The sequence below is a fragment of the Carassius gibelio genome, chromosome B13 (assembly GCF_023724105.1).
Source record: "Carassius gibelio isolate Cgi1373 ecotype wild population from Czech Republic chromosome B13, carGib1.2-hapl.c, whole genome shotgun sequence".
Classification (NCBI taxonomy): domain Eukaryota; kingdom Metazoa; phylum Chordata; class Actinopteri; order Cypriniformes; family Cyprinidae; genus Carassius; species Carassius gibelio.
Window position 1 is genome coordinate 15,534,617 of NC_068408.1, and position 116,337 is coordinate 15,650,953.

The following is a 116,337-nucleotide window of genomic DNA, read 5'->3' on the forward strand; positions in this document are numbered from 1 at the left end:
AGAAATAAAAGCAGTAATTATTTTTTTTAGCTGGAAAATCTGAAAAATGCAGCAATTCATCTGTGATGACATAGTAAGCAGGGTCTTATATTTATATTTACTTATATTTTTCATATTGTGGCACTAACACCACCAAACACAACTGAAGTCAAAATTGATGACCTCACATTAAACCATCAAAATACGAAAAAAAAAAACACTGACCAGTTGCCAACTGCTTTCAATTGAAAGTAGCTAAAACTTGTCACTTGATGCTAGATGACCTCATAAAGGCGAGTTTACTGATCTATATTTACATTTTTGTAGATCAGTAAACTCGCCTTTATGTCATAAGAGAGTCTCGGAATGTAGATAAGCTTTTTTTCTCTAAAGGGGGGAGTAAGTCAGTAAATCTGGTGACAAAATCACAAATTTAGCACAATGACTACAAATACAAGTTAACAATATTTCATTTTTCCTCATTTTTGCATCTGTTCGTTTCTTTGCATGACAGAATGGCCAAAAATTATGACTGCACAATTTGGCGTGTTTCATTGCATTATTATAACAAATAAATCAATGGACTCTAAGTAAGCTTAAAGATCGGACATCACTTTTGGCAACTACAACATGGCAGTTTATTGACTTTCCAACTGACCGCCAAAACCATACTGCAAAAACAAGCCACAAAAAAAAAAAAAAAAAAATTACATTTTAATACAAAATATTTCAGTGTCTTAAATGATTTTATTGTAGTTACCTCATATTGAGTGTCACCTCAGTCAGCCCTTAAGAATCAGTCTTAAACTTTACTAATTTTAACATTTTAACATTCTTCTATTTTTAGAAAAGTCCTACTTTTTACCTATAATTTTTTGACAGTTTAAGTCGAAGTTTAAGACAATTCCTAAGAGCTTTTCTGAGAGGTTTTAACTGAAAGGACTTTGGTTTTATTCATACGGGCCAAGATTGCGAACACATTAGCCACATTTATATTTACTCAAAATCTGTTTAGCATTTACTAAATGAGCACTGTGCTACATCCAAACTGATTCCAAACTCTATTTTTATGTAAAACCATTTTCTATTCTTAGCGGTTTAATTTCACTTTAAATCAATTTTAAGTTTTTGTTGTGTTTTTTTTTTTTATTATTTTAATTCCTTTTGTTTAGCCTTTTCTTTAGGCTGCGGATGGGTTCGGTTTTGTTACGCACTTCATTCCTAAGTATGATTTTACTTGTTTATTTGATTTTGATAAATGATTAAAATTAAGATACAAATTATACCAAAAAAAAAAAAAATTGTTAAAAAAAAAGGAATTTTCTACAAACAAAAGAGTATGAAGTGGTGAAAAATTGTGTCTGACCCACTCCATTTCTCCTGGCATACTGCTGTCCAATTCATTACCATACCCTTTATGACCTTTACAATTTTTTTTTTCATAATTGACAGATGAAGCAAACAAAATACACAAATAATATTTAATCATAAATATAAACCAAAAATACATTTTCTTAAATGGCTAAAACACCTTTAATGTAAAGCACTTTTCCTAATATATGTGAAATGTGTTACATAAACTTTCCCTGTGATAAAAGAAATATAAAAAAAAAATTACAATCAAAACGTCATTTAACGTACAATATATTACAATGGCTAGTAACAGACAAGTTAGAATGAGAGTCAAACAGGCAAAAGTCAGATAAACGTGGAACAGCAAATCAGAAATACCAAGACACAGATACAATCAGACTCCAATACACTCTAAACACAATATTTCACCAATCTCTGTGATACGAAACTCTACAAGAAACACATGAGACAAATAAATTAATACAAAGGTAATGAGGTAACAAACAAATGCGAAATGACAAGAACGAATTTGGCAAATGGTACAAAGATGGCCAAGTTTGAGAGTTTGGGCCGGTCCTTGTATCTGGGTGAGGTGAGAAAGTGGACCTATAGCTGCCTCCAATGAAAAAGAACATGCCCATCTGTAACACATATGCACTCACACAGTTACAATATACTGTATACACAAGGGCAGTATTATGCAAAAATATTTATGACAAGAATGAACACTTAAACAGTTTATATGTCATCTTCCCTGTAGGCAATGAGGGATCTTAATCAAATCAGAAAGAAGACCAGGACAAAAAGAGATTTACAATAATGAAAAAAATACTCCACAAACATCTTTTTGAGGAAGTTGATTTGGAGACATTAAAGCTTTTTAGTTTGTTTACAGATTTTTTCATTCTATGTGTATTAAACTGTTTAAACTTTTTATAAAAACATTTTAACATTTTGTATTTCTCTCTATCTTTTTCCAGATTTAGTTTGGGCAAACATTATGGTTTTTACACTCACCGGGCACAGTGCATTTATTTTATATTACCTCAACAAGATTCTGGAGAACACTAATGGTAAGCTGGTATCAAATATCAGCAAACTAAGTCGCCCTGTTTTTTCTCAATGAAGAAAAATTGGCATGCTATAATAACATTTACATTTTTTCAGCCTTCACTTACTTTTAGATTATTTATGGTTTTGATTGTATAGTACGGGTTACCAGGCATACTAACCTGAGTTTTTAAACGTGTCATTGATCACAGAGCGTTCTGGATGGATGTTCGTCACAGTTCTTCTCCATGTCTTTACTGCAACTGTTTCGGAGCGATTTTCCAAAAGAGTTCCTGGTAACAAAATACATCGAAAATTAGTAAACAAATAAATAAACAGTTTGGTGCCAAAATAACTTAACATTTTATTAATATAGGCGTAACAGGTCTAAATATCAATGTATATGCTTAAAAACCTATTTATATATTTAATTGTTTATTTGTCAAAAATCTACGTTTGTTTATATATATATATATATATATATATATATATATATATACACACACACACATTTGTTTTGCAGATGCTGTGTACAATACTTTGTTCATGTTTGGGGTAGCAGGTCTGCCAGTGATCAACTCTGTTTCTCTTGCAACAGAATTAATACTGCAAGTGTGTAGGTGTCAATGCCTAAACAATTTGGAGAGGGCATTATTTAATTTATTATTTTTATTAATTTATTTTGTACTAATTTCTTCTCTTCTATCCTTATGTTTATAAGACAAGGGGGAGAGAACAGTGAATGATCTGCGTGTATTAGTCCTGCCGTTTGAAAGCATTATGGCTGGTGTGTGGCTGATTTTACAGATCCTTGAATACTGTGAGTTTCTGTGGTACATTATGCTCTTCATGTTTGAGAGTCCTTATTGATATTAACTGTCATGTCTTCATACATGAATAACAGGGATAAGGGAATGGAGAGAGTAAGTTTACATCTTTTCCCAATTTTTAACTACACATTTTGAAGTCAACAGTATATGATAACCCAGTAATTATATTGTCTTATAGATAATCCATTTACTATTTAACAACTGATTTATGTTTTGGTTAATGGCTTAAATGTTTTAACTAATTATCTTTCAGTGTACTGAAGGAGCTGTATGCGCTAAGGGACTTTGTGGCAAAGTTCATATCAAAGGTAACTTTATTTAAGAGGCTGAGTAAGTGTCTGAACTGCGTTTAATTCCTACATTTTATTGCATCGCTACAATGCTGTATAATGATTTTTAACCAATATTTGGTTAGAATACACTAGTGAAAAAATCCTCAATGGAAAACGAATTGTTCCAAACCTTTATCCTATAAATCCTAAAATAACCATGTGTGTTTAAAATTACAGCAAGGCAATATTGATGAATCAGATAATTTGTCAGAGATTTGTCTTTCTGAGATCCAAAGATGTCAGCCAGAGGCAACGCCATTCCTGGGAGAGAGAGAACCTAGGGGGTTTAAAATGTCTTAAACAACTTACCATATGATGAGTTAATATTACCCTACCTATGCTTACTTTATTTAGTTGATTTCAATTGAAAATTCAAGAATTATTGTACAATCAAATGTGATTTATTGTTCGATAAAATGCTTCAATGCTTTTCATACCTTGGCTAATGAATTAACGGCTTAATTTGTCTGTTCCTCATTCAATAAACAATACTATAACAACAACTTGATTGTTGTTTATAATAATATTCTGACTGTGTGCTTTTTTTTAAATGTTTCACATGTAGTTTCACATCCAATTCAAAAACATTTAAAATAAATGTCTGGAAACATGCAAAATGTCTCTATATTAAAGATGTATCAGTCTGCTCTACCTCCTGATTTGCTTCTCCGGCTACAAAACAATCAGCAGCATCATGACACTGCTGAGCTGTTGATTGGCTGAGGATCTGTGTGTGTGTGGAGAGAGGGGGTGTATGTGTGTCCTCTATAAAGCACACTGCTCTGCAGCATTTCTGAACTGGTGCAGTGCCGGTACATCTCCACTAATGGTGTGCAGAACAAGGGGGACTTAAAGAGAGAAATTTCTCCAATCAACAAAACATCAACATCATTTGAAAACCAAACAAAAAGCAAAAAAAAAAAAAAAAAAAATCCTGCATCATGAGCTTTGACCCATTCATTACCTCTATCTCACGGCGATGGGAAGATTCCCCCTCCCGCAGAACCACTTACCGGCTCTCCCGGGGGCCCCTGTCCTCCTCCAGGTGGCCGACACGTTTGGAGCCGCTGCAGCGATGGGAGCAGAGCGACCTGAGTCAGACGAGCATCGTGAACGCTGAGCTGCTGGGGCTGCGGGCCCAAGAGCGAGAGCAGATGGTGGGTCTGAACAACCGCTTTGCATCCTACATTGAGAAGGTGCGACACCTTGAGCAACAAAACCGGGTGCTGCTCCTTCAGCTGGAGGGCCTGCGGCGCAGGCAGAGTCAGCCGCCCCGTGTGCAGAAGCTCTACCTTCAGGAGGTACGGGGCCTCAGGGAGCAGCTGCACCAAGAGGCCCAGAATAAAGCATGCATGGAGGTGCAGAGGGAGAAATTGCGGGAGGCGTATGCACAGCTGCACGAGCGCTGGGAGGAAGAAGCGCGGCGGCGTAGGCAGGCAGAGGCAGAGGTGCAGAGGTTGCGGGAGGAGGCAGGTCAGATCGCTCTGTGCAGCTGTGATGCCGAGGCCAGTGTGGTCTCCCTGGCGCAGGAGTTGGCCTTCTTAAAGCAAGTGTTTGCAGAGGAGCAGGAGGGGTTGAGGGTCCAGCTACAGGTTGCCAGCCTCAGCGTGGAGCTGGACACAAGTAGACCGGACCTGTCGGCCGCTCTAAGAGAGATCCGAGCACAGTATGAGAGCCTGGCTGGACGCAACATGCAGACCGCTGAAGCCTGGTTCCGGGGGAAGGTGGCGAGTGTAGTGGAGCTGACAGATAAACAGGAGGAGGCTGTGCGCTTGGTACGTGAGGAGACAGCTGAGTATCGACGACTGCTGCAGTCCCGTTCAACTGAGGTTGAGGCACTGAGGAACGTCATAAATTCTCTGAATGCACAACTAGGGGAGCTAGAGGAGACACAGAACACAGAGGTCAACAAGTACCAGGTATAGTTCACCAGCAGTAATCAATCCAAGTGTAATTGCAATACAACCACACAAATGTCTTTGTGGAGAAAGTGAGGGCATTTATGCTATTGAATGCGGAAACATTCTGTTTATAAAAGAGAAGATTAATGAAATGGAAAATAACCTGAACAATGTCAATTGGCAAAATACACTAATATAAAATGTCCAAAAATCTTACCTTTTTGGGTACAACAGCCTGTCACTGGGGCAGTAGTCTTAAGCAAACAAAGTCTTTGCATTTCATTATTTGTTGAGGACAGACTTGACACAAAGACTGTAAATTTGCTTTTACTATGACAAGTCAGTGTGCTGACCTTTACTGTTCTAGAGTCTCAGCATTGATGGAAAAATATTTCTGCTGTACTTTTGGCATTGTAAGGTCTAAGTTATACCAAAGGTGCAGAAATGTTACTGATGCTGACTCATTCCATCAGTGTGGAGTCATGACTGACTCTAGAGGGAAAGGTAGTGCTGACTAAAAATCTTTAAGATTGATGAAATTCTGCTCTACTACTCTGTATCTCCGGCACAGAGCACATCTCTGTGTAGAAACACTGAAGCATATCAGCATTCATTTATGTTTTTAATTTTTTTTAACCACTTTTAGGAGAAGATAAGTGACCTAGAGAGGGACATTGCGGATGCGAAAGAGGAAATGTCACGCTATTTGCGGGAGTATCAAGATCTGCTTAACGTGAAAATGGCTTTGGATGTTGAGATTGCAGCTTACAGGTAATATACTTGACCGAATGACATTTGCAGTTTCTTTAACCAATTTGACTGAAAACCATTCTTGTGCAGTCAAAAAGAATGAAGAATTATTTTGATGTTAGATCACAAATGAGTATTGATTTGATGTGGTTTGTTTAGAACTTAAATGTATTTTTGTCTTTACAGGAAACTCCTGGAGGGAGAAGAAATTCGATTTACGTATTCCACATTACCAGCCCTAGCTTAAATCCCTAAAGCTCAAAACCCTAGGAACTCAAATTCAACATATTCATATTTTGAATAGCTACGGTTGAGTCAGACCCACATTTACATCCTGAATTACTAACAAAAACATCACCTTCCCAAACACTGAGATGCACATAAATCACCCCCCCCCCCCCCAAAAAAAACCCTACTAACCAGCATTTCAGACCCTCGTTGCCAAATCCATAACCTTTACATTTACTTCTGATCCTAGTTCTTCAGCTAATTTCACCCTAATTCCAACATCTTACCATGAAATTTAACTGCAGCATATCATTGCTTTAAAGTCAGACGAGCCCTTGTGTCACACAAGAGGTACACATAATGAGATCCCCCTTCTTCTTTACACTTGAAAATGGACAAGTGACCGCCTTGGAGACGCCGCTAAGGGCAGCACTCACTCAGCCAGGGCTCAGTGTCATGTTGGCGGATTCTAATGGAGGACCTTGGATGGTTTAACTTAAAGAATACTATATTGTTCTGTAAATAATAGTTTTCACTAAATTGTCATTTTTTGTTTCATTCCCAGCACCCATTGAAAATCAGATTAGCCAGTGATCCCTTATATGCAAACTTTTAACCAATTGTTTGTTGAGGTGAATCATTGCTCAGTCTCAACTCACTTCGGGTGCTAGAAATGGACTAAAGCCAATTTGTTAATTAGACAATGGACCAAGAATCAGTCAACAGGACACTGTCTACCGTCCCTGGCTCTTTAGATTACAGGTAGTTAGTGTAACAGTTAAGTTTTAGCTATGTTAGTTAAGTTAGAATGTGTTCATTTTAGTAATTGTTTTAGTAATATTTAATTTGCTATATGTCTGTGTTGGGCTTCTCATATGTTTGTTTGGTTGAGAATATTAGATTTTTTTGCTTTAGCATTTACAGTGTTTAACCTGATAAAAGCATGACTGAAAATCAGGAGTAGAAATAAAAGCTCTAGAACTGGAGTTTTAAGTCTTATGGTTAAAATACAACTATCATGCTTTATCTGCTTCTATTGTGTCATCTAAGTTGCAATGTATGTCAATTATCAGTAATTTGGAAATGAACAAGAAACCGAGTCTGTTTTATCATGACAGTCTCTGAACTGAATGGTGCTGTATGTTTGCACCTAAATTACATGCTGAATAAAGCAACAGTACCTCTTCTGGAGCACGTCTCTGTTGTGTGTTTGTGTGTAAGGCATGCAGTGAGGTCCAGATATCCAAAACTTGCCCATTAAAACCACTTTGGAACATTTTCACATTAAGATGGAAAAAATGGATTAGCAGGTTTATGCTAAATGATTCAAACCTGATTCTATTAGTAAAAAATGCCACATTTCTGAACAATTTGAGTTGTTTCTTTTAAGTGGACAAACCCCTCATGAATCAGTCAGACACATTAATGATTCAGTCTGAGTTACTCACTGAACTTACCTTCTGTCATGTCAAAGTCAGAAAAAAGAAATAAGATAATGAATAAATAAACAATAATATAACTACAAATTGTTGTCCCTGTGAAGCCCATTTCAGCCATACACACATAAAAACTTTATTCTCTTTAAAAAAAAAAAAAAAAAGAAAAAAAAGAGTAAATTGTGACATACAAGTCATAATTATGAGTTTTTATTTATTTATGTATTTCCATGTGTTAGTTGTTGGTTAGTTGTTACTTTGACTCTTTATGTCATAATTAACCATGTTTTAATATGATCAGAGGTGGGTAGTAACGAGTTACATTTACTTCGTTACATTTACTTGAGTAATTTTTCATGGTAACTAATACTTTTCGGAGTATATTTAAAGATGGGTACTTTATACTCTTACTTGAGTAAATTTTTGGGGGAAAATCTGTACTTTTACTTCGTTACTGTGGGCGACGCCCCTCTCGTTACTTTATCTTCATGCAATAAATGTTATAAATGCTTCAGTTTATTCCAAACGCGCCGTCTACTTTTCTCTGGGCAATGAGCGATGCCCATTCGCGAATGATTCATTCTTTTGAGTCAATTCTGTTCAAAGGCTTGATGAAACCAATTGGCAAGCGAGTGAATTGGTTCGTGAATCAGTTTGAATGAGTCGTTCAACTCCCTGCCGCAAGCGCTGAGCATCTGAAGCGGTTCACTCAGAGTTGTAACGTTTAAGATCATCAGCAGCGTTGAAAACGGGGCTATGGAACTTCACTGAATTGAAAGCAAATCTGCAAAAGCCATTATTTGCTTGCGATGGAGATCCTTATTAGATGAACGCGTGTGCTGTCTACTGTTTAACAGGTAATAACTTGGGCTACATTCGATTACAGTACATGATACCACTGTGATATTAGTTTGTTGTACGTGTGTGGCTTATAACATAGGGGATTCAAGTTGAATGCATCTTCCAAAAGACAAAAAATAGCCGATTAAGATTTTATTAATTTTAATACAATCACACCGGTGTATGTTCAGCGAGTCATATCATCAGCCGCTAAATTCAGATCTGTGATCGCTTGCTGGCGCTGAGCCAGAGACAGACGCGTTTTTACAGCGCTGCACATTAACCAATCACACACGGTTTTGTTGAGCTTTTGAATGCAATGGCCAATCAGAGGTGTTCCGATGAGTCATCGCTGAAATGCCGGTGCTTCCTTCACTCGCTCACTGACTGAATACCTCTTCCTGGCTAATTCTCTCGTCAGAAACAACAAAGTGCAGATGTGTGTACGAATCTATAATTAAGATATTGATTTCACAGTGTTAACAGTTTCAGTGATTTTAATGGGAGTTTCTGAGAGTGATTGAACTCTAGACTGTCAGTGAAAATGATCTTTAATAATGTAAATGTTATTTGCTCTCTTTCTGAACAATGAAAGATTAGTAGCAATATTTATATCACATTAACTTTCAATGTTAAATTCACATTTAATATAAAGTCAGTTGTATTAAAAATATGTTATGGCATGACATCTCTGTTACTTAAGGAAACAACAGACAGGGTTTTATAATAAATTACATAAATTGGAGTAAAGGCTGATGAAATATATACATTTATACACACACACACACACACACACACACATAACATACATTTTATCTATGTATCTAAATAAAAATAGGCTCCGTATATATGACCCAAAGTAACTAGTAACTAACTACTTGAGTAGATTTTTTATCCGATACTCTTTTACTCTTACTCAAGTAACTATTCAAGACTAGTACTTTTACTTTTACTTGAGTAAATATTTCTAGAATTACTTTTACTTTTACTTGAGTAAAGTTTTTGGGTACTCTACCCACCTCTGAATATGATGTAACCCAAGTGGTCGACTTTTAATGTCATAATTGTTGCTTTTTATGTCATAATGATCATCATTTTTAATAAATATTACTTTTATGTCATAATTATAATTTACCACAACATTTTTTTTCTTATGTGGCAGAAATGTGTTTCCACAGAGACAACAATTATGTATACTGGCTGTTCATATGGTTGGCTTTTTATGTAAATATTCTGCATTTTTGTCAGCGGTGTTTATGACTGCTTACCTTATTAATAGGTTAGGCCTTGTAGCCCGCTTTTTAGATAATTTCCCCCAAATATTTATTCCGAAACAGGACAGAACGGTTAATGGATCCGTTAAGGAGCCGAAATGGTTCAAATAAATCATTATCAACAACAGAATAGTTTATTTCCTAACGGTTCGCAGTTCTACTTCCTTCCAGCACGCAGCAGTAGAGAGCGCGTTGCGTTCAGCTCAGTCTTGACTGTGGATCGAGTAAAAGAAACATCTTCCCTGGTTAAAGTTCAAGAACATGGCGGCCTAGGTGAAGATGCTCAATGTTATGTAGCCATGCTGGAATCTGTTACTATATAATACCTTACTATATCCCTTAATTCATTTGGTGTTTGACTGTGTGTTCTGCATAGACGCTTAAGGTTAATCATAATTAGATTGAATCTTTAACATGTTGCGGGCTTTATCGAGGTGTCACACTCCTGTAGTCCGTCTGCTCTCTCCTCGTACTGCTGTTTTGATCGAAACTGTCAGGGGAAGGAAATCTCGCACAGACCCCAAAGCGAAGTCAAAATTGGGACTGGTCAAGACCCCCCCTCCCGTGGATCCAGGAGAAATGGTTGTATTGAAGGAGCGTTACACTGAATACAGTCTGATCTTGAGAGCCCTGCGGTAAGACTGCATGACATTAAACCGTCTCCTGACAGATCATTAACTTCTCTTATGTCTAGTCACCAGTGAATAGATCTGGTTTTCTGAGTACCAAGCTCGCATTATTTATAATCACAGTTGAGACCCAAACCGTTTGATACTGATCTGAACATTTATGCATGTAGACTTGAATTCAAGGAGCAGATGTTGAGGAAGAAATATGAAGAAGAGGTTGGTTCCGTGGCAGAGGAAAGAGCCAAAAGGGAAGCAGAAGAGCACCGGTCACTGATGGCCTTGAATGATGCTGAAAACCTAAGAATGTTTCAAATAAGGTGAGTCTTTAGAGCAGAGCTATTCAATTCTTGTCCTGGAGGGCCAATGCGGTGCAGAGTTTGGCTCCAACCCTAGTCAAACGCAAGTGAGCATGCTAATCAATGGTTGTGGGATCATTAGAAAATCACAGGCAGGTGACTTTGATCAGGTTTGGAGCCAAACTCCACACTGCATTAGCCCCAAAACCCTGCTTTAGAGTGAGATACACGAGGGGCATCTTGTGAGAAAGTTCTAGCTGCATCAATATTCATAAAACAGTAGACAATAAGTTCTTGGATGCCCTACAATATCTGGTGAGGATGCATTTGTATATCTCATGAGGCTGCAAAAGATTTGTGTATGGCAGTTAAAGGGATAGTTCACCTATACATGAAAGACTGCAGTGAGTTTACTCCCTCCTTTAGGGGGTCTGATGACATTCCCTAATTGGCTTTTTTTTGTTTTAGGGGGTATAACTTGTAGTGATGTGACTTTATTTGTGAGGGATGCAGTCAGATATTCTTGTGTTGCTGTTTGAAATTAATGTGTATGAATCTGGTCTTCAAGAGAGCAACGCATGCAAAAGGAGGCTGAGGCTGCTGAGCTGAAGAAGAGAGAAGCAGCCATCTTACACCAGCAAGAGCTGGAGAACTACATTAAAGAGAAAGAAAGACAAATTCTTCTGTTACAGGTGAGAGCTTTTACAGAAACATTTCTTAAGTTTAAACAATGTATGAGTAGTGCTGTCTTTTTTGTGTTGCAGTATTTTTATTTGATTAATTTACAAACTGAAGAAGGATGACATGTTTTTATTCATGTTATAATTTTATCAGATAGGGTTTGGGGGGGGTTTATGATCTAACCAGTCTCTCACCCTGCATTCATCTGTATTTCAGGAAGAGGCAAAGGACTTCATCACACCGGACAATCTAGATCAGCGGATTGAAGAGGCTCTTGACAACCCGAAAAACTACAACTTTGCCATTGATAAAGAAGGACGTGTTGTCAAACGGACTGCATTTCAGCGATAGGGATTTCAAAAAACAAAATACATACAATGTACATAAAATATATTCTGTCAGTGTCTTCATTTACTGTCTGGACATAAAAAGAAAAGTTTCTCAAAATGGATCCATATGAGTGCTTTTTGAGAGAGTCATTGGAAGTAATGAGTAATATCTCTGTGTGTGCGTGTGCGTGTGTGTGTGTGTGTGTGTGTACACTATGTGAGGAACTCAAAATGTTTCAAAGGACAGCCTTCTTAAGATGGTTCTTCACTAGTCAGAATAGTTAATACAATAAATGCAGCAACTCATGTCATGACATCTAAAAATGCTAAAAAATGTCTAGTTTGTACTGAATAATTCTACTTAGCTTAAATGTAGAATAATGGAACTGCCAAATAAATTTAGCCATAACACTTAAACATTATATATGCTAGCAAGAGAGTGTTTATGAGGTTAAATATTCACAATCCTTGCGTCACGTCACAATAGCAACAGTTACTATACATTCAGATCGAATAATGCACTTTTTTTATAGGTTGTAAAAATGAATAGTGAATTACAAATGATTGAACAATAGATCCATTAATAATATTTTAGCTTTAACATTCTTGCCTCATCTTAAATTACCTGGGGAATAGATGCTCAATTCAGATCGGAATATCATGCTACTCTAAAAATATAATGATATAGCATACTACTCTTTATATAACGATATAAAGTGGTATGTTAGAATGCGGTTCCAAATTCAGCGCCAAATTAATCAAAGATATTTAATGATTAAATTATATTTGTTACAATATCACTTAATCATATCTATATGATATGTCTGATTAGTAAGGTTTTTATTACAAAATTACGAATAGCGTGGCTTCTCAGATGGAGTCTCCCACAGGGTTGCCAGGTGTGTGTATCAAAACCTACAGTCCTAATGACCCTATCAAAATATATAAATACAGCATATGCCTCTCTCATACCTAAAATATGTATTTTACAGGCACTAGCATTTGTAATACACAATTTCAACTTTAAAATCACTAGTAGTAATCATAAATAATAGTTTCACATAATAAAGAATGATAAATAATAATAATAAATTGCATAAAAGAAATAGCATTATGTCTAGGGTAACGAAAAAAACTCATGGCAGAGTTGGTAGAATGTAAAATATTTCTAAATACCAATTTAAGTCGATAATCTCTGTGCAAACCTCCACGGGAAGAATCAAACTACAGTAACTCAATTCAAGGGATAACCGCGAACCTGGCAACCCTGAGCTCCAGCTCTCCTCAGACATGTCATACATGCGCAGACCAGAAGAGGTGGATCACTACTACTTCCGGTACATTCACTGACCCCACAGAAGAGCCGAAGAAGGGACAGACGCGCCTCGACGAGCGTATGTGAAGAACATTTTAGCAACATATTTATATTTAAAGAAGATTGAAGGTACATTTTCATAGAAACTTTTGCTAATATATAACGCTTTTGACACAGTGATGTCCTGCGTCAATCGGGTTTGAATGGTTTCTGCGATACATCTGATCTGATGCAACATGGCAACATCACATGTTAATAGATGTCTCATAAGGACAATCACGAGATGTCTCCGGGACAGCGGTCGGCAACCAAACCTGATGACAGTAAGGCCTCTAGGACACTTGTCTAACTCCTCTTCAGGTAAAGCGGATCATGAAGCAGGATCTGTAGCGTTAGTTTCTCCCCGAAGTTCAGCAGGCGACGGTCGCAGCGCTCGTCTGGCAGCAGCCGCCGCGTTTGGACTGGGACTCGGAGCAGCAGTGTTGTATTCATTAAAAGACGAGGACAATAAAGATGCCCTACAGAGGACAGTCGCGGTCAGGAATTTGCTCATTGACAGTTTACTACCGACGGTCCAGTGTGCCTCTCCGTTTAAACCGGACAGCCCGCGGTACAAGTATAATTTCATCGCGGATGTGGTTGAGAAGTCCACACCAGCTGTAGTCTACATCGAGATCGTTGGGCGGTGGGTCTGTCAAAAATACAACGAAATCGTGTTCTAGTCCTGCTGAAAACAACTCAAGCTAGCTTAAAACGAGTCTCTGAGCTGGTTTAAATGAGTCTCACATTCTGGCCAAGCTGCTTACTAACCCTTCTTATAAACTGGCCACCCTGACTAGACTTGGAGGCCAGCAAACAAGTTTAGGCTTGTTTAAGTTGTTTTCCTCAACAGGGACTTTTTCATTCTTTGTGGACTGTTTGTATCTGTCTTATAGGTGTTTAGTTTCTGTTCTGCTGGGTATTGTGACAAATACTATGTGATGTGTTTTTCAGACACCCTTTTTCTGGGCGTGAGGTGCCCATCTCGAATGGCTCTGGCTTCATCATAAGTAGCGATGGCCTGATCGTGACCAATGCCCATGTGGTCGCCAACAAGCGTGGCGTTCGTGTTAAACTGACCAATGGAGACACTTACAACGCCACAGTCCAGGATGTTGACCAGGCTGCAGACATCGCTACCATCAAAATCAATGCCAAGGTACAACTGCTGCTTTGAAAGAAAGAAATATTCAGCAGGGATGCATTACATTTTAACAGCAGTGACAGTAAAGACACAGTGCAACAAAATATTTCTGTCTCAAATAAATGTTGTTCTTTTGAACTTTCTATTCATCATATGTAATCATGTCATGGTTTACACAAAAATATTAAGCAGCAAAAACTGTTTTCAACATGCATAATAATTTTTTTTTTTTTTACTGAGCAACAAATCAGTATATTAAATTATTTCTGAAGGATCATGTGAGACTGAAGACTGGAGTAGAATGGCTGCTTAAAATTCAGCTTTGCCTTCACAGGAATAAATAACATTTTATTAAAATAGAGAACAATTATTTTAAATTCTAATATTTCACAACATTTTATGTACTGCATTTGTTTTATTTGTACTGTATTGCGCACATAAGAGGCCCCAAACTTTTTAGTTGTTAACTTAAACATCTTGTTAAAAAAAAAACATCTCTTCCATCTTTAGCTGACCCTCTAACTCTAGCGCTCTCTATTCCAATTCTTTTCTTAAAAAAAAAAAAAACATAAAAATTGCCCCTTTTAGATATAACTCCTAGCTTTCTCTAATCTTTTTCTATTCTGCCTGTTTTCTTTTTATTTATTATATAATATAAATTATAAAACCTTGCTACATGCACTAAATTAAGCTAACTTGTCATAGCACTTATGTATCATTTCTCTTTTGTCGATTTTGATTGCTTCCGTTGTCCACCTTGGATAAAAGTGTCTGCTAAATGTAAATGGTAATGTGTGTGTACATAAAACATTTGTATGAGTACATATTATATTTCTTATTCTGTTCTCTTCTCTCCTCATCTCATCCCAGCATCCCCTCCCAACGTTACGTCTCGGCCAGTCGTCTGATGTCCGTCAGGGTGAGTTCGTGGTTGCCATGGGGAGCCCTTTCTCTCTCAAAAACACAATCACGTCTGGAATCGTCAGTTCTGCCCAGAGAGGAAGTAAAGAACTGGGCCTGTCCAACTCCAACATTGACTACATCCAGACTGATGCTACCATAGACGTAAGAGCGCAGGAAACGACATTGGAGAATCTGGGTGTAACTGCTTGTTTATTTCCTTTATTAAATAATTCATACATTGCATCACATTTCTATTTTACAGTTTGGAAATTCAGGAGGTCCCCTTATAAACCTGGTGAGCCGCTGACTGACATTTACACAACGTACCGCTAGAACATACCTTAGAAACAAGGAAGTTGAGGTTTCATTTATAGGTCATTTGACTAGTAACAGAAGAACATATTTGCCTACCTGATCAGTCTGTCTCAGAAGCTACTGATTGGTTACGCGATGTAATGCATGTGATATGAACTAACATGTGATGTTTGTAACTTTCAGGATGGTGAGGTCATCGGCATTAATACCATGAAAGTGACTGCAGGGATTTCCTTCGCCATTCCTTCAGACAGAGTCCGCATCTTCCTTGAGCGGGCGGCAGACAAACAAAGTAAGAATGACCCTTGACCTTTTCATTCTTATTCGTGACATCATTTATATTGGGGTCCCTGATTGATGTGTATCGGCTGTTTTCAGAGTCCTGGTTTGGAGAATCAGGATCAAAACGGCGTTACATTGGAGTGATGATGCTGACTTTGACCCCTAGGTGCTTATCTGTGTTTTGATACCAGACTCTAAATGTGTGTGAGATGGCCGCTGTGTATTTTTGATTTTGTTTGACTTTAAAATGGTGTTTTTGCCCTCTCAGTATAATCGAAGAGCTGAAGATGCGTGACATATCCTTCCCTGATGTTTCTCATGGAGTTCTCATCCACCGTGTTATTATAGGATCTCCAGCCAGTAGGTAAAGCAGCACTGCTCTCACCCCACACTGCTGCGGTCTGTTGATAGAGGCCTCCTATTGTTGATGTCATTTCCTGTCTTCTGTTTCACAGAGCTGGAATGAAACCAGGGGATGTTATTGTTGAGATAAACGGGTCAAAGGTGAACTCGTCAGAGGAGATCTATAACGCTGTGAGGACAAGCGACAGCTTAAATGTGGTGGTCCGGCGGGGGGCCGACCTTCTCATGCTGCACATGACCCCTGAACGCACCGAGTGACGTCCCATGAAGTTTACACAGATAAATAAGCAAAAGATGATTTGAATAATTATTATAGTTGGAGATGTTTTAAGGAGGTAATAAGGCAGAACAGTATAGTAGCAAAGCCTGGACGCTTGTGTAGTCCAAATGTTATAATTGTGCAGTTTGTGCACTTTTTTTGGAAGTGTGTGGATGTTTCTGAGCATTAGTCTGGATAAACATCAGTGTGTCCTCTCAAACTACACTGTATCAGTATTGTTTTTGAAGGAACACTTCTAAATATTTGTGTGAAACACGGTTTATCATGAGATGAATGAACATTTGGCTGCCATAATAAAAGTGGGTGCTCTTATTCCAGCATTGCAGACTTTTTTGTATTCAATATATGATGTTTAATACATTTTACAAACCTCTGTGACTTCACAATAAAACATTGCAATATCAATGTTTTTTGGTCATTAATATATATTCACAGTGCTTTCAGAAAATGTGACCAAGTACACTTCACTCAGTTTCAAAATTAATATCATTGTTATGCCTTCCACAAACAAGACTGATTTTTCAGAAGTCGTGTGGTTGCTGTTCTTTGCACGTTAAACAACTGCCTGTCGTAAGACGTGTCATTTCCAGTCGGAAAACATTTCACACTGCAGCCTGCAGGACTTTTAAGTCTAAAGAAATAATTCACCCAAATACGAAAACGTTGCCATCATTTACTCGACCTTAAGTTGTTCCAAACCTGTAAGAGTTTTTTTCTTTTGTTGAACACAAAAGAAGATATTTTGTAGAATACCTGTAGCCTTTGGCTTCCATAATATTGTTTTCCATACTATGGAAGTCGATGGCTACCAGCAACAATCACACGTTACACTCATTTAGCCCTGATTTTCCACTCGCCAACATTTGCAGAGGCCTTTGTAATGTAACGAGTCATGACTGATCATTTCTTATTACCATTTATTTGTTTAATGACTCATGAAACTTGAAATACTTGTAATGATTTGAATTACAACTTTAAATAAACACTATTTCTCATCTTTAACAGAGTTGCATGTGACATGAAATATTTTACTGCAGCTGAACACATGAAATGCATAATCAGTTCAGTAGGACAGCGTGTAAAAAAAACAATATTGTCACTGAAGATTTAACAAGTCATACATGAAAGAGCGTTTGAGAGTAGAATAGGAGTTGATTCAGAGCTTTGAAGCATAACGTACATTCACACTTTGCAACAGCTTTTAAACCCGAATGCTCATCTGGAGTACAAAACATTCAAGTATTTTTAACTCACAGAGACGGCAGCACACAAGCTGTGTGATGCATCGACAAGGCGTTTTAAACCTTTAAGAAAATAAGCACCTGATTTCAATGTTAACCCATATGGCAGGCTGTACTACTGCACGGCCTGAGCAAATGTTCATTTACATCTAATCTTCACTCTACTCAAGCCAGACTCAGTAGCCTAGAGTGTTTTTTGGAGTTCTGTTTTCATAAAAAAAAAAAATTATAGGTAATGTCAATACAGCTATACTCTTGGTGTAAAAACCTTTTGGATTTATGTAATTGCAATGTGAGGAATTCATTAGTTTATGGCTGGTTTGAATGAATAAATATTGTACTCAATATGCTAATCCGATCGATCTGGTGATAGGATTATGAGATCTGGTTGTTAAGTTGTCCAGGGTATTTCTCAAACTTCTTCTCAGCCTCCTCACTGAAAGCATCACCTGAAATAATGAAAGACAAGGAAAAATAAATCTTTCAGTATTTGACATTCAATTAAAGCACTTTTCCAAAAAGGCAATATTCGGAATAGCATATTGCCCTGATAAACTCTTACTATTTTTGCAGAATATAATATGTGAACTGTGTGTAAAATGGTATTTTGGACATTAATTGAAGGACTAGAGTTGTGTAGATCACTTGTGGATTACTGTAATGTTTTATCAGCTGTTTTGACTCATTCTGACGGCACCCATTCACTGCAGATAATCCACTGGTGAGCAAGCAAACTCATCTACATTGTTTCATTTTTGGGTAAACTTTTTCTTTAAGGCTTTGTATTCATGTCTTACCAATATGGCAGTTATGGACCCAGATCCTGTGGCCATCATATTTGCAGTTACATTTCATGGCATTGTTTGTGAAGTCACTCTCAGCAACCTCATAGTTAGGATTTATCACAACCTGGGAAGAAGTGAAAACAAGTCTAAATACTATGAAATCAACAGAATACATGTTTTTGATGACTGGGCACAGTGATCTGCACCCATCCTCTGACCTGAAGGATATAATTTCCTGGTTTGACATCAGTAATATCGATCCACTGGCAATCAATGTCATGGCGATACAAATCCCAGCATCCCACTGTGATGCCCTGCTCACCAAAGTTAGCACACTCATATCTCTTGGAGACACCTATAATAAATACATATATTTACACAAGTCAAAATGTGTCAAACTAAACAGAGCTGACTGTAAATGTGTATTTGGATGAATGTGATTTACCCTCGTCACAATCGCTGTCCTCCAGGCAGAAGCTGGCTTTGTGTCCCTCTGCCACTTTAGTGCCATTGGCAGACATCAGGTCATAATGTGTGAAGATGTCCATACTATGATAATGCCTGTGGAGTCACAGACACGTACAACAAAACCCATCAAAACTGAATGAAAAAAAAAAAAAAAAGATTAAGGGTCTTCAAACTTTGGTCAGTAGACCCCAGAATGCCACAAAACAGAGAGAAAGACCTTGAAAGTACAAAATCTTTTTCTCATTTAGGGTCATAACGGTTCATGAAAATGATCAACACATACGTGTTTTGGAAAGGCTAATTTATATTGGTTACATTGTGTTGAGGTAAAATGTACTCTCCACTGGTTTCCATACAATTCACCAATAAAATTCATGAAAACTTGGGAATTATAAGACTGGATGTTTACTCAAATCATGGTTTCTTCATGTCTATGAAATTCACAGTCAAGTATTTGAAACGATTATTTACAAGCACTGAAAATAAGTGTGAGAAACCCATTTTACCCTCACAGAAGTTTGAGAATTCAACATAAAATGGCAGAGGATATATCCATCAACTAAAAATATCAATAAATACTATCTACATTACGAAAAAGTAATGTTACATACTATTTATACTTAGATGTAGCACCTCGGTGTACAAAAGAGGGAAATGTCAATGAAATGTTTTTATTTTGAGTCTAATTGAGCTGTAAAACAAAAGGTAGGAAAACATTTTCATAATTCGAGTTCATAATTTCTCATATTTTATATTTTTAGTGTCTGACAAGCTAAAATATGGGTTTTCTGTTTTTATACGAGTCTTTAGTGTTTTTTCTTTCTTCTTCTACTTAGTTTTGCATGAAAACCAGTTCATTTGATGAGTAGCACAAAAAGTTAACCCAGATTGTCAACACAATAGGATTAACTTTATTTTATAGGACTATTTTACTCTACTGAATGCAGCCATTTTTAACAGCATGCTTACCCGTGACATGCGTGCCAGACCCAGGAGTGACGGCCTGCTTTGGGCCTGAAGTCAGCCCGTCCGATGTTGTGTATCTGTGAGGAGAAGCGGAGCAGGCGGCGGTGACCGTAAGGCCAGTTAGCTCCAGCGGCGCTCTTGGACAGACAGTCCTCCTCTGCTGCACAGTACAGCATGTGTAACGGCCGGTCCTCTATATACGTCGTCTGCTGCACTAGCGGTGCGTTCAGTACTAGATCAGATGCAGCTGGGGAAACAAAAGAGTACATTTTAAGATCAAGCTAAAATAAGCGAAAACCTTGAAACAGCATGCTGGAAATGTAAAATGAGAGTTCAAAGAAAAATACAGCCTTGGTCCAAGAATTTGATTTCGATTTTTGTTTCTATTTTGACACAGCATGTTGGTCACTGAACTGGATGTCTGAGGTTTTAAAATCTGAACAAACAGTTTTGCTCAATGCACAACAGTTGAGAAAATGATATGTTGTATCATTGGTATACATAATCTAGACAGGTGTAAGTCATTTGAAGTCAAGTCTTGGCCATGTGAGGTTCACTAATTACAGACAAGAGCTCAGAGAACGATAAACAGCAGACTGACCACAGCTCTAGATCTACCATCAGCAGCAGACTGACCGTCTGAGAGGTGAGAATTCCAGCCATCTATAAACGTATCATGAATAACTCTTGCAAAACAGTCAAAACGACTCTTATACTGTTTGACTGAACTACTTTTATACAGCAGTTCTATAAACAAGTTAATACTGAGTGACCTACATTGTAAACACAATATTGCCAATTAACTGCATCCCACTTCGCAGACTTGCACTACTGTATGCCATTTCAGTATAAATAGCGTATGTAGTGTGTTCACACTTAAAATTCCAAAAGAAAAAGGTGCAAATACTTGAATGACACACTTGATTAACAGAAAAAATAAAAATAAAACTTAAGTGTGGATGTGTTATACGATAGAGGGTAGAGTATATATTGTATAGCATCATTTGAGACACATCTTTTGTTTTCGTCTATTTTTTTCCAGAGCTAACAAAAATGTATTAATATAATTTAAATTAATATGCATATCCGGGCATTGTTCGCCTACTATTTTATTAATACTATGAATTTGGGCACAACTAATCTTTTCACATATACTACATAGTACCTTTTTACATCTACTATATAGTAAGTTCATAGACACATTCAGATGCATGGAGTCACTTAGCTCATTCCTGAATTAATCAGTATACACTGAATGAATGATTCAGTGATTCACTTATTAAGACAGTCACTTATGATACATAACCTGCAAAGGTCTCACTGTCCCTTCATTAATACAAAGACTGACAGTGTATTTGAAAGGCACAAACACTGGCAGAGTGCTGTAATCAGTGAAAAGTCCTAGTGCTGTTGGACAGCTTAATATCAAACACTCAAATTCAAGGTATTCTTTGCATCTGTGTTCATATGTGTAAGGTTACTCACTTTCTGAGCAGATAACTCCTGCTGAGAACCGTGCTGCTGCTTTCTGGCAGTTGACCGTTCTGTGGTGTTGGCACTGGCTGAGAGACATCTCATCTCCTGTACATTTCACTCCGCTCATAACCATCTCTGTCACATTACTGCTGTCCCAATACCATGTTTCCTTAGCAAACACGCAACACAAACAAACACAGAAAGATGGTGATTTACAGTTCACTATGAAGACTGTAAAGCATTAAGCATCTAACACTCAAAGACCAGGTCATTCCACTCCTCCCCCCACAGAAAGAAAGAAAAAGAAAAATGATTTCCAAAAGATACATTTTTTCATTAATTTATTTAATTTTGCATTACATTAATGAGGATTTGGGCTGAAATTTGCAGAAGAAAGACCAGGCCACACTTGAACCCAAAATAAAATTGATAAGAAAATATAGGAAAAGACAGAAAAATACTTTTTTAAAAACGGTTTATTTATAAATTTTGCACCATGGTAATAATAATTTGGGGAGAAACATAACTGTTGTTAAACCTATACTGTCATAAGAATAATGTCACAATGCTAATAAAAAAAGAATAAGAAAAAGATTATTAATTTAAAAATCTTTGTGCTACAATAACATTTCTATAATTTCCTTCTTTTAGGGTAAAACATGACAAGACATGGAGACCACCTAAAAAAAAATAATAATCAATGGCTGTTTGTTAGTCTATATAGCTACCACAAAAGTGCTCCCCTTATATAAAAAAAGTAATTTATAAACATTAGTTTTGCCTAAAAAACAGCATTCCTGGTGAAAGAATAGAGCTGCATCTCCACGCATGTGTGTATGTCATGTACTCACTGTAATAGCATGCATGCTGAACCCCAGCCCTAGCTGCCTGCATGCCACCATGGCCTCTTTGGTGGTCCAGCCCTCACTGCATACACTGCCCCACAGCTGCCCCACCCGCACCTCCACTCGCCCTTCATACTGCGAGCGCCCACCCGACAGACGCACCTGCAATCACAACCTACGCCACGTCAAACACCCTGCTCACCCATCTGTCTCCTGCCATTCACTGCTTACCCACATACACAGACAGACCACCCTGCTGAAAAGATCAGGGGCCCTATTTATACATTTTATTGAATTTGTAACATAAAACCATCCTACCATTGTTGTGGGCAACAAATATGCTAATCAATATGTGTGAAACTACATAGTTTCATATTTTATGTTCACATGAATAACTTGTCATATACTGTTTGTTCACATTTTGGATCATACTATGCATGTCTTTATAAAGAGGCTCCAGTATAGAACAGCATGGTTGGTTAGTACTAGTGTGGAGCTGGTCTAGCTACTGTAGTTTAACCAAGCTGTTCAATAGCCAAACTTGAGCTGACTGATCTTTTCAGCAGGTTTAATTCTGTCCATCCATGTACTACATGCACTGACTCATGTGGTGCGTTTTCAAAGTTCAAGGCTTTGAATATGTATGTGGGAGTGTGTAAGCCAGCAGCATCAGATTTTTTTGATGTTAGCAGAAAGTTCAAGGCATTGTTAGCATGCAAGTGTGTGTTGCTGTTACTGTTAGCATCCTACTTGTAGGCCATGGTTGGCGTACCCGAGGCCCAGCTGCCTGCAAACAACCATGGCCTCCTCAGTTCCCCAGCCTTCTCCACAGATCAGGCCCCAGCGCAGCGTCCCGTTAGTCTCAGTATATAACACCTCCACACGGCCCTCGTAGCGAGATCGGCCCCCTGAGATGCGCACCTGAGCAGGGCACAACCAGGAGCGAGGGGTAAGAGTAAGTTCAATGAGAAATATAAAGGAGACCGGGGCTAATTGTCACACTTCTTACTCTAAAGAATGTTTCTTGAGGTGCTTTATTTGTTAATTTATTTCAAAAGTCAAAAGAGTGTGTGACAACTAGCCCTGGTGTATTCTACATGCATTTAAGAGGTTTCTAGCAGTAGATGCATAATGGTTACGGTATGTTGCATCTGTTGAGAATCAATCATAATAAATCACAACAGATAATGTATTAACTCTGGCAATTGTCTCTTGATACAGACAATGATACCCAATATTTCCAGTCATCCATTTTGAGGCAAAATGAATACTGAGCACACCACCATCAATAAATGTAGTTCATTTGATCATTGCTATGTTCTTCTTAAATTAAGAAGCAAGCAATAGATGCAAATGAATGTAATACAGAGTCACTGGAAACACTGAATGACATACAAAAGACATACGTGTTAAGTAAACAAAATCAACAGATAAGTAGAAATGTTATGAGTGTGAGTACGTGTCTGTTGCTCTGACCGTTTTCTCAAAGCCCATATATGGAACATTACAGCGAACTGAAGCATCTTCAGAGTGTTTGCAGTCCTCAGCTGTGATGTTTTTAAAGCGGCAGTTCCACAGGGAGCGCTCATGACCTGTACACTGCACCTCACTCATATGGATAGGCCCCAGCCCTGAGACAAAACACAATGCAAAAATACATAAACTAACAGTTTTATTCATGCAAAGACATTGGCACTATCATTACTGTTAATGAGACTTTCTACACTACTTGCAATCTCACCTTGTCCCATGCGGGCACCTGTGAGGGCTTCTTTGGCAGTGCCGAAGCCCAGTTCTCTGCACACAACGCTGGCAGAGAGCAGGTTCCAGCGATCATCACAAATCGTCCCCCATTCACTGCCCTTCAACACCTCGACACGGCCCTCACCATATTTCGCTCCACCTTTTAGCCGTATAGTAGACTGATGAGAAACAAATAGAGAAAGAAACAGTTACCATAAGTATATAAACTTAACTACACTTATGGAGCACTAATGAAATAAACAGTTTACCTGCATCTTGGGTTTCTTCTTCATGGCAGTGCTCTGTGCGTACAGTGGACCAGGCACACAGCTGACCACAGCAGGCATTCCTCCAGGACACGACTCTGTGGCATTACCTTTGTTAAACTCCAGAGGACATGCCGCTAAGTGCACTTCTGTGCCTAAGCATGCCACTGAGTGAACCAGGAAATGATTCTTCTGCCGTTCAGCATACAGCCTTAGAGAGGAGAAGTGCAAGAGTTGTATATAAATAATGCACATTATTTTTAGATTAGGGTCCATACTCAAGTTAATCCTTTATTCAGAGAAAGATGCAGCTTTTCCTGTGGCTCAGTGGTACAACATTGCGCAAAAGAATGTGGGTTCGATTCCCAGGTACCACGTTAGGTAAAAAACAAATGTTAGCCTGAATGCACTGTAAGTCACTTTGGATAAAAGTGTCTGATAATGAAGTTAATTAAATTATTATAGTATTCTTGTATACACATACTGTATGTTATCATCATTCTAGAAATCATGAATATCAACTTCAAAAGAACATAATATATTTGAAGTAGAAATCTTTGTAACATTATGCATGTCACTTCTAAACAACTGAATGTTTCCTTGCTCAATAAATCCCCTCCCCCCTCCAAAAAAAAAAAAAAAACCTGACCCCAAACCTTTGAATGGTGGCATATTTTCACATTTAATAATGTGACAAAGCTTCTTTGTCTTTTATGTAACCGATTTCTATAATTTATAGGTTTAGGTCCCAGAATCACCTGTAATGCAGCATTTCCGCCTGACAACATTTTAGGGAACAAAAGAGAAGGTTGGAAAGATCTGAACCAAAAAGGTAATGTATGTTTCCCCTGTTTTACCAAGGTTACCTTTTAGCCGCAGCTGATTTGCCCGGTTTAGACTTAGTGCTAGTTTTAGTGATAGCCTTAGCTTTGGACTCCTGCCTGTAATGCAAACATCCATTAAGCATTCAGAAACACTCATATGTCCACTGCAACCTCCAACATGCACATGCACACATACATACCAGCTGCTTGGGAAAGAGGACAATAAGATCCAAGTCTTTTTCAAATTAATTAAGACTTAACACAGTCAAGATGCTGTGAGGCACAAGCTAACTAAATCAATAGTTATTTGATATATAATAATAATTACCATAAGAGTCAGTAACAGAAACTTTGGAATGAGATCTACAAAATACCACATCAAATAAAAAGTAAAAGTGTTAGTGGTGATTTCACATTCCCATGCCTGTTATAACAATAGAAACTAGCACATTAGAAGTACACATATCTGAGGTGAACATGCAGCAAGCACAAGGAGGGATGTGTGCTAGTATGAGGGTATCTGTTTCAAGATATCTCCCTCAGAATGCTCTGACTCTTGCACAAGCACAGCCTCATCTCAAAACTATGTGAGTAAAACTAACAGATGGTAATAAGTTCTTCATGGGGAAATGTTTCTTCCTTCACACTTTCAGACCGACACTCACACTTTGCTGAGAGAGCATATATAAAAAAAAAAAATGCATAACTGACTAAATCTTGAAAACTGCAGTTAGTATAGTACAGTTAGACTAACACTAATAGTGTTGTGTACTAAAGCCACACTATGTGCTTGAGTCCTCTAGGGAAAGAACACTACTGGTTTCTTTCCCTCAGATAGTACCTGGCCGTTGTTACTTTAACTTTAGATTTTGGCACAGCAGATCTCTTTCTGAGATGCCTGTTGAAAACAGGGAAATGAGGTCAAGCACACATACACTCATGAACACCATTTACTGTATCAGTCTGATTTCTTTCTGTCCACCTCAGGACAGTTTAGACTGTTAGAGATGGGAAAGGTTGCGTGGCATCACCATATTCCCCTTGGGGTATTCATCCAAAAATGAAAATTCTGTAATTTAATACTCACCCTTATTTCATCCAAAATCTGTTAGACCTTTGTTCATCTTAAAGGGGTGGTTGATTGTGATTTCACTTTTTTAACATTGGTTAGTGTAATGTTGCTGTTTGCGCATAAACAAGATCTGCAGTTACGACACTGAAACTTCAATGCAAACTGAGATATTTCAGAATTTTAAAACTATGGCAGTTTAATGCCAACAAAAATGGCTCGTAGGATTATTACTTTGACATTTTAACTCAATATGTTTTAATAACCTTTAGTGATTTTCAAAGATTTACACATATTTTGAAGTACTGAATAACATACTAAAGTACATGTAAAGTATTTGACTATAATTTTAACTGCAGAATGTTATTTAATATTACATTAAAGTTTAAGAGAGTTTATATATTACTTAATATAATATATATGTATAATTATATTAGATAAAAACCCATCATATTTAGCCTAACATTAACATTACACTAACATTTTGTTATTTGATTTTCATTGTATTTTGTGGGTTATTCTGACCTTACCAACTATGATAAAGTCGAAGCTTTTTAGAAAGAAACCTTCTGGGCAATAATAAAATAGGCTTCTTTAACTATGCTGGAATCCTAAATTCCATTCAAATATCCTAAAAACTATAAAAACAACTGAAGTGGGGTTATGGAAACAGCAACAGTCACAGTGTGCCACTGTTTCAAGAATGTGGGGTAGGCAATGGTGCGTACGTGTCTTATTAGGGAGACGGGTTGAGAAATGAAACCATTCTATAGTCTATAAAACCACAGATGGGAAATAAATGCAGACAGACGTTCAATAGAGACTTCCTCTTAGCTTTTTCTTAAGGTTCACTGGTTAAGTGTATGTGTGTAAAGCCATTTGTACTGCACAGGGCTTATTCACGTAAGTGGAACATTCTCGTAACATTCCATTGGATTTTGGGATGAGACCCCTACAGTGTACTTTCTACCAGTTGGTAGATGAATGCATGAATGTCCTACGTCTATGCAATAGTTTCCTTGTCCAGATGTTTGTCTGTGGTTTAAACCGTGTGTATGTTGCTGCATTTCACAGATGACTGAGAAAGTAAACATAATTTCCTCTCACAGTGGCTAAACTACCACAGTAAAGTGAGACGCCACACACAAACTCTAAATAAAGTCATATTCAAATGTATGAAAGTGTTTCCATGGCCAAACACAAACCATCAATGCCCGATGATGGATAAAATCGATTCCTTTCCTACATCCAGGCCTCAACATGTCATGAACACTCACTTGTAGAAGTTCTTGTTGACCTTCTTCTCGTGGGGGAATCCCATCATGCCGCAAACCACACGTGAATTTTTGGGTGTCCAGCCGTTATCGCAGATCTTAGCCCATCCATCCTTATTCTTAACTTCCACCACCCCCTCAGTGACAGGCATCCGCTTGGTCGCTATGGTGAACACAGGACGCAAACGCACCTCCTCCACTCTATTCTCATCTACTTGCACCTGAGAGATACATGATGCAAATCTAAAAACCATATGGACAACCAAACATGAACAGAGTGTGAACGAACTCGTAAGATGGGAGTGGATTTAAACCCTTTAGACAGTGCAGGACAAAAAAAAGAAAAAGAAAAAGATGCAGTGCTCAGTCATCGAGTGTTTCCTGCTTGTTAGATTAGAGTTGTTATCGTTAACTAAAACTATTAACAAATGTTTGTCATATAAAATTAAGCTGAAATAAAACATACAAATACAAATACTAGATAAAAACTTGATGTAAACAAAAACATTTATAATGTTGCCTTGTCAAACTAACTTAGATTAACTGGACTAAAACTAAATGACACTTAAGAGTAATATTTTAAAAACATCAACAAAAATCCATAACAAATAATACAATTACTAAAAATTATTATTAATAAAAGACTACAGTAATATAAAATTAGTGTAGAATAACACTTGTGTTTTTGTAAAGTTATTGCATTTAACTCCATTTCCCACACTCAGACATGCTAAAAGCAAGTTTTTTTTATAATAAAGATAACATGTTGTTTTTAAAACATTTACTAGGTGTTAAATTAGCAACATTCCCTTTTGTCCTATCTGAGTTAGAGCTATGAATATATTCACAATGTTAGGTATACTAACATTTATTTGCACTAAACAATACTTACTGTACAAAATAATAGAAACATATTTTAAATTAAATTGAAATATATTTACACTTAATAAAAATATTGTTACAAAGTAGTAGAAGTAAAAGTTAACTAGCAAAGAAGCTAGACAACACTGGCCAAACAAAAGAAAATGTTTATGTATGTATATATATATATTTTTTTTTTATGTATCTCTCATCTTTTCTGTCAGTGGCATTTAAAATTAGTTTTTTTTTTAATGTAGGGTCCTCTACCTCTATAACATTGGAGTCCACGTATCCCGGCAGTCTCTCATCTTTACAGATCACTCCAGCGTCCTCATCATGAGTGCAGTCACTGTTACCCCAGCCACGAGATTTACACACTGACACGCTCCTCTCACTGCCACTACACTGCACATTGTCAAGCCAAATCTTACCTGGAACAAACACAAACTCTCTGAACACACACAGAAACTGCTTTATATCTGATCTGACTGAGTGTGCGGATGCATGCAGGAATGTTACCTGTGCCCTTGCCATACTTGGCGCTGTGAGTCCAGCCCGTGGCAGACACAAAGCCCAGCTGGCGACAGAGGACATGGGCATTGGCCAGTGAGAAATCATCATCACAGATGGTTCCCCATTCGCCTTTATAAAACACTTCAATTCGGCCCTCATTGTGTTTCCTGGGGAAGCCAGACAGACGGAACTTCAGAGCCTCCGGACGTTCTGCTGTCTGAGGGGTCGGTGTGGGGCTCGAGCGCACTGGCGGTGTGGTTTGGGCAAAGCATGATGGAATCCAAGAATGAAGTAGGAAGACAACAATGTGTCGCCACCATTGACACAGCTCCATGTGCGGCTCTGTGGCAGAGAACAGAAACAAAGAGGAGGTGGTTTGAAAAATACTGAAAAACATGTGGTTACTGTTGTGTGAATGTCAGTATGTTTTGATTTGAGCACCATCATGTGTTCACACAGAACATGTTGAGCACACTCCTACCACCAGTTCTTATTACCGTAATGCAAATATTTAATTCTTTATTACTGTACTGTAAAAAAAAAAAATGACTGTACACTAAACAAATGAGTAGGACTTATTTTTTACTATAATAATACAAACTGCAGTTATCTTTTTTTACAGCTTCAAAAAACGTTTTTTTACAGTTGAGTTTACAGTAAATAATTATTCTCCAAAAAATCCTGTAAGCGTAAAAAGCATTATGGTAATTATCATGTCACAAATAAAAGCAAAATGTGTCTTGGACAAGTTGTCTAGAATTTCCAACAATTGGATATCGTTTAAAGACAGATTGATTGGAAATGACAAACAACTTAAACTATTCTGTTCACAAGAGACATTTACCGTAATTTTACTTTCGGGTCAAATTTCACACCAAATGTGTATATTGTTTAAGGACTATTAAGCCTGTTTTTAGGACCACAAGATTTTCCTTGGTCATGTGACATCATTTTTAAGCAAGGTGACTAACCCTCATCACCACTTCTCTTTACTGTAATTAAAAAAGAAAAGAAAATTATCATTACTGTAATGCAATTTGTGTTTAAAACATGCACTAAAAGAAATTTACTTTGTTGCTATTAAACTTCACAACTACTAAATTAAAGCAGCATTTTCTTATAAAACGTACTCCAGTAATACTTATTTACAACATGTTTTGCAGTGTACAGTGACAAGAATCTAATAATTATAAAGACCATTGTGAATAATGGATATTACAAAAAAACAAACAAACAATTTCATTCAGAAGCATTACGGTAATGATTATGTTATACAAATAATCCAAAACATCTGAATGGTCGTAGAAATAAGATTCATTAGTTTTCTTTATATATAAAAATTACCTTTTCTGATTTCAGAGAAAAATGTGTCTTGGGATTTTCTTGAGATTCATCCACAGATCAAATGTCTGTGCATGTATCCAACACACCCTGGGGAACCCACTGTTACAGAATGAGTGAGTAGGAAAAACTAACAATAACTGAATTTGTCCCAGACATCTCATTCATCACATAAACAATCTAAACTCAATACCTTCATGTGCATGAACATATTTTCATAATTTGAACAGCATGAGCTGTAGCCATCCTGCAATAGTACCAACTGGCATATTGACTTTAGAGGAAGCAGTAAAACATTTTACTGAGCCACCTACTGACTTTATGCTTGATTGACATGAGGTTCATCTCAATGTTTGTAGACAGAAGCGTTTAAACCCTTTGTATATAGTATGACATTGCACAGATAATTGTGTTGATGATATAACAGCCCAGCACTGGTGCGGATTTCACTAATATAACAACAGCTTAACAGACAAGTCACTCTGGTGCCTGTGGGTCACAGAGGAATGTAATCTCCACTTGCTATGAGTGAGTCCAGACCCATTACCCAAACACATGGCCTTACTGTCGGTTTACGGACTGGACTGGACCTTGAATTGCCTTCATTTGAATATCAAGTCATAATACAATCTTTTTAATCCAGGTAAAAATATCGGCAACCATAAAAACCACAGATTTTGGCCTTTACATGCATATCAGGTTGATTCCTGAATATTTCCTTTAAATATGTCCACTTTTGGTCCAGAATACTTAAACAAACTCTCTGAGAACACAGTTTTCTTGTTTGTTAGTTTACTTACTTTTTATATTAACAATATCCCACACTGGGAATACATGTATCCCAAAATAATTATTTCATTTCTGTCACTAACATTTACATCACAACTGTATGTATTGTATTGTGGAAATGAGGTGATGGTATTTTAATTTTGGGATAAAATGGCTCCTTTGTCATTCTAGGAAATTCATAGCTAGACTTTTTTTTTTTTTTTTTTTTTTTAGAATCTTTATACACTTTTCTTTTTCTAGAATCTCAAATATGGATAATTTGACAAACAACTTGATTGGAAATGAAAAATACAATGCACAAGAGATATGCCTTAATTTTACTTTGTTTTCTTCACGAACAATATTTCCTTTGTCTCCTTTCTAATAAAGTACTCTAACCAATGCATTAGATATCTGTTACATCTGCATAATTGTATAACGCAAATATTTTAATCAATTTCGAGAATGTTACATCTGTAAAACTTAAATATGTAAAATGTGTCAAACTGAATAGATCAATATTTTTTCCTGGATGGATCCAATTATACAAGGTAGAGATTGGCGCGCAATTGAAAACAGATTTCCAGTAGCTCTGGGGCATATGGTATTTCCACGGTAAATATAACTAAACAAACTAACGACATAAAATAGGCTACATAATAAAATCCATAACTCGCATCATCTGTAAACTATATCATGCTTTAAAGTGCCTGTATAAACAGGCAAAAGTAACGCTGAGGTAACGGCGAGACACAGCCAGGTCTGGACCCACAAGCTAAATTCATTATTAAACATCAGGTTAATAAACGTGAGTGCAAAATGCAAACAGATGTTTATTTACTTATTTAAAGTGTCTTCAAATTAAAGTTCAAGCAGCTCAACTTCTTCGTCCATTGTTAAGAAATACAAGCGGAGGAGGAGAAATAGAAACTTCCGCAAAACTCTTGAGTTTTTTAATAATGACATCAGTGTTCTTTAAAACATAAAACTGCTGCAAATACTTTGACATCTTTTATCAGCTTAATTGCTAAACTGAGTTGAATAAAAGGACGTGACAGAGGAAGTGTAGACTACTTGGCGTCCAGCAGCTTTATCTCAGATCAAATCTGTGCAAGTAAATAACGTTTCCGTTATTCTAGTCAACAATATTTATGACACGTTTGCGTAAAAGATAAAACTATTCAAGAATACACTCAGAGGAATAAACATCAGAACTTTCCCCCCTTACCTCAAGTTAAGCGGTTTTTCCACAGTCTTGGCGCACAGTTTCATGCAGTTTATATTTCTGCACAGAACCAGAAAAGCATTCAGAAAAGACTTGAGAACCAGCTGCAGAGCCCAGACCTTGTAGGAAGCAGAGAAAAGCGTCTAATGAGCAGCAGAGATAACGGGCTGTAATGGCAGGGAATTGCCAGCTGGACAGTCGTGTGGGTGGGAGAGAGAGAGAGAAAGAGAGATGGGAAAACCGGGGCACGGGGGAGAGGTGGAGCTGACTCGTGGACGACTCCACACGAATGAAAAGGGGCAGGATCTATTTTAGGAAAAACACATAGCCCTTTCACAGTTCAGGAAAAGATTTTCCTACTTGCATAACGGAACGTTCTTCTGCTCAGGCACATTCTACGTTTGTAAAAATACATGCTGGGGGATTCTGATCTTCGTGAAATTTGCTGGAATATTAAAATAATAATAAAATAACGTGCTACTGTTAAAATATCCGATTTTAATGAATCAAGTAATTGTTTGTGCATGTCAAAAGCAGGAAGAATACTTTTTATGTTGTGATTTACATTTTTTATTACAAAAAATAACCTTTTATTTTGTCTATAAAGAGGTTTTTGTTGAAAAACAATACTTGTTTTCAATGTTTTAAATACAAAACGCAAGGCACTTCTTACTTGCTGGTGTAGGAACAAACTCTCTTATTTACACAGACTTGAGCAATAAGCAAGTAATATACACACAGTAAAGAGAAGGAAACGAAACACTTTTTGGTTCAGTGTTGGTTTATGCTACAGGGACACCAAAGTTATTCCAAGAAGAAGAAGAAGAAGAAAACAGTTCTCAGGAGATTTATCCATAATGTAAAATTTTTATTTATTTTCTGTTTCTCTAATGTGCTACATAACATTCATGAAATTCTGATTCTGAACTCACTGCGGCATCTACAACAAAAATTATATTTAGCAATTTTGCATTTATGTTGCATCAGATACATGTACAAGAGAGCAAAACGCTTGACTTATCAGCTTGCTTTTGAGTAAATTATGATTGTGCACCAAAAATAGTGCAGTGTACAATAATGATTATGGTTGCAACCATAAACAATACAAGATTCAGTTACTGTTCTTCTGCTTGATGCAATATCAGTTAATATACATAAGTATATACAGTATAAGATGACAGCTGACACATTTTAAATGATGTTTAATCATGTGGTTGTGATTTAAGCTATGTAAAGTATCAGATCTTAATGGCTGTGTTCACTTGCAGAAAGTTCCCAAGAAATACCACTCTTTCAATGTTCTAAATGGGAGAAACTCATAATGAGCACTGATTCTGAAAATGTCATTCTTGTAAGAGGAGTTTCCAAGGAGCTGATTGGCACCTGGTCTCTCATAGCCCTGTACAATGCTGCTTGATCCAGATTTCACAAGGCAGCACCGTAAAGAAGCTGACAGACGAGGGCAAGGACAGCATACTGGAGATTGAAAGTGTGGATGTGGACGTGTACCTCGTTAAGTGCACACGTGTGTGATTGAGCCAATGTTGTTGGTGATAGTGACATGTGTGGCTCTAGCCAGATCCTCCTTGGAGACAGAGTCTCTCTTCTCCTTGCATATCATGCTCCAAAAAGCTACAAAAGAAAATACCCACACATTATATTAACTAATCTGATTCACGTCTATCATCACTGTCATCTATTACGTCTATTACAGAAACATTTTAATATGATAACAGTGTCATATAAGGACAATTAACAATTATATGTTTACATATACTTTGGGGTTAGAAGTATAAAAAAATAAACAAACATTTCATCATCAAGGATGCATTCAATTTATCAAAAGTGTCTGAGAAAACATTCATGATGATAAAAAAAGTTTTCTATTCTGGTCATCAAAGAATCCTGAGTTCATTTGGATTGATTTAAGAACATTGAAAACATTAAAAAAGCCCCCACATTTTCAAACACTAGAGAATATGCCTGTACCTGGAGGCAACAGCCCTGGCAAGGCAAATCGTTCATAGTCACCACCATAGATGTCCCTGACTAGTTTATCAACACATGTACTTTCCCCTTCTGTGGCCACTGCCAATGCCTCCTCAAAGGTGGAGCATCCAGTCAACAGGCAACAAAGCCCAAGGAATGTACCACCACCAAGACTAAAGGGGAGACAGAAAATATTATTATAGCTCCACAGTAAAATGGCCATTTACTTTGTTAAACTGTTGCAATATTATTAAGTTATAACCAACCTGGTTCCAGTAACACGCTTGTAGTTGTCTTTGGAGTATACAGCCAGTATGCTGACACCAGAGCCAGTGTTATTCTCCAGGTTGTATGCCTTCTGTTCGCAACAATCAGGGTCTGTTGGAAGCTAAAAATAGTAACATTCAGGTGGACCACTTGAGACCACTGAGTCAATGTACAGAACCCCCTTTATCAGGGAGTCAAGCTCATCAAGCTTCAACAGCTGCAGATTGGCCATCTAAGAGAGAAAAAGCAGCACAGAGAACAAATTAGTTAAAAAAAAAAAAAGGTTTACCAAAAATCACCTTCAGACCATTCAAGATGTAGATGAGTTTCTTAAACAGGTACAGAATATATAGGTACAAGAGAAATGTACAATTTCATCACTTGCTCACAATTGGATCCTGGGGGCTTTAAGAATAAGAGTCCAAACAACTGATAAATACAACACAGTTCTGGATTATGGTATTTTATTTTATTTTGGTTAGAAGTGTAAAACATCTTAATGATACATTTCCACTTAGCAAGATGTTAATTAATGGGCTAAATTTGTGTGGATTACTTGAGGATGCTTTTATCAGCTGTCTGGGATCTCATTCCATGGCACCCATTCACTGCAGTGGATCCATTAGTGAGCAAGTGATGTAATGCTAGTTTTTTCCAAATCTGTTCCGATGAAGAAACAAACTCATCTACATCTTGGACACTGGACACACCTTACGGAAGTCATCTTCATATTTAAATGCACCACCTCCAGTGGCACAGAGGGTGGTCTGCAGGAAGGCTGGCAGCTCATGTGTGGGAAAGCGAATGAAGTGCAGGTTGCCCTTGCGGCCCCAAAGTGTGAGGTCAGAGAGCTCCAGGTGAACATCTCATATACCTGTTTTGCCATAGGCAGTGTGTGAAGTGAGGTAGCGGCGAATGCTTTTCAGACTATCCACCTCCTACTGTTCTTCTGCTGCTGTAATGTCTTTGGGCTCAAAGTAGCACAGCACAGCTTCACCAATGTGTCACCAATGTCCATGCCAAACCATGGGAAAGAAAGCTGGGGACCAATAATAGTGAAGTGACTTCAATACCTTGTGCATTTCACTTTTTTAAGGAAAAGGTTAACCATTAACTACATATGAGCGGTTTTATTTTCTGTAATTTTCATTGAGGCTGGCACATTTTCAGCCCTGTGAGTAAAATGGGATATTTCTAAATAGTATAATTTGGGATAATTTCTAAATAGCTTAAAATCCATATTTGTGACTGCAATTTTCTAACATTAAACATTAAATAAAATGTATAATGGATTAAAAAATAAAAAGGTAACAGAGTTATGAATTCAAATACACAACAGTGTTTTAAGTAAGGTAATAAAACAAAAACATTTCTCATTAATCAAAAATAAATGTTTGTTCCTTGCACAATAAATTGAGTAGCATGATTGAATGGATGCGTTTAAAGAATAAGTCAACACGACAAAATAGAAAAAAACACACTTAAATATTACATTTTTGTTATAAAAATTCTAGCTCTGTAAGATTGTAGTGTTCGGTCGCCTTTTGATATATAAGATTCCTGGAGAAAACCTTAAGCGCTTGTTAAATTCATCAGCTGTGAATTATACTATACTATTCATGCTATTCCATAAGTAAATGTATGAATTTAACATTTAAGTTTATAGTGTATATTGTTTTGCACATTAATCAGTAATATGATGCCAACAGCCAGCGCAAAAATGGCTATAAAAGATATTACTATTGGTTAAGCTTATTTATATATATCTGTCATTTTATCACTGTGATTTTACTGTGGCATCAGCTCCGTTAACCCTGTTACCTAGCGCCATAACAAGATGGTTCACCTACGCGGCCTGTTCTTTCTCAGCGAATCGAGCCTGAGCATCACCGGCGTCGATTTTGACATCCGCTGCTCTCGGAGTGGACTGCCCCCGGCCGCTGCGCTGTCTGCACCCGGTGTAGCAATTATGCTACATGACGTTTCTGCCTTTGATCGAGGTAACCTGGGCGCTGTCGGTTCTTCTTCTTCTTGCTCCTCCACACATTCCTCGCCGTAACAGTGGAAGCCGTTCAGATCCATGTCTTTTACCGAAAAAGTCTACATCGATTGTTAGGCAGAAAAATCACTAGTAATATATATAAATGCAATGTCTGTATTTATAGTCTCCGACTCTTCGTTGAAAATGTTTACGTCGCTGTGTTTACAACACAATCACAGTTACTCGAATTTCCAATGAATGCTCTTCTGCTGTGAACTGAAATCGCAACGAGCCAATCAGGTTCTCAGTTCGGTTCATACGTTCCATTATTGGCGATCACGTTGTCTTCTTCAACAGTAGATGGCGCGCTTCACATAACAACACTATAAGCATCATTTGTTGAGACTCAAGGTAGGACATTTTATTTCAGAAACATTTTTGGAAATCATTATTGACTGTGCATAATCAAGTTGAACAGTACACAAAAGCAAAACAGTTTAGCACAAATATTCCCCCTGAAATACAGTAACTTCCCTCAAACATATAATAATCAGATAAAATATAAGACCAGGAGTAATACATACAGTGCATTTACAATCAGGTTAAATCATTTCACATCAAAAAGTGTGGATAAAGTGCAGTTTCTGATTACAAATGTCATATGAATTACATTTAAAGTGTAGACCTACACGTAATTCATTCTGAGTCATTTCCAATGTTGTTCATGTAGCAGTTTACCCTAGATAACTTGATGCTAATAATAATAATTTCTGCAGTTCAAACGATAGAGCAATGCCGCTAGCAACCCCAAAGAACACGAGTTTGAATCTCAAAAAATGTGTGAACTTAAAAATATACCTAGAATACAGTGTTCAGTCTTTTTCAACTACATATCAATACATTACTGTTGTGCACTGGATTTGGAGACTTGTGCAGACAAAACACTTACATATCAGCAATATAAACAATATAATCTTGGTACACTTGGTTTACATTTAGTTTAATCTATTTTAACAGTTATTCTACTACAGGTATAGCAGGCATTAGGAGAATACATTTTAACTTTTTAAAAAGTGGAAAGCGTTCTGTGTGTGTGCACACATTGAAACTCTTATAGGGGTCCAATGCACAGAAAATATGGGACAGTGATGGAGAAATAGTTCCTTAAGTAGAGGGTTAGGGCAATTGTCCAGTCCATGTAATGTTCCAAATGAGTTTTTCATTAATGTCTGATAGGTTATGCAACAGCTCTTTATAATAATGGTCTGTCACACACAGGATGTATTCTTGCGGCCTTACAATAATTCATGAAATTGTTGTACAATGTAATACCAGTCAAACTGGGTCCTCCAAGTGAAGTTTCTCAAACATATTTCGGAAGGAGCATGCACGGGTAATGAACACGGCCAGTTCATCAATAGTGATTACACAGTTTACCAATCAGCTCAAGAGAAAAACGCCTATAAATAATTAAGTAAGTCCTTCCCTCGTTATCTCTCGACTTCCAGAATCCCTCCGCCACCCCAATCTCGCACCTTCAGCCAAGTTTCTACCCCAGCTCAGGTAGAAGCACTCGGGGGAGCACTTTGGGCTGGGCCGGCCTCCAAACTCAGACCCCTATTCCCGGACGGGAGGGTGCCACAGGCTCAGGAGTCTCCCCGGACAGCACGCCAAATACGCATAACCTTTATTTAATTATAAGTAAATGTGAACTTGTGAAATTATTTTAAATCTCGATGGAAATCAATTTATCATTGAAACTGATTTCACAGATGCAATGGCAGTGAAATTCATTATCGGCCCTGGCATACAAGGCATATCTATGTAAGGCACATAGAAAACCATGATTACATATAGGCATATATGTACACACATGAAATAATACATGAGGATAAAATCACTAAAGAGTTTGGTGAAAAAGATCATGTTGGACAACTCAAATCTCAGTCCGTTCCTCATAGCAAGCTATCCAATGGTTATAGAAGACTTGGTATATAGCAAAAACATTACAGGTGACTACTTTTATTGTACGTTTTGTCTTTTTCTTCAGCACCAGTTTCTAACCACTGTTATTTCTGAAAAAGAGCAGCCTGGACATTTTACTCAAGTCCCTTTGTGTTTCATTTAAAATAAAAAAAAATCATAGGGGTTTCATGCAACACAAGAGTGAGTACATGATAACAAATTTTCATTTGTGGGTGATTTTCCAGGCCAAGAACGCTGCGGAAAGACCAATCCCTGCAGCAGCAATAAGGTGGGAGTTGTTTATTCTGAATAACTCTGGGCGCCCCTCTCCTCTCTGCTCTGACCTAGCAGCACTGGATTCTTCCTCTCGAATGTTGATGGTGGTTGACTTCTTACTGTCATGCCCAGATGGCTCAGAAAGATGAACTGCACTTTCTGTGCTAACATAGCTCAGGGTATGCTGGTCCTCAGAAATGACTGTGTTACGTTGCAGGATGCTTGGTGGCTGACCATTCATATTTTCAGCAGATGGCTCTTCAGCATACCGGATTACATTTAGCAGTGTATGACTCCCATTGAAAGATTCATAGTTGTCCTCCTCAGGCTGGTTAAGGGTCAAGGGAGCAGCACTGTATGGTGGGTCTTGCAAGGACTGAGTAGCAGAATCAAGGGAAGCAAGTGGAGCTGAGTTCTGGTCTGCAAGACTAGTAGACTCTCCAAGTTCTGTGGAAGAGTCTGCTGCGCGGCTGAACTGCAAATCATCTGTAACCACTGAGCAAGGCTCCTCTTGAAAGACAGGAAGAATCTCTGCTTTATTCTGCTGGTGTTCTGGATGCTGAAGGACTTTAGGCTTGCTGAAAAATTCCTGGTCGATGGAAGAGAGAGAGTGCGTAACCTCAGCAGGTGCAGAAGATGTTGCCTGAGCTGTTGTGGTAGAATTTGTTGGAGCATTATTAAAAACCGGCAACCCAACAGTGTTGTTCCTCTGTGGAGAAAACAAAAGACCAAGCCACAGAAAACAGCAGATTAACCATTGGGATAACTTGAAGTACAGTTGACAGCTGACCATTTTAATAATGAACTTTCTATGTCACGGATTTGCCTAAGAACAACAGTAAAGTGCTTTGGGTTGAGTATTACCTTATTTGGGTCAGAGATCTCTTCCGGCTCCTGAAATGTCCTTTGCATTCTCAATGGGAGATTAATGTCTTGGACAGGGAGTCTCTCAGAAATGTCAAAATCTATGTCTGCTGTTGGCACCTGGGTCTTTTTTGACTTCGGAGAAGTCTGGGAGGTGGTGTAAAGCTTTGTTATTTGGCTTTGAGAAGTGGAAGTGTCTGAGGAGGATGCTTGAGCACTTGAGGTGGAGAGAAGAGCTTCAGCAGAGGAGATGGTGGTTTGGTCTGTTAAAGCCAAGCCATCTGAATCATCTAAAGCTGATGTTTTGTTCTCAGCTGCCCCAGTAAGGGTTGGAACAGGTAAAGACACTTTAGAGATGGAGGCTTCAGGAAGGGAAGGTGCTTGGGAAGGAGCTACAACTGGAGGTGCTACTTCAGCTTGGGAAACTGGTTCAGGAGAAGGTGCTGGAACTGCAGTAAGAGGTTTAACAGGAGCAGGAGCTGCAATGTTGGAAGGGGCAGATGAACTTACTGGGGCTCCCCCTGAGGTTGGAATCAGCAGAGGAGGAGAGTTTGCTGGGACTGCATGAACTGTCACTGTGGTTGTGGTTGTTGTGGAACCAGATGAAGTAGAAGAAGCAGCTGGAGCAGGTGGTGGTTTGGGTGTAGGAGCAGCAGGAACAGCATTATCTATAGATAAATAAAAAAGGCATTCATAAAATGACGCCCCTCCATTTCATAATTTGTTCTGTAGCTCTTACTTGTGTTGTTCCTGATCTTGTCATAAGTAGTGCTCATCTCATTAGCCAGTTCCCTATGTTCACAGTTCCGGAGTGCAGTGATGAACTCATCAGGCCATTTCTCACGTCTGCGTAGATTGTCCAAAAGTGTTTGCATAGCAGTGAAGTTTCCAGAAGTTTCTCTCTTGGCATTGACCTCTTCCTGCAAAAACACAAATTGAAGTAGTAAACAAAAAATAATTTACCTAAGCCTTTTACTTTTGCACATCTAGATATAATTGTCATGTTATTTGTGGTTAAATGTAGTACTGCTTACCCTATCAGTGAGTGTGAGGCATGGCAGGTGAGGTAAGATATCTCTCACTTTGACCGTTGATGAAAAACGAGCCAAATTCGGCCGTATTGCCTCGTTATAAAATTGCTCACATGTAAATGACATGTTTGCACTTATAAAGAAAGAATGACAGAAAAACTGTGTTATTCAATGGTTTATTTGTATTAAATCACACTAAATCAGGGTGTCCAACTTGGTTCTGGAGGGCCACTGACTGCTGCAAAGTGTTGCTTCAACTTGCCTGAACACATCTGCATGGTAGTTTCTGGTACGCCCAGTAAGACCTTGATTAGCTTGTTTAGGTGTGTTTAATCGGGGTTGAAGCTAAACTCTGCAGCATAGTTGCCCTCCAGGAGCAGGAATGAACAACCCTACACTAAATAAAAACACATACTTGAAAATGGCTACCTGCTTTAAATTCTCAAATTTAACAGCCTTTTCTTTGTGTCCCTGAATCTGGACTCCAAATCAGACCTAGGAAAAGAATTAGAGAAAACTGTTGTAAATGTAATCTTCAAAGTTTAACGTGGCGGTTATCATTAAAACTGCGAATTAGAGTTAGACAGTTAGGCAGAGTGCAGTCTACTGACAATGCTAGAAATATGATTGCATCATCTCATATAATCCCTCCTGCTTCAGCACTTCTGGATGTGGGAAGTCTTGAAAGTGAAAACTGGTGTATGCATGAGAATTTTGGGGAAATACTTAAGTTTCCATTTTGCCTTCATTAGAAAACACTTTTAAACAATAGATGAAACAGACAACTGTATCAACTTGTGTGACATATACAGTACCGAGTACAAAACTGATGTTAACTGGACATTACCCTGCTGGCTGAAAAATTAATGATCTCCAAAGGTCAAAGCAAAAAGCAAAAAAAAAAAAATACTGCTGTTCTGCAACCGTTGCTCCTCTTTCCCACAAAATGTTTGGTTACACATATATCTGCTGTTCCCAGAAGGAGGGAAATCATGTACAAAACTGAAAAATGACGAAAGCCAATAGAGAAGCCCTGCCTACGGGTCAAAGTTATTTGACCCGTTCAGTTTGGCTATTCACTTGAAATATTCAAATTCAATAAACTACACACAACATTTTTTTTAAAACATAAACTACCATGACACATCTACTAATTATTATTATTTATTACTGCTATTGTCCATAGGGGAAGTCGTGGCCTAGTGGTTAGAAAGTATGTCTCCTAACCCTAAAATACCATGACTGAGATGTCCTTGAGCAAGGCACCAAACCCCCAACTGCTCCGGGTGTGTGTTCACGGTTTGTGTGTGTTCACTGCTGTGTGTGTGTGTGTGTGTGCACTTTGGATGGGTTAAATGCTTAACACAAATTCTGAGTATGGGTCACCATACTTGGCTGTATGTCACGTCACTTCACATAGTAGAAAAGTAAGAAATATTATACAGTATAATATTACTTTTAATGTTTAATACCACTTTATATAAACTGAATAATAGAAAAACAATATGAATCAGAAAGTTCTGAATAAGTTCTTCATTCAAAAATGTATGGAAAGAAACTACATGTCCAACTCATCCATTTAAATAAATAATTAAAAATAAATAATAACTATTTAGGCCTACCTTTTCTATTATGAGAATTATACATTCATTTGTGTTTTCAAACTAAATGTTCATGCCCCCTAAAGCCAGCTGAACCATACAAGCTCAACAATTCAGCCCAGAGACTTACCTTAGACATGACTGACAAAGCAGACCCTCACACAAACATCACCTGCATCTGTGCCACAGAACTAAAGCATTAACAAATCACAGCACATCTAGTCTTCAATCTCATAGTGAAAAGGAGGACCCAGAAAAATCATCAGAGACTGTTTTTAGTCTGAATCTTAGTCTGTTTTCACTTAAACAGCTCAGAAATTCTAATCTGTTGTCAGATTCAATGACAGTGCTGCTCTTCTAAACTAAGGCACTGTAGGTGAATCCATAGTTCACGTCCCTTAGAGGTCAAACATGAAATAGTTTAACTGGAGCAGAGTTATTATCTGTCATCTTGAACGATAAGAGACGTGAGGGTTCATTTACTGTCATAAGCCACACTAAACTAGACGGTCACAGTGATTTTGCCCAGTAAGACATGTTCCTTGATCCACATCTAATGTTGATAAAGACTTAACCCAGTCCCTACCCCAAAACCTAACGCTACTGATAATTTATTCCTAAAATCATATGTGAAATGATAGCTGATTATCAAGAGTGTAGAAGCACCTAACCCCGATCATAAGCCTAAACTAGAGAGCTAGGCAGGTGCTGTCCTCTCTCAGAGCTAATGTGCAGTCAGCCAAGTCCGCGACTATTCACAGTTTCTAATAAATTATTATAAGGTTTAAAGCACGAGGTTGAGGTCACAATGACAGACCGCTTAATTGGCTTCTGTTCAAGGAAACTGGCAAACCTGCTCTCGTGTGGAATGTCCTCTAAACGACCGCACCATTTCCCTGTAAAATCTTGAGGAACTCTGTCAAGTACTTCGAGGTGTCCAGGAAGCACCTACCTGTCATGATATACAGCATATACTTAAAGTATGTTATACATCTGCCTGGCGTAAATGAAGAATAACGACAAAGAGCAAACTTTGAATCCCATGCAAAAGTGATTACGTAGAGTTTACAGCGAAATTTTATAATTGATATTAGAGCATGATTTTTCGATTTAGCACTCGCAGGAGTCACAAACATACAAAAGGCTACGTCAAATGTCACCAAGGTCTTAAATAAACAAAATGTCCATTTATGTAACACGTATTGTCATGAGATAGTCCGTCTGTTTGTAAGTGAAATGTCACCTCACTTTACTGGTGCGCGATTTTTATGCAAGACAGACATTAATACACGAAACGCAAGTACAGTAAAAATTTACGCACAAAACAACTAACACTAGAAACATCAAGTGTATTTGAACTTACCCTTTAGAGGAAGGTCAGTCTGTGAGGTCCTTCGCAGATTGAGCCAAGTTTCTCTATGCACTTCTTCCGCTGAGGGTTTAAAGCTCAATCCTCCCTCCCCTTTCATCACACGCTCTTTGTCTTTTTCATTGGACCTCGGAACTGTGTATCAACTTATTACAATATAACGCCACTAAATTATCATATTTCCGTGTTGCAAACATGATTTTGTAATCGTATTGTCTTTCAATAGGACAAGTTTAAAACCCATAACCATTATTATTTGTATTAGTTTGTTGGCAGGTGTAGTGGGCGTAGGGGACAAACTGATGTCGAAAATAAACTAAAATTATTCTAGATCAGGTAGACTTTGAAATGCATGGTTGCCTATTTATATAATTATACAGCTGTTAAAACTATGGCAGCTGTAAAAACAGATAAAGAAGCGACTGAAAGCTGATAAACTCTGAGGAAGGGCTATGATACTGAAAGTGCCGTAGGCTACCTCGATTAAATATTAAATGTGTACAAATCTTGTGTCCAATTCAACAGTAACTATGGATTTTTTTTTTTTTTTCTGTAAAGTTGGAGTTACACGTAGTGTACACTGCGCAGACGCGCGTTATCAGACATGCGCATTTTTAGCCTATACTTGCACATCTGCAGCAATGACAAAAAGTGACGTCTAGTCCCAAAAATAAATTCTTTAGTGATTTGAGTTACTAAAGTGAGAAAGTCTGTGAAACGGAGTTATAACAGAGTAATAATAGAATATTTGATCATTTATGTTGAGGAAACGGTTGGTCCTTGGCAATATGCAAGTGCCCTCATTTATGTACCAATGGCCAGTTCACCAAGTCACCCCAGTGTATATTTCACTAAATGGCCAGTAGATGGCCCTGTTTATTCAGATTTTTTTTTATTTCGTCTCTATCCCCTCCACTTCAATTCCCACAGTGACTGCATGTTTCACTCTCTTCACGGGTAATGGCTATTATACTACAGAAAATACATAATATGAGCATCTCCTAGGGCTACAGCCAATCTCTTGTGTTTGTGTGTGTATATAGGCCACTGAAACCAGAATACTGTGCATGATAAATCACTGGACTTATGTTTATCTCCAACATAGTAAATACAATACTGTACTATTTAAACCATAATTTTTCATACTCTATTAGCCTAAAGTGAATAGCTACCTAATATTGAGTGTATAAATAGTTGTACATTTTATAGTTAATACTTTTGGCAAAGACAGAATGTACTAGATTAGTGGCATCATAGGCTTATGTCATGGAAACTTGCTATGCAAACAAAAAAATCTGCCAAGTAGCCTGTCATATTATTAATTGTGATTAAAATTGTTTACATAATGTATGTGTGTGTACTGTGTATATTTATTATGCATGTATAAATACATACATACAGTATTTATTTTGAAAATATTTACATGTATTTATTAATATTATATATAAATATTTTATATATAAATATACACATGTGTGTATTTATATATACATAATAGATATACACAGTACACACACACACATATCCTTGTAAACAAAAACTTTTATTTTGGATGCAGTTAATCAACAATAATCATTTGACAACACTATTGCCAAGCTGCTATAAGTAATATATAACTGTGCAAAATATGTTTAGCTTAGTAAATCGACCCTAACTGACAAGCTCCTAAGTAAAACTGTGCATAAGCATTTGCTCGTGAATTCCAATCTCATTTGTGGACATTATGCATTGCTGGCCTATATATTGCATGCATGTCACAGTATGAATTCACCATTGAATGTTAAATGTCAGACGGTATTGTAGTAACCAAGCAGGCTTTTAGTTGAAAGAACAGGAACCTTTTAAAAGCACGTCTTGCAAAAAGCACCTAAAGCTAATCATTCATTTGGCTCTAATAGAGCCTACACTAAAATAGCATCCACTGTGAGCTCTTGACCAACAATATAGCATGTTCTCATGGTTTATGTGAGCATGGTCCTTCCTTTTATATCTAATCTTTTGATACCACATACAAATAAAAACATATATTAAATATATAGTATATAGTAAGAAAAAATGCAAGCATATTTCTATGAAACAAATCACATTCGAAATGTTTCGAACTATTATCACCTACATTCTAAGTTGCATTTGAAATCAATCAAAAGGGGAGTACAAAATACACATTTTTAAGCATATTTTTATTGTTAACATATACTTAAAACATTTCTTAGTGAAACAGATTCTGAGTCGGAACATACATTAATTAAATACACAACAGACTAAACAGAAGCAGACTATAAAATAAGTTTGATTTACTTCTTAAAAAAGAAAAGTAACCTTTTTGGCCTTGTGCAACTATGCAGGGCAATCAGAAAAAGGTTTTCATATTCAATACATACATTTAGTCAATACATGACTGCACAGTTTATTACAAGCTTGGACCAGCTTAGATTCAACTATCATTCTCCAAAACAAAACTAGCATCTTAAACTGGATTTTACCACACAGACATAACAGAGGTCAAAGGTTAGAGTTTAACGTTGCTTTGATTCAGTCGTTCCCATGGTAACGGGTCACTATCCTCTGTGACTGTAGTGTTTCGCCGTTCGCTCCAGAAGTGCTCGAGATCTGGAAGAGTTTGACAGGATGCATCTGAATGCCGCTCTTTTCTGGTCACACATCCTCGCTCATCCAACACTCTCATAACAACTGTGCGCATCTCATTTCCATTCCCCTCAAGTTTTATTCTGTGTTTATCACGTCGGCAAGCCAACAGTGAACACAGATTGCTAAGACTTTCTCTGAGGGGCACATGCATGGTCAGAAGAATGACGGGAAAGAACATGCTACTCAAGTAAACGCACACCTGAGCGAAAATCAGCAAACCGACTGATGGTTTGCAGCTTTCGCCGGATCTATGGTGCATCCAAACCCAAGAGACCCACTCGGGAAGCAACATCAGTGTGTTCAGGGCGATGACGCATAAATACATCAAAGAATGCTCATATTGACGTGCAAGAGAAGACTCCTCGTGGGAACTCGGTTTGATGAGGAAGATGGTCCTGATGTGACACACAGCAGAGAGGATGACTGGAAGAACGTAGATGCCCAATGGTAGCATCTTACTGAAAACTCTCATTGCATCTTGGGAGTGAAAAGATGATTCGGATACACACAGACTGATATTTCCCTCTTCTTTTAACCTGGAAAAAACTATATCAGGAACTGGAAACAAGAGTGCAACCGTCCATATGATTATTAAGGTGATCACAACGTTCTTTTGACGAAAATTGGACTGCTCCTGAGGATGACTGGAAAAGTTATGGCGTGCTTGACTCGTAGCAAACAGTGTAAATGCTTTTACCGCCAGACAGCTGTGCTGAATCCACTCAGTAGTTCTGCAAGCCAGTAGTCCAAGTGTCCAAGTGCGCTTGTAGTATGTGATTGCGCGCACAGGAGCGCACACAGAGAGTATCATCAAGTCGGTTGCGCTCAAGTTGGCAAGCATCACATTAGCCTCGGATGCACTCTGGCTGATGAAAACGTAGATTAGTACCACAAGCACCAAAACATTCCCACCGATCCCAAGCCCACTGATTGTGCTGAGAATAGCTGGTATGATTATTTTAGTATCTTCCCCTTCTAACTGCTGAACGCCACCATCAAAGCTCACTAATGTGCTGTTCACTGCCATGTTGAACTCCATGAGATGCAATCCAGTGGGAACTACTCTGATGTGGATGCACTTCGCTGTGCTGAATTTTCTTAGTTAAGCACGCCTGATTGCAGATATTTTAAAAGATGCCATTCAGTGTCGTCAAGCATCAACGTCATCATAGCTGAAGGGAAACAAACCCAGATTTGTCTGCTGTGCATTTGAGGCATATAATGGCATCTCCCTTTTTCTCCATGGCACTGCTTGAATGAAGTAAACAAGCAACAACTACAGTTGGAAAAAGCTTCCTCTTGTACTTCTTCTGGATTGTGCTTTGCTAATGTCTGAATTGTTACATAAATACAAAAAATGTGACATAATCTTTCGGATAATTATCAAAGCATATATAGGTCTCATTGCAAACTTCTCCACTTACGATAGATCACCAAAAAATGATAATCTACTAAAATGTACTTAGCCCATCCAAGATACAGAGGTGGTGCATTTAAATATGAGGACGACTTGGTGTGTCCAAGTTCACTTTGTTGCACTTACATTTTTTATATGATCTGTTTAAAGGAATAAAAAAAAGTAAAAAAGAAAAAAAAAACAAAGCTGAAATGATTGCCTCAGGCCATCCAAGATGTAGATGAGTTTGTTAATTCATCAGAATGGATTTGGAGAAATTAAGCATTCTATCACTTACTCACCAAAGGATCCTCTGCAGTGAATGGGTGCCATCAGAATGAGAGTCCGAACAACTGAGAAAAGTATCACAGTAATCCATAAGTAGAGTCCAGTCCATCAGTAAAGTCTTGTAAAGTGATTACATTATCATTAAGTTATTTTAACTTTAAACTTAGACTGTGCCAAAATATGTGTTCATATGGTGAAATAGGCCATCCCCTGTTGTCCTCTAAATCCACCAACATGTTTGTTTAGAACTGTTATGGACAGTTTTCGCTTGTAAAAGTCCATGGTATGTGCATATTTGTCTCCAGATTCACGTGTGCTGACTTTTTTTCTGGAAAACGTTCTTGAAGATGTTTCTTACAAACATACAGCTTGTTGCATCACAAGATGTTAACTGATTAATTGTCATGTGGATTGCTTGTGGATTATTGTAAAGTTTTTTCTCAGTTGTTTGATCTCTCATTCTGATGGCATCCATTCACTTCAGAGGATCCATTGGTGAGCAGATGATGTAATGCTAATTTTACTTTTTTTTTTCTCAAATCTGATGAAGAAACAAACTCATCTACATCTTGGATGGCCCGAGGATGAGTAAGTGTCCAGCAAATTTTCATTTTTAGATTAACTATTCCTTAACAGACTTGTTAATAAATTTATTAATTACTAAGAAATATTAATACACATTTATACTGTTAAGTTAGGGGAAACTTGAATTTATTTTATAGATGAAAACAAAAAAGTGCCTTGTTAGTACACTTATATGTTTATTTTTTTAGTATGTTTATTCTGTCTGTATTGAAGCATCTCGTGGCTCAGAGCCCCTGAAGTCATTCTCTCAGAGCTGATTTTTTTCTGGGCCAGTGTGTATATGTGCTCTCTTCTTGTTGTGACATGGTGCCCTTGGCTTGGCTCTCGCAATTTCCAACAAAGAAAGAGCAAAAAACTGTATGCTTAATGTACGCAGGTCAGCCGAAGCAGTTATTTTTATTTCTCTTGGAGAATTTCCCGGATGGTGAAAGTAATGTTTTTACTTGAGGGATCAACTTTTATGGGAGATTTGTGGCATTCACACACACAATCTTGTTTTCTCTCTCTGCTGTCAGCCAGTGCTTTTAGATGCATGTATTGCATGCCCCTGGGTCATAAGAAATCTCTTAATAACACTCTTTGACATAAACAATGTGAAAAATCAGGGAAGCATATTCGATGGAGTGAAATCTCAGCAGCAAATCAGTGAGAATTTTCTTTTTCATTTGGAAAACATCAAAATATGATCTCTGACTGAGACAAACATATAGATAAACAAACCCTTCATCTATCCAATTCAGTCAAACTACTATGCAGGGTGACAGAGATGTTGGAATCTATCCCTGCATGGAGATGGCCAGTCCATTGCAGGGCTTAAAAATACTTTCCAGTGCAAAATATAATTTGAAGTGTGTATAATTCCTATGCATGGAGCATTGTAATATAGACCGATTTTAATGACACTTTTCTGACTTGTCTTACGTTGAAGATTATCTGTTATTTTAATTTTGTAATTCATTAATGTATAAGATTTTATAATTGGTTTGGGGGTAACTAAATGTTTCATTATTTTCTGTAAATGATTTATAAAAACAACTAAGTCATTTTATAGATGATGTGAATTAACAAATTTGTATGCAATTTGAAAATTATGTTCTATGTATTCATGTAACATTTTGCAACAGTTCAATAAATATCAAATTACGCAAACTAAATACCAAAAGACCTACATCAGTAACAAGTCAAATGACACAAAAATATTAATTAATTTGCGAATGTGCAGTATAAAATCTAAATTTTCCATGGTCTGAATGAAAAAAGTAATGCATGTTTATCCGAAAGAGGGCAGCAAAGTACAAAAAGATAAATACCATAACTAGGCTACTTTAAAAAGTAATTATGTATTACTATAATAAAACGTAATTTTAAGTCAGACTATGTTGTGGAGTTTATTTTGGATAGTTACATGAAGGGGTCATTGTCTTCTGACAGAGATAACCATTTTTTTATATTAATATGATGGCTTTGAGGCAAGTTGTTTCACACTGGAACAATAATATTCAATCCAGAAGTAACTGTAAACTCACGTATGGCGTTTTTTCCATATCCTAGCCATTTTGTCTAGCAAGAGAACACTTTAAGTAACTTAAAAGACACTTTTAGACATATATAATATAATATAATATAATATAATATAATATAATATAATATAATATAATATAATATAATATAAAAAGGTGAAAACTCAGCTCCAAAGCTGGATCAAGTAACGTATGTTTAATGAGAGTTTAAGCCAAATTCTGAAGGACTTTGGTCATGCATGAGCTGAGTTTAACACCCCGGTTTTAAAACTTTACACACGCCTAGAGTAAGTGGGACACAGTGGAAAGTGGAACGCCATACGCGCGGAAATAGCATCGTTGTTATCTTGATTCACGCGCATATCTTTTATGCACAGCATTCGCGCGCTAATCTCCTCGGTTATTTGTGTGGTGTATAATAAAAAGCGCTTATCCCGCGTTCTGGCCGCGGGGCGGGATTTTTCCCACAAATAAACTGCTCAGCACATAACCAGGTGTCCCGGACGTTATTGAAAAAAAAAAAAACGAAACTGACTGAAATTAAAAAGGCGAAAAGTTAAATGAAATGAAGAGTTCAATTGGGAAGAGATGAAGAATGAATAGAAGTCATTGTAGATAACGCATACACTATTTGCTCATCTATTTAACATTCATTGAATTGAATAATCCGACCTTATTATCGTAAATAGCCTGCATATTTACCATGAATATGCTAATGCTTGTTTGCTGCAAGCAGTCTATGGTGTTTTATATATATATATATATTTTTTTTAATCAATATGCATATAGATTCACAACATCGGCTGCAGCTCTATAGAGAGAAACTGATTTAAGAGGAGCGGAGTAGGCCTATCCTTTGTCTTCAGCCATCTTCTGATTGCCTCTGTTCTAGCCATTTCTAGCTGTTCGCCCGAGGCCAGGCAAGTTACATTTCAATCAGCAGATTCTTTGGAAAGTCATTACCCCAAACTAGACGCTGAAAGGCATGACGTCATTAGCTCAACTCTGCGCTCATTAATTGGCTGTCACTTTGCATAGGGACGCGCTTGGGCCCTCGGCCAAACACCCGTTTTATCTTTCTCTTTTAAGGAAAAATAATAGACAATTTATCATTAATCTAAAGCTAGAAATATTAACAAGTTAAATGTCATTTCCTGCGCTCCATTGTGTTAATCCTCTCCTGTTGCTTTCTGCCTGCAAGTGTTTCCTGAAACTCAGAATGTTCTCTGGTTGCTGCTTTACACGTCCCCTATATAAAAACATATATTAAAAAACATATTTTACCCTTCCATATTAGCCTAATAATATAATATAATATAATATAATATAATATAATATAATATAATATAATATAATATAATATAATATAATATAATATAATATAATATAATATAATATAATATAATAGTACCACTACATAACAACCCAGTTTTGTTTAATGAATGTACATTTTTTATTATGATAACAGTAACATTTTCCCATGAGATTATGCTCAGTTTAAAATCGAAGGCCGTGGGTAGCTAGGTTAATGACGTTTAGCTTTCATTCACCTAGCAGATGCATCACTACCGATCTGTTTGAGCACAAATCAATCAGAAGTCAAGGGCAAAGTCCAAAACAACGGCAGACCCACAATTCACTCAGATTAACAGAGCAGAGTTTAAAACAGTGATGCCAGACGAGCATGTTCATAAATGATCTAAAATCCTTTTGATTAATGCACAGAGATATTCGCCTTTAGCTTCGGCACAATGTGGTGGCTCGCGGTCGCGGAGATGATGGCCTCCCACTAAACAAATAAACAAATGACACACCTAAACCTGCAGACGCTCTTCGATTAGCTCCTGAGTTTAATCCAGGGTCACACAGACGTGAAGCATGTCGGTGGGTCAATATGAACATGGGAAGAATACTTCTGATGAAAAGTAGAAGTAAAAAAGTTACAGTTTTGCTGTATTGCTGATAATATATCTTTATTTATCCTTTAACCAAATATGTTCCCTTGGCTCAAGGGCAAGGAATCTTTAACAGTTTCATAATCAATATTTCTGCTGAGGTTCATCTCCCTTGACCTTGCTGTGACCGTGACAATAGACGTTGTAACAGAGATGAGGAGGAAGGTTGGTGTGTGCTTTTTGTTTCCAATTATCTCTTGTTATACTCAGTCATCTTACACATAAATGCACACAGATGGACAGGAGGATTACAATTTATGATGTTTGTGGAGATATGCCACCCATGATCATGACCACAGACCCGGTGACCTTTGACCTGTCACCTCTAACCTGCTCAAATGTGTCTGCTCATTGTGGCGTCCAATCACAATAGACCTCAAGATCAAACCCAAGTGTCTATTTGCCTTGTCTAAGCTGTTAGATAAACACTGAAGATCACTGACAGATTGGACCATTATGATTCAAAAACAGACCCTCATTCAAACTCCACAGCACATTTAGCTCAAAAACCAAAAGCAAATTTAGTCTTTTGAAATTCGTGATTGAAATTAAGTGAGCTATTCTAAGGAGACATCTGTCATAGAAAAATACAGAGCTACTTGGGAAAGTGTGCATAAATATGCCTCATACATATTTGTTGTTTTTTCTTTTTATTCTCAATATTGAAGGCCATTATTTGCATTAAAGCAATTTTCTTTCTTTGGTGTTTACAATCTGCTGTTGAATGTGCGATTTTGAGACTTTGAACACTGTAGTGGATCACTGGTGGCCCGTCATGGGGTCAACTTTGTAAATGGAACTTGTAACTTATTTGTAACGTTTTAGTTTATATCTCAGATTAATAATAGGGCTGGTCCAAATACCAATTTTTGAGCTTCAAAGCTTCGGTAGTAAACAACACTGAATATTGGAAGCTTCGGAGGGAGCCTGCTGAACATATTCTTCTCTCAAATAAAGGCAGGAATCTCTGTGTGTGTATCTGTCTGTCTGTTTGCATTTATATTATGTCGAGAACTGTTCATCCAATTGACTTCACGCGAGGCGGGTGTGTTGTTGCAGACCGAAAGGAGTGCAGTGTCGAATTTTGGTTGCAAAATGGACATGCAACACGTTCAGAATTAATCAGCTTTTAATAAACTAAAGAACAGCGCAATCCAGAAGTGGCGCACCTCATGTGGTAGGGCTTATGCTCAGAGAATGGACACTGCACTAGTGATACCAAACACACAGATCTGTTAAGAACAATACTTTTAATGTAGACAAACTATTAGACTGTGCTACTGTATGTTTTTTTAATACTTTTTTTTATGACTGCTGTGTTTGCAAGTAGACGTTTTTTTTCATGTGTAAAATTACAAATTAACATGGCAGATTAAAGCAGCTCGTTTATTTTACACCAACAATATTCTATAGGCTTACTACTTACAGAACTCAGATGATTTTTTGAACTTGATGTGCTGTTGTGGTAGGACATTTTCTAATCGTATATCTGGGACACTAGCACCCTGCATTTCAGCCCGGGCAACAGGCCTTGACTTTTTTACGCCCCTCGGGCCCGTTTTAGGCTTCTCCTAATTTTTGTATTTAAGACATCAATCAATTAGTCAAAAAATTGCTGAACGATGTATAGGTGCATCTCATTAAATTAGAATGTTGTGGAAAAGTTAATTTATTTCAGTAATTCAACTCAAATTGTGAAACTGTATTAAATAAATTCAGTGCACACAGAATTAAGTAGTTTAAGTCTTTGGTTCTTTTAATTAACAACTCACAATTAACAAAAACCCACCAATTCACATCTCAACAAATTAGAATACTTTCATGAAACCAATTAAAAAAAAATTTGTGAAGTGTTGGCCTTCTGGAAAGTATGTTCATTAACTGTACATGTACTCAGTACTGTGCTCCTTTTGCTTTAATTACTGCCTCAATTCGCCGTGGCATGGCGGTGATTAGTTTGTGGCACTGCTGAGGTGTTATGGAAGCCCAGGTTTCTTTGACAGTGGCCTTCACCTCATCTGCATTTTTTGGTTTCTTGTTTCTCGTTTTCCTCTTTACAGTACCCTATTTATTATATTTCTAATTCTCCATGGGGTTCAGGTCTGGTGAGTTTGCTGGCCAGTTAAGCACACCAACACCATGCTCATTTAACCAACTTTTGGTGCTTTTGGCAGTGTGAGCAGGTGCCAAATCCTGCTGGAAAATGAAATCAGCATCTTCAAAAAGCTGGTCAGCAGAAGGAAGCATGAAATTGTTGCTTCAAAATTCCTTGATAAAGGTGTGAAGTGACCTTGGTTTTCAAAAAACACAATAGACCCACACCAGCAGAAGACATTGCACTCCAAATCATCACAGACTGTGGAAACTTAACACTGGACTTCAAGCAACTTGGGCTATGAGCTTCTCCACTCTTCCTCCAGACTCTAGGACCTTGGTTTCCAAATGAAATACAAAACTTGCTATCATCTGAAAAGAGGACTTAAGATCACTGGGCAGCAGTCCAGTTCTTCTTTTCCTTAGCCCAGGTAAGACGCCTCTGACATTGTCTGTGGTTCAGGAGTGGCTTAACAAGAGGAATACGACAACTGTAGCCAAATTTCTTGACACGTCTGTGTGCCTTGACCCCAGACTCAGTCCATTCCTTGTGAAGTTCACTCAAATTCTTGAATTGATTTTGCTTCACAATCTGAGGCTGCGGTTCTGCATCTAACTGACAAACCGAGTGTGCAAATACATTTATGACCAGATAAAGTGATTTAAAGTAGTTTAATCAGGAGTCATTTTTATACGGTGCATGCAAAATATAATTAAGTAAGAATACATATATGCTGGGAAATTTTTCAATTAACATGTGAACTCAACTTAAAGCCTTGTGTAGCATAAACCAAACTGAAATGAGCAAACTGTAATAAATTTAAACATGTTTTTCAAAATCTTTAAAAAGTAATCGCTTTCAGTCAGTTATGCTAGTAACAGTGCACATTATGTAGTCCTATTGTACATTTTCCTAAAGGCCACGTATGATGTTGAAAACTCTTTTAAATTGCAAATGACCATGAAACTCTTAACAAGTCTTCCTCTTCCTCATGCATTTAACTTCTATTTCTAAGTGGATTGCATGAAATAAAATTTAATTGTGACAAAATGTATTGAACTGGGCTGCTACACTAAATTAATTAAAGGGTTAGTTCACCCAAAAATAGAAATTATGTCACAAATAATTCACCCTCATGTCGTTCCAAACCCATAAGACCTCCGGACATCTTCAGAACACAGTTTAAGATATTTTAGATTTAGTCCGAGAGCTCTCAGTCCCACCATTGAAACTGTGTGCATGGTACTATACTGTCCATGTCCAGAAAGGTAAGAAAAACATCATCAAAGTAGTCTATGTGACATCAGAGGGTCAGTTCGAATTTTTTGTAGCATCGAAAATACATTTTGGTCCAAAAATAGCAAAAACTACGACTTTATTCAGCATCGTCTTCTCTTCCGGGTCTGCTGTGAGCACGTTTAAAACACTGCAATGTAGTCATAGCAGGTTCGCGAAAGAATCATTCGATGTAACCGGATCTTCTTGAACCAGTTCACCAAATCGAACTGAATCGTTTAAAATGGTTCGCATCTCCAATTAGCATTATTCTGATTCTGATTCTGTCCTAATGTTATGAGCGCGGGTAAACCAATGATAAACAAATGACGTCATTACGTCGAGCGCAATAGAACTGGTGAACCATTTTCTTCAACTGGTTTATTGAATCGAACTGTCTGAAAGAACTACTGGTGATCCGAAAACCGATGCAACCGGTTCTTCACTCGAAAACGAGTCAGTTGTTCGTTCATTATCTGGCTCGGCTCGGTGTTCATCTTCAGTTCTCTCTTCACAGCAGTTCAGTCAGTGTACTGTTTGAGTAAATTAATTACTCCGGGATATTGGTTTGTTTTAACTCAGAGGGAGTGTCAGCCACATTAAAAAATTTTACAGCTTAAGTCATTTGTGGATTAATGCTTATTGGAGACGCGAATCGTTTCAAATGATTCATTTCAATTTGGTGAACTGGTTCAAGAAGATCTGGTTACATCGAATAATCTGGATATCACTAAATTGCAGTGTTTTGAAATCTTACTTCAGACCCGGAAGAGAAGACAATGCTGAATGAAGTCGTAGTTTTTGCTATTTTTGGACCAAAATGTATTTTCAATGCTTCAAAAAAATCTAACTGACCCTCTGATGTCACATGGACTACTTTGATGATGTTTTTCTTACCTTTCTGGACATGGACAGTATATCGTACACACAGTTTCAATGGGACTGAGAGCTCTCGGACTAAATCTAAAATATCTTAAACTGTGTTCTGAAGATGAACAGAGGTCTTACGGGTTTGGAAAGACATGAGGGTGAGTTATTAATGACAATTTAGATTTTTGGATGAACTAACACTTTAAGAATTTTAGTTATAGAAAATCATAGTATATATATATATAATGTGGGTGTATATATATATATAATGGTAGATTTATTTATATAATGGTAAATATATATTTTTAAGTTTAAGATCTGGGTAACGTGATCGCTTGCCTTGAGCTCATATGGGTTTCCTATTTATCGGATGATTGACATGAGAGGTTGTGAAGTGCCGCTTGTTCCCACAAAACGCTTCCGCGCACAGTTTAGCGGATAATTAAATTCTAAATCGAGTTAAACCGCTCAAAGAATATATTGATGCCTCTAGTTTGTAAGTCGACACCTCGGGTAAAGCCCTAGGACACAGAAAAGCGCAGCGGGCGGCCAGCTGCGTCAAACAAGTGTGCGCTGATTGAACACCGAGCACGACGCCAGTCTGGTGCAGGACAAGGCCGCGAGACGCGTCTGCAGTCTCACGAGCTGTTTTGACAGGGTAAGATCCGTCTGACCGAGCGGAAACACCACATATTATCAATCCACTTGTTTGAGAATATCAAAATTGGGTTTGTTCCCATAAGACCACCAGTCCAAACATAAATAGCAGACTCAGCAAAACAATGGGACACTTAAGCTTAACTTTCCTTCAGCTAAGTTTTTGCAGGCCTAACGTTACTTCTGAGGGAGGCTTTACTGTCTTCCACAAAATATTAAGGAGCACAACGGGTTTCAACAATGATGATAAGAAATGTTTATTTAGCAACAAATTAGAATATAAGAATGTTTTCTGAAGGATCATGTGAGGCATGAAATATTATGCTGAAAATTCGTATTTGCCAAACTACATTAAACTTCTATTTTGTTTGTTATAAATGCTCATATAGCTAATGGAAATAATCTGTGTATGCGTGCAAGTTTATTTAAATATCTGATTGAGTGACAGGATGTGTGTTAGCCACAGCTGTTCAAGGCAGCTTGTTTAAAAGTAGATTGGGTCAGGTTGTATATGAGTTTAGATGAATGAGGAATTTCATTACGTAGAAGCTTCTCTGTGGTTCTGATCCCTGATTAAGGATCTAATTACACAGTTTAGACTGTAAGTGGTCTATTTGCACTTTAGGGCTGGAATAGAACCCTTTCCAGATTAGTATGTATGAGTGTAAGTGTGTGTGTGTGGTTGTGTGTTTCTCTTGGCCCAGATAGTGAGCTTATGAATGTCAGCTGCACCTCTGTGTCTCCACTGTCATTTAGCAAGCGTGCGCACAAGTGTTTAGTGAGTATGTTTGATCAAACTGAAGACAATACATGTGAGGGTTTTTTGTGGGCAGATAACTGTCTCTAGAAGCTTATAATATGTGATTGACATCTTACCTCTAAGAATAGAATAGTTAGTAGAAGTTAATTGGGTCTAAAGTAAGACATAGTCATTAGGGAGGCAGCTCTTTTTCTTCTTTTAATTGTCATTAATGTGAATAAAAGCAAAGATTGAGAGATTACTGTGAAAATTATATTGTAACATTGGTGTTATCAATTGTTTTCATATTTGCTTGTCATTTATTGTCTTGAACCATTTACATTAAAATTTTTGGATCAAAGACCCATAGCACCAAAGTATAAAAAAATTAAAGTTTTAAATTTAGTTTTTCACCCCATACATTAGGCTGTGTTCTGTTTAAAATATTGCTTTTCTGAGCAAACAATAATGACTGTCATATATTTTCACCATGATTTACAGAAAACTAAAGTGCCATTTAGTGTAAAGGAGGGCGTACACAGTGCGATTTTTGCTGTCGTACGAGTTCGCATGCGATTTTTTTCAATTGTGTGGAAATCGCGTATTCTCGTATGGTCGCGGCTCGTATCATTTGCGATGAATTACGAGCCGAGCAGAGTGGCTTACGAGCACTTCCCGACCTCCCGATCATTTTTAAACGTATAAAAAGTTTGTGAGCTATCGGTTTGAATTCGTGCCATTTGTGCTGTTGAACGAGCCGATTTGTTGATTTATCTGAAGTTGACCAATCACGAACTAGGAAAACCACAGAAGAAGAAAGATGAAGACGGCAGCTGAAGTCTGTCAGGAACAGCGAGCGCTGTATGATGTTTCTAGCAACGTATTCCAATGCCTTCTCTCTCTCTCTCTCTCTCTCCCTCTCTCTCTCACACATGCATATGTAGTTTACAGGGACTCTCCATAAACGTAACGGTATTCTATACTGTATATCCCCATACACTACCTCTATCCATCACGGAAAATGCATGTTTAAATTTTCTATTAAACACTGTATAGTATTTTTTAAAGCCATTTGGTTTACGAGGGCACAGTAATTGTCCTCATAAACCATGTTTACATTTTAATACCCATTTCAGATATTTATAAACCATATACAAGAACACACACACAGGGTAACCAAACGTCCCGGTTTCCTATTGCTGAAAAATAACCTGTACGTGTAGGAAACAGTCACGGCTCGTATCAATATTTTATATGCAGTTATAAGAGAGGGAGAGCAGTTATATTAGGCGCGTTCCACTTGAAGCACCGCTGCACGCACAGAATGATCACCTGTATGACATCAAAGTACCGCGAGAGCGATTCGAATGCATTGGATATGTGTGCTCTCTTATCGCTCTCGCGGTAATGTCATACAGTGATCCTTCTGTGCGTGCAGCGCTGCTTCAAGTCGAACGCGTCTATCAACTTCGTGCGATTTGCTTCTGGAATTCGCAGGTTGTAAAATCGTGTCGTATATCATCTCGTCCGTACGATTTTCAGATAAACTCACTCGTGCCGTGTGCGTGGACATACGATCTTCCGACCATCCGAATTCGCACCGTGTACGCCCGCCTTAACAATAGATTAAAGGGATAGTTCATTCAAAAATGAAAATTCTGTCATTAAAGGGGGGGTGAAATGCTCGTTTTCACTCAATATCCTGTTAATCTTGAGTACCTATAGAGTAGTACTGCATCCTTCATAACTCCAAAAAGTCTTTAGTTTTATTATATTCATAAAAGAAAGATAGTCTGTACTGATTTTTCCCGGAAAAACACAACCGGCTGGAGGCGTGACGTGTGGGCGGAGCTAAAGAATCACAAGCGCCAGTAGGCTTTTGCGTTGAGAGCATGTGGAAGCTGTGACAATTACCCTGAGGGAAAAATCATCATCCAAAACAAACCATGGCTTACAGTCAGATTCAGCCGTTTATTTATGATCCAGAATCAGATCCCGAGGCTGAAACTGAACGAGAGCAGCAGCAGCAACGACTCGCTCCGAGCGGGGCTCGAACCCGGGTCTCCGATGGGAGGTGGACGCACTAACAAGGAGGCAGAGATATTTTAAGCAGTTTTACTCACCGCCTGGGGTTCCAAAACACGATCGTGACCCTTTTTCGTTGGGATTGCATCATCCTTAAGAAATAAACGATGTGCAAATCCGGCGTCAAACTGGGCCTTGTTTGTAAAACAAGCATCTTCGAAATGCAGGGAACAAACAAAAACACTTCACAACTCCGTTGATGCTCTGTAAAAATAAACTCCATCCACTGGTCCCTTAATGCTGTTTTTTCTTTGGTAATCTGTGCAGGGTTGTCTTGCCCTGGCAACCAAAAACACACTTCTTTTGTGACATTTCGCGACGCTCTCGCTCTGATCAGTGATTGTCTGTGCTCAGCCTTTCAGTGCTCTGCTATACGGGAGTGCGCGCTCTTCCGGCAGACGTGCCCTCAGGACCCATATAAGGAAATTCCGCTCCATCTAACGTCACATAGAGCCATACTGGAAAAAAACTTTCCGAAACTTGTGACAAACCGGAAGGAGTATTTTTGGAACAGAAATACTCCTTCAAACGTACAACTTAATTTTTGAAACTTTGTCCATGTTTAGCATTGGAATCCAACTCTTTAACAGTGTAAAAACTCAGTATGCATGAAATTGCATTTCACCCCCCCTTTAATCCCCCTCATGTCATTCCAAATACAAGATACCTTCGTGCATCTTTGGAACAAAAGTTAAGATATTTTTGATGAAATCTGGGATCTCTCTGACCCTGCATAAACAGCAAGCAGAATGACATTTTCCCAGGCCCAGAAACATGTTAAGTATATTGATAAAATAGTCCATGTAACATAAAGGGTTCAACTTCAGTTTTGAGAAGCTACCAGAATACTCGATTACGTTGATTATGTTCAGGGGAAAGCACATATGGGTTGTGGTATTTTCCAAAATATCAGAAGATGGTAACTTAAGGAGAAGAATTGTTGGATAAATTGTTATTTTTGTTTTCTTTGGACAAAAAGCATTCTCAGTTAAGTCACTGTTGTGACACATGGACTGTTTTACTGATGTCCTACATTTCTGGACCTGGGAACATTACATTTGTATTGCTGTCTATGGGGGGTCAGAGAGCTCACAGATTTAATCAAAAATATCTTAAGTTGTGTTCCTAAGATGAATAGAGGTCTTACACGTTTGGAACGATATGAGCTGAGTTATTACAGAATTTTCATTCTGGGGTGAACTATCACATTAAAGTATGTTGTTTATAGCTGTTGCGCTGAATGACGATGGAAAATGATTTCACCCTTATGTTCATGACATTTTCTCAAAAGTTATTTGAAAAAATTAAAGTAGAAACCTTACTTAGCATTTCTATGTATATAAAATAAGTTCTGTAAGTGTAATTTGAGGCAGACACCAAAATGGTATGTCATGTCTTTTGACCCTTATGCATTTGGCAGCCTTTTATCCAAAGTGACTTTGCATTCACATTTTTACATTTTAACAGTTCTTGCATTTAGGAACCAAACCCATGACCTTCCAATAGTGTAATGTTCTACTATTTGAGCTACAGAAAATAAAAAGGTGAGAGAGAGTTGTCAAAGCTGTGGTTGATATGGCAGACCTCTCACCACACATCAGAGGCAGCTGCTATTTTAGTGCATTGCTTCAAACTCTTTACAGACTCATTGTGTCAGAGGCCCTGAATACTTCAGGTTATTGTTCATGACTGACTATTGAAAAACCCTTTTTGCTTTTGAATGAACCTTTTGCTGTAATGTCCAGTAAGTGCACATATAGAGCTAACTGGCAAAGGATATTTTCACAAACTCTGCCTACTAGTGCTCCGACAATGTAACCTTAGTACAAATATCATGCTACTTCTGTTTACACATAGTGTGAATATCATCTATCACTGTACTTACTATAAACATTATTCTGTTTGGGGCTTTTTTTTGTGTAAACTGATCCTATCACTATTTACACTGTAAATAGCATCTACTTTTTTATGCTCGGATGTTTTTTCACTTTTTCTTTCTTTTTTTTTTTTTTTATAATTTCAAATAAAATGTGGAAATTGTTTTGCATTCTTAGAAAAGTCTAAAAATAGGACCCAGTGTGTTGATATGAAAGATTTTTTTTCTATATTGATTTTTTTACAGGTATTTTGTGCAAATTTCCTGGCAGACCTTTACCAGTACTTTTTCTGTTTTTCTACATATATGTTTTTCTTTTAGTGTGTGGTGTCCTTATTGTAAATAGTAAAATATGGCAGCATAAGAAAATTAACTATGTGGATAGAAGTATTATCAATAACATATATTGCCATTATCTCTTTGGGGTCTGATTTAAAAAATGTCTGGTCATAAATGTACAGTTTACCATTATATCTCATATTAGGCATTAAATGTAAAAAGAGTCTTGGTGAAAGCCTCACAAAATACATTTTTAAATGGGCAATCTCTTGGGTATCCTTGATGCTGCAAATCAGGACCCCAACAGGAAGTAAGACATTTTCAAGCTTGTAAGCTAGGGAGAGAGTATGTTAGAAACTGTTTTAAAACTGCTGAATGCAATGTCCTGCATAGTGACAATCTGTGGTTATGATACAGTACACTCCATCTAAAACTACCTTGAAGTTTTTTTTATCAGAATTGATTAAATGAAGTGTCTAAAAAAGTATTACCTATATACCTATATGTAAAGATAAATCCAAAATCTCAGTTGTGCCAAACCTATAAAAAAAGAGAAAAGTTTTCCAGTGTCAGCTACCTATAGTTATAGTCATAGCTAGCAAAGCATTAACGCTCTCATTTTAGCTCAAGCAGTCACTTCCTATTTACTATTCCATGTCTATTGGATTATTTTCCATCTTTTAAGCTTTGAGAGAGAGAAAAAAAGTATGACATTTGACAAGATGAAAGCCCTTGGATTTGTTGTGATAAATGTACAAAGTGGATTTATATTACAGATTTATTTATAAATTATGCACACTGTTGATGAATTCAAATGATACATACATTGGAATGCTTTATCTTCTTAACATAATTTAACATCAAATACAGTTTTCAACATGACAAACACTTTTTCCTTAAAGACGTTTAAATGCTTTTGACTAATTTGCACCGAATTTATGAATTTTGGCCCGCACTGAGAACTATTAAAAATGCATTAATTTTAATGGTTTTCAGTGTGGGCCAAAAAAGACAAGTCTGTGAAGTTCTGAGGACAACACGAGGGTTAAACCCTGCCCTGTACCAGTCTCTTCGACATTTAACTTCCGCGCATCACCGTATCTGCAACATTATGTCATCACAAGGCAGTATTCGGGTTCTCACACCGGTAACTGGAGCACGGTGCAAGTTTAGCCTTTATCATAAGAGGTCCGACAACGAACGACTTTAAGACTTTTTTCTTAAATGCACACGAAAGCGTGTGTATTTTAGAGCAACACGAATGCAGTATGCTGTAGTCCGGGTACCGCTTCGAGTCACTTCCTTGTCCTGCGGAGAGGAGAAAGCAGTGACGTCGGTGGACCGGTCTGCGCTCTGCAAGGCGGCTGTAACGTTACCGCCGCAGAGAGAAACGACCCACGCCGGCGCGCGAACACCGACGTCTCGCGCGTGCCGAAATGTTTTGCCGTGGACCCCGACGATAGGCTGGCGGTTACTAGGCGACGCTCGACCGGGAGACAGCCGTTAACAGCTGCCGCACTATCGGTGCACCGGTGACCATGTCCTTGGTGAAGAATGACGAGGAGCAGCGATGGGTGCCGACCCACGTGCAGGTAACTGTGCTACGGGCCCGAGGGCTGCGCGCGAAGGGTAAACACGGCACCAGCGACGTTTACACCATCATCCAGCTGGGCAAAGAGAAATACTCCACCTGTGTGATGGAGAAGACCACGGACCCGGAATGGGGCGAGGAGTGCTCTTTCGAGCTGCAGCCGGGGGTCCTGGAGGGGGGAGGGCGAGACGCGATCCCACCCGGTGCTGGCGACCTGACCCTCACCGTGATGCACCGAGCTCTCATAGGACTGGATGTGTTTCTGGGCCAGGCTGTAATACCTCTGGATGAAGCATTTCAGGAACGGAAATACATGAGAAATGAGTAAGTTTGTGTTTGCTGTTTTGTTTTAGTCGTTGTTGTTGTTGTTATTATTAGTGTCAGTCTGAAGAAGCAGTTGTGCTGCTTTAAACTCTGGATACTGGAATGAGAATTAATATTGTGCCATCAGACTAGTCGGATATGTCTTACTCAGTGCTGCAATCTGTTCCTCTGCAGTCACACCCTCTTAAATTGTCTTGGATGTTGACGGGGAAAGTAAGGGGATTTTTCTTGTGTTTCCCATATCTGTTTGTTGGGCCTCTCAGTGATGCACAATGCACATCTTTCTCATCAAACACCCCTGAGCTCATTATTAGAGGCTCCTCCAAGATCTGAAATGGGTGTGTCCCATCTGGGAGACATCCAAAATGTGTGCTGGGGGGACTCCTGTATCTGTGATGATGGTTTACACTCTTCATATCTGTCTGATTTCGGTACCGGAAGTTGCTGACAAAGTGTGGAATGTGCCAATGTTTTTTGCAGATTTTCTTTGTAACCTTTCTGATTATGTAAGACACAAGAACGAAAATTAAGGCGTGGATCATGTGCTTTCTCTTTAAATGTACATTTCTTTGTGCTTCACCAACACAGTTGCAGTTCACAGATATTTTACAGTGACATTTGGCTAATTTATATGAATTGATACCATCTTATTCATAGGTTTTAATTGTGCAGTCTGCCATAGTGACGGTGATGTTTAGGGGTGGATTTCATACTAACACTTTTTCTCAAAAATTGCATGTTTTCACTTACAATATCGCTATCTTGTAAAATAGCTACGCTTTCTTGTGAAATGAGGTCGACTTCATAGTTCCACCAATTAAGATCCATGACAAAATTAAAGCATATACAAATAGGGAGTCCAAAACAACTCTTCTTTAGGCTATACTATAATCCTGGTAACTCAAAGATGGTTTAAACAGATGTTTAATAATAAAATAAAAGCACAGCACTGTTAAATTGCATTACCACTCCACCAAAAATAGTTGGGCAGTTGGCATGATTTGACAGCAGTGTCACTGCATTGTGATGTGTGACTCTGTATAGCATTACAATCCATTTGAAAATCCTTTTTTTTACACCGAAAAAAAGTAATTACTTAAAATGCAGGGCTATTTAAATACATTATTAAAGGAAAAAATGGCTTTAAAAATGGCCTAAATAAATGGTGACCAGAGAACCTTTAGACGTACAATTTTGTTTTTGAATAAAAATTTAATGACCATGTTATTTATCGTCTACCTATCTGCAGGTTTGCTGTCATACCTGTTGGCCATTCATATTAAGATATTGTTCTCTAGAATTAGCAAATAGTTTTTGAGTGACACCAGAAGCAGCTGTGGTGCTAGATATCAGAAGCTCAGAATAGCTCAAGATGGACCTTTGATCAGACTGGTGGAGTTCGACAACTTCATTTCTCGTTCATCCTGAGGAGAAAGAAAACTTTTTTTTTTTTTTTTTTTATCTGTGTAATTGTAGCATGCAAAGTGTTTCAAGATGTATTTTAGTAGACTGTTTATGTGTCTGATTCTGTGGAAATACATTTAAAATACATTATTCTCTGTATATGTCCCACTCTCCTGTAACAGGCAAGCAAATACAATTTTTGTGTGTCTGTGTTATAGAGAGGCTCTTTAGTGCTGCTCCCTAGCTTTTCTGGTATCATGTCTGTAGAGATTAAACCGGACTTGATGTTGAACTTCTGTGAAGAAGTTCCTGTTTTATGTGACAAGTGAGACTGACAAATCAAGAGTAAGTAATGTGACACAATTACAATTATTTTGCAACCTACATAATCTAGCCAAATAGAGGCATGCACTACTACCAGGCAGTAAATGGTAGCGCAAAATAAGACTAATTCAACTTGTACTATCAAATTTTAAGATAAATCACTATAAATAAATTAAACTGTTTTCCTCTTTGTGTACACCAGTAATGCATTGCACCATTTGTTCTTAAAGTAATAGTTCACCCAAAAATACAAATGTGCTGAAAAGTTTGAAGATATTGTAGACAAATTTGTTTAATCATCAGAATAGATTTGGAGAAATGTATCATTTATTACAAACCCAAGCTGCTAATTGATGGACTGGACACTTGTGGGTTACTTGTGATTTGTTATGTTTTTATCAGCTGTTTGGTCTCTCATTTTGACGGGCTGTTCCTCTCTTGTCCTTCACTGTCGTAACTCCTCTTTCATCCTTCCAGAGCTCCTCCATGGGACTCGAGACTGGTAAAGAAAATAAAGATTTGAAGATTATTTCATTCTTTTTATGAATTACAATCTCCATTTGACACAAACCCAAAGTTATACATAGAAAAATACTTTAGCCTAGCACAAAACTGATTGTTTCTCTGGGTCCCATCTGTCTCAGGTAGTCCCTCATTGACCCTGAAGGTTTGATATTTGCTGAAAGTGTTGCTCACTTCTTGGTACCTGGTGATTTCCAGATTGCGTGTTGGTATATCCCCTTGTTTGCGTAGGTGGGGTGAATCGGGTAGACAGATGAATCATGTAGTTAATGTGTGGGTTGACAAATTACCATTGTAAGACATAACAAATAGGTCACTCTTGACTCTGCACTTCATGATTATAGCATTTAGTCAGATGGGAAACTCAGATATTCTATACCTGGCACGAAATGTGTGTTTGATCTATTTACGGCATTGTTCAAAAGAACCACACTGTGAAAGTGCCCGTTCTGCGAGATGCTGAGCAATACAGCCCACATCTAACCTGCTGCTCACCTCGCATAGAGATGAAATGATTGTAATGCAGAATCTGGGCTATTTAGATTGATGCTGGAACTAGTGGGTGTTTTAAGCTCATTGGTTCAGTGTGGTGATTGTAAAAGGTGCTACAAAGAAGACAAACAGTGAACGTGAAAATGACTCATTTGACTTGCTGACTACTTGCTTTGGAATCTTAAGCTCTTCAAAGACACAGAAAGTGGCTTTTGCATGGTACGTTTTTCCGAGTTGAAACAATATTCAGTTATTGATTTCTAGTTTACCAAGTTCATGTTTCTTTTCTGTTTCTTTGTGGACTAGGAATTGATTGAGCACACCATTGTACATAACATACTGCAACAATGCATGTGATTTACCTCCTATAACTCAGCATCTGCAGACAAGGCATTTTACCTCAAAGATGGAACATGTTACTCAAGATATTTAGACCTTAGAGGTTGTTTAGAAACATCATGTAGCATTAATCTTAAGATTATTTTTATTCAGTATCATATTTGATACATCAGACTTTTTATCAGACTATATACCATGATTTAATGAGAATACGGGGTTTGAGGTAAAAAACGCCTCTGTTTTATTTAGTAGCTAAAACTTGGCAAAAATAAGCAATGCTGTACAGTCGCTGATATTTACATCCAAAAAGTAAGATGAAATTCTGATCAATTTAATGTAACTCAAGGAGGTCTTTTTAACAACATAACAGTCTTCTTATGCATAAAAATATTAGTTGTCATTATGTATCTCCCAAATGTATTTCTTAATACAGTAATATTTAATGCTTATATTCATCATGTTGTATCGTTGGAGACCAAGCATAATGCAATATTTGATACCCACATTTTAACAAGATTAATATATATATATATATATATATATATATATATATATATATATATATATATATATATATATATATAAAATATGGAAATTGACAATCATATTGCTTCAGTCCAGTAAAAGCTTATCTTGAAACATAAGTTTTCCATATTTACTTTAAGTCAATTAAAGATTTAACAACAAAGTCACATGTACCACAGCCTGAAGGTGAACGGTTTCAAAATTACATAAAAAAGCCTTTTACATGCTAAATCGTGTAAACTATTAGATTATGATGATAGAATGTATATAGTAAGTTGTCTACAATGGTTTGTTCAAAGTTTTGATCATGGCGATCATTTAGGCCTTCTTGCACAAGAGTGTCCTATTGGCATATTTTGAGTGTGGGCATAAAAGTATTCATCACTTGTGAATAAATTGGTCAATGGAACTATACATGAATTTAAGAAAATTACAGAGAAATATCTAGCTTTTAAAGACTAAAGTTAAATGACATCAACAGTGATTAGACAAGACATTCAAAGGATGAGAAGTGAAGGTACTTAATTATGCTTGCACGTCTAGAATTGACGAGGGTGTTCATTTTTGGATGAAGTGACTTTGCGCTGTGTTCAGGGCTGTAGATGAACCACCTGGAAGGAGAATGTTTGATTTCCTGTGAGAGCTTGTGATGATGCTGCTGGTGATCCTTGATACTTTGCCACGAAGCTCACAAGGCTGATATATTTTTCTGTTTGTGTATGCATGAAAATCTTTGTTTCCCAGATGCACTGATTGCTTTTTAATCTGATTTGGGACATATACTATCTCCGTTTGAACCTATAGTCCAAGCAAAACTGAAGTAATACCTGTTCAACAATCCTATAGTTTTGTCTGCATATTAAACTTGAACAGGAGAAACTATTTTAATGGTAAAAATTAATTTATCCACCTTTACTAATTGCAATATTAAACAACATATCCCAGTGTCGCATCAATGTGATGCTACCATAGCAAAAAATCTGGAATAATGCCAAATGTGTTTATTAGTAAATGTGAATAATTAATAGACATTCCTGTGTGGGTGGATCTGCATATCTGTTCATCTGTTAATTGGTTAATTGTTTTCTTTTAATGTGTTGTCAAAGGGCCGTTTAAACAGCCAAGTTTCTAACGATAAGAAAATGGCATTATTAGTGTGTGTGTATGTGTGTGTGTCTTGCTGTCGTGTGAAGTGTCTAGAAAAGCAATAATGCTGATGGAAGAAAGCTGACCTTCTTGTCCCAGCTCTGCCTTTGTCAGCATGTGTGAGTTTGTCTGTGTAGCTATTTCTGTGTGTTTACATGAAGCTGAGTATCAGGAAATCCTATATTTAATTTAGCAGTAAGCTCATTTGCATTGCGATCTAAGTTCAAACATAATGTTTGTGTATTTGTGTTTGAAAATGTATGTGTGAATGTAGAGGAGAGGGCACCTGGCAAACCCAATAGCATCAGATCAATAAATCTATCCTTGAGCCTTCACTGACTGCTAGAAATATAAAGGTTCACTCACAATTCCTCCAATCCAAAGGGCAGAGACAAAAAATGCACATATATCTTTGTAATAACTGAAAAATGGCTGGTATTAAAATTCTGTGCAATTTGTCTCAAAACACCTTAAGAAATCTAAATGTTAAATTGATAATTTCCCCATCGTTTCAAACATGAATATATATTTTGAAGATACGTGAAGATGATATATTTTTAGTGTGTAGGCCTGTGTTATTTTTTCTATATAGTCTAGTCAGTGTTGTTTGTTAGGTTTGAGCATTTTGAGATTTTAAAGGAATTTCATTTTATATTTGATTATCTCATTACATTTTTAGTTTACTCGCCTGACTGATATACTATTTTACACACACACACACACACACACACGCATACACACACACACACACACACACACACACACACACACATATATATATATATATATATATATATATATATATATGATTCCAATCAGTTTATCTTTGTAAAATGGCACAGCTTCTTAAATCTTAGCTTCTTAATCAGTCAGTCAAGCATTATATTATGGTTTTAAGCACTATTTAATGGTGGTTGTATTTTACTGGTGGTGATTAAGATATTTTTGGTCATTCAGGTTTTCTGTAGAAAAAAAAAATTTAATATATCATATTAATACAACTACTAAGGCCGGAAAAATCCAATTTGAATGTGTCTAAAATAGCAAAGAGACATTTAATTAATTATTAATAGATTGGTGTTTTATGTGTCGCTGCAAAGATGTAGTTGACGATGGGGTAGGGCTGTGCAAAAAATCGAATGCGATTTTCATGCACATCTCATCTGTAAAAACGCTCCTTTAATTGGAAGTATTATCTCCAGCACGTGTGTTCAGATCATGGTTGCCAGGTTTTCACAACAAATCCTGCCCTGTTGCTTCTCAAAACTAGTCCAAAACTTATAGCGATTACAGGAGGTTCCCGGATAAAAAAAAAAAAATGCTTCCCGGGGTTAAAATATACGTTTTGTTTTTTGGCATGGCTGTCTTGGTAAAATTCGCATTTTAGGGGCTAAATATCACGTTATTGGTATTGTGGTTGCTTCAAACCACGGACATGAAAAACAAACACAGACTTTGCAACACTGGTTCAGCTGAAACACTGCGGCAGTTCCTACACAGAGCCGTAGTCTACCGACGACTAACACAAAATCGCTTTCAAAATCGACAAAGAATCGCCACCGATTTTAAAATCGATTTTGTGTAGATTGTCAGTGAATTACGGCTCGGTGTAGTAAATGCCAACCAATGTTGCCAAGTCTGTGGTTGTTTTTAATGTCCGCGGGTGGAAACGACCCCAATAGAAATAACGTGATATTTAGCCCCTAAAATGCGAACTTTACCAAGGCAACCATGCCATAAAACTTAAATTTTAACTCCAGAAAGCAATTTTTTTTATTGGGGAACCTCCTGGAAACGGGATTGGGCTAGTTTTGGACAAGTTTTGAGAAGCAACTGAGTAGGATTTGTTGTGAAAACCTGGCAACCATGATCTGAACGTACGTGCTGGGAGATATACTTCTAATTACAGGAGTGTCTTTACTGATGAGATGTGCATGAAAATCGCATTCGATTTTTTTGCACAGCCCTACGATGGGGACTCACCATGAACACCAGAGAGACATGCACATTTCGTATGGATTACATATTCAGAGAGTAGCCTATTTATTTTGGTTTTTAATATTTTCGTTTAAAAGTAGACATTTCAAGCTTTCTATAATAGCCTATATTTCTCAAATCTGTGAGGCACAAGCTGAGTTTCGGCACCTTCCAGTTCACGTGCAATGCAAGTGATCGTGTCAGCGCCTTATTACATTGTCTGCTATATATTTGCTTCTTATTTATTAAATACAGGCAATTGGTTGATTAAAACACTGATCAAAATTAAGATACAATTTATACAAAATTAAAATATTTCAGAGAGACTACATAAAATTTTTTTATGAAGTGATCAATGTTTTACCCATGTCTCCAGACATATTGCACATCTCATGATGTATCATATCTTTCTCATGCTGCATTCTCACTTTCATAATCAACATTGATTAAATTAAAAACAATGACGTCACATATTTTCCAACCCGGCCCTCAGCCCTGTTGCAACCGTCGTTGTTTAGGTACCTTAAACGCACACGTACAGTCTCTGAGTCATTGCTGCAACCAGGAGATGAAGAGAGCTGAGATCCACATCACCTAGCACATCTTCGTCTCTGCCACCCCAGGGTGGCAACTGATGAGAAACAAGTCCCCACAAATTTAAAATACTGAATGCTGATTTAAGAAACATCTTATTGAATGTGTGTTGATTGTGTTGTTTGGATTGTAGAACTATGCAGTTATTGCCTTTAATTTGACATGGTTACAGTTCATCTTTTCATTTAAGGCCAGTTCTATGTAGTTTCAACCCAATTAAAAAACAAAAGATAAATGCTGATATCTGTACCATCTGTCTGTATTAAATGTAGGCTACTTACTGTGCAGTTTCTGCCGTTAATTTCAGATGGTTACGGTTCTTGTTTTCCTTGATTAGGATTGGAGCTAAACTCTGTAGGACACTAGCCCTCCAAGGCCAAGTTTGGTGACCCCTGCTATAAAGAGTTAGATGATGTAGTTCCGCTTGCATTCATCAGTGTATCCCTTTAACACAGTTTTCTTAAATCATTATTGTTCATAGGTGGTACCGGCTGCATTCTAAAACTGGCAAAAAGGAGAAAGAACGAGGGGAGCTTCAGTTGACCGTACAGTTCACTCGGCACAACCTGACGGCCAGCATGTACGACCTTTCCATGAAAGACAAACCTCGTTCTGCTTTCGATAAGCTCAGAGAACGCATGAGAGCTAAGAAGCGCTCTATTGAAGAAGATTCCTCTTCTGCCATTGTCTCTGGTGGATACGGAGCACTGGCACACATGCAGGGGCGCCTGCCGAGTGATGGGGGCGGCGAGGAAGACTATGAGGATGATGAAGGAGGGGAGGCCCGCAGGAGTAAGATGAGAAGTTTTTTCCTGCGTGGGAGGTTAAGGAAGTCTTCAGACACGCGTTCAAGCACGTCACTGGGCTCCGAGAGCAGCGAGTCTTCATCGCGGGGCGGCAGCCTCAGCCCGACAGCAGGTATCAGTGTGGTGGTCTCAGATCTGTCCAACTCTCCGAGTAACAGCAGCAACCTGACTACAGACAACAGTCCAGGTATGCACAGCAAAATCTGGGTGTTATTCTTTTTAAATAGTATTTTTTAAATATATTTTTTAAATATATATTCCAGGTTCAGTACAAGTTCAACTCAATTGATAAAAACTGAATTTCCAACTGCTTTTCTTTTAAACGATCTATAAATAAATGATGATTAAAAAAAAACTTAAATCTGGGTTAGAGTGAGGTTTTTGCAATGGAGATGAATGGGGTCAATCTATAAACATTAGAATACTTTCTATTTCAGTAGTTGAGGAACAAAACAAAATTTATGTTAACATGATTTTAGTGTGGAAAAAACTGCTCATTAACCTGTTCAGTCTTTTCACTTTGCTGTCATGACTATGTAGTGTTGTAAATCCTAAAGCGGTGAAATAAAAAAAAGGTAATTTTAAAATGTTTTAAAGCTCAACTAATACACATATTAAAGTGCCCATAATATGCTTATTCAAGTTGATAATTTTATTTTTTGGAGTGTTAAAATTTAGACTGATCCCTCATTAAAAAAAAAAATAAATAAAAAAAAAATTCAAAGTTACAGTGAAGATTCAGTATTATGTCTCAAGTGTTGCTGACTGAGATTAAGGGTGTACTCACACTAGCCAGTTTGAACCGTGCCCGAGTGCGTTTGACCACCAAAGCGCGGTTCGTTGACGGTTCAGTTGGACTCGGGCGCGGTTCGCATGCAGTGTGAGCGCTAACCGTGCTGGAGCACGGAAAAGGATGCGTTGCATCACGGATTTGCGACGCTCCAAAACCAACATGGCAGGGAAAGGGTCGCTTTGGTCTACGGCAGAGGTGCAAAATGCATAAAAACTAAAAACTGCAAAAATGTCCTTGCTGCACTTCAGCTGGTACCTTACAAACATCCTCATACAAGCAGCACGATTACGTGAAAATTTTCGCGCCACTAAGGCGACACATCTGTTTAACAACAGGCTGTGAGAGGGCTGTGGACCAAACGACACAAAATTATCCACAAAGAAAACAGAGCGATGTACTCCATTGTGTTCAGAGAGCGCCGCTCTTCCTGTTTATCCTGAAACCGTCGCACCATAATGACGTAAGCGTGCTCCGGCACGAATGCTGAAACCCTATATGTGAGTGCAGGCCAGAGGGAAAGTGGGGAGGGGGGACAATCGTACTCGGGGCCCGGTTCATGGCAACCGTGCCTAGTGTGAGTACACCCTAAATGGGTGGTTGATTGCGGTTTCACTTTTTTAACGTTATTTAGTGTGTAATGCTGCTGCAAATATCTGCAAAGCTACAAGGCTGAAAGTTGCAAATAGAGATATTTTAAAATTATGGCAGTTTCATGCTGACAAAAATGGCTCATAGGGTCTACAAGGAGTTACTTTTGTGACATCACAAACCCTGATAAACCCCACCCCCAGGAACATGCAACAAAGGGGCGAGGCCATGTTGTGCTGTTTTAGAGAAGAGGAAGAGTTGTTACCATGTCGTCAAATCTAGGGGTGCACGAAAATCTCTATTCATGTATGAATTGTGATTGACTTCTAACGATTCTAAAGGATTCACAAGTTTCAAAATCAAAAGCAGAGGTTCTTAATCCTGTTCCATGGATGGATATTTTTCACATAGCTATAAGAAGTTTTAAACATTTCAGTTCATGCGGTTGCTGTGTTGTATTAAAACTTTAATCAGGATAAAACCATTTACAGTATTAAAAGCTAAGAGAAGCATTAGCATTTACAAATAACAGCGAATCACAAAGTATGAGATAACAACAAACAATAAACACACCATTAAGAGCCATGTGCTTGCACATGTTCTTGTGTGATCGTCTTCATGTCTCAACCTGGCTCAAATTGATAAACAATAATGATGATGCCATTGCTTACACAACATAACTGGATCGCATGCCGCTGAGGCGAGGGGTGTGACGTTTAGAGATGCACTGGCGATTTAGCGAATCACAACACACCGGGCAAGCTAACCAATCTGAGCACATCACATATTTTTGAGGGAGAGGCTTCATGAAAACAGGAAATCATCTCAGTGTTTACTGTAGAAAACAGTGTAATAATAATAGTGCTGTAATAATAGTGCTTTTTCTTTTTTATATAACTCGACCTTTTGGTGAAACTACGTACTTCTCTTTGGTGATGTATTGGATCTCCAGTTATTTAGTCTTCTTAAACTACACCCCTTTTTTACAAGTTAAAATTCAGATCCATCTAATCAACAACTGGTGAGAAACAAGTCCCCACACTAAATTTTTTTTTCCTTCATTATAGTTTATTTCACTCAGTTATATGTCAAAAATGGAAGACAAAATGTAGGTCTCACTTTAATGTATTAGGTGGCTGTAACTAATTATGTTCTTTTTAAATTAAAAATTTGATACATTGCACTTATTGTGAACATGCATGTTTTTACGTTAAACTTAATACCTGGATGTAATTACATGTAATTAATTTCTGAAATTACATTTGATTACACTGTTGACCCACCCTTAAACCTACCATTACCACCAAGCCTGTCCCTTACCCGTATCCTGCCTCAATAGCAGCAAAAGTGTTTTGCAAGACAATATGAACACATGATTTAATAAAGTACATCGTAGTTAAGGCCACCTAATATAAAGTGGGACTAAAGTCTGTTGTTTCTTTCAGAACACACAGTGGCTCCCTCACCACAGGTGTCTCCTGTCAGACATGTGATGTTTGACATCAACTTACCAGTGCCTCATTCTGTGACGTCAGAGAACGACACCCCTATTCTGCTTCCTTCAGTCTGGGTGAATGGGAATCCAGTTGAAACGTCTCCTCTTACTCACCACCCACCATCACTCGTACTTCAGCAAGCTCAACCAGAGTCAAGCAAACCAGTAACTCCGTCAGGTCAACCACAGGCAACCACGCTGCCAGCCAAGCCTCAGACAACCCAGCTCCCAAAGTCCCAGTCAAAGCCAAGGCCCGAGCCCCTGCTCCCAGCCCTGGGGGTGCTTCAGAAGGGCTCTCTCTCCCTCTCGCTGCAGAACCTCTCTCACCGTGGGGAAGACAAGCAGGGCGGCAGCCCTGTGGACGGCCGTCGCTGGTCCTTCGATAAACCTGGAGAGGAAGAAAAAGCAGCCATTGTAGCAGCATTAGAGCAAGCTGGAAGACTTACAGATGAGGTTGAGCTGGAAACAGTGATACCTGCTGGAGAGACAGAGACTCAGAGAAAGAAAAGGAGGGGCCTGTTCTTACATGGGAAAGGTGATTCGGCTGGGAAAGGACCAATCGTGAGCAAAGAGGAAGCAGAACGTGCTCAACCACTTATAGAAGTCAAACATAAAGGATGGTTCAGCTCCAAGGACTCACACAGTAAACCCAGGTAAACTTATCTTTGCTGATTTTATGATATAAATGCTAAATAGAAGTGTGTGTGTGTGTGTGTGTGTGTGTATTTGTGGTTCATTGAGAGTAAAAAAAATTGACATGCAGCCATAGATCTAGTTTCAACATCTGCATTGCAGAGGGAGGCGTTGCCTGGAAACCTGAACTCTTGAGTTGTTTCCTTTTAACTTTCTCTTCCTTTCTCTCTGTCTCTTCACACTTGTTCTCCCTCAATACCAAGATGAGATTTTTCTATTTTCATCGGCAAGTGCTATTTTTCACTGCAGACAGATGGATTTGAATGTGTGTGGGAGTGTTTGTGTTCGCTATGAATGGGAGGAGTCACTCAGTTGAATTCTGTCACTGACCTAAACCAGTATAACTGCATTCTTGTTTCTGTTGTAGGTGTGTATGCCGTCCATTGTTTGGTAAATATTTTATTTTTTCATGGGTGTTGGTAGATCACACTCTGTTCTATTTTTTCAGAGCTTTGGTTTGGGTTTTTGTAAAGTAGGGAACGCCTCTACAGGCTGCGTCAGTTGATACGTGCACGCACATGAGAATAAACATACATAACCCTCTAGGATTTTGCAACTTCATCAATTGCATGTTAACTGGGAGAGCTTACAGTTATGTCACATTTTCAATTTTTCATCAAAATGGTAAACATGAAGGGGAAAATTAAATCTGTGAATTCCAGGCGTATCAAATTAATCTTATGTTGAAGTTTCCTGCTGATGTCTTGGAGCAAATTCCACAGTGAGCATCATTGTTGTACTCACTCTGCAGGGAACTTGAAGTGAGATTTCTCAGAAGAAAGCAGCATTACTGCTCATATCTGCATATATGGTCCATGTGCGAAGACGTTACAGACATTTTATTTATTTAAAATCCTTTTAGACAACTTTTGCTTCCAGTATTGACCTTTTGTTTCTTGAGTTTTGAAATTAGTAAAACCTCAAGACTTGCAAAGTTCTTGGCTCTTTCTGGCACTATTTAGTTGCTTACATTTGTTTCTAAGGACCCTACAAAATGCACCATATTGGTGTCTGTCAAAGATGCAAAAATACCTTTTGGAATTTGCTTCTTGATAACTTTAAGATTAAAATTAAATGCTTAGACCATGATTTATGGTAGGATTTCGCAGCAAAACAAAAACATTCTGGAAATAGCAATTATTTGTGTCCCGCTTACAATCCTAAAGGAAGTGAGATAAATGTGTATAAACAAATAGACCAAAGAGAATATTATCTATACTGATCAAGTTATTATTCACCCATAAAATGTCCCATAACAGGACATTTGACTAATGACCTATTAAATGGATACATATTAAGCCTTGACCTAACATAAAAACAGTTTTATTTTGACAATCACCATTTACAATGCCGTTTAGCTCACAACTATTGTTAATCTTTTCCCAAGCAACTGCCTTCTAGCATGATTTTATTATCCCTGTGACATCCAGTTCAAATGAATTCATAAAAATGTCACTGAAGTTCAGCTACTGGAACATGTCAAATAACCCAACCAATCACATGCTCTTCTGTTTACTCGCTTGAAGCAAAAAGTGATTTTGTTTGTGAACTTAACTATATGGACATAGATGTGACTCTGTAGAAGTCTATCTTGTTTGCTCGGTCTTTTTCTTCCTCTCACCTCTACCTCCGATACAGTTGGGTGATTGTTATGACCTTTCAAACTCAGCATTTCAATGTTTCTCAGAGTAAAGCAGGTTTACCCAGACACTGTGTTCAAAATATTATCTTACATCATACTGTCTGCCTTCCACATGACGAGGCATTACTGCAGTGGTATTTCTTTGAACAGCAAAAGATAAGGAAGACAACATTTATTTAACTGAATTATATTGAGAAGTTATCATATGATCTATGTTAGTCATTGCACTCTGGGGAATATACATGATCCTAGTGTGCTCTGATTTTATACTGCATATTTCACCATAAATGTCATCAATATATCACATATACATAAATAAAAAAGCATACTTTCCATAGTATGTATGCTTCTGAATATGATAGTATAGTATTTTGAGCACAACATGTCCTCTAATTAGAGGTTTCTTAATTGTCCTTCATTCATTCATTCATTCATTCATTTTCTTTTTTATTTTTTTATTTTTTGGTGTTGGAAATTAGTCTCTCTTGTCTGAAGAATTTCACATTTTGGACGGTGAAGGTCACTGGTCTGCTTATGGCCATCAATGTTTCTCGCCATTATTATGGGTTTAATGGAGGCCACGGTCACTAATGGTGTGTACTTATATACTTTCCTTTCACAGCCTGCTGGTGTCTCCTCAGTCAGACTCAAGTGCCAGTACAATCTGTCCCATTGTACCCTTGACCTTTAATGACCCTTCACAGAGTATGGCTGACAAAAACGCTAATCACTTCACTTCTCCCACACCCCTTTTTGACGCCAATCCGTTCCTCCCACACACACAGCAGAATCCATTCATTCAGGAGCTTCATTCTGTTGCTTCTTTAACTCCTGATGTGCCCTCTCTCTTTAGCTCAACCCAAACGCAGTCTGATGGTAATGCCGCCCCAGATTTGCTAAGGACTGCAAACCAAAAAGGACCTTCCGAAATGGATATCTCATTTGATCCTTTAATTTCTCAGTTCAAGGGGCCGACAGAAAAGGATGACTTTGAACATTTAGCTAAGGACAGATTGAAGTCAGAGGAGGTGAATGAAACAATGAATTTGGTTACACTCCCTGCTCTCTTCATAGAAACAAATAATCAAGAGCCCTCTGGTGCATTGGGTGGTTTAAAGTCTGATACAAACTACCCAACTGTTTTAGGACAAACTGCTTCAGCAAGTAATGCAGAGACATTTAAGGAAACTTCTTCTTACACGCCTCAAGTTTCAGGAAGTGATGTTAATTATATTATCTCTAGTTCTAACAAGCCTGACCCCACTGCTAATGGGGCGCATGTCTTCCTAGAATTTGATTTCAATTCATCTGAAATTTCCTTGCCTGAAAATTCCAGTTTAGAGTTTTCTGAACTGAATACACTTGCATGCCCTTATCCTGCACTGTCACCTACCTCCAAGAATGAAGACGGTGCCGATGACACAACTCTTGATGACCAGCCAAAAACCAAAAAAGATGTCTCACAGTCATCAGTATCAAAAACAGACACTGTTGAACTTCCTCCTAGTATCTCCTTTGAATTCTCAGAGGGGGTGTCTGTGAGTCCTGAAACATCACAGAGACCTGAAATGCTAGAGTTTGCTAAAGATATTGAATCTGGGACAGTCCATGAAGCTCCTGTGCTATTCTTTGGAGACAACAGCTCAGGTGACACACTGGAACAGTCAACAGTGATATCTGATTCCTTAGTTGGAGACCTAGACCACCAGTCTATTGAGCACCATCTTTATCCACAGTCTGACATCATTCAGAGTAATATAACACAATCCGATGAAGAATTTTGGGGATCAAATGCCTCACTCATTCAAAATGTGGCGGTAAGTGGAAAGTCCCTAGCCGAAGCCACTGAGCCTTTAGTATTCCATGTTCAATCGGGACAGAGTTCCCTAGTATCAACTGCTCTGCCAGTGAAGAATGGAGAGAAAATGAATGCAGTTATGGACACCATGCTACAGAATGAATCAGGAAATGGTATCTTAGAGGGTGTCAGTAGTAAAAATATCTGTTCTGAAATTGGAGATTTTGTTCCAGAGAACCTAACTGATAGCCCTAATTTTTCAATGTCTAATGACATGCAGGAAGACGAACAAGAGAAAGTCAATGAATTGCCAACTAGTCCATTTAAGAAAGATTACCTGGTAAGTCAACTCAGCACCATCACTGAAGAGGATGAAATAATGCCCTCTAATGGAACAACACTTCCTGTAGGACATCTCCATCCCACCAATGTGATTAGAACGGGGACAGAGGAGGATGCTTCAGATCTCAACTCGGTGCTCTCACCTGATCGATTTCTTCTCCACAGCATGTACAAGAGTGCAGATTCAGACCATTATCTCACTTGTGTATCTCAACAGGATTTCCCAGTTTCCCCTAGCTTAGAGCTTACAAAGGGAGTGAAACCAAGACAGGTTCTTTCTGAGGAAGACACTTCAAAATTCAAATCCTTGCCAAACCATATACCTAATGTTGTGCAACAAGATGACATTTCTGCAAAAGGCATACCAGAAATGGGTTTTAAGCAAGATGAGGTCATAGCAGAAAACATTAAACCTTTTCCAGAAGCCTTAACAAAACAAGAATCTCCTCTGGATGTTCTACCAAATAATTGCTTATTGGATCTCCTGCCAGAAACGCATACCTTTTCCCCCAAATTAGCCCCCTCACCCAACACATCACCTGAGAACATAATAAAGTCAGAGTTTGATGAAGCAGTGCTACAGTTCAACCCCTCAGGGCACATTGTTGAGAAATCCGACTTTCCCAAAGACATGTCACCAGTTGTTGTTACCTCAGAAATGATAGCAGAACTTGAGGCTCAGCTTGCATCATTAGATACAGACACGTGTTTGGTAGATGAGAGTAAAACCTGCCCAAAAGATGGATCCTTTAATATTTTACCTTTTGGGATTGTATCAGAGAACAACTTGCATTTAGTCCAGTTGACTGATTCTAATGCGTTTGTATCCAATTGTTCATCAGAACAAACCTCCAGTATCACTCAGGACCTTGTCATAACTGATTCTGACCTGAAAAACATCTTTGTACCCCAGCCAACTGCAATGCGCCTTCTTAGTACTAGCATAGGTCTGGAAGAAAACCCTGGTTCTGCAGTCACTCACAATGACCCAAAACCAAATTCTAAACAAACCGATAGTCTAGACTTAAATATAGATTTTTGGACAACTCCAGCTGTCCAACATTCTGTGACACCAGACCTATTTCCTGTAAATTGGCCCACTTTATCCCAGCCATCAGCCCCTTCACCCTTCGACCAACCAACGCTGACTTCCAGGGATGATCGTAGCCTTAACTTTACATCATCTTTATTCGACCTTTCACCTGTAGCTTCCTCAACACCACATGTAGCAGTAGACAATAATCCATTGCCCCAGGTATTCCCCTTCCCCACAATTCCCCGTACCTCAGAGGTGCCACGTCCAGCTCCTCTTCCTACTATGCAGGCTGTGAGTTCTACAGCATTCAATCCTTTTCTCCAGGCTAAATCACAGACATCTGATCATCAGAGCAGGTGAGGTCTTCAGCTTTGTTGTAGTTGTCAAGGGAGAAGGTCTTTATCTTGCACTGGTATTTTTTTTTTAATTCCTGGGTTCACACTCACTTTCATTCTGCTTTGCAATGGTCTTAAGTGATGTTTAAAGGTAAAATTTGTAATTATTGAAGCAGAAAATTTCTACTCCTAGAAATTTGTGATGAACCAACATGGCCAGTACTAATGACTAATTATTTATATTTAGCTTAAATATATTGCATTGATACCATTAAAAAGTACAATTTATTGGCTGATACACACAAGACCAACATTATATGGTCCATCCATGATTTGAAATTATTTTGGTGTTGGTCTACATAAGGGCTACAGCAACTCAAAGTGAGGTTCTGCATGCATCTACCATTGATATCTTGCCCGTATCAATAACTACATATTTCTTATTTTTGCAACTATGTGGTGTGAGGTATGTTTCTTGTGAAAATGGTGTTATGGGGTTGGGCAAGGTGTCTTTTGGGATGTCTTATTATTATGCACCAATCAATGTGGTTCACTTTCTCGGGTTGCAGGGTGATTCTTCCCCTTCATCCACATCTTCGCTCTTGTGTTAATTTGTTTGTGGTAGCAGCATGTCTCCTGATTTCTCCATGGACAGTCACACATAGGCTCACACTCTCTTGTGGATCCTACAGTAGAGATGGGGGAGCCTCACTTCAATTAGCAGGTGTTAACCTAGTGAGCTGTGAGTGTGTGTTGTTGAGTCCACAGGAAGCTTGCCTAAGTAAATTTAAGTTTCTATGATTTCGGGTGCTTGGCTTCTTGCATCTTGGTCTTCCTTAATGCATCGGGTCTAACGGGTCATAAGATGGTAACCGAAGATAGCAGTAATTGCGTTCTTGAGATCTCCTTTCTCTCAAAACAAAGAACTTTTCATGAAAACGTCTTAAGTGGTGTGCTGTTGTGAATGAATTCATTGACTCATTATATGAAGCTGTCACCATTGTTTATAGCACTCTTTCCCATCTAATCTTGTGGTGTAATTATGTCTTTTAGTCCACACCCAGTGAAGCCATTGACACCTCCTGATGAGAAAAGGTCAGAGGGTCGCTCAGTCCTAGAGAAGCTTAAATCCACCATCCACTCAGGACGAACAGGCCAGGATGCTGACAAGAAGGTACTGCATGAGTATAATGCAGTCTGCTTTGTAGATAATAAAAGTGCTATTTGAGTAAACAGATGGCATTTAATTTATTTACACTGATGAAGCTAAAATCATTTGGTCAGCTTTCACTTGATCTGCTTATTGGCTTCTAATTACAGTGCTAAAAAACTACTTTTTCTATATATATATGTGTGTGTATATGAAAAAATCTCTTATTCAAAATGAGTAATAATATGAAGTATTATTACAATTTATAATAACTGTTTTCTGTTGTATTACAGTTTTAAATGTAATTGAATACATTTAACGAATTGCTGAGTTTTCACCATCAACATCTTCAGTGTCACATGATCCTTCAGAAATCATTCTAATATGATGATTTGGTGCATTTCTTATTTTGGTTGAAAACATTTGTGCTGATTGTTATGTTTGTAGAGACCATATTATGCACAGACATATGATATTTTATTTTTTTTATAGTTTAAGTATAAATCAAATTAGATCAGCATCTACTGAATCAGTTACTACTAACTGCTTATATGAATTATTTCCTGAACATAATCACAAATCAAACATAATCCAGATGTTTTTTGTTTTTTTTACCCCAGAATATTTTTGTCAAGTAAGTCTTTTTCTGTTTTTCTTGTTTAAGCAGCTAGTGGAGGGAGGAGGCACGTACTATCACCTGAACCACAGTGAGCTGGTGAATTTGCTGATCCAGCGGGATACTCAGCTCAGGCAGGAGCGGGAGGAGTACGAGAGGCGAGGCGCGCTGCTGGAGAAGCGCGAGACAGAGCTAAAGAAGATGAAGGTTACGATCAAAGATCTAGAGGATTACATTGACACGCTTCTTGTACGCATCATGGAGCAGACCCCCACGCTGCTGCAGGTCGGCTCTAAGATGAAATGATAAAACAAACGCCTCCACTATCCCTGCACAAATCTTGGGTGGACGTCACAACCCTGCACTGCTACAGCAATCATATAGATGTAGAGAGCTATCTGGCGCTAGGGTGATGGGCATGAACGATAGGGTGTACAGTTTGTGTTCTTAAATGTGTCCAAAAATACCTGGCCCTTTGCTGGGGTCCATATGCACTGCAGGTTTGCATTTGATGGTTAGAGGTCGGCACTCTGCTGCTATACTTCAAAGCTGGTACGATCCATTTTGACATGTGTCAGCTGATGTTCACTCACTAGACATGTCACTAAGACACATGCCAGACCAGCTATGTACCAAACCCACCGGTCAATTGAAAGGAAGGCATGTATGTGACATGCCAGTCTTCTAGTGTTAGTGTGAATGGTTTTTAATGCACGAAGAAAAACATCGATTTATCCTTTGTTTCTTCTGTCATGTTTATCTGACATGTAATGCTCAACTGCTTGAACCGAGAACAAAAGAGCGGGTTTGAGATCACTTGAAAGTGTGCAAGAGGGAGCATGAGAGGTAGAAAGCAGGAAAGAGAGCAGAATCAGCCAGTTTCGAATCTGCTTCTGCCTTCCTACACGTCTTCCGCACTTTATTTAAGAGCTTAAGGGTAGAGGATCACACCAACTGACCTTCTCGCTTCGGTTCGCAGATCAGTGTCCTTCCTCTCCCTTCCTTTGCTTGAGCCAATGCACGTACATCGCTGCCAGTGCTTTCAGGTGTAATGAATGGGATATATACTGTATTCATTGCATATATGCCACTCTGACAATATGCCAAATGCTGCCTTATCATACAGTATTTTCTCCATTCTGTTCTCGCTGAGCTCATCACATTTAATTAGATTGAACATTATATTACAAAACTAATGGCGGAGTGTTTCAAGTTAAACTTTCCCAAGGCTGTTAGGTATCGAGATGAACAAATGGTTCTGAAGAAAGAACGAAAGCCATGAAAATAGCAAATGCCGGAAATGATTTGCTCTAAATTAACGTGAAAGTATTCTCAATACCGCAACGGCTCTGTTAATATTACTGTAATGTAATTCTGGTGTTTCTATGATGTCGCCACTATCAGTGTTGCCACTGTATGTGTACAATGTAGCACTATATGTAGATGTGTGATAGAGGCATAGACCGCAGCACTTTTAAACCTCATCCCGAGGCATTTACAACCGTTCTTTCTCAACAGCTTAGGAAGTGCACGTAGTCAAATGCACACGTTCACTGCACAAACGAATTGTTCTCTAAACATGGGATATTCATGGTGTTTCAGTGCTAGTACCTAAAGCTAAGATCTATCAATAACTTATTTTTGAGTAGAAGCACTTAAGGTGGATTAATGAATGTTCATTTAAGGTTTAATGTAAAAGTTTACAATTTTTCAAAAATTTTACATTTGAATCATGCAAATATCTATTTATGCTTTTATTGTTTTGTTTTTTTGCTTTGTGGCCAGGTCTGAAGGTTCTGTACAATCCGTTCATTTATTTTTCCATTTCCTTTAAATGCTGTTGGGTGTACATTGTGATTATTGAGGTCAGTAGTAACAGAAAGCAATAGATGTGAAGACCAGGCTTTTGCAGAAATTAAGAGATTCATACTTTTTAGGTCTAAACAGATGGAATGTAATATGAAATATGTGCTTGGGTTGCCACTGTGTTGAACTGCAGTTTATATAAATATTCAAAAACACACACAGCCTGCAGCCTAGTAAGAAGGTGTGTTCAAGTGCCCTTGGCTGAATGTTATCATGAAATGTCATGAGATGTGTGCGTAGAAGAAGATTTGTATGCTTTTAATGGTGAAGATGATAATCAAAGCTACATTTTATGTAGTAAACTCTGGAACTTGCGAATAAAAACTTGTTTACTATATGACATTTCATTTTATTTTTTAAAAGTCTGGAATGTCTTCTTTTTTTTTTCTTTTTTTTTCAAGGTCATTTAAAACCTAGATATTTTTAAGGAATTGCAAAGAGTTGTAGCAATGCATCGGTAAGCGGCTGGATGCCCCAATCCTCATTCTTAATCTTCAACTCTTCTTCCTTTGGTGTAAATTTCAGTGGATTCCTGTCACAATCAAAATAAGAATGGCGTAGATTAACCTCATGTATCAAGTAGCATTTAAGCACCGAACATTTGTTTTAGGTGCAAAATATCTGAAGTGCTTCCCTGAGGTGCTGTTTGATCGGGTGTTCAGGATGTAGTAACATGAGTGTCCACTGGAGGATGTGATGTATTCTTTTTATCAAATGCCTCATCTGAGAGATGTTCAGTTGACTATTGGTGTGCTCTTGAGCATCTCTGCTCAGAAAAGGTCTCTGTTGATGAATAAACTTTTCACTTTGGGATGCATCTCTGACTGTCCTTATTTGATGTGAAGACAAAGCTCTCACACGTCTCAAAATGAAACCACTATTTCAACACTAGTATATTGAGCATTAAATAGATTTGTTTTAGTTCTACATGATCTTGCTTCAAACTATGACATTTTGTCTCCGTAATAAATAGATGTAATTTAACTATGAGTCACACTATTAGTCAAATGTGTTAAAAGATTTACATTAGCGCACACTGAATTATGTCTTTCTTATATTTTTAGACCACACTAATAGGAGAACATAATGTACAACAAAATTAATATTGTACAGTATGTAGACAAGCTATTTGAAGAATGTCTATCTTGGGAAAATACAGGGTATGAACAGAGACAGTTTGGTATGAATCAAATAACATCATGTGCGGTAACAACAAGACAATGATATTGACTAAACTGAACCACATGATAGTTAAGGAGGCTGAAATTACCTGATTGAATTCACTGACGGTAATGGCAATTTTTAAGCTACTCTTTAAAGTTAATTCATTATACATATAATTTGTCCTGTTAGAAAACGACATTACGCAAAATGCATCGATACGGATGTTTTGACACCTCTGAGGGAACTCTGTCTCTGCGTAAACTTTGAGGTTTCGGTAAAACAGACTTGCTGACTGCACTGTGTATCTGGTAACACCTGCCATGCCTGCATCGACTGAGTGTCCTCCGTTTAGACTCGGAGAGTCTCGGTTCGATCAGGTAAACAACAGCCGGAGTCCATACCAATGTGACACTTGTGCTCTAACATCTGGTTGATTTCTCTAGGCTTACTGCAGACGGGTTTCGAGACAGAATATTTCATTTGAATTGTTTGAGAGGAATCGCTTTTTTGGTGCTCAAAAGAGATCCATTTTAATTTTCTCACTAAAACAAATTCTCTGCAGTGTTTGCTTCTTCCGCCCTCACTCCTTGTTTAAGTCGCATTAACAGTGACCTCTGTTGGTGAAAAATCTGCTTTGGAAAATGTAATGAGTATTAATGTTGCATTTTATTTGATTATTGGCAGAAATACAATAGTATAGCCTAAAACAGTGGGCCAGCATTTTAAATGAACCCTCAGATGACAATAAATAAACAAATAAATTGCATTACGCACTTAGTTGGCGTGTTTGGATATAATATGCATTTTGGCGTAGCCCATGCACCTATACCCCACACCCCTAAACCTACCACTACCACGTATCTTAAACCTCGAAGGCCATTTTTGCTTTTAAATAAGCCAAATAGAAATAGAAAATCGTGCCATTAACGCACACGTTCATGAGATCGGGTTAGGCCTATATTTTATCAAAACATGTTGATAAATAGTTTCCTGTGGATTGTAACCAGTTGACGTTACCTCCTTACATTACTTTCAATCTAATATAGCTTTTGTGGGTTTGTTGAAACATATAGTTAGGCCTATTTGTAGTCTATTTGAAAAATAGGCCTCCATAGACAACTTTTAAGAACATCTTTGATATTTTTTAGGGGTTCCGTTAGCACGCCCTCCATTAATAATTTCCGAGCTTCAGAATCAAGATAAAACGTCGTTAAAAACTCTTTTGTGCCAAAGCTAGCTCATTAATACCACAGTTCTCCATTAAAACATGTGGGAACATTCACTGCGACAAAAAAGCAATTTAACCCATTTTGTATGCATTAGTGACTCAATAACTTTAACCTTAAAAGAAGATGTAATTTATTTATTCATCCATTTAATTATTTTTTAATACAGATGATTCACATCTGCTGTTATTGCTCCAGCGGTACCGTCCTTAATGCGTGTAAAGGACCGTCTGTTAGACGTGATGAACAGAGAATATGTTGCGTGCTGCTTAATAATCTCGCATTCCTCCCTGCACACACACATTTGAACATTTTAATTGCGTTGGAAGAACTTTTTAGGTCCACAGATCAGCCAGCAGACAGTTGCGCGCGCATAATGAGGTGGACACACCTGGCGCGCGAAAACAACTGGTTTGGCCCTGGAGTCAGAGTCTGCATCAGCAGCTGACTCTCGCGTCTGGGGAAAGTTTCTGCTATCTCAGAAATAATTTGGCGAATGGTTTAAGAAAATTGTGAACATATGATTATTTTTCTGTACAGACCTGACCTTCAAGACAAGAAGTAACTTAGAAGCCTATTTTTTGAATTCTTTGCATATTCTTTGTATGGAAATCATCATTTGCACATGCACAAATAAATTAATAAAGCAACAAGTATATAATTAACCAACAAACATGCCTGATCAACTAAGACAAATATATTTTTTTTCATTCTCATTTTTAAATGTGATTGTGATGCCAAATGACTTAACCACACGATGCCATTTTAAACAAGATCTCCATTGTATAGAGTAAAAAAGAAGACATTAAATGCAAAATACAATTTCTCACTTCACCTCTTGTCCCACTTAATCTGTATCTACTTCTATTGCATTTTTAAACTAAAACAATGAACCTTCTCAACCAACCGGGTACGCTAGACTAGATGTTTAACTTATAAACTTATAAACATATTTATTTATTACAATATTATGAATTGCTGTGAGAGTGTTGTTTAATTTCCTACATGATATTAGATTATTATTATTCTGAAAGATTCGCTGTTACTTTCAGGGTTCATCTTATGGCAGACTAAGACACAGTGAGAGTCTTCCGAAACATAAACCTTAAATATTTTGATTGTATGTGAATGCTGTTTTCCCTGTTTTTTATATATATATATATATATATATATATATATATATATATATATATATATATATATATATATATATATATATATATATAAATAAAAACGTGTATATATATGTGTGTGTGTGTGTGTGTGTGTGTGTGTGTGTGTGTGTGTATGTATATATATATATATATATATATATATATATATATATATATATATATATATATATATATATATATATATGTTTTTATTAATGTATGAAACTCATGGATCAGTTCAAAAATGGAACACTGCCTCTAAGTGTGACTAATGTGCAGGTACGTTTGGGGCCTAATTAAAAGGTAATTTGGAAACCCCCATTGTGTCATGTTTGCTACACATTTTTGCAGTTATCCCATACAGGGGAACCATTTTTGGTTCACCAAAGCACCCTTCAGTGAACAGTTTATAAAAAATCATCATTCCATTGATGTTAAAGACTCTCCATGGAACCACAGATGTCAATAAAGAACCTTTATTTAAAAAGTGTATTAAAGTTAATGTGGTTAATATGGGTATGTGAGAAGAGGAACAAACATCAGCCAATCAAATTTCAAAATCATACGTGTTGCGTAAAGAACTCCAGTTTTCTTGGTAAACTTCAGTTACACAACAAAATCAAGGTGAGGATGTAATACTTGTAAACATTTCCCTCTTTTGCATGTTTCTGTTTTTCGCAATAGCTTTGGGAGGTGCAGAAGATTAAACAGGTGAGTGTGAACAGCGTTGAAAGCCCTTTACAGGTTGCTATGATGAAAGAACCTGCTCAAATCACTCAACGTCTTTGTGCACGGTGTGACACGCACACACAAGCTGTACTTCTGTATAGTGGTGTAATGAGAGGAGAATTACGGCTAACCTCAGAATGGTAATTCTCCCATCAGCTCGCTCTCACCTCTTCTTCTCTCTCGCTTCCTCCTCTTCATCCTGTCTGCTGTCTGTGGATTCATTATGTCCTCAGGCCATCATCCATCCAGACACAGGAGAGAAGATCCCCATGCCCTTTCGCATGTCAGGTAAGGGTGTGAGTGTGTGTCTGTGTCATGGGTGGTAGGCAGTCTTCTGCTTGTTACCAGCTCTGGAGACTGGAGTTAGGTGGTAGGGGGTCTCTCTGGACCGATCTGTTGGCAAAGGTCACACTCAGCATGGGCTCTGATTAAACCCTCTCCCTCCTGCTGTCTGGAAGTGTTGTTGGGCCACTCAGAAATAGGAGTATTTTAGTCTTCTGTTAACACCACTATTTAAAGAGAGAGCAGATAGAGAAAGACCTACCTGACAATAATGATGGCTGCCATCTTTTATGAGTAATGAAGATTTTATAAATGTGTTAAAGGTCAGTAATAATGTCATATGAGAGTGCCCAATCCTGGTCATTAATATAAACATGACATGAAATGTACTTCTGTGGCCTGATCCAGCCTATTCGAATGTCATAATTACAGTCTTAGTGTGATTCCATTATTGCATCAAGGGTTCATTTTCTCCTGAAATCATCTTGGCACATGTTTTTCCTTTTCCTTTCAGGTTTTATGCCCTTTGGTACTCCGGTGGTATGTCATTTTGAAAAGATACTGAACTTTTCCTTCTTGTCTAGCCCACCAAATGTAAAACATAAATCACTTCTTGTAAATGACAACTTCATTATAGGTTGTGGGCCTCTTTTTACCCAATCAGACATTTGCTTCTACCATCTTCTGGCAGGTATGATCTTTCCAGATGAAAAGTCAATCTAAGCTCTGTTTACTATGAACTCACTGTCTGACTGTCTTTTCTCACAGGGGCTGAACCAGAGCCACAATGCCTGTGTCAACTACTGCAACCGTAATGCATCTTAAAGCTGCAGTCGGTAACATTTGACGCTCTAGCGGTTAATAAACAGAACTGCTTGGGTCTTGCGGAAGAACATTGTAGCCGGAGCTTTATGTCAATGAAAAATCACAACGGTACTGGGTTACTCTGCTGTGGTACCCCCGAAGCAATCTAAAATAGTCCGAATATAAACACATTTTATTTAGATGTACCCTAATGATTCAGGACCGGCTTAAAACACGGTTTGGAAAATGGATTCATGGTGTACTCACTTGTTATATACATTTTGTAAATCTTGAACACAAAAAAAGTTACGGACCGCAGCTCTGATTGGTTGTTTCTTACCGGGAGCGGATGAATTTCTGCAAATTGCAATAGGATCACTGGGAGGAGCCAGAGGTGCTTGATTTCACGGATTATCTATCTCATATTCTACTGTCAGGACATAATGACAGGTTTCACAAATACATTTTTACAAAAGTTACCTACTTCAGCTTTAAGGTGCGATAGAAAGGTAATATAATTTTGACCAGTTTATGAAGGCATATCATGAAGTTTATGAAGGCATTTTTACACATTTTGTTTACCATGATTATCTTTACTGATTAACTATTTTATGAATACAATCATCAGAATAAAACAATTAAAAGAACTACTCCACAGTCATATGATATCAGCATCAGCATCAAGTGGATTCGTTTAATTCATGCGACATTCATTCAACTAATTTTATTCATTTATGCTATTTTATGTTTTCAGCCCACGCCAATGTCAACGTTTTTCCAGGGTTACTTCAGTGCAGTCAGCAGGGCAGTTCACATGCATGCACAAAACTGTATTATGTAATTTGATGTGTAGAACGAATTCTCTTTTAATCCTTACATTTTTAATTGCCATTTCATGTTAACCGGAAAAAAGATATTATTCATGACCTTTCTAGTATTACATGACTTAAATTTTAATAAGCGAACTGATGGAGGCTGATAGCATCACATAGTAACACAGGGCCCTTTGCTGTATTTCACATTGCTGAATTGCATATCCTTCTAGTCACGCCCCCAGTGTCCTCTAGAGCCAATTAGCTGCCCTGCTGGGTGGCAGTTTGATGCCCAGGGGCATGACAAGCAGAACCATGGTGACGACAACTACAAATGGCCCCATGCCTGTGAGAAATATGGGAGGTGGGGTGGGGTGGGGGGGACTAATTAAAACTACAATCCCTCTGAAGACCCCTGCTGGGAAGGAAAGGGATGTGAATGGGTTTGATTCTCAGATGTTTGTTAACTGGAGCTCAAAGAGATGACCACAGACTCACAAGGCAAGATGAGAAACAACTTATCATGGCCTGTCACGACCTGTCATGAAGACCACTGGGAGTTACGTGCTTTTAAGGTCACTATGAAAACAAATGTGTATTGTCTCCATAACATTTTTGACTTCATGGGTTATATTTGTTATATCAATCTAATATTTAATTGTTTCATTAGGTATGCAATGGGTTCTCATTTGAGGTGAATTTAAAGACAGATCTCACAAACATGAAACTGTCATGCTCTATGATTATGTGAGATGTCACTCTCTAAATGAAGGACAGGTAGGTGTAATATAAAGCCATAGCTGTGGCACAGCGGGTAATGTGGTTGCTCTACACGTGTAAAGCTGCTGCGCTCAAGGGCACACAGTTCAAGTTTCCCCCCTCTCTTCACCTGTTTTCCTGTCTGGGCTACATTGTCTTATTAATGAAAGAATAAAAAAAAATGATGAGAAGAAATAAAAAAAAAAAAAATGAAGTATTATAATAAAACATATATATGCACCCATTACTGTTCAGAAGTTTTTATGCTCACCAATGCCACATTTATTTGATGAAAAATGCAGTAAAACAGTAATAGCTTGAAATATTAAAATTTAATATATATATATATATATATATATATATATATATATATATATATATATATATATATATATATATATATATATATATATTTCAAAATGTATAATTTATATAGCTGAATTTCTGGTTGCAATAACTCCAGTCTTTATTATGAATTATGTGAAAATGAAACAATGAAGCAGTGTGTGTGTGTGTTTTTAGCTTTAATCTGTCATTCAGAAATTATTCTAATGTTTTTCTACTGGAGAAACCTTTTTTGTTATCTGTGTTGAAAACATTTGTGCTGCTTAACAGTTGTGTGGAAAATAGTCTGAAAGAACAGCATTTATTTGAAATATAAATATTTTGTAGCATTATAAACTTTTGTAATATTTGTAATTTCATGTGTGCTTTCTGAATAAAGATATTAATATTTTTAAAATAAAAATATTATTGACCTCAAACTTTTGAACTGTATATATATGTATATATGTATATATGTGTGTGTGTGTGTACAAATTTATAATTATGTGGGTTTTTTCGTTAGTTTTTATTACATTTATTTATTTTTTACTTTATTTTTAAATAAATTAAATGTAAATTGAATGTGTGCACAGGTGGGGCTGAATCTTCTCATTAAAAGAGCTGAGAATTACAGTCCAGCTACAAGACTCCTGGTCCATAGGTTCATCTCATTCCCTGCTGTTGGTATGTGCATGTGTGTGAGAGCATGTTTATGTATGTGATGATTTTCTGACATGCACCGCTTATAATCTGCCCTGTCGTGTTCATGAAAAAAAATCAAGGCTCCTGTCATGCAGTCTTGCTAAACTGCTGATTGTTAAAGCATAAAACGATTGAGTAATGCACTATATTAATTAATGCCTACAGTTTTCAGTCAGCTCTTTTGCTGTCTGAAAGCTGACGTCTTTGCATTTGTAATGACACTCAGTTTCTAAATGAGCATTTATTCAGACTTTCATTAAACCCCAAGCGTTTGTTTATTGTTGTGTATTAGCGCGTTGTGTTTTGACTGATCCTGTTGTCAGAGGGGGCTGCTGCTGAAATGTTATCTCAGTGTTCCATTAGTGTTCTGAGGCTCAAACAGGTCCAGAGGGGCTGAGGGAGACTGTCCCACAATGCCTTGGGGATGCTTGGTTGTAATTAAATTGTTTTCGTCCCCACCCCACCCCTTTAATTAAATCAGCAGGTTCCCCCCTCACCTCTCTGGGCAGGGGTGACGGGACCTTGTTAGCTCTCGGCTGCCGCTCTCTAATTGGTTAATTAGGCCTAAAGTGCTCTCTGTTTTAGCACTGAGTTCCCTGTCTCCAGGCCGCCATGTCGTTGTTGTTTTTTTTTTTTTTTTTGTGTTTAGTTATAAAAGGCAATTAAATGCAGCTAATGGAAAATACTGAAAACAAAGTGTTTGAAATTTGCCTTTTGCATTATTTTAAGTAAAATGCAAATTAATCTTTTTTTTTTTTTTTGCTGTTGTTAACCTCAAAATGAAATCTCGAATTTAGCGGGGATGTTCACAGTGGTTTTTGTCTCTATGGGTGACCTAAAGCAGGACCTCCTTCATATGAAATTTAATATGCATTTGTTTATGTTTCTTTGTTCTCCATTTTTGATTCGGCACGCGCGCATATGTGTGTGTGTGTGTGTGTGTTTAATTGGCCTGGGTCTGAACCCCTCAGAGGTGAATAGCTATTTACTCAGCCAATTAACTCAGCCCCACAACACTGCAGCACTGAACACTGATAACTCACAACACAAGGCCTGTAAATTAAAAATGCTTCAGGCTCTCTTTATTTCTCTCTCTCTCACACACACCCACACCAATCTCACCACATGCCTCAGATGATAATGCCAGGAAGTAAATCATTATTCTAATAATTTTTCCTCTTGTAATTCACGTGTGCACTTTGACTTGACCATATAAACTATTTATTTTATATCCAGTTAACCCCTCTTAGCACCGACATTCCAGATCAAGAATGTTTTCCAGTTCTGATTGCTTTTATTTTAATATCCACAGGTGCCTCTCTGACAGGTTATTACTATTGTATTCTGTTCGTTTTGTTCTGTGGTATTTTTATTGGGAGATTATATGTATGGGAGATTGCAGTAAGATGTGTCACCCACCATCTAGCAAATGGTCTATAAAATGTGTAATGTGATATAGAAGTACAATGTTGAATGATAAAATCTGTTTGCATGTCAAGATTTTTATGTTCAAAAAATTTGTGTGTGTGTGTGTGAATGATTATAATCTGCCTGCAAATGCATATAGCCTAGTGTTACAAGTCCTATTATTACTATAAAGATACTTTTGTAAAATATTGAACATTGAATATTAAACTCGCCTGGATGGTTTTATAAATGTGAGTAATGTGCAGTAAAATAAGACTTATATGCATATTTTTATTTGAAATGGAATTTTCTATGTCTTCCTCAGTTATTCAGCTTACATGACACATCATACTACTAACTTTTAATAGGCTTTCTTCTAATTTCAGTTGATAATCTGGTTGCACATTAACATTGGATGATAAAGGCGATGTGGTGGGCACCTCAAAGCTGGTTTCCAGGCATGTGATTATGGATCCTTTTGCACGTATGAGGTGGAAGGTTACTGGCAGCTGATAGAGACATCCTTGACTCATGTCGTGCTGCCCATGCCTGTTCTCCTGCTGCCGTATTTAATAATGGCCGTGCTGGAGAGGTCAGAGGAGTTCTTCTTTTGTGCACTATATGTCCTGGTGTATTTGTATTTCACAGTTTGATCACAGCTTTTTATGTATCATTAAAGGTGTTTTAAGTTAACATACCTGTTTATCTGAAAAATAATGCAACAGTCAGGTATTTTCCTTTTAAAATGTGCATTCAGGGCTGGAATGTCAGTCTCTGTTTTGGTTTGTGAAACCCGCCACTGCCAGTTTACCCAATTGTATTTCGACATCTGTCGGCTTCAAAACAGCATTACTTCATTTCATTCATCGTCAAGTACACTCGTTCCTGTTGGTGTCATCAATCTGGTAACTTGCGTTTGCTTCAAGACAGAGTAGGAGGGCCTAGGTGAAAAAAACCCTCTTAAAGATTTTGAATTTGGACTGCAATACCTAGTTCAAACACTCGTGTCAATCCTACATACAGCAAGTTTAATATAATCTTAAAATGTACCAAATTCTCAATTTTTATTCCTCATAGACAAGGAGATGTTTGGCTGTTAACTTCAAAATATGACATTGGTAGCCTATATAGTGGTTCAGTGTTTTCTGAACTTGAGCAATTTTAATATGCTTAGAATTAAATGGTGGCACACCATGATTGGTTATGAGATCAATCAGTGAATCATAACTTACATTTCAGCCTTTTCCTAACAAAAATCATATGACTACAGAATTTTTAAAATAAAGTGCACAAATCACATGGACTAAATGTTACTAAATGTGCCACAATTTAAAGGGACCAGTAAGATTTATTTTTTCTTTGAAAGAAATTCATACTTTTATTCAGTAATGAAGCATTACTTTTAATTAAACATTTGACATTTCTGAAGGATCATGTGACACTGAAAACTAGAGAAAAAAATTCAGCTATGCAATCTTTTAACTCCTTTTGTATCAAATTCCAAAATGCTAAATGCACATTTCTGTTGAAGAGTGGGATCGACTCTTCACCAGAATTCGATGGGTTTTATGACTCCTAGACTATGTCGCAACCTCCTCAAATTCTTCCTGCTCTTGATTCGCAGGTGTGTGCAGCTATGTGTGTGTGTCTGTGTGAGAGTGGCAGTAAATGGTGAGTTGTCCTCTGCTGTGCTGCCTGTCAGCTCACCCTCACTGGCTCTCAATGGAGCAAGAACAGGGCTGCAGGAGGGTCACTGCTTTGAGGGTGGGGCTGAGGGCCAGGGCTATCCTTGATTAATTAGAGTGCTGAGAGGAGTCTGTGTGATATATGTGTGGTGCTTAAACCTTTCACCTGTCTCTCTAGGTGAGTCTGAAAATGAAGACAGCTGCTTTTGCTAAACAGTCAGAGGTGCCATTTTTTGCATTTAAAGTATGATGCAAAAATGAAATGAAATGGTTTCAGATTGTCTTGCAAGATGCAACAGTGTCACATGAAATAATCTAGAGGAAATTTAAATGAGCTTTAGTCAAAACCAAGCAAATTTGCTTATTTGCTGATTTCAATTTTACAAATCTTCTTTCAGATGTTATTGTTATAGAGATTGCTGCAGGAATTGCCAATATGTTAGTGATTTGTACTGTCAGGATTTTTTTAATGCATTTTTTGTAGTATGAAAAGAAAAGTTTATTTTACAGTGCATTTCAATTTTTTTTTTATTCATAAATTATGCCTTTTAATGTATGATTCATGAATAATTGTTAATGTAATGTTATGTTACATTATAATACTTGTTCCATCTTTAATGCTTTAAAATGCATGCCAAACAACCAGTTTCAGATGTAACAAGCAATCTACAAATATTATGTGATTACAATTGATTACAATGAATTCTGAAATGATGTATTATGCATTACATAACGGATGCCTTTATAATACATTATACATAAATGCTTTGTGTTACTGAAAAGAAAAATACAAAAAACTTACATTTAGACTACCTTTGCCATGTAACACCCCCTTAAGATTAATAATAAAATAAAAACTATTAATTTCACACTTTTAAATGCAATCTTTAACAAACAAAATGTTTGCTAAATGTAAATGGATTTTATAAGTTTCTAAATTTTTTATAGAATTTTAATAGCTGTTTTTTAATTGGTTATTGGTCATAAATATTTTGCATCCATAATATCATAGGATAAGGATGCATTTAATTTAAAGACTGTTAATAACTGTAGTTTACTACATGTCACTTGAGTTTAGCTTTGACCTTTTCACGGGAGAGTGACAGATGAGTGTGTCGATTTATTTAGAACAGTTGATGGACACGATAAAAGGTCTTTAACATACTTTGATCTTTTCCCCTGTTCTGTTCCTCTCCCAAACATACATGTATACACACAGAGAGAGAGAGAGAGAGTTTCTGGTGGCCAATTAAAGCTCATCATGCGTATGTGTTGATGAAGTCATCATTAGGCAGTCACCGCTTCATTAAAGCAGGACTACTCTGGAGGACTCCTGCGGAGCACGCTATCCCACAACCCCCCACACACACTGCGGCCAGGGAGGGAGGGGGAGGTGTCAGGGAGCAATCACGCACAGCAGTTCATAAGTGTCAGCGAGTCCCTTTGATAACAAAAATGGCGGGAATGCTCACGGCCTTGCCAGTAACGTTTGCATTTTTGTGGGTGTTTGTATGTTAGGCTCCCTCTGCTGCAGAAGCGCCCTCGTCTTGGGCTGCCTGTTCACAGCATGGTGTGTCTCTGCATGTTCGGCCTAGCGCTGCCTGTTGCCATCAGCCTGTTCCCCCAAAACAGTCAGGTGAGCACTCGCACACACCTCCCTCCATCCGCTCCGTCCCCTTCTCTTTGTCTGCTGTGAAGACGGTTATGCTTTAAAATGGTGTTTATTAAGCTGTTCATCCATATGGTTACTGAACTGCAGACATATGTGCTGCCAACTACTTCTATTCCTCTCCCACCCCTCCCCTCCTCCTCTCCTCTCACTCTCTCGCTCCCTCTTTACACTTTTCCGAGGGTTCCAGACGAACGCTCCCAAAAAACTCCACTCTTGTCCCCCCCCACCTTTTCACACCCCACAGGATGTCTGTTTCAGATTCTGCCTCACACACTCACACACTCATCGCCATCTGTTTCTGAGCAAAATATTGCAAGTTTTGGCCCTGGTTTGGATATTTACCAGTGCTCGCAGCTTCATTTTAGCTTTTTATGATGCCTGAAGTGTCAGTTTTGACTGTGAAAAATGCTCGAGGCTGGAAAGACGTGGCACACTTTTAATTCTCATTTGATGAAACATTTTAAACATCTTAATGACTTGATGATTGCTGTGAATGGTTATCTCGCTGTAGCCAAAAGATCTGAATCTGAATGTCAGTATAAAAATAAAAACACTCCGTAATCAAAACAGAGGAATCATATATGAGAAAATTGGATGTTACAATCTTTTCCTGGCATTTGTGCTAACACTAAAGCTAAATTAAATGAAGAGAATAGTTAGAGGTTAATGAAGCTATAAATGCTGTCCAGGTATATGGTTGTCTGTGTGTATTTGTCATATTTCGACCGAACCTGTTTCCTGTCTCTCTGATCCACGTGTCAGACCTCGAGCCAGAGATCGCTGCTGCAACAGTGCAAGATCCTGACTTTCAACAAGGGTCTTTAACCAGTCTGAATGCTTCACACCCAGCAACTAATGTCTCTGTCCCTCACGGTAAAAACTGAAAAATGCAAAGCATCATTACAAATTTTGATTGCATCTCACTGGATTGCTCCTGCTGTGTGTGAATGTGAATCCTCTCTCAGCCACACACAGAGACAGACTCACACCAGCGCTAATCATCCTCTTTCCATGCAGTTGAACATGGAAGTTGCAAATAGAAGATTTTGGGATATTTACAGCAGTGAAAACAAGTATTCTTTTGAATTTCCCTGTGATGTACTTTAAATGTACATAATTACCAGCCTTCCCATTCAATCAGTTCTGTATTATCTGACTATAAATAAATATTTACAGAGTAATTGTTTTAACACAATGTTTAAACAATCAGTTTTGATATTTTAAACGATTGTAATTTATTTATTTATTTTTACACATAACTAAATCGCCTTAGTTATTTTCTTAAAAGGGCTTTACAAACCCCAAATCATTCTCAAACTGAGTAGTAATGAAAAATAATCCATTTGTAACATTTATAACAATAATAACATTTGTAATTGTGTTATTTTCTATTAATGCCTTTGCAAAACCCAAATTACCCTCAATTTAAATAGTAAAAAATTTTTTTTATTGTTTTTTATTATTATTGTTCAGTCATGCTCAAATTAAATTGTAATTTAAAAAACAATAATGAATTACCAGAGGATATAACTTATATATTCTAAGTTATGATCTATATTACAAATTTTATATTACATTAAAGGGGTGGTGAAATGCTATTTCATGCATACTGAGTTTTTTACACTGTTAAAGAGTTGGATTCCCATGCTAAACATGGACAAAGTTTCAAAAATTAAGTTGTATGATTGAAGGAGTATTTCTGTTCCAAAAATACTACTTCCGGTTTGTCACAAGTTTCGGAAAGTTTTTTTCGAGTATGGCTCTGTGTGACGTTAGATGGAGCGGAATTTCCTTATATGGGTCCTGAGGGCGCGTCTGCCGGAAGAGCGCGCGCTCCCGTATAGCACAGCACTGAGAGCACAACAGACTTCACTGATCAGAGGCTCAGAGCGAGAGCGTCGCGAAATGTCACAAAAGGAGTGTGTTTTTGGTTGCCAGAGCAAGACAACCCTGCACAGATTACCAAAAGAGAAACAGCATTAAGGGACCAGTGGACATGGCCGCGGGAAGTGGGGGTGCTGGGGGTGCTGCAGCACCCCCTAGTGACGAGAGGGAGATAAAAAAAAATGTAGGCCTATTAAAATATTTGTAACGCACTTGTAACATTTATTTTTTTTGGCAACAAGTGTGGGATCAGCTTTGACTAGCCAAGCAATTGTAAGTAGTACACTATAGTATTTTTTTAAGGTGGTGGGGATGGAGATGGAGAGTATTATTTCGTTCGTGTGTTCTTTGTGTAATGGTTGTGGAGAACTGTTAAATAACGTTTAAATAGTAGGGCTGGGTATCGATTCAGATGTTCCAGATCCAGATCGATTCGATTTCGATTCACAAGCTCTCAAATCGATTCTATTTCGATCCTCGATTCGATTTCGATTTTCGATTCGATTTTCTATTAGAGATGTAATCGGGCCTTAAAAGTTAAGCCCGACATGTCCCGAGCCGACACGTACATTTTGATTGACAGCTTTTTAAGAGCCCGAACCCATTTACAACCCGAGATTATTCAAATGTACGCAGCACACAGATCTTTTGCCTTTTGTCAGGAATGAGTCATTTATGCATAGTTTAACATAATTTATACATGACTAACGTAATAGGCCACTTTGAAGTTTGAACAAAGAAATAAAATAAGTCCTCTGTAACAGAGTAACATCTCCGCACTCTATAAATAGCCCTAAGGTATAGGCTCATTTAGCATATAAATAGGCCAACGCACCAATAAAAACAAGTCTTTCTTAAAAAATTTAATTAAGATAAATTATAAATTTAAGATGGGTATTTGGCAATAACGAAATGAATTAAGATAAAGGCTCTGCCGGATTTGCTTCGCCATAGCAGCTGACATAATAAAATAATAATGCCAACATTAGCTTATATAGCCTACTCTGTCTACATTATGCATTTAAGACTCAAGTAATATTTAGTTATTATTTGAAAAACATTTACTCACCAAGATTAGGTAAGGCTTAAGTGTTTATGTGGAGGAAAATCACTGAATCCACTGTAGATGTCTTCAGCGCGCTCCTGCGCTCACTGATGGTGCGTCATTATTCACTCGTTATTCTCATTATAAACAAGGTCAAAACTTTTCCAAACCTCAGACTTTGCTTTAGTTGCTGGTGCTACCAAAACGTAATCGTCAGAAGCAAGCCTCCGTTTCAACTACTCAGCATACATTTTCGCATATTTCTCGCGCTAATCGAAACATTACATGGCCGCTCATTTACCGCACAAGCCCGAGCCCGGCACGATTAGTTCGATTGGCAATGGGCTTCTTCACACTGCCTGAACATGTGCAATTGTGCTTTTGAAGACAACTGACCACGCGCACCTGTCCGCGCGGTTGTCTGCTCAGACTCGGTACACACTCTCCGATGGCGATGTTTACATCAATCCTGCATAGCGGTCCATAGCGGACTCGAGGACGCAGAAAGTATAAGAGGCTTTAAGATGCAGTCTGTAAGACGCGAACGGGAGCATGAACTGACGCACATTGCAGAAAATGGAACCACTGCTTTAAACTGAATGAATGAATGATAGGTTCGTTGGTAACATCGCACAAGGCACATAAGAGGGTGACATCTAGTGGAGAAGATTTGTAATTAGTTTAACGCTAAGCTTACATTCAATGTATGCGGAAATAAATACGGAAAAAAAATCGATTCATGGCCTTTGAGAATCGATTTTGAATCGACCACATTTTAAAAAACGATTAATCGAAAAATCTATTTTTTACCCAGCCCTGTTAAATAGTCGGAGATTCCTTGTGGTTTGTGTAAAAAGGTTGGAGATGGAGACAGAAAGCTTTATACTGTGCGTGTGTTCTTTGCGTAATGGATGTGGAGAACTGTTCAATAAACAAATTGCTTAAATAGTCAGAGATTATTTCCTTGTGGTGTGCGTAAAAAGATTTTGGAGTTAATAGAGTTGCGTGTGAAATAAACGTGCAGTGACTCAAGCCAGCTGCCCAAATCGATTGCATTGTTTTAGCGTTATTGTGAAGTTTGATTAATATTATATTTTGTTGTAATATTATTTGTTGTATCTAAATGAGTGGCATGTATGTATAGGCTATCTGAAATTGTAATGAAAGTAATTATTTCGTTTTTTTTTCGATTATTAAACTATTATTTAAACTATTATTTCTGATTCTGATTCTGCTTCAGATTAATAGCGCATTGCGCATATCTGAGAACTGATGTCTGTGTGTTTCAGACCCTGTGCACTGAAGTGTATATGACAATAAAGTAGTAAATCTCAATGTATATATTTTTAAATTGTATTTTAAATAGGCCTATAGGCTCATAGGTTTTTTGTAAAAAAAAAAAAAAAAAAAAAAATTCACAGCACCCCCTGTTCAAAATTACTTCCCGCGGCCCTGCCAGTGGATGGAGTTTATTTTTACAGAGCATCAACGGAGTTGTGTAAGTGTTTGTGTTTGTTCCCCTGCATTTCGAAGATGCTTGTTTTACAAACAAGGCCCAGTTTGACGACGGATTTGCACATCGTTTATTTCTTAAGGATAATGCAGTCCCAACGAAAAAGGGTCACAATCGTGTGTTGGAACCGCATGCGGTGAGTGAAACGGCTTCAAATATCTCTGTTGTTAATTTAGCTGTCGGCGTGTAAGCACATCAAGTAAACAACATGCGATGTTGTCATCAAACTGCACTTTCCACATGTACAGCTTAAAAAAAAAAAAAAAAAAAAAAAAAAAAAAACGACAAAGTGGAACTTGATCATTTTCCAAAACCGCTAAGCAAATATATATACAGTTTCAGTAACGTTACATACCACATAGAGCCGCTGTTGTTGCTGCTGCTCTTGTTAAATTTCAGCCTCTGGATCATAAATATACGCTGAATCTGACTGTTAGCAATGGTTTGTTTTGGTTGGTTTTGTCCTCAGGTAATGTCACAGCTTCCAAACGCTATCAGCGCAAAAGCCTACTGGCTCTCGTGATTCTTTAGCTCCGCCCACACGTCACGCCTACAGACGCTCGTGTTTTTCCGGAAAAAATCGGTACAGACTATCTTTCTCTTATGAATATAATAAAACTAAAGACTTTTTGGAGTTATGAAGGATGCAGTACTACTCTATAGGTACTCAAGATTAACAGGATATTGAGTGAAAACGAGCATTTCACCCCCCCTTTAATAAATCTGTAGAACTGTGAGTATCATTATACATATTTTTTAATGTATAACTACATCCAAATCTTATTAAATATTTGTAAATCTTAATTTATATATATATATATATATATATATATATATATATATATATATATATATATATATATATATATATCAGAACATAACTGTCGTTACAGGAACATTTTATAACTGTTTTGTATAGGTCAGTATTAACTAAAATTGATCAGGCTCACTCAATTTTATCTACAAGGATTTTTTTTTTTTACACTTTTTTGACATTGGTTTTCTTTTTTATTTGCATACTTAAATATACGATAAAATCAATTGCTTTTCTCTTTTGCTTTGTTCAAAAAAATACACAGAAAGGCCTTAAAACATCATTAGTATGGTTAATGAACAGAAACAATATATACATTTGTGCAATTCCAGCTTTCTTCTTTTTCCATCCGTTTGATCTATGGTTTACAGATGATTGTATCTCTGCTTTTATTTGGATGTGTTTGAGTTCCTTTGGCAGGACTGTAAAATGATTCCTGTAAACTTGTATTTTATCGTTAAATCCATCGCTAGAACGAGGGAGTGGACCTGTGTGTTTTTCTACCTGGTTGTCACGGGAACAGATCACAGTGGGCAGTAGTGAGGAGAGATATGACATGAAGCCGCATGTAGAATCATTAACCGTGCAGGACTGCCATACACAGTTGCACAACATGCACATGACCGCATTAATGAGGGTAACATTACTGCTTATACCTTCCCTTTTTGTCAGCTTTTTTTATTATTTCGAAATCAAGTTTTTAATTTCTATGACAATAGGAACTGGAGTTTCTGTGTGAGCATAAAACTATCCTATAAAGGCAAACAAAATTTGCCAGTATTGACTAAAACCAGGTCTATGAAAATGATCCGTCCTGTGACAGAAGGGCCTGGCTTAACTATTCATAACACTACTCATTATTTCACTACTCATATCAAAATTAATAAAAAATACGATCTTTGTTCCAGTGTTGGTATAATTACTTGTATACATTTACTGCTCGCTGTAAGACACTTGTAATGACAGAGTTATACATTCAGTAATTTGTTATAAGATAAATGTTTCCACTGCAACTGATTCAGTTTGCAACAAAAAAAGACTGATGACTTAATATAATAATTCTTTGAGCCAGAAGTCATTGAGGTTCCTTTCAAAACAAGCAGTCAAGTATGTTCCAGAAGAGTGCCACTCTACATCAACAAGCTTCTGTTTACCTATAGTTCTCCATTACACCATCACCTGCTGTAAGCAGCTCACACTGAAAAAGAAGTTGCTGTAAGATGTGGTTGTTTATTGATTAAACTTAAATCTACAGTAAAACATATTTATTTGACTGAAATAATGTTTACGTACTAAATGACTAAAATCTGTTTACAATAAACTGACAAACATATTAAAGGCCGGGGTGATATTTAGCCACATGATGAATCAGTGGAGTTCATCACAAGTAGCTTTCCCATAAGCTGAGGTAAATACTAAAGATGCGCACCATTACGGTAACCCATGCACAACACTAAAATAACACAGTAAATATTAATTTAACAACATAAGATGTAAAACAAAAGCCTAATGTACATAACCGGTAAGAAAACACTATTTAACGGTTCATTGTTCAACAAACATTTCATTTCAATGAAAAGCCTTCAGATGTAAAGAGAGAATTCTGGGAAATGCCAATTTATGTTTTTCCCCCAACTAAATTATAAGATGACTTTTTTTTTATTTTTTACTTTTGCTCTCTTTGATGTATTTCACTTTCAAATAAATAAATCTCGCATTATCTCATATATAGCAAAATTGCTTACCATTAACCATTTAACAGGCATTTATTGTTGCATTTACAGTTAAAATTACAATCATTTTTGCTAAGACTGTCCAGCTACAGTTTGTACAGCCTTACAAAATTACATGTGCATTCACACAGTTCTTAAGTCTTTTACGTGCATTAACAAACACTCATCTATTTCTCAATCACTTTCCTTTCTCAAAGAGGAAAGAGTGTTTTTTGGGAATGCATGGAATGTGTGATTTAAAGCTGCAGAGGATGTGATGTGTGCACCTGTGCACAGGATTGGATATCTGATGGCCTCAAAACAAACTCACCAAAACAATCTTTTCTCCCTCGTCTCAATACACTCTTGTCGTACTTGACAGTGATACTCGGGTGTCATCAGTCTGTGCATTTCACTCTCACAACCCTTGCTCACACTGCAGGCTCAGGGTCAAATGTTGAGGTTAAAGGTCACCTGCGGGTTTGTTTAACACAATCTTCCTCGGTTTCTTTTGACAGGAAGTTAGCAAGGTGAGATGAGAGGAAAGTTGCCAGCAGGCGTTATCCCTTTGTCTGAGTGTGTGTGTGTGTGAAAACATTTTTAAAAGGTAAACTGTTTTTCATGTGATAAAAAAGCCCTTTACAATCAGCTTTTGTGATATATATATATATATATATATATATATATATATATATATATATATATATATATATATATATATATGTATGTATGTATGTATGTATGTATGTATGTATATATATATATATATATATTATAGGGGGACAATAAGGTGTGAGCTGCTAATAAGGTTTGTCTCTGAAACATCTTTATTAATTATGGACATTTTTGATCATGTTTTGCTTGAAAATGAGATGAATGAACACTATAAAGAAACTAATGTGTAAATTGGCAAACATTCACTTTAGTTTATGGGTGTTACAGAGAAACCTGCATACATCAGCCTGTATTCAGGCCCACTGAATGACATCACACAAAACACACACACACACACACACACATGTTTGTTTTAGTGAAAAATGGGGACATCCCATAGGTGTAATGGTTTTTATATCGTACAAACTGTATATTATATCGCCCTTCACCATTCTGTATGATTTATAAGTGTTTTGAAAAATGGGGACATGGGTTATGTGCTCATAAGTCACCCTCTCCTTGTAATACCTGTGTCATACCCATGTCATTATACAGAGGTGTGTCCTGATATGTCACAAAAACAAGAGCACACACACACACACTCATCCCATTACACTCTAACAGCAATTCCTACACTCCTTTAGATACAGAGACCATTATTTACACAGACACATACACCCTTGCCTCTATGCTGTGGGTACAGGATGGCTCATGTTAAAACTGGCTGGTAAACTGATTCCTCACATCACTTAACTTATTTCAATCTAGTTGCTATAATTACCTAAAGCTGCCACCAGTTTAATCAGCATGTCTTAAATCATTTGGAACTTCACAATCTCTTGATAAATGAAGGCAACATCATATTGTATTGAATAAAATGTCAATTTTAGTAACCGCCTATACAAAGAAACAACTAAATTATTAGAACTAAAAAATATTGACTTGTGAAAATTAACTTCATTGTAAGTTTTAAATACAATTTCTTCCAAAAAAACAATTAAAAAAAACAAGAAGAAGATGAAGAGAAAGACAGTCATATATAATATGATTTTTTTCTTACAGGGGATGCATGTCTGAAAAACTGGATAATTCCAGCAGAGGTGTTAAACGGCTATAGTGTTCAGTCCTGGGTGTAGACCGGTTTAATTCATCCTTAACTCACAATGTGGTCAGGTTCTCTGCAGTTAGGTTTAGAATCTGAGATATCATGACTAATAATATTAAATAAATAGTGGTTTTCTTGGTCTTGTGTTCATTTAGGCAGTGTTAAGGTTGGTCTTAGGCGTCAGACATGACATCTATGTCCTCAGATCCGGTCTGTTTGGTGGCAATCCTCCAGCGGTTCATGTGGTGGTTTCCCTTCTTCTTCTGTGTGCACTCTGGGCCCTCTTCTTCCAGCTTCTGCCTCTTATACTTGGTCCTGCGGTTCTGGAACCACACTTTTACCTGAAGGGAGCAGATGATCAGGACATAAGTGCCATAAAGGTTTTGGTAAGTAGGCTATACGGTTGACAGTTTAGCCTGTCACTAGTGAGAAACCGAGACAGATCGTGACTGAAGCCTAGCAACAACGTTTAAACTCATTTCTGTTCTAATCGAATCGTTTTAATGCCACGAGACAGCAACAACAATTTCGGATGATTCTGGTTTTTTTTCTTCTCAATTTCTTATTTGTTTCAGAACTTTGTTGCATATGAAATCCACCCCCCTCCTCCAAAAAAAAATAAATAAAATAAAATAAACGGAAAAAAAAAAACGATTCCATATATTTTAAAAGGATTTAAAAGATCTCGCAAATATGAAGTAGCCGTTTAATGTATTTGGATTTCTAATTAAAAATGTTCTAGCCTAACTGGACATTTCACACATTTAAAGAAGGCAATATGCTTACCACCATAAATAGTCGCATTAAAGAAACATAAGGATAGTAAAAACATCCCAGCAGAAGGTGAAGGAAAAACGATGATTTACCTTTATTTTTTATTTTATTTATTCTCCTGCGCGCCATGTTGAACAAATTCAGGAGATGCTCGAATCACGAGATCGTGAATCATTTTTCATAAAACACTGGCCTACGCTTAGAAATTAAAATAAATTAATTACCCACCAAATAGTTGGTATAAAGCGATGTTAATAATCATATTATTTAACATTAGTTTTATTTATTTATTTTATTTTATTTTTTATAGCATAGCTTACAAGATTTTGTAACATTTTACAAATTAGTATGTTGCGACATATCAAGTCGTGTTATTTTACTCTTCATTTAGACAGATGGCATAATTTGGAGGTACAAGTAAACTAACTTTTGCCAGGGTTTGAATGAAATGTAGGCCTAAACACACAAATGAGATATGTAGCTATTCTCTTTTATATGACGATTAAAACGTTTTCAAACTGAGCTTTACATCATTTGATCTGGGTGAATGGGTTAGTCTTACTTATCCGAGCAAATTAAGTTGCTAGGCTAGAACTCATTCTTGGCCTAAGATAAAATAATATCACAGAGCGACACACGGCCAGCAAGCGTCGGATTTATTCTGCTATTGGCCCGTTTCTAGATTTAGCAAGCAGCCCAAGTGTTGTTTACATTATCGTGTAGGCCAACAGCAACAGCTTGTCAGTAAAACATTAATCATTCAAAATAAAGAAATGTCTCATTATTATAGTCGTCAGTTTCCACTCATTGCACATTTCATACCAAATATTTCAACATAACTTAAAAACATTTATCATCATCATTATATAGGCCCGTTTACGTAGCCTATCTATTTTAACTATCGTTTCCTGGTTCCTCAGGAATATTTTTTTTCTAGTTGAAGCCTTTTTTGTCTGTTATATTTGTGAAACTCGACTGAACACTTTCTCTATTGCAAGCTAAAGACTATTTTAGCTGTGCCTACTTTTGTGCCTTTAAAAATATTAGCTATGAATAGATTTTCGATGTGCATGAGAACAACATAATTTGAATTGTGTTATAGCACTAGTTTACTAATGTTTACCTGAGTCTCAGACAGGCTGAGGCTGTTAGCGAGCTGTTTCCGTTCGGCTCCGACTACATAATGGTTCTTCTCGAAGGCTCGCTCCAGGCGCAGCAGCTGAGAGGGCGAGAACGCGGTGCGGATCCGCTTGGGCTTCCTTGCGAAAGGTCCGTGCAATAACAGCGTGTCCTGTGAGACCTCGCTTCCTGAAATAATAATAACGACAATAGGCACTTTAAATTGCATATAGACGACACGGGACAGCTTCATTAAACCCATAAATTAAATTGTAGGCTAGGGATCATTTAAAAGCTCTCTTCGTTTAGCCTAAATGTAAACAAATGTCAACGCCAACTATCGACTTTAAAATGTCAAAAAAGTACCCTGCTTTTATGACTAGGCTACTTTAATTTATATATATTTTGGAATAGTATAGGCTATGTTATGCTTTATAATTGTAGATTATTTTAGAATAAACTATAGCTATTAACGCACTCCAGTTTGTTTTGGGCGATTTTAAAGTTAGCTTATTCAAACGAGCAAACTTCAAACTTGATTTTTTGGAAGTAATTCTTTAAGAAAAGTCTGAAGGATAGACTTTATGACAGAATAATATTTTAGGTAGCTGTGTATTTATAACTCGCTAAGAAATTATGAAAACAATCAAAATATTTCTCTATGCCCCTTCCATGGTAATTTTTGAATGTATTTGTCTAGAAAATATGAATTCCAAATAATAAGAATTAATTGAAATAAATAGCCTTGCAAAATATTTGAATCTTTTTCTTTCTTTCTTTCTTTCTTTCTTTCTTTCTTTCTTTCTTTCTTTCTTTCTTTCATTAATAGCCATGTAATTTGCCTTTAACACTCATTACGCATAAGATGACTAATTAACTTTTAACCTGATGATTGACTAGTCTATAAAACAAAAAAAGTCACAGGGTCAGTCAGTTTTAAATGTTCTTAATTAAAACAGTTGCAGCAAAAAAAAAAAAAAAAAAAAAAAAAAAAAAAAAATCCAGCATTACAACTAGGCCTATACGTTTAATTATTAGAAATGACCTATCCTAGTCTACTAAACTCATAAAATTAGACTCCTCATTAAACGTCATTATCACTGTTAGGTCATGTATTAGCACTTCTAGCTAATTTACAATATTTGACCTTTATATAAAAAAAATTCAGTTCATTGTTTAAAAGTCTTTAGACAACAGCTTCAACACCAGAAGAGAACAAATCGTCCAATGAGCTATGAAAATAAAATAGTGATAATGAGGAGCTGTAACGAGTTCATCAGAGTAGATTCGTTATCTGTCATTAGCTCGACAGTGATTAGTGTGCAATAATATATTAGTAATAACAGAGTAATTAAGAAGTAACTGTCAACTAGCCTAATAAAATATTACATAATTAAATGTCATCTTGGACACTCGGGAAAAAAAGAGGTAGCCTAATCTTACGTTAGATTATTTACCATAGCCTATAAAAATAATTTACAAACGGGATTTAAGGCAGAATAAATTTTATCTGCATTTTGCCGTAGGCAAAAACTGGTGGACATTCTGAATTCAAGATCAAGCAATTACTGTTATCGGAACTGTTCTCCAATCCTGCTGTTATATTACAATCCTGCTTTTGTCAGTGGACAGCCTGGTCTAAATCTGTGTGTCCCGTTTAAGTATCGCCCAAGGGCGCGCGCAAAGCAGTAAGCATGTCAGTTGTGATTTTTCATTTGCAGGTTTTCCGGCGTTACTTTCCAATACAAAATCAAACTATCAGTGTTATCCCGCTCCACAGTAGTAAGCAGTCTAACCTGTAGCCGCAAGCGTGCATTTATGATGATCAGATGAGTTCAGTGAAACACGCATGCCTTTTAATGCACGGCAGCAAACGCAGACTACTTTTATTGAGCGCCATTGGAAAAGCATACTTCATATGCAAATGCTATTTTATTATTTTTATTTAGGTGAAAACGTTGTTTAATACGTGGTGGATGCAAATATCGTGTTAAATGCTTACCTTGAAACCGATGGCCAAAAAACCTGTTCCTTAAGACCCACGGATAGAAATTTAGTGGTTCACGGTGCTGCGTGCCAAAGAAATGCGGGTGTTGGAGGTGTGTGCCGCCGAGCTGGTGTGGGTGCATGCTGAGAGGTGCATGGTTCACAGTCTCGGAAAACACCAGCTCGGGGTTTGGATAGAGCGCGCGGCCTGCGGGGCTTTGATACCCGTTAAGAAAACTGTCAGCAGGCGCCGTGTAGCTTAGGGCGGTAGGGCGAATAGGGTCTTCTTGTGTTAAGGGGCTTTCCTTAGCCACCAAAGACTCAATGGTAAAGCAACGCTTTCCCGTTGCCGAAAACATTGTCCTTGACGGTAGCGGTACAGTCCAGCAGATGATGTTCGCCTTCACGTCCTTTCAAAACTCCCTTTTAGTGACCTCTGTCAGCAGCACTACTTTAGAAAGACATTGTAGGGTTAGACAGAAACTTAATATGAAACACCTTCATATTCCCTCCTTTGGCCAACTGCTCTGTAATCCATCGATCCACGAGTGTCCATAAATCATGAAAGGAAAAGTGAGAATATAAGCTCGAGACCCATGAAGTTGGATTTGAGGGACGCCACACAGTGTCGTCTGAGGCTTGCACTCATTGGATGAAAGCCCTTGGCGCACAGAGCTCCGGCGGTGGGCGGGTCCCTCGTTCATTTGGGTCAGATAATGAACTCTATTAGTTTGATCATTCACTTCAATGGGGCTGCCTCCAACAGGTCAGTTCCTACGCTGTAGATAATCGAAAACTATTTTCCTTGTCACACGTCAAACATTACGCAAGCCTTCATGGTTTAGGCTACTACAATATGCAGTTTATTCCAGCCTTGTTAAGAATATCTAGTCTATATCTAGCCTATATATATCAGATTTTGATAATTTTGTTGCTTCTATTACAAAAAAATAGAATAATAGCCTATTTCCAAGAAAACAAAAATGAGTCTTAGAGTAGCCTAAAACAAACCCATATCCGTTCTATATTAATTTTGAAATAGCATTAAGAGTTAATTACAATATTAAAAATAAAGGTTCCAAGAGGGGGTTTTCACAGCGATGCCAAAGACGAACCCGTTTTGGTTCCCCTAAGAACCTTTTAGTGAACAGTTCTTAAAAGAAAAAACGGTTCTTAGTGCTTAGTAAATAACCTTTTGCAGAATAAAAAGGTTCCAAATGTTCTTTGTGGAAACACTGACGCCAAAGAAGTTACTTTTTTTTTTTTTAAAGATAGTAGGCTATAGTAAAGCAAGCATTTGATTGATTCTCTGACAATTATGCCTACAATGAGTTCTGGTAAATATTTTAATTTTCACCCACCGATAATAGGCTACATATTGATCAGCAGAATATAGCCTAATGAAACAAATAGGCTACCGAGTACAACTAAACTCGTCAAAGTGATGACTGTTTTGTCTATCCAAACCGTAGTCTACTACAGTCATCTTTTAGTCTTTAACCATGCCTGTCGATTATAACGAAGAGTCGCTGACCCGTGTACGCAGTAACGTATTAACTTGTTTCACTGCGTGATTTCCAGAACTGCACCTCGATAAGATCTCGTGGCGGGCCAGACTGCACCTGTTTCCGATCATTCAGCCGGTCAGCGGACTCGGACTGGCCTGCAAGACAGCATTATGAGGTCTAGCCTACACGACTGAGCGGCTAAATTACTGAAACTATTCCGTCTCAGTGTTTGATAAGAGTTTTATGTGTAGGCATTGCGAAGAAGGCTTCAAGCTACATAGCTCAAGAACTCCTGCCTCGCTATTAATTTACAGACCGATGTATATTTATCCTGAGGGGCTGTTCAGCGACCGTTTCACGTTGTGTTTTAAAGCTAATGATTAGGCTAAATGTTTGACAGGCTCGTTAACTCCAGTGCGCATTAGAAAATCATTACAGTTGGCAGAACAACATGTTGAGCGCCTATTTAGAAAGCAAAAACCCGTGAATACGCACAGGCATGCTTTAATTTAAGACGGACCTCTACACACTACCAGATGATTAATCGTGTTTATTAAAATTCTAACCATTGTTGTTGCATCAAGATGATACATTTAAGAATCCAGGACCTAAGACCGAAATCGTGCTTATACCATTATTATACGCTTAATATTTAAATCATATAGCATTTTTATATAAGTAACGATAGCTTCCAAACTGTTCTAGTAAATGTTGTGTGTGTGTGTGTGTGTGTGTGTGTGTGTGCTTTTACGTCAAAACACAAGGTATATCCAATTATAAATATTGCACAGTCTTCATCGATGTATTGGCTAACTACCTAAATATTGTCAAATTATTACAAATCAACTTGTATTATCAAATGTAAGACCTACTCTTTTTGTTTTAAAGGCAGACATACCATTTATTTTAATTTTTAAATTACTTGCACTAAATTACACTAAATTAAGAGTCCAGTGCTTTCATTGTTAGGCATTTGGTATCTTTAATGGACAAGTGACAACGGATCTCTACTGCAACAGTTGTAAACTTTTTTCTTCTACTTTTTGTCAGATGTAGCTAGACTGTAAAACAGTGTACACAATTAGTATAATGTCTTAAATATATACTCAGCATCTGAAATTAAGGTGGTAGCATTCGTATCCACATTTATAACAATTACTTAAGTGTTCGTTATCATTTTTATTATTAGCTATCATACTTGAGTCGTGGAATGCCTGCTGCGTTTTTACTAAAACCTTCTCGGCATTTTAGTTCAGCCTCTCTGAGCTATGTTCAAGGCATAACATGAGCATCAAATCATAATTTGCACACATACTGCATTTTGTATTTCAGATTTATATAATTTTTGATTAACAAAAGGAATATGGTACATATTCGTTCATACAGTCATTCGGAAAAAATTGCATCGATCATACTTATGCCATACATGGACCTAAATGTGCAATGAAATGACAGGGAAAGAGAGCGAGAGAGAGAGACTCCTCAATGTTTCCGTCTGCCACTCTTCTCTCTTGTTCCATAATTAAGTGCTCAAGGAATCTGTAATGAATGCTAATGGGGCAACCAGCCATCTGCACAAACACAGAATTAAAAACTACCATGCTGAGAGAAGAGAGAGAGAGAGAGAGAGAGAGAGAGAGAGAGAGAGAGAGAGAGAGAGGGAGGGAGGGAGGGAGGGAGAGAGAGAGAGAGAGAGAGAGAGAGAGAGAGAGAGAGAGAGAGAGAGAGGGGGGACGGGAGACAGATTAAACCTTTCACCAAAAGGAATCGTTTTAAAGGAGACAGACACTACGTTGATAAAATATTTTGTGGTGAAGTAAATAATACAGAAAAACAAATGTAATTTTTAATTAAATTATTTAGCTCAGGTTAGAATTTAAAAAAGTACATTCAAAATGTAAGCTTGTAGAATTCAAAGTTTTAACTTTTTAGATTTTATATTTTAGCCTACTTGGAATAGTTTTTTATTTTTTTTACAAAGATTGTTTAAGTAATTATCAAAGTAATGATCCCACTGTTCCCATCATGCGCTTGGGCATGTATAATTTATACGTTTTTTTTTTTTGTTTTTTTTTTTTTGTGCTGTTTTCGAGATGTATTTAAACAGTTTTATGGTTGTTTTTATTTAGTAACTTGCTGTTTTGAGACATCTAGAGTTAATTTTGTTCTCAAAACGACCCATTCTAAGTATTGAGGTATCTGTGTTAATTTCGATGGGGTTGAGCTCAGGGCTCTGTGTGGGTCAGTCACGTTCTTCCACACCAAATTCATCCATCCATGTATTTATAGACCTTGCTTTGTGCAATAGGGCACAGTCATGCATGCTGCAAAAAGTGGAAAAGTGGCTTCCCCAAACACCTTCCTATGAAGTTGGAAGCACATCTTATCTTAGTATGCTGAAGGATTTCCACTTCACTTGAAGTAATGGGCCAAAAACCTGAAAAGCAACGCCATACCTATTATCCCTCCTTTACCACACTTTACAGCTGGCACAGTGCAGTCAGGGAGGTAATGTTCTCCTGGCATCTGCCAAACCCAGACTCGCCCATCACACTCACAAACCGAGAAGCCAAGCTCCACATAACAGGTTTCCACTGCTCCAGAGTCCAGTGGTTGCATACTATACCCAACTGCATCTGATACGTGCCATTGTAGCCTACATGGTGATGTAAAGCTTGCATGCTCAGCCATGGACAACCATTCCATGAAGCTCCTGTTGCACAGTTCTGATATTAATGCCATTGGAAGTCGAGAGCTCCTCAGCTATGGAAACGAAAAAGCATTGGCATCTTTTACACACCAGCAGCCTCAGTGCTCATTGACCTCACTCTGTGACTCTATGTGGTCTTGGAGTTGCTGTTGTTTTAGACGCTTCCATTTTCCAACTTTACAGTTTATTACTAAAAGGATGAAATTTTACAAACTGACTTATTGTAAAGGTACATTAATATATATTGTATTTAAGAACATAATTTAAAATTAGCAATATATTATTAAAATATGTAGCTATGCTCTGTTAAAAATAAAAAAATAAAAAAAATAAACAGATTCATTGTGAGTTGTCCCCAATGATCTATATATTATAGATCAGTGGTTGTCCCCCAAATTTGTATAACAAGGGACTCTGTTTAGAATGTAGTTTTGACTGACCAAAAATAATCGTACTGTTTATTTTTATCTGTATTTTTTTTTTTTTAGTTATTTTTTTGACAAATTAACATTACTTTCTAAATGATGTTAATACCTCAGTTTCAATAATAATTCATAAAAAATAACCAGGGTTGGAGTTTCTGTTTCACGGCTGTCCTACTGACCACTGTTGCCCTCTAGTGGTATTTATATTAAACCGTTTTGTAGAGGTATAGTCACAAAAAGGATAAAGTATTGACATGGTTTTGAATTAGTGCATTAAGACAAAAACGTTTTATCTTTGGCTGTTATATTCAGAAGAACAAACATTGTGTGGGGGTATTATAATAATGTATTATATTGTTAATCTGAACACCTATACACTTGTCAAGTGGGCCACATCAAATTGAAACCATCAGTAGTTGTAATTTTGCATGGTGAAGTATGCTATTTAATATGAAAGTATAAGTATATAGCATATTTGCATATCTCTGCCTTTAACTGCTGCAGAAGATGCTGAAAAGAAGAAGAGGAGGAAGAAGAAAAAGAAGCAGAAGAAAGCAGAATTGGATGGAATTAAGTCCACAGTGAAAATTTACAAGATCAGAGAATTGACTCTGATCTAACATTAAATCTCTTATAAAAGTTTTGTAATGAGGTGCCATTATTTGCTGAATTTTAATAGGCTACATACAGTAGATTTGAAGTTTGATTTTATTTTGTAAACACTACATTTGACAGTTAGAAACATTTAAACCAACAATAATAAATAAATATATAAATATGTTATAAATTAAACAGATAAATATACATATCAACCAGATTTTACTGCATTTGCTTTTTGATAGAGCGCCAAAATGTAGTCAAGGAAGCATTTAGGAGACATTTTGTGTGAAAGCTTTTGGTCTCTCAGCATTCTGTTGTCTTTATTCTCCAGACCCACCTCGCTCTGTGGGAAAAAAGGAAATTGATACGACTGATGCTATCAAATGAGTGAAACAGTCAACTCTGCTGATAACTTGATGATTCATTTTAGTTACTATGACTATTAAAGCTGTGAACTGATGTAATTCATTAAGTTACTTTTTCTTCTATAAAAGGTGTACATACCATTAGTCTCTTGATGATATTTTCAGTTTTGCTTAATTTGAGATGGCCAAGGCCATTTTTAATGCAATCGATGACTGAGGTTTCCACCTAAAAAGAATGACACAATACTGTGAATTAAGCTGTCTTTACACAGCTGAAGTAAGGCTGCTGTATGTATGCCTGCTCAAAATTCACTCTAAAAGTACAATTCTGATAAGAGCCAACTCAGCTCCTAGTTTCAAAGTATTGTAATTGCTGTGTAAATGTATTTATGCCAAGTCTAAAAAGCATTGAATAGTCTATGTAAAGACAACCGAAATGCTACTTCAGAAGCAATTCTGTGCAACCTTTTCTGTGTACATTTTTGCATTAGTAATGAGGTAAGCAAAAAAAAAAGCAAGAAAATTAGTAATTAATAACTGATGCATGTCATACTAACTGATTGCGGGTCAGATAAGCTAAAAACATAAACATGGCTTACCGAACAACTGAACTTGTGACATCTGCATTCATCCTGGATGATAAAAAGAGTCATCTGTTATTAATTTATATTAAAGCAGACTTGTTTCAAAATTTTTATCTGCCAGTGGCAAAACCATTTTAAGTCTACAGTCTCAGAAAAAAAGACACATGACTGTCACTAGTACCCTTTCATAAGGTACTAATATATTTATATTGTAAGTACAAATTTGTACTTTTAAAGTACTAAAATGTAAAATTTAGAGGTACATAAGGTACAAAGATTTACCCTGTAGCTTTTTGTAGCCCTACTGCTGCAGTGCCAGTCTTTATCCTTTTTCATGAGAATGTAGAAATTGAAAGTGCTAAGTCAAAACAAAATTTCTAGTTTCGTGGCAAAAGGATTTGATCTTATACCGATGGAACAGTCATGCAAATGGAAAGGAAGTCAGAGCAATGCACAAATATGATGCTATCTCATGTTATTCTGATAAGCATTAGGCTGTGGTTCAACTGCATGTAAGAGAGCCAGTGTATTAACCAGTATCTACATTCAAATGCACATTCTGGAGCCCAGCTCTCAAGAGCTATGAAACAAGTAC

At 37.5% G+C, this 116,337-nt stretch overlaps 7 protein-coding genes, 1 long non-coding RNA gene and 1 pseudogene across 23 annotated transcripts; 5 read left to right on the forward strand and 4 right to left on the reverse strand.

Annotated features, from left to right (window-relative positions):
• Positions 1-4,328: 4,328 nt before the first annotated feature.
• On the forward strand, positions 4,329-7,614 carry LOC127969842 (neurofilament light polypeptide-like). Its single transcript, XM_052571968.1, has 3 exons — positions 4,329-5,463; positions 6,092-6,216; positions 6,382-7,614. The coding sequence occupies exons 1-3, from the start codon at positions 4,486-4,488 to the stop codon at positions 6,440-6,442; spliced, it is 1,164 nt and encodes a 387-aa protein (XP_052427928.1). The 5' UTR covers positions 4,329-4,485; the 3' UTR covers positions 6,443-7,614.
• Positions 7,615-10,181: 2,567 nt separating this feature from the next.
• Positions 10,182-12,030, forward strand: mrps26 (mitochondrial ribosomal protein S26). Its single transcript, XM_052571929.1, has 4 exons — positions 10,182-10,608; positions 10,773-10,919; positions 11,467-11,590; positions 11,796-12,030. The coding sequence occupies exons 1-4, from the start codon at positions 10,388-10,390 to the stop codon at positions 11,928-11,930; spliced, it is 627 nt and encodes a 208-aa protein (XP_052427889.1). The 5' UTR covers positions 10,182-10,387; the 3' UTR covers positions 11,931-12,030.
• Positions 12,031-13,209: 1,179 nt separating this feature from the next.
• Positions 13,210-16,954, forward strand: LOC127970236 (serine protease HTRA2, mitochondrial). Of its 2 annotated transcripts, XM_052572625.1 has the most exons (9): positions 13,210-13,302; positions 13,401-13,908; positions 14,217-14,421; positions 15,277-15,471; positions 15,572-15,604; positions 15,808-15,916; positions 16,003-16,072; positions 16,175-16,270; positions 16,362-16,954. In XM_052572625.1, the coding sequence occupies exons 2-9, from the start codon at positions 13,460-13,462 to the stop codon at positions 16,525-16,527; spliced, it is 1,323 nt and encodes a 440-aa protein (XP_052428585.1). In that variant the 5' UTR covers positions 13,210-13,302; positions 13,401-13,459; the 3' UTR covers positions 16,528-16,954. The 2 variants fall into 2 exon arrangements, with proteins under 2 accessions (XP_052428585.1, XP_052428584.1); XM_052572624.1 differs by having other exon boundaries at positions 13,238-13,908.
• A 498-nt stretch (positions 16,955-17,452) lies between these two features.
• On the reverse strand, positions 17,453-32,433 carry loxl3b (lysyl oxidase-like 3b). Of its 4 annotated transcripts, XM_052572623.1 has the most exons (17): positions 32,218-32,422; positions 28,887-29,222; positions 28,635-28,798; positions 27,510-27,727; positions 26,005-26,061; positions 25,206-25,280; positions 24,343-24,550; positions 24,072-24,252; positions 23,807-23,961; positions 23,081-23,251; positions 22,337-22,492; positions 21,495-21,654; positions 20,013-20,256; positions 19,021-19,136; positions 18,794-18,930; positions 18,588-18,699; positions 17,453-18,239 (listed from the first exon to the last, which is right to left on the reverse strand). In XM_052572623.1, exons 2-17 carry the CDS (start codon positions 29,212-29,214, stop codon positions 18,166-18,168), a joined length of 2,556 nt encoding a protein of 851 aa, XP_052428583.1. In that variant the 5' UTR covers positions 29,215-29,222; positions 32,218-32,422; the 3' UTR covers positions 17,453-18,165. The 4 variants fall into 4 exon arrangements, with proteins under 4 accessions (XP_052428583.1, XP_052428580.1, XP_052428581.1 ...); XM_052572620.1 differs by lacking the exon at positions 22,337-22,492 and having other exon boundaries at positions 32,218-32,420; XM_052572621.1 differs by lacking the exons at positions 22,337-22,492; positions 25,206-25,280; positions 26,005-26,061 and having other exon boundaries at positions 32,218-32,433.
• Positions 32,434-32,760: 327 nt separating this feature from the next.
• Positions 32,761-36,698, reverse strand: LOC127969852 (uncharacterized). The gene is made up of 4 exons (XR_008156378.1): positions 36,321-36,698; positions 34,470-35,509; positions 34,204-34,376; positions 32,761-33,846 (listed from the first exon to the last, which is right to left on the reverse strand). It is a non-coding gene; the product is annotated as an uncharacterized LOC127969852 (long non-coding RNA).
• A 148-nt stretch (positions 36,699-36,846) lies between these two features.
• LOC127970410 (uncharacterized) lies at positions 36,847-43,639 on the reverse strand. Of its 6 annotated transcripts, none has more exons than XM_052572993.1 (7): positions 43,552-43,605; positions 43,042-43,140; positions 41,021-41,082; positions 40,591-40,720; positions 40,296-40,476; positions 39,557-40,224; positions 36,847-39,401 (listed from the first exon to the last, which is right to left on the reverse strand). In XM_052572993.1, exons 4-7 carry the CDS (start codon positions 40,711-40,713, stop codon positions 38,640-38,642), a joined length of 1,734 nt encoding a protein of 577 aa, XP_052428953.1. In that variant the 5' UTR covers positions 40,714-40,720; positions 41,021-41,082; positions 43,042-43,140; positions 43,552-43,605; the 3' UTR covers positions 36,847-38,639. The 6 variants fall into 6 exon arrangements, with proteins under 6 accessions (XP_052428953.1, XP_052428950.1, XP_052428952.1 ...); XM_052572990.1 differs by having other exon boundaries at positions 41,017-41,082; XM_052572992.1 differs by having other exon boundaries at positions 41,003-41,082.
• Positions 43,640-56,563: 12,924 nt separating this feature from the next.
• Positions 56,564-85,041, forward strand: LOC127970607 (rab11 family-interacting protein 5). Of its 7 annotated transcripts, none has more exons than XM_052573254.1 (6): positions 56,564-56,848; positions 71,546-72,057; positions 74,697-75,399; positions 77,704-80,613; positions 81,646-81,766; positions 82,407-85,041. In XM_052573254.1, exons 2-6 carry the CDS (start codon positions 71,643-71,645, stop codon positions 82,662-82,664), a joined length of 4,407 nt encoding a protein of 1,468 aa, XP_052429214.1. In that variant the 5' UTR covers positions 56,564-56,848; positions 71,546-71,642; the 3' UTR covers positions 82,665-85,041. The 7 variants fall into 7 exon arrangements, with proteins under 7 accessions (XP_052429214.1, XP_052429210.1, XP_052429212.1 ...); XM_052573250.1 differs by lacking the exon at positions 56,564-56,848 and adding an exon at positions 62,758-63,741; XM_052573252.1 differs by lacking the exon at positions 56,564-56,848 and adding an exon at positions 62,758-63,741 and having other exon boundaries at positions 77,935-80,613.
• Positions 85,042-87,987: 2,946 nt separating this feature from the next.
• On the forward strand, positions 87,988-97,892 carry LOC127970472 (sideroflexin-5-like; annotated as a pseudogene).
• A 6,834-nt stretch (positions 97,893-104,726) lies between these two features.
• On the reverse strand, positions 104,727-110,217 carry LOC127970500 (homeobox protein EMX1). The gene is made up of 3 exons (XM_052573097.1): positions 109,567-110,217; positions 107,569-107,753; positions 104,727-106,012 (listed from the first exon to the last, which is right to left on the reverse strand). The coding sequence occupies exons 1-3, from the start codon at positions 109,907-109,909 to the stop codon at positions 105,845-105,847; spliced, it is 696 nt and encodes a 231-aa protein (XP_052429057.1). The 5' UTR covers positions 109,910-110,217; the 3' UTR covers positions 104,727-105,844.
• Positions 110,218-116,337: the final 6,120 nt, after the last annotated feature.

Coding starts and splice junctions, on each gene's coding strand:
- LOC127969842 (XM_052571968.1), top strand. CDS start 4,486: ATGAGCTTTGACCCATTCATTACCTCTATCTCACGGCGATGGGAAGAT. Junction 5,464..6,091: donor CAGAGGTCAACAAGTACCAG/GTATAGTTCACC, acceptor AACCACTTTTAG/GAGAAGATAAGTGACCTAGA. Junction 6,217..6,381: donor GTTGAGATTGCAGCTTACAG/GTAATATACTTG, acceptor TTGTCTTTACAG/GAAACTCCTGGAGGGAGAAG.
- mrps26 (XM_052571929.1), top strand. CDS start 10,388: ATGTTGCGGGCTTTATCGAGGTGTCACACTCCTGTAGTCCGTCTGCTC. Junction 10,609..10,772: donor CTGATCTTGAGAGCCCTGCG/GTAAGACTGCAT, acceptor TTATGCATGTAG/ACTTGAATTCAAGGAGCAGA. Junction 10,920..11,466: donor CTAAGAATGTTTCAAATAAG/GTGAGTCTTTAG, acceptor CTGGTCTTCAAG/AGAGCAACGCATGCAAAAGG.
- LOC127970236 (XM_052572625.1), top strand. CDS start 13,460: ATGGCAACATCACATGTTAATAGATGTCTCATAAGGACAATCACGAGA. Junction 15,605..15,807: donor GAGGTCCCCTTATAAACCTG/GTGAGCCGCTGA, acceptor TGTAACTTTCAG/GATGGTGAGGTCATCGGCAT. Junction 15,917..16,002: donor GCGGGCGGCAGACAAACAAA/GTAAGAATGACC, acceptor GGCTGTTTTCAG/AGTCCTGGTTTGGAGAATCA.
- loxl3b (XM_052572623.1), bottom strand. CDS start 29,214: ATGGAGCTGTGTCAATGGTGGCGACACATTGTTGTCTTCCTACTTCAT. Junction 22,493..23,080: donor ACGCCAACCATGGCCTACAA/GTAGGATGCTAA, acceptor TTGTGATTGCAG/GTGCGTCTGTCGGGTGGGCG. Junction 19,137..20,012: donor GTCTGGCACGCATGTCACGG/GTAAGCATGCTG, acceptor GTGACTCCACAG/GCATTATCATAGTATGGACA.
- LOC127970410 (XM_052572989.1), bottom strand. CDS start 40,713: ATGTCATTTACATGTGAGCAATTTTATAACGAGGCAATACGGCCGAAT. Junction 40,225..40,295: donor CAAGATCAGGAACAACACAA/GTAAGAGCTACA, acceptor ATTTATCTATAG/ATAATGCTGTTCCTGCTGCT. Junction 39,402..39,556: donor AGATCTCTGACCCAAATAAG/GTAATACTCAAC, acceptor TTTTCTCCACAG/AGGAACAACACTGTTGGGTT.
- LOC127970607 (XM_052573250.1), top strand. CDS start 63,365: ATGTCCTTGGTGAAGAATGACGAGGAGCAGCGATGGGTGCCGACCCAC. Junction 80,614..81,645: donor ACATCTGATCATCAGAGCAG/GTGAGGTCTTCA, acceptor TATGTCTTTTAG/TCCACACCCAGTGAAGCCAT. Junction 81,767..82,406: donor GCCAGGATGCTGACAAGAAG/GTACTGCATGAG, acceptor TTCTTGTTTAAG/CAGCTAGTGGAGGGAGGAGG.
- LOC127970500 (XM_052573097.1), bottom strand. CDS start 109,909: ATGTTTTCGGCAACGGGAAAGCGTTGCTTTACCATTGAGTCTTTGGTG. Junction 107,754..109,566: donor TTTTGGCCATCGGTTTCAAG/GTAAGCATTTAA, acceptor TTATTATTTCAG/GAAGCGAGGTCTCACAGGAC. Junction 106,013..107,568: donor TCAGCCTGTCTGAGACTCAG/GTAAACATTAGT, acceptor TGCTCCCTTCAG/GTAAAAGTGTGGTTCCAGAA.